This window comes from Amyelois transitella, chromosome 25, assembly GCF_032362555.1.
Source record: "Amyelois transitella isolate CPQ chromosome 25, ilAmyTran1.1, whole genome shotgun sequence".
Classification (NCBI taxonomy): Eukaryota; Metazoa; Arthropoda; class Insecta; order Lepidoptera; family Pyralidae; genus Amyelois; species Amyelois transitella.
The window spans coordinates 1,517,830-1,620,555 of NC_083528.1; the positions used below are offsets into that span (position 1 = coordinate 1,517,830).

Here is a 102,726-nt window from a genome sequence, read left to right on the forward strand (position 1 = left end):
TAGGTACTTCTATTTATCCTTTCCCTTTTCTATTTAAACTGGCCTTGTATATTTGCTTTCATTTACCCTCTCAACGTAGGACAGTCTCCAGCAAGTTGCACCAACGATCTGGTGAAGTCCGTGGAGAAACGTGGAAGCAGGTGGCGTCCAACAGAGCGAGGTGGAAATTCAAATTCAAGTTAAAAATTTTTATTCATTAAGTATTATAGGATACTTCATATCGCTTACTAATTGTCAAAACTTATAGTTTCACAACATTGGTTGACGTCAAATAAATTACTTAAAAACTAAGTTTACTGCCGCTTCCAAGGCGTCAGTGCAGATGAAGCGGTAACAAACTGCACTGCAGCATTTACTTTGAACTCATTAGGGAAGGCCTATGTACTCAGTTCACGTCGGCTAAAATGAAGATGATGAACCTTTCTACATGACAGAAACCATGTAAGCAGTTCCTTTTATTTTCCTGTCATTTATCTTTTTTCACATAACAAAATTTTTTTTTCTGGCGAATGATGATGATGATGGACAAAAACAAAGAGATGGTGTCCGCCGAGGTCACGTAGGGATTTCCAGAAAGAGTATTTCTATGTGTTCCCTAAGGAACATACCTGGAAAGTAGTACCTACTTACCTATGTACTTTTTAGCTTCCCACATACATACATACATATAGTCACGTCTATATCCCTTGCGGGGTAAACAGAGCCAACAGTCCCAAAGAGACTGATGATAGGCCACGTTCAACTTTTTGGCTTGATGATAGATTTGAAACCCAAACAGTGACAGGTTGCTAGCCCATCGCCTGAAAGAAGAATCCCAAGTTTAAAAGCCTATCCCTTAGTCGCCTTAACCATGGGAACGAGATGGAGTGGTCCTATTCTTTTTTCTTATTGGTGCCGGGAACCACACGGCTAACTTCCTAGCTTCCTAGGCCTATTAATTACAGCAATTTTTTTTAATGCGTAAACGAATTTTATGTGCTTGTCTAACATACATACCTACCTACATAAATATATCTGTGTGTTCAGCTGTCCTATGGATTGATGGAATTGAAATTCAAATAGTGACTGGGAGCTAGCCTTCGCCTACAAGAATACTCCCAAGTTTATTAGCATTTCCCTTAGTCGCCTTGAACGACATCTTTAGGAAAAATATGGAGTGGTCTAAAGTGCTGAGAACCACACGGCACGACACCTCTTTATCTTTGAGGCCAACCAATGTTAAAGAAAGAAAAGTAGTAGTTATAATAAGATTTAAGTGATGTGACGTCAATAAGTGATACCTTGTATCCAATTTCGAAAATAAATCTATTCTATTCTATTCTAAAAAGAGGATTTGAACCGGGAATCACTTGGATACCAACTATAGAAGTGATTTGGGATCTTTTGTGATAAAACATTAGTACATACTTATCAAAGTTATATATTTATTATATCTACAAATATTGTTTTATCACATTATATCAACGATTTAGTGCAGAAAAGGTAAAAATCATGCTGACATTTTACTTATTTTGTGGGCGTGTATGTGAAAGGTTTGATAAAGATTAATATATATATATATGTATATAATCACGTCTATATCCATTACGGGGTAGACATACATACGTACCTACATAGAATCACGTCTTTATAGACAGAGCTAACAATGTCGAAAATACTAAAAGGCCACTTTCAGCTAATGATGGAATTGAGATCCATATAGTGACAGGTTGCTAGCCCATCGCCTCAAAGAAGAATCTCAAGTTTGCCTTAATTGACTTTTACAAATTGCACGGGAAGAGAAGTTACTGTTCTGATTTTGATGATATTTGGCGATTAAGATAAAACCTAAAGGACGATCGCTACTTTTTGCTAGAAAATCTCACGGGAGCGAAGCTCATAAACTTGGGATTCTTCTTTTAGGCGATGTGCTAGCAACCTGTCACTATTTGAATAAGCCAAACCGCTGAACGTCGCATTTCTGTCTTTTTAAGACTGTTGGCTGTGTCTACCCCGCAAAGGATATAGACGTGATTATGAATGTAGGTATGTATGTAAACTTGGGATTATTTTAAGCTGGGCTAGCAACCTGTCGCTTGAGTCTTTTTACGTTAATGATAATTGAAACGTGGCATATATACCACGTATGTGAAATCATGAGTAGTTTTATAAGTATATATAGTATATAACTCATATATTTTACATTTTGAATACGAAAATATTTATAGGGAATGCTAAAACGATTTTGATAGCTCCAAGCATTAATGGTTTTACAATAAATGACGGCAGGAATGTAAACAAAGTCGGATTCCTACAGAATTAAATCTATTTGTAGGTGTTAGAGGTATTATATGAGAGATACTAGCTGTGCCCGCAACTTCGTCCGCGTGGAATAGTTATTTTGGGCATCCTTGAAGCCCTCAAGGATGAATAATTTTCCCGGTTTCTTTCACATTTTCCAATATTTCTTTACTCCAAATAGTTGCTGCGTGATGTTGTATAGCCTAAAGCCTTCCTCGATAAAAGGTCTATTCAACGCAAAAATAATTTTTCAATTCGAACCGATAGTTCCTGAGATTAGCGCGTTCAAACAAACAAACAAACTCTTCAGCTTTATAATATTAGTACCTATACATAGATACGTATGAGAGATATGATAGCATAGAGAGATAGAGCATGGCTGGACGTCGCAAAAGATGATTTTGTGAGCCAATGGACTTAAATCTGAGTACGCCGAAAACCGGACCAAGTGGAGAGAGAAAAGTCGGAAAGCGGACCCTGGGCCCAGAAACACTGCTGTGGAGGGTGCAACCGGAAACACGCAGAGATGAAAGAGAGAGAGAGTAGCTGTAAATTTGATAATCATCGCTCTTCTTTCTCCTGTCATTAGACGTATCATTAAGCCGAATAGCTGAACGTGGCCTTTCAGTCTTGTTGGCTCTGTCTACCCCGCAAGGGATATATAGACGTGACCATATGTATGTATGTACATGAACATGAGGCACTTTTATTTAATATTATTTTTAAACAATCGTTTTCTCTCCCACAAAATGGTTCGCAACAAACACACAAACACACAAATCAATACACACGTACGTGTCAAATTGGTAGATGTTTACACAAATAGGAATAAGCAATGGCCGACCAAATAAGTCGTAATATATAATGTACATATCAACACGTTTGGTTGTTAGGAATAAATGCTATATTTAGGGTCCCGCGCGAGAGATGGCGGTTGATGAGAACTTTTTTTTTTTATTTATTGTGGCACAAACAGTCAAAAATACAGATAGTATTACAAAAACAGTAAACATTATAGTAAACCAAACAGTGCCGATCATGTTTATGGTGTAGTAATTATAAAAGCATGCTTGTTAACAATAAAATGATCTCAATTATCATATCCTAATACATAGTAATTTACTACAGTGATGTTGTGAGAGCATTGTTATCCAAAATATAAAAAAAAAACTAAAAAAAAGAAAGAAATTAAGGGGCCCGAGTAAAAACCCGTGAGTCCTAGGTTTAAATCCTACTTCGGCCAAGTAAATGTAGCAATGACTCTGTTCTGAGTTATGTATATTAGTTTGAGTACTATCCGATGCCTTACGAAGAATAGAAAGAAAAACATTATGAGGAAACCTGAATATTCAGGTAACTGAATGTTTAACCATAGAGGTATAAATATATTTGTTAAGTTTGACTCCACATAAAGATCTCTGTCAGACCCAATGGTTGACTGGTAGATAATGCTTCTAGCATTAAGTCCGCCAATTGTGCTATACATCTGTAATTTGTGCAATGAAGTTTATATAAATAAATATTTTATATAAAAATCTCGTGTCACAACGTTCGTTTCCGTACTCCTCCGAAACGGTTTGACCGATTCTCATGAAATTTTGTGAGCATATTGAGTAGGTCTGAGAGTCGGCCAACATCCATTTTTCATACCCCTTAGTGATAAGGATTTTACCACCCTTAACATTTATAAGGCAAAACAACGTTTGCCGGGACAGCTAGTTAAGGTTACCCTGCCTGTAGGAGTTTGACAAATAACAGTACAACTATAAGGATGATGATATTATGAAATTCCCATGGATGTCGTAAAAGGCGACTAAGGGATAGGCTTATAAACTTGAGATTCTTCTTTTAGGCGATGGGCTAGCAACCTGTCACTATTTGAATCTCAATTCTATCATTAACCCAAATAGCTGAACGTGGCCTATCAGTATTTTCAACACTGTTGGCTCTGTCTACCCCGCAAGGGATATAGACGTGATTATATGTATGTAAATCTTTAAAAACTACGGAACCCTGTGTTTGGTGTGGCCAGAAACACACAAGGCCAGTTTATTTCTTTATGAAGCGCTTGTTGATTGTATGATGTTCACACAAGTTTATGTCTAAATATGTCTAAAGTCGCGCATCCATTACTAAATAAATTTTCATGTCCTTATCTTTACATACATACATATATATGTATGAAGTCTTGAAAAGGCTGAAAGGTCACGTTCAGCTGTATGAACGGATATAAAGGGTTTTCTTTTTGTTTTGAGCGTAATCTAGTAACAAATATGATTCATTGATTGACTTATATAGGTAGATATGTATGTATGTATCTGTTCTTTGATCTGTTACTTCTCTTGGGACCCCGAGGAGACGTCAGAGAGATGTTAGAACATATGTCTAACGAGACATATAGACATATGTTGTGACATCATTTTGTTCCCCGGACAAACTCATAAGCGTTCAATCGTAATGGATGGCAGACTAATTCCTATATGCATAGCATAGATATTGTTACGTCATATTATGTAAGTCAATTCGCAAAGTTCATTTGTAGTCGGCGTGCGGTCCAAGATTCGATTCTCGTTTGTTTAAATTAGTATGCGGTAAACATAACTATTTGGCCATGGCACTGAGCAATTTGCGAATGAACCTAACCTACGAATTTTAATGGGTCTCGTGTCGCCTTTTATAAATATACACACATACATACATAGTTACATATAATCACGTCTATATACCTTGCGGGGTAGACAGAGACAGATTTTGTGGCGGTCGGGCTGAATCATCGCTCCCGCTCCTTTTTTTGTTTGTTTAGATAGTCTCTGTTGATTGATTTGTATTGCATAAATTAATCACTCAATTGACTAATTCAAAATGCAAAATAACCGCCATCTTGTCTCATTCATTGTGCTAGGAGACGGCCATATTGCCTTCGAAATTAAAAAGCAAGACAGTATAACGTCTTATTAATCCACGTTAACTCCTCAGTTTTGATTTAGAAGATAACATTTTTTTTCAACAGTCTCTATCATAAGATGTTGACTGAATGACTAAACGCACAGTCCTTAATTTCTTTTATAGTTTAGTTTATTATACATAGTTTCATTTGGGAAAAATTACTGATATTCCCGCGGGAACTGCATTGGGACTTTTTCATTTTATGCGAGTGAAGCCTTCAGTTACCATAAAAAATATATAGATATACTACCGTTTTCTCTTTACGTAGTTACTTAGGTAACTTTTAGACTTATATGTATTTAACTAGAGATGGAAACCCTATCAATCCCGCGGGAACTCCGGGGTAAAAAGTAGCCTATATGTTATTCTGGGTCTTCAGCTACCTACATACCAAATTTCATCGTAATCCGTTCGGTAGTCTTTGCGTGAACGAGTAACAAACATCCATACTGTCATACCCACAAACTTTCGCATTTATAATATACTAGAGGCCGCCCGCGACTTCGTCCGCATGGAAATCCTATCAATCCCGCGGGAACTCTGGGATAAAAAGTAGCCTATGTGTTATTCTGGGTCTTCAGCTACCTACATACCAAATTTCATGGTAATCGGTTCAGTAGTTTTTGCGTGAAAGAGTAACAAACATCCATACATCCATACAAACTTTCGCCTTTATAATAGTAGTAGGATTATAATAGTAGTAGGATAGTAGGAAGTAGGACTAGAGGCCGCCCGCGACTTCGTCCGCATGGAAACCCTATCAATCCCGCGGGAACTCTGGGATAAAAAGTAGCCTATGTGTTATTCTGGGTCTTCAGCTACCTACATACCATTTCATGGTAATCGGTTCAGTAGTTTTTGCGTGAAAGAGTAACAAACATCCATACAAACTTTCGCCTTTATAATAGTAGTAGGATAATAAGGACTAGTGACCCGCTCCGGCTTCGCACATGTATCATTTATACATATAAACCTTTCTCTTGAATCACTCTATATATTTATTTTAAAATAAATAATAGTTTAAAAAAAACTAAAAAACTACACTTTTATTGCTAATCAAACTAAAAAATAGAAAATAAAAATTAATGACAAAGGAATTCAGTAGTAGCAAGTCGAACAATCAGTTATAGTCAGTTGTAGTAGTAATTACCTCGGATTAAAATTATAACAAAATTAAATTTATAAACAAAACAATTTAAATCAGAGTAAAAAGCGTGGGGTGCCTGATGTAGTAAATATTAAAATCATTCTATTAGCATATATTTATGACAAGAGAGTTATGAAAATAAAGTAAAATGCACCCCACGCTTTTTACTCTGATTTAAATTGTTTTGTTTATAAATTTAATTTTGTTATAATTTTAATCCGAGGTAATTACTACTACAACTGACTATAACTGATTGTTCGACTTGCTACTACTGAATTCCTATGTCATTAATTTTTATTTTCTATTTTTTAGTTTGATTAGCAATAAAATTGGTGCCTGTGTATTTACCTATTTGCACTTTGTTTTGTGCTGATAACTTGTCGTTATTTGGAGTTTGGAATCTTCCGTTGAGTGGAGCTTTGTTCTTCCGGATATTCGTGTGATTTTATCATCTGAGATTGGACTCTGACTGTGTTTACTGTGTTGTGCAGATATTTTGAGATAGGACTCCTGTAAAAAGTACCTTATTATTTGAGATAGGAGTCCCAAGTTTGTGTTTGTTTTTGTGAAAGACAGATTTTACAACAAAAGTGCCACGATGTCTTCAGATAAACTTTGTTGCGTTCCTGGTTGTAAAGGCAGTGGAGGTATGTTTGAAATATTTTTGTTCCTGTATCAATCTGCCTCTTAATCTTGTGGTTTGATTCCTGGCAAGGCCACAATCGAAAATTATTACGTTTGCTGGATAGTCAAAAATATTATTAACAGTGATTTATCACTATAAAATTCTTTTCAACTGGGTTTAACAATCATCATACATACATATAATCACGTCTATATCCCTTGCGGGGTAGACAGAGCCAACAGTCTTGTAAAGACTGATAGGCCACGTTCAGCTATTTGGCTTTAAGATAGAATTGAGATTCAAATAGTGACAGGTTGCAAGCCCATCGCCTTAAAAAGAATCATGATGATGAGAATATTATGAGATTTAATCCAATCAGGCCACATATAACTTTAAGCAAGTTAGTTGTGAAAACCTCCGGCGATGGGCGCATGGTTGCGAAAGTCTTTTCTAGTAAGATAGTTATACCAGAAGTGTTAACTTCCAAAAAATAATTGTATAAAAAAACTAAAAAACTACCCGTTTTATTGCAAATCGAACAAAAAAATAGAAAATAAATAATAGTTTAAAAAAAACTAAAAAACTACACTTTTATTGCTAATCAAACTAAAAAATAGAAAATAAAAATTAATGACAAAGGAATTCAGTAGTAGCAAGTCGAACAATCAGTTATAGTCAGTTGTAGTAGTAATTACCTCGGATTAAAATTATAACAAAATTAAATTTATAAACAAAACAATTTAAATCAGAGTAAAAAGCGTGGGGTGCCTGATGTAGTAAATATTAAAATCATTCTATTAGCATATATTTATGACAAGAGAGTTATGAAAATAAAGTAAAATGCACCCCACGCTTTTTACTCTGATTTAAATTGTTTTGTTTATAAATTTAATTTTGTTATAATTTTAATCCGAGGTAATTACTACTACAACTGACTATAACTGATTGTTCGACTTGCTACTACTGAATTCCTTTGTCATTAATTTTTATTTTCTATTTTTTAGTTTGATTAGCAATACAAGTGTAGTTTTTTAGTTTTTTTTAAACTATTATTTATTTTCTATTTTTTTGTTCGATTTGCAATAAAACGGGTAGTTTTTTAGTTTTTTTATACAATTATTTTTTGGAAGTTAACACTTCTGGTATAACTATCTTACTAGAAAAGACTTTCGCAACCATGCGCCCATCGCCGGAGGTTTTCACAACTAACTTGCTTAAAGTTATATGTGGCCTGATTGGATTAAATCTCATAATATTCTCATCATCATGATTCTTTTTAAGGCGATGGGCTTGCAACCTGTCACTATTTGAATCTCAATTCTATCTTAAAGCCAAATAGCTGAACGTGGCCTATCAGTCTTTACAAGACTGTTGGCTCTGTCTACCCCGCAAGGGATATAGACGTGATTATATGTATGTATGATGATTGTTAAACCCAGTTGAAAAGAATTTTATAGTGATAAATCACTGTTAATAATATTTTTGACTATCCAGCAAACGTAATAATTTTCGATTGTGGCCTTGCCAGGAATCAAACCACAAGATTAAGAGGCAGATTGATACAGGAACAAAAATATTTCAAACATACCTCCACTGCCTTTACAACCAGGAACGCAACAAAGTTTATCTGAAGACATCGTGGCACTTTTGTTGTAAAATCTGTCTTTCACAAAAACAAACACAAACTTGGGACTCCTATCTCAAATAATAAGGTACTTTTTACAGGAGTCCTATCTCAAAATATCTGCACAACACAGTAAACACAGTCAGAGTCCAATCTCAGATGATAAAATCACACGAATATCCGGAAGAACAAAGCTCCACTCAACGGAAGATTCCAAACTCCAAATAACGACAAGTTATCAGCACAAAACAAAGTGCAAATAGGTAAATACACAGGCACCGGTAAAAAACAACAGAAAGAAAGTTTACAGGTGTTCGAATCGAATTCAATCAAAACTTACTGCAAAACTTATTTGACATAAATAAACTGTCACTCATTGTCCAAACGAGTATTACAGTGTTGCTATTATAAATAGGCAAAAGATACCTAATGTTAATTCAAGAATTGCATTAATATGTTAAATACGTATTAAATACCGCAAAGTTCTGTAGGTAGTAACTTTATTCTTGTATTATTGTAAATTTAGTTGTTCAATTTTCATTTATTACTTTTGTTTTATTACTTATATATTTTTTATTGTTTTAAAATATTCTACTAATTCTACTATTGTTTCTAATGGTAATTCTAAATGGAGCAATGCGATGAAATAAAGAAGCCTCAGGTTAATAGTGACATTATATGGAAATATATTACATCTCTTTTTGACTCATTATACGTCAGAACTTGGTTTCTTGTATGGAGATTACTGGCACTGGTGCTATCTCTGTCTCTCTTACTCTCATACGAAGGATCTAAAAATGAATTTATTAATCCTGGCAGTTTTAATAAGGATAATGAGAAACTCTTATCAAAATATTGCATTGTCATCGGTCCTTGATACGTGTGCAAAGTTCCAAGTTGATCAGACGTTTAGAAATCAGTGAAAATTAAGCTCAAAGATTCCGTTACATACATACATACATACAACCCAAGCTAATAAAAGCGTAGTAAAAAGAACTACATCTGTGTAGTTTAAAAGATCAAGCATACATAAAGACATAAAGACAGACGCGGGAAGCGACTTCGCTTTATACTATTAAGCGTTGTTCAAATAGCTACAAAAGTACATACTTACGTATAACGTCTATATCCCTTGAGGGGCAGACAGAGCTAAAATTCTGAAAGACTGATAGGCCACGTTTGGTTGCTTGGCCTAATGATAGTATTAAGATTGATTTACAAAATTATGTGAGTCTATTCTTTTGGTTGACGGTCGTTGTCCAAAATTGTATCATATAAATAGAAAAAATAACCATAGATGTGCTAAATAAGACGACAAACAGGTGTTACCTATACGACATATATAAAAAACAGAATGTGATATAAATGTCTGTCCTTGACTTTCGAATGAATGAATTAATACAGCGAGACATTATCATATTATGTAAATCATAAATTATCTTCAAAATGATGTACATACAAACATACATACAAATGGTCACGTCTATATCCCTATCTATATCCCTTGTGGGGTAGACAGAGCCAACAGTCTTGAAAAGACTGATAGGCCACGCTCAACTATTTGGCTCATTGATAGAATTGAGATTCAAAAAGTGACAGGTCGCTAGCCCATCGCCTAAAAAAAGAATCCCGAGTTTGTAAGCCTATCCCTTAGTCGCCTATTACGACATCCATGGGAAAGAGATGGAGTGGTCCTATTCTTTTTTGTACTGGTGCCGGGAACCACACGGTACACACAAGACGATGTGCCAGCTAATGATCTAAAAACTGAGGAGGCTCAGAACAATACATGTGAAGAGAGAAGTCAGAAAGCAGACCCTAGGTCCTAAGGGGTGGTAAACCACAAAAATGAGATATTACATACATACATACATAACATCACGCCTCTTTCCCGGAGGGGTAGGCAGAGACTACCTCTTTCCACTTGCCACGATCTCTGCATACTTCCTTCGCTTCATCCACATTCATAACTCTCTTCATGCAAGCTCGGCGGTTTCGGGTACTCTTGACCTGACCCTTTACCAGGACGTCCATAATTTGCTCAAGATACGTTCATCTAGGTCTTTCCACTCCGACCTTACCCTGAGATATAAATATTTTTATAATCACTTAACTAGCTTTTTTTACCTGTTGACGTGTCGCCAGTGCCATGTGGTTCCCGGCACCATTAGAAAAAGAATAGGACCACTCCATCTCTTTCCCATGGATGTCGTAAAAGGCGACTAAGGGATATGCTTATAAACTAGGTATTCTTCTTTTAGGCGACAGGCTAGCAGCCTGCCACTATTGGAATCTCAATTCTATCATTAAGCCAAACAGCTGAACGTGGCCTATAAGTCTTTTTAATACTGTTGGCTCTGTCTACCCCGCAAGGGATATAGACGTTATTATATGTATGTATGTATGTGTGTATGAAGTGTCGCCAAGATCAGTGATAAGTTTCTTTAGTTGCCCGTCATAATTATGATTTAATTCATAAGAATAATCACGTCTATTATCTCTTTTGAAAAGACTGAAATCCTACATTCAGCTGTATCGCTTACTGATGAAATTAGGATTCAAATATGATTTTTATGATTTAAAACAAAGATTTCATATTGAAATAATGATTTTAATTCAAGTAACCTTCGATCAAGTATAAAAAACATATTTACATACATACATACATATCATCACGTCTATATCCCTTACGGGGGGTAGACAGAGCCAACAGTCTTGAAAAGACTGAAAGGCCACGTTCAGCTATTTGGCTCAATGATAGAATTGAGATTCAAATAGTGACAGGTCGCTAGCCCATCGCCTAAAAAAAGAATCCCGAGTTTGTAAGCCTATCCCTTAGTCGCCTATTACGACATCCATGGGAAAGAGATGGAGTGGTCCTATTCTTTTTTTTTTATTGGTGCCGGGAACCACACGGCACAACATATTTGATCGAAACAAGTAACTCATTAATCTTCGCGTGCATTAGTTTCTACCGTGAAGTCAAAATTTGGAATGATTTTTAATAAATATGACATTAATTAGCCTTCCTGTCCTTGTTACAAGGGAAATTAACCAATCCTATTTCCTATTACGATGTTTATTTCCTTAGTAGCCTCCAACGTCCACAGCAAAGAGATGTAGAGATCCTATTCTGTAGTTCAAGAAAGAAACCACGTGGAACTGTTTGTTTTAATTTTAATATCAGTGCAATATTTAATAAAAGTAATAATAAAAATTGTTTCGTTTACTATGACGTCAATTTGACAAGATATTTTATTACCGGCTTGTTTATCATAGCGCTGATTATATACAAACACTTCAGTAGAGGCACAATTGTATCTCAATGATATCATCGGGGAATAGGACTTCATAGATTGTTCATTGAATAACGTTGTACTTGTACTAAAATAAAAAATAAAAGTAAGTATTCTGTGCCTTAAACAGCGATTGAAAAAAAAAATTTTTTGTCTGTGCCAGTATTGTCAATATATTGATTTTATTTGCAAAAGTTCTCTCTACATATGTATTTAAATTTAAAAGACGTTTACAGGACAACTGATTTAAGATTTCTCAAAGAACATTCGAATTGTAATATGGAAGTTACTTATCCGAAGTTTACCAAATCGAGCTGTAGGTATATAAAAAGAAAAAAAACTACTCAAAATGCAACTGGCTGTTTAGAATTGGCGATCAACATTTTATTTTTAAATTGTGTGGTTGTGGTAAACAGCTCGAGTCTAATTAATTCGCATAGACAATGAGCATGACGCTGGCTGGCTTGCCGGCACATGGCATAACCTCGCGAAATTAAAAATAAATCGCTGTTACCGATGGTAAAACGTCCGTCGTGTTCGCGTTCCACATTCGAAATAATAATTGTATTAAGGAAACATGAGCGCGGCGCATGTGTTTGTTTGTTTGTTTACCAGCCGGTGACGTCATATGTTTATTCTCGTGGGGAGCTTCGGGTGATATAGAGTCGCGATGATTTGGCAGAATTTATTATTTTATTTTGTAATTTTTTTTTGTTAGATCTGACGTGGGACGACACAAAAGACTCATTTTTTCAGAATTTTGATTTAAATAATGAGAGTAAATAAAATGCGCATCGTGTATTTATATGCTCATACTGATGTGAAAACAATTCAGTTTCTTAGCACTTGTGTATAATATATTATAATGGGTTTTATATTAAAGTAAAAGTATCTGTTTATCTTTATTTAATTTTGATTTAATAGTTTAATTACTTTAAAATTTTCAATGATGAGAAGTTTAGAAAATATATATTTAGCTTCTATTTAATTTCCTATAATGGTTAACCTGCTAAGGTAACGAGGGTCAGACGAATGGCGCTTGATGTAAAAACCAAACGAATCCCGGGCTCCTCTCCAAAGAGATAAGGATGAAACCTAGACTGACGCCCTCGGGAAGACTAATCATGGCACTTATGAGTTAATTTGCACTTTCATTAATTACAGTTCATACGGATATCAGCAGTGCTAGAGATCATTCACACATTTTTTGTTCGCGATTGTGAACTGTGTCATGCAAGCCGAGCTGCCCCTTGTTTACACACGCACACATAAGCGCAGACGCACACTAGACCGCGCCCGTCGAGCCGCTTATTTAGGTATATTGTTGTTTATTTTATTCGGCGCTATGCTCCGGCACGGGGCGAGCCTTTCGACTCAGTTTTAACGCGCACGTTTTATGAAACGACAACTATGCGTCGAGGTTCGCTCGCCGGCGATAATAATTATTCATATTATCGGAACCGCTTCTAGCGACCGAAATAGCAACGCGGTAAACAAATTCGCATTTTATTGCCAGTCCTCTTTGTTGATTATAATTCGGTTTTATTTATTTGTTTTTTTGCAATCCGTCCGCATGTCGTTCGTGTGCCGGCGCGAGGTGTCTCCGCGAATCTTAATAGCAGTTAATCATAGTTTATTTTTACCGCGCAACGTGTGTTAATAATTGTGTTGGGGCCACTTGTCGCCGGCTCTTTTATTTCGCTGTCGTATTCGATATATGTAATTTGCCAATGCGGAAGTTGAGTCAAACTTTTTGAAATTCGCGAGTTCGGGCTTTAGTAACGAAACTTCTTGCTTACTTTGTCTGTACGAAAAAATTAAATTAAAAAAAAAAAAAACTTTATGTTGCAACTGGCGCGATATTTGATTTTTATAACCTGATTTTGACAGTTCCAATTTCAAACGTGATTGGCACGTGTTTGTCTTGTGAACTTTTTTAAAAAAGCACGAATTCTCCTTTTGGCGGGAACAATTGATAGAGGTGCTAATGAAGAAGTAGGCTGGACAGAAAGTTTGGAAAAGTGTTGAGTACACATTGGATGCTGGCGAGTGTTTTTTCAACGCGTTTTCGAGGCTAAGCGCTAGTTGTTTGAACAAGTGTGTTTTCTAATGGATTTATTTTGAGGTGAGTTTAAATTTACTTGTGTGTTGGTGTTTGTATTGTTTGCTCTTCGTGTTTTGTGTGCGTGTTCGCGCCGGTGGCGGGAAACCGAATACCTAGCCGGTTCTAGACTAGTGTGAGTGTTCAAACAATGAGCGTGTGTGCGTACGAGACTTATTGTCACATTGTGTATGGGAGAAACAGGAGGGGGAAGTTACTTGTCATGTATTTAGGCGAAGAAACTTTGATGGGTTGACTTTTTAATTTGTATGATCCTTTTATGGCACTTAAAAATGGCCGGTACGTAGGTACGCTCACGTACAAAATCTGTCGTATTGACTGATTTTACACATCACGCCATCGAATGTTTTATGTAAACTGTGTATGATTAAGATCTTATAGGTATCTCAACATGAATAATAATTTCGCAGTCAGCACGTTGTTTCGTGATTATTGTTGCAATTTTTAATTTTTAATCAATTAATATAATTAGTAATTGTTTTTCTATTATGGTATAAGAGGTTTATATGAGAATCGGTAGAAATAGGTTGGTTTTATTAAGTTTACAATACTTATGAATTTTTGTCCCTAATTTTTTGAAAGGTACTTACATACATACATATAATTACGTCTATATCACCTTAGGAGCCGGGAACCACACGGCACTTTCGAAAAGTTTCTAAAAAATCAAAAGTTTGTGATAATTATAGAGAAAATTAAGGTGAACAACTTTTTATCTAGGTACTTAATATCTGCTTATCATTAATATAAAAGAAAAACATATATAAAACTAAATCTATGCAAATTGTATTGTTAAGGTAATTTCATCAAACAACCTATTTCAACGGACTTATTAATAGTAGGTACCTATATCTAATATAATAAACTTGTGAAAAGAGCAAAATTAAAATTAAAAAAGAAGTAATTATAAACTAAAATAAAATTTACAAATTGTACAGTCCCTGCATAGCATCATCTTGCGGAAGTGTGCCCAGAACGCTGGAAGCATTGCCATTTTTAATGGAAATATTGATTCCCTGATCCAGATAATATCCAGCCCTCCGGTCACGAGATAGGTACTTCAATCAGTTTTTTCGACAATATTCGGCTAAAAGCTAGAGGCAGATGGGCCATGCGGTTATTCGTTAAACGTAAAGTGATGTTACTGTTAAAATCTAAGACTGAGTATTTTATAAAAAAGTAAGAACCCTATGTCCTTCTCCGTAATCCACACTAAACTTACATGCAAAATTTCATGGCAATCGATTCAGTGACTTGAAAGATGGACAAAAAACACAGTTTCTTATGCAGTGCCGTGTGGTTCCCGGCACCAATAGAAATAAAGAATAGGACCACTCCATCTCGTTCCCATGGATGTCGTTAAGGCGACTAAGGAATAGGCTTATAAACTTGGGATTCTTCTTTTAGGCGACGGGCTAGCACCCTGTCACTATTTGAATCTCAATTCTATCATCAAACCAAATAGCTGAACGTGGCCTATCAGTCTTTTCAAGACTGTTCGCTCTGCCTACTTTGCAAGGGATACAGACGTGACTATATGTATGTATGTATGTTCTTATACAATTAGTGGGGATTAGTAGGAATTAATGACGGTTATGAAAAAGATTGATTAGGAAGTCAGAAATAATAAAAATAAATAAATATGTATAATTTTTCGAAATAATAAGTTACTACCAAAGATTAAAACAAAGATTTTGTTGTAAACTTTTAAATTATAGTGGTAACACCCCAACTTTTCGGGACTGGGAAAGACAAATAAGGGGTTGGAGTAAAAACAAGGGAATGTGCATCCTCAAATTTTAGGGTTCTCTTAAATGGCAAAAACGGTTTTTTTTTTTTTTATTACACGTTTGCCCTTCTGTTTGTCAAGATTCTTGAAAAACTTTCCGTTGACCTTCATGGCAAATATTCAGGCGTGTGGTTGCCGGCACCAATAGAAAAAAGCAAAGGACCACACTATGTCGTAAAAAGCGACTAAGGCATACGCTAACAAATTTGGGATTTTATTTAGGCGACCGGTTACCAACCTATCTTTATATGAATTTCAATTTTATCATTAAGCCAAACAACTGAACGTGGCCTATCAGTATTTTCAAGACTGTTGGCTCTGTCTACCCCGCGGGGAATATAGACGTGATTATATGTATGTATGTTTTCATGATATTTAGTAGGGATAAAGGAAAAATCCATTATTGGTAATTAACAGTTAGATCATTGAAAAAAGCAAATTACAAATTTATATTTGTGTAACTATTAACCCAACAATAAATTACCTACCTAACTATAAATTATTAGTATTGATCTAACTGTAAATTTACCAACTGAACGAACTGAACTACAACTACCTCTAAAATGTACGCACGAAAATATAAGTTTCTAGCGTTCATTAACCAAAGTTTTAATTTATATCGAATACTTCTATGTAGAATGTACGGAACTCTACTTGTACTACTTCAACTCGCACTTGACTGGATTTTTTTAAAACATCCTCTTCGAGCCTCTTTGGAAAAAGCACGATAAGACTGGTAGGGTCTGGTAGGTAAATATGGGACGTTTTTGCATTCATTTTTATTGATGGTTCAGGTTGAAATCCTGTTTGATCCTGCCAACATGTACTTGAGTGAGACGTTTTAAAAAAAAATTTACTTATATAAAAATAATCAATTTTGAAACATATTAAATTTTAGGTTAACGCGAAGATAACGTGGCAATTGGCAAGATGTTGTCTCTGCCCCTGCCCCTTCAGAAAACAGACCTAATTAAATTTAGAATAGAATAGAATAGAATAGAATAGAATATTTATTTGCTTTTGACTAGGGTTTACAAAAGGTATAAAACAAAACATATTTCCTCCTGGTCAGCCATGAATTATAGCATGCAAATATTATAAAATTATACACAAGTCACTTAAGTCAATTAATTAATTCTTAATAAAATGATGAAAATAAAATGTCAATTTGTTACAATAAATTAAAATTAAAAAAAATAAAAAAAATAAAAAATTACTTCATATTTGTCAATATTTGATTTCAAGAAAATGCTGACTGCCAATCTAAGGTCTGCCGCGCCGATGGATGCATGGCTAGGGGCGAGCCTAGTCTCGAGCGTGCCACTTCCGCCATGGGGTTGGGCGACCCCCAGGTAATGGCTAGCCTTACCCTGGCATGCGGGGCTCTGCTGGGGCGGACAAAATTGTTCCCTTGCGTCTCGTGGGAATCGCATGGATGCAAATTTTTTAAAAGAGCACCTAAATGGCGGCGATGGTGTCCGCACCCCATCACGTCTCGTTCCCGGCGGGAGCGGTATGCGGTCTGCTGAAAGCCGCTTTGCGACGATGAATGTAAGAGGAGGAATGAAGGATAAGATTGAGGAAGTATGCCAGATGATGGATGAAAGACGTTTGGATGTGTTGTGCGTGAATGAAACGAAGCGGAAAGGATGCGACGCGACGCAGCACGGCCCTTACACGGCGTATTGGTCTGGAATTTCCAGTACCAGCCGAGGCTGTCAAGGGGTCGGTCTAATTCTTTCTGCACGAATGGCTGAGTGCGTGAATGAGTATGAGTGTGTCAGCCCTCGTCTTCTATGGATTAGGCTGAAAGTTGGAATCACTCGGATCTTCGTTCTAGGTGTTTATGCACCTTGGGATGTGGGTTCGAGGGGTACAACATCAGCAAAAAGCGAAAACGAGGAGTTCTGGAATAGTGTAAGAGAAGTATTGAAAGTTACCAAGCCAAATGAGAAGATTATTATGTTAGGTGATTTTAATGGATGGGTGGGTGTAAAGCGTGATGGATATGAAAAGGTGCTTGGTGCGTTTGGTGACGAAAAGGTGAATGATAATGGAAGAAGTGTATTAGAAATTTGTCTAGAGTGGGATCTTTTTGTGTCGAACTCAATGTTTCAACATAAAGAGATCCACACCTACACAAGAGTGGAAGGTATTTTAAAAAGTATGATAGACTTTGTGATTGTAGATGAAAGATTGAAGAACAAAGTGCTGGATACCCGTGCATATCGCGGTGCTGGCATTGACTCGGACCATTTACTGGTGATATCCCGGATAAGGGGTATCTTCAATCGCTGGCGGCACAGGGTAAGGGAGCAAACCAGCGCTTTGGAAAGAGTAAAAGTAGAAAATTTGCAAGATATGGATGTAGGTAAGAAGTATATTAATAGACTGAAGGATGAATTTGAAGATTTAGAGGAAATGAGCGATATTGAAGATGGATGGAAGGAATTTAAAGAAAGAATTGTGAAAGTAGCTGTTGAAGTGTGTGGTGTAAGTAGAAGAAGGAAAGGAAAAAATCACAAAAATGCGTGGATGAGTAAAGATGTGCAAGAACTTGTGCGATTAAAGAAGAAAGCATGGCTGGATTTGTTAGCAGCAAAAGCTAACTTAAGAATGCAAGAGGTTATAGATGAAGATGTGAATGAAGCACGTAAGGAATATAAGAAAATGAAAGATTTGGTTAAGAAAGCTGTGATTAGAAAGAAAGAAGAGTATAAAGAGGATTTTGATAAAAGGCTATCAGAAGACTTTCAGTCAAATCTGAAAGTATTCTGGAAATCCGTAAGGTCAGCCCGAGGAAATACTATAACCAGAGAGCTGACTAGGATCAGATGCCAGGATGGTAGCGTTGTGAAAGGAGAAGAATGTGTACTAAAGATATGGAAGGACTATTTTGAAAGTTTATTTGAAAAAAAGGAAGGAAATAAGAAAGATTTCTGCTATAGCGAAGAAAAAGAGAATGAGATGGAAGGCGAAATTGAAATGTTCGAAATTGTGGAAGCACTTAAGAGTATGAAAGCGGGAAAGGCTGCTGGGTGTGATAGAGTGTCGGTCGAGATGCTTAAAGCAGGAAAAGGCGTAGTAGCTAGTCAGTTGTACTGCCTTTTCAATTTGTGTTGGAGAAGCGGCCGAGTACCAAAAGATTGGTGTAAGGCTGTTATCGTGCCACTTTACAAAGGAAAAGGGTCACAGCTGGACTGCAAAAATTATCGTGGTATAAGCCTGCTTAGCGTCGTCGGCAAATTGTATGCTAAGGTATTGATTAATAGAGTCAGGAATGAAACTGATGACAAAATATGGGATGCTCAAGCGGGATTTCGAAAGGGAATGGGATGTACTGATCAGGTCTTTTCCTTGCGGTGCATAGCCGAAAAGTTTTTGGCCAAGAGTCAAAAAGTCTATTGCACATTCGTAGATCTGGAAAAGGCCTATGACAGAGTTGAGAGGAATGAATTGTGGTCAGCACTTTCTATGCATGGGGTGAGCAGTCTCTTAATACGAGCACTGAAATCCTTATATGAGGATTCGAGTGCTTGTGTCAGGATAAACGGAGCGCACACTGAGTGGTTTAAGATTGAGAAAGGCGTTAGGCAAGGATGTGTTGCGTCACCGTGGCTGTTCAACCTATTTATGGATAGCTGCTTGACAGATTTGAAAGAGTCTAAAAGTGGATTAAGGATGAATGAGTTACTCGTCAAATGTCTGCTCTATGCCGACGATCAGGTTATACTGGCGTCATCAGCGGAGGAGTTACAGGAGATGGTAAACTGTATGCATGAAGCTTTAAAAGAGAAAGGAATGAAAGTGAACGTAAGTAAAACTAAAACACTGGTTTTTGAAATGGAGAAAGAAATGACAGCATGTAATATTTTGATTGGAGGAGAAAGAGTGGAGCAAGTGAAAGAGTTTGTATATCTAGGATCAAAGTTTACATCAGATGGCAAGTATGATAGTGATATTGAAAGGAGAGTAAACGCGGGGAACATGGTGAATGGAGCTTTGCATGCCTTTATGAGCAGTCAGAAACTATCCAAAAAGGCTCGACTGGCTGTGCACAGGGGCGTGTTGGTCCCGACATTAATGTATGGGAGTGAAAGTTGGGTATGGCAAAAGAAGCATGAAAGCAGAATAAATGCAGTGGAAATGAGAGCGTTAAGGAGTATGATGGGTGTGAAATTGAGTGACAGGATAAGGAACAGCGTGATAAGGGAATGTTGTGATGTGAAAGAAGATGTAGTTACAGGAATAGAAAAGGGTATGTTAAGATGGTTCGGTCATGTGGAGAGGATGAATGAAAGCAGGTTGACTAAGCAGATATACAAGGAGAGTGTGGAGGGAAGGGTCGGAGTGGGAAGACCTAGACGAACGTATCTTGATCAAATTAAGGACGTCCTGGTAAAGGGTCAGGTCAAAAGTACCCGAAACCGCCGAGCTTGTATGAAGAGAGTTATGAATGTGGACGAAGCGAAAGAAGTATGCAGAGATCGTGGCAAGTGGAAAGAGGTAGTCTCTGCCTACCCCTCCGGGAAAGAGGCGTGATTTTATGTATGTATGTATGTATGTAGAAAATAAAATAATTATAAATAAATTTAATTTTTATCTAAAATTGAGAAATTCATGGACTGTATAAAAAGAATTTTCAATAAGCCAGCAAAACAATTTCTTTTTGAATAAATTATAATTCAAACACTTTATGTCTTCCGGTATTTTATTAAATATGGATATGCACATAAAGTAACAGTTCCTTTTAAATCTTTCGCTTTTCGGTATTACATCTAACACTAGTCTATGTACATTTCTTGTGCTTCTTGGGTATACCTCTTCAGCCTTTTTGAACAATTTGTAATTAAGTTTTACAAATTTGCCAATTTCAAATACGTACAGACAAGGAAGTGGAAGAATGTTTAATAATTTAAAGAGAGGCTTACATGATACGTCTGGTGCGACTCCATAAATGGCTCGGATGCATTTTTTTTGCACAATAAATGCTTGTTGAAACTTCATACTATTTCCCCATATCACAAGACCATAGCGCAGGACGGACTCCACATAGGCATGGTAAGCTGTGACAGCTGCATCTGTGGTCGCAGTTCTGGTTTGTATAATGCAAAAGAGAATCTGCTGATTTTATTGCAAACATTTTCAACCTGTTTTTTCCAATCTAAATTTTCGTCAATACTTATACCTAGAAATTGTCCATGTTTTACCCTATTAAATTTTTTTCCGTCGTGTTTTATATTTAGATCAGTCAAATCATTAAAATTTATATAATATGTCTTATCAATATTGATTACTAAATTATTATTTATAAGCCAGTCAATTATCACATTTAAAGTCTTATCGATTTCTGCTCGATGAATATTTAAATTATTATTGGGATTAGTAACCGAGTTTATGTACGTTCACAATATTTTCCCAAATATTTGGCAAATAAATGAAAATGATAACACCGCCTCTACATTGAATTATTCTGTGGTGCTACTGAACGACAAAGTACACACGAGTAGATACGCATAGTCTCTGAATTTGACGAAATATTCGTATTGAAATTATTGGTTTTACATTCATTCATGTTTTTTAATGTAGACAATGTGCATTGGCCCACGATTTAGATTTAAGAGATCTATATTTGTAAATTGACATCCGGTGAAAGTGCTGCAGTGTAGTTTGTTCCGCCGCTTGTTCTAAACATGCGCTTTGGAAGCGGTAGTAGTTATAATTATATTTTAGTGATGTGACGTCAATAAGTGATAACTTGTATCCAATTTAGAAAATAAATCTATTCTATTCTATTCTATTCGAAATGAAATGGTTGTGACATACATACAGACAGACAGACTGACATGATAAAACTTTAAGAGTAGCTTTCAGGCTACGGAACCGTGATGAATAATTAAACAAATAATAAATGTTTTATAATATTTAATAGGAAATAGGATTTATAGATCTTATCAACTACCTTTATTATTTTATTTATTAATTTATCGGATTATTGCAACTTTATAATCTGTATGTTTGTATAATAGATTTACTAATACAAATATCTTACATGATGTGCAATTTTTACTATCAATATTACTCATCATATGAATATTGATGTATATTAAGTTATGGGCAGATTGAATAACGGTCCGAACATAATTTGCCTGGCCAGTGGAGATATTGACGAACGTCAATTTTACATACATACATACATATAATCACGTCTATATGCTTTGCGGGGTAGACAGAGCCTACAGTCTTGTAAAGACTGATAGGCCACGTTCAGATATTTGGCTTTAAGATATGATTGAGATTCAAATAGTGACAGGTTGCTAGCCCATCGCCTAAAAGAAGAATCCCAAGTTTATAAGCCTACCCCTTAGTTGGCTTTTACGACATCCATGGGAAAGAGATGGAGTGGTCCTATTCTTTTTTGTATTGGTGCCGGGAACCACACAACACCTATATGTTATTCTGGGTCTTCAGCTACCTACATACCAAATTTCATCGTAATCGTTGCGTGAAAGAGTAACAAACATACAAACTTTCGCATTTATAATATTAGTAGGATGTCGAGAATATAGGTGGTCAAAAGGTTAAAATGGCCGAATAAAAAAGCATGATAAGAGGCTCAAGTTCCAGTACTTCCACGATTTCTGTTAGAGCATCAGTTAGCAATAAAACTAATATTTAAATGAAATGGTAAAAGCAAATGTCATGAACTGGAAAATATATGATTAAGTTGATTTCTTTAATCTAAACAAGTATAGCTAAAAGGAACGATTACGATTATTATTTTTTTAATAATACTCAGACTCAAAAACTACAGGACCGATTGTGATATTTGGAGTTATACGGAGTACCTATTGAAAAGTTTTTTTCATGAAAATTTTCACGAGAATGTAAATTTATATTTAACGCAGGCGGTGCTGCGGATAACAGAGGAGTTAGTACGAGTTTTACTCGATCAAACGCGTTGAGCAAGTAATCACGAATTTGTATGGAATTGCATTAGTGTCATCGCGTTACCACTAGGTGGCGCTGATCAAATCACATCGAAATTCGCGTTTACTTGTTCGATACGTTTGAGTTTCTTAATCCTTAGTTATCCGAATTTCAAAATGTATTTGTAATTCGATTACCATACCGACATTAACCACGCGCCATGCCGTTTTAATCGTGCGAAAATCTATTTCTGTTTCGCTTTTTATTCTGACGTAAAACGGGACAGCGATAGTTTCTTCGCGCGCTGAATTCGGTGTCCGAGCACCTTGTTACGGGGGATGGCTAGGCAAATTACGATCGGCCCGATTATACGATTGAACCACAACATGTGTCATATTATATTTATCGCATTATTGATATTCGTAAGCAGTAAACTTGACAAAATATGTCACGTCACTAGAAATATTGTTTTTTTTTTTTACATTGACAGCATGACAAAGATGAAATGAGTTTTTGATAGTGACGTCACCACGAAGTAGGTGTGTAAAGTAGCCTTTAGCCCGTAGCTTTAGTAACTAAGATCTTTTTTGTTAAGAATATATAGGTATATATAATTTTAATTCCACACTTAATAAGAAAAATCCCAAATCAATTCGCAATTCTCTTAATCGCCTTTTACGACATCCACGGGTATGAGATCGAGTGGTCCTATTCTAGAACAGAACCGGGAACCACGCGACACTTTAATAGAATAGAAGAACCACACTGCATTAAAAAATTATATGTATAAAAAATTAAATTAAAAATTCTCAAACCGTGACCTTTCACACTTTTCAAAACCGTTGGCTCTGTCTGCCCCGCAAGGGATACAGACGCGACGATATGTATGTTGTAAGTACTTATACATAGGTATGTAAATTCGATATTTCTAGGAACACAATTTGGATGCCATTTCACAAATGTTCTCTTAACACCGCTCTCGGGCAAACAGTCGAGTCAAGATTCAAGAACAAATAAGACGCCGGTCAAGACCAATCAGAAAGTGAACCACAATATATTTGTTATGGTTCCGTAGATTTGTTTCTCATGGATGTCGTAAAACGCGACTAAGGGATAGGCTTAGAAGCTTGGGATTTTTCTTTTAGGCGATGGGCTAGCAACTAAGTTACTATTTGAATCTCAATTCTATCATTGAGCCAAACAGCCGAACGTGGCCTTTCTGTCTTTTCAAGATTGTTGGCTCTGTCCGCCCCGCAAGGGATATACGAAATTTAAAATTCAAAGTCATTTATCATGTACGACAGCATATACCTAATAATATCTTTATATACTAATATTATAAAGCTGAAGAGTTTGTTTGAACGCGCTAATCTTAGGAACTACTGGTTCGTATTGAAAAATTCTTTTTGCTTTGAATAGTCCATTTATCGAGGAAGGCTTTAGGCTATATAACATCACGCTGCAACTATAAAGAGCAAAGAAATAATGGAATATGTGAAAAAAACGGGGAAAATTATTCATCCTTGAGGGCTTCAATGATGCCCAAAATAACTATTCCACGCGGACGAAGTCGCAGGCACAGCTAGTATTAGAGAACCCTAAAATGAACATACAGTCCACTGTCTATACCGCTGTTGTCCAAACAAAACTCTTTTAAACAACTTAGCAACAAATATTCAGTTTTTTTTTTACCTCTACACACACACACATAAACATGTTGTAAGTGTGTACGTATGTATGTGTGTGTAGTGTAGGCGTATGCGATAACCACTATCGGCTCGGGCCTTGCAAAAATACACAATAAACACGATTGTAGTATATAAAAAAAATACAAATAAATTTCTCATTAATTACAGGTGTATTTTGAGGTTATATTTTTCAGAATTTTAAAAGAGGAACACTTTGTCTCTTTCTATTGTGAGACGATAAAAAGAGACGGCTTCAATGCTTGCTTGTTTCACTTCTTCATGCAATACGTTGACAAATTTAATGGTAATGATGGTTAGTGTGCCGTGTGGTTCCCGGCACCAATACAAAAAAGAATAGGACCACTCCATCTCTTTCCCATAGATGTCGTAAAAGGCAACTAAGGGATAGGCTAACAAACTTGAGATTCTTTTTTAGGCGATGGGTTAGCAACCTGTCTCTATTTGAATCTCAATTCTATCATTAAGCTAAAAAGCTGAACGTGGCCATTCAGTCTTTTCAAGACTGTTGGCTCTGTCTACTCCGTAAGGGATATAGACGTGACCATATGTATGTATGTATGTATGATGGTTAGAGCATAAAAACATATCTTTGTTGCAATATAAATGTTTGCAAATGTTATAGGTTTAATCTCTAAAATCGGTTCAGTTGCTTCAAAATTTAAAAAAAAAGTTATTTACACGAGTTCTACTTTACACATAGAAACGCTATTAATAATTCTGTGACAGTATAATAATACTATGTTTTATTTAGGTTTAACAAATAATAATTAAAATGAACTCAAATTAAAACTAAAGCTAAAATAATCTATACTTATCTATACTAATATTATAAAGCTGAAGAGTTTGTTTGTTTGAACGCGCTAATCTCAGGAACTACTGGTTCCATTGAAAAAATTGTTTTTGTGTTGAATATACCATTTATCGAGGAAGGCTTTAGGCTTTATAACATCTCGCTGCAATTATAAGAAGCAAAGAAATGATGGAAAACGTGAAAAAATTAAACGGGGATAATTATTCATCCTTGAGGGCTTCAATGATGCCCAATATCTATTCCACGCGGACGAAGTCGCGGGCACAGCTAGTAATAGGTAATAATAATAACGCGTAATCACATAGTAGCGTAGAAACATCTCAGTACCTATTTTAATACTTAAAGTTAACATGTTTGTAAATATGAATAGCATTCTAGGTTTTTTTTGTTTAGTTTAATAATGAATATGTAAATAATGCAAATAAATTACTAATAATAGACATTTTCGCGACGGAGGTGACCGTTTAAAGGTTATGTGTAATAATATGTTATTACTGTGTATGTAATATTATTATTTTTGAATGTGTGTTTATGAAAGTTTGCAGGGACCGTGGCAAGTGGACATGTAGTCTCTGCCTATCCCTTTGGGAGAGAGGCGTTATTTATGTATGTAGTGAAAACCAGTGGTATTTATAAGTTTAAGTAAATTTTTTTTAACATACTGATTGCCTATTTTTTTACATACAGAGTTTTTCCAAACTTCCATGGAGTTTGAAGTCTCCCCTTCATTCTAGTATATCTTCTCTCTCTCTCTCTCTCTGACATCACCCAAAATGACTTATAAACATTTTTGTAGATACAACTTTAAAAATATCAGATGAGCACGGGCCTGCCGCCTCTATTGTTACTTAATCTATTGTCATATTTTACTGTTTTCCAAAACTAACAGAATCTTATGTTTTAAGCCTTTCTTTTAATTGATAATAACATTTAACAATCAGCACTGACCACCATGGGGAAGTAAGAAAATATGACCACTTTTTTATTTTCTCATAAAAAAGTTATTACAATACCAAAAAAAGATATATAGGTACATACATAAAATCACGCCTCTTTCCCGGAGGGGTAGGCAGAGACTACCTCTTTCCACCTGCCACGACCTGCATACTTCCTTCGCTTCATCCACATTCATAACTCTTTTCATGCAAGCTCGGCGGTTTCGGGTACTTTTTACCAAAAAAAGATAGCACGTTTTATCTTAAACGTTTGCGCATACAACACAACGAGTACGAAATTGCGCCTTCCTACTGATAAAACAAAACAACCTAAATAATGTACGGCCTCGAAATCTAAATAAATGACTATCTGTTTCCGACCTGCTTACGCCTAAACCGAATCTAGCACGGTTATACATTTTTCGTAGTATATCATGCGTTGGGCATAATATAAGATATGTGATAAACTTGGGATTCCTCTTGAAGGCAATGGGCTAGCAACCTGTCACTATTTGAATCCCAATACCATCGTGGAGCCTTGCGCAGCAAAGCGTGACCTTTCACTCTTTTTGAGACTTTTAGCTCTGTCTATCCCGCGAAGGATATAGACGTGACTATTATGTAGGTATATACCTAAATAGGTGTAATGTCGTGCCGCTTCGGTCTTCCCGGCGCCCCTCTTCACAGCCCGGGAGGCCAGTAAAAGTGCGCACACGCACCCCGGGTCTTCAACTTTGGACTATCATCGTTCACCAATTTAAATAGCTCGCTGCCTCTAGCGGCTACTTGCTGGATCTCGTGTATATAGCTTATTTTTTTATATCAAGGAAAATAAGAATACTTAAAATCTTCCTCGGTCGTATCTTTTTTTTGTATTGGTGCCGGGAACCACACGGCACTGCACATACACAAAGAAATTTAATTACTTTATTCCTTTATTGTTTTTCGGTTGACTCCCTTCATGGAATTAGTCCACCACAGTCAAGATTTATATATTTTATAACTATGTACTAACTAGAGGCCGCCCGCGACTTCTTCCGCATGGAAACTCCGGGACAAAAAGTAGCTTATATGTTATTCTGGGTCTTCAGCTACCTACATACCAAATTTCATCGTAATCGGTTCAGTAGTTTTTGCGAGAAAGAGCAACAAACGTCCATACTGAAATCCTGACATACTCACAAACTTTCGCATTTATAATATTAGTAGGATGTTACTGTGTTAATTTCTAATGCGATAAAGATATTAAAAACAAACAAACAACAAAAGTAACAATGTGGTGATGATGATGATGATGAAGTGGCAATGTGCAGGCCACTATTCTCTAAGAGCTGACGGAGAGGCTAATAAACTTGGAATTCTTCTTGCGATGGGCTAGCAAGCAATCTCTCGCTATTTGAGTCTCAATACCATCTTAACCCCTTCACTCTAAACGGGGCATCAGTCTTTACAAGACTGTTGGCTCTGTCTACCCAGCAAGGGATATAGACGTGATTGTATGTATGTATGTATGTTTTACAAACAAACGATTGATCGATTTAGAAAATGAGTGAAGACGGACGTCAGTAAATGATAAAAAAGAACTTGGTTGCCACGTCACGCGTTCCGTAAATAGTTATTTATCAGCGGTATGTTTATTTTGCGAAACCACGCTAGTCCTTATCATATCAACATTATGTAAACAATATTGTTTTTGCTATATGTAGGCACTAACCTTATGTACCTAAGCGTACGTACTATACCTACTTACATGACTGAAATATGACGTAGACGTTAGGTAAGCGTAAGTCGTGTGGTTCCCGGGGACTTTAGAATAGCACCACTATATTTCTAATGAATGTTGTGAAAAGAAACTAAGGGTTAATTTATGTAGTGCAGATTTGACTAGTGTTTATGTAGGTTATATTCCTCTGTAAAAGTTCGTGGAGGTCAGACTGGAGTCGTTTCAAGTGAAGACTTATCCAATCCAGGGTCAAGGAGCGCACCCAAGCTCTTCTCCTGAGAAGTGAAAATGTAATAGAGAATTACGTTAGATCGAAAAAGAAGAATTCTGGCTTTCTCAATTGAAAATCTCTTATAACAACGATCAAATTTTGCTCGAATAAACAGCAAATTATACTGATCGAGTTTACGTTATAACATGAACTAAGTATACATACATACAATAACATTACGCAATTTGTTTGTTGCCGGTGAAACAATGAGCAATGGGAACTATTCAAACCAAAACAATTAGACCGACGACTCTGGTCTACTTAGCTTGGTTAACATGTAGGTGCGACTTAATAAACATCTAAAATACCGACCATGCGGTTTAGATGAACGGAATGTGTCTAATTATAGTAGTCGTATAGTACTTTCCTAATACAACAGAACTCATGTGAAATAATGTTAAGTAACTGATTAATCTATGTTAATGTTGTTTATCTTTTAATGAAATTACTTTTAAAAACATCAGAGAATTTAGAAGTGTTTAAAAAAGACAATTTAACGACTGGATTCTATGTATTATGTGACCAATCTAAGTGCTATGGCAAAATATCACGTATTCTTTGTGGAATATCTATACTTATAATAAATCTGTAGAGAGGTCAATTCTGTACATTGAATATATTTTCAAAATAACTATCAGGGGGTGATTAGTGATCGATACTGATGCCAAAAATGCAATCAGTAAAATTTTTGTCTGTCTGTCTGTCTGTCTGTCTGTCTGTCTGTCTGTCTGTATGTTCTTTATAGAAACAAAAACTACTTGACGGATTTTAACGAAACTTGGTACAGTTATTCTTTATACTCCTGAGCAGGTTATAGTATACTTTTCATTACGATACAATCAGAAGGAGCAGAGTAGTGAAAGGAAATGTTGGGAAAACGGGAGAAGTTACTTGATTTTTTAAGCTTCCGTCGCGTTTGCAGCCTTAATGCTTAAAGCTACAGCGAAACTATGTATTACGGAAATATTCTAAATAAAATTATTAAAAAAATATCCCAAGACAGCATAAGTCTCTCTGTTATGGTTGACTCACAATAACACGTGTAATGCCTAATAGCTTAGCAGTTCGGAGATTTCTGATTATATTTCTATACTCTGACGTTTATAATACCAATAACACTTACACTCATTCGTAATTCTTAAAAATTCATATAAATACCTATTCAATAAAAAAATAAACATCGAAATTGGTATAGAAACACCAAACTTATACATGAAATGAAATACGCTAACAAGCCATCGCGCGTAAATACTGAATTATTTTTGCGTAACGGTTGCCGCGCTCGACGCGTCTCGCGGCGGCAGGGTATAAAAGGGGCGAGAGGCGAGTGCAAGCTTCATGACCAAGGCAGCCAGGGGAAGACTTCACGCAGTTCTCTCCTTCAGCCTCCCCCTGAGGACGAAGCTCGGGATCTACCAAACGTACGTCAGATCCCGCCTCACGTACACGGCCCCGGCGTGGTACGCATACTGCTCTGAGACCAACAGGCGAAGACTCAGAAGCCCAAGAGAACCAAAGTCTCAGAGCAGTCGTCGGAGCCCCGCGCTACGTGAGGAACTCGACGATCCTCAGGGACCTGAAGTGGGAGAACCTAGATATTCGAGAGGGCAGACGCGTCATCACACAGTCACCTGCGCGGCATCGCGCCGCTCCACGCCTGCCCTCCGGGCCGTCGTGTAAAACCGCCCTCGCTGCCTTGCGGCAGACGTCGTCGACCAGTGACGGCGCCGCCGCCGATGGGAACTCCCAGTGTATGAAGACGCGAAGACCCAGGCCGCCACGGCCGCCCCATCGACCTGCCTACAGTCGTAGGCAGCGATGATGCCATTGAAGAGGGCCAAAAGCCCTCACCAATCTACTCCGACTCCCCTAAGGGAGTATGGGAAGACCCGACGACGGCAAGACAGTATTGCACAGGCGTTTCAACTTTATTTTCATTTCTTTTTCTTTTGTAAGTTGTAGGTACATATTTCTGGTTATAATTCTATAAAAATATTTTTTTTTAGTTTAAATTGGCACTTAGATTAATCTATACTAATATTATAAAACTAAAGAGTTTGTTTGTTTGTTTGAATGCGCTAATCTCAAGAACTACTGGTTCGAATTGAAAAAATCTTTTTGTGTTGAATAGACCATTTATCGAGGAAGGCTATATAACGTCTAGCTGTAACTATTAGGAGCGAAGAAGTAATAAAAAATGTGAAAAAAAATCAGGGAAGGAGCATCCTTGAGGGCTTCAATGATGCCCAAAATAGCTATTCCACGCGGACGAAGTCGCAGGCATAGCTAGTCTGTTAAATATATAAGAAAACTAATTAACTAGAGATTTCTCTTGTATGCGGCTAGCAACCTGTCACTATTTGAATCTCCATTCCATCATTATTACCTATATAATCTATACTAATATTATAAAGCTGAAGAGTTGTTTGTTTGAACGCGCTAATCTCAGGAACTACTGTTACGAATTGAAAAATTATTTTTGTGTTGAATACACCATTTATCGAGGAAGGCTTTAGGTTGTATAACATCACGCTGCAATTATAAGAAGCAAAGAAATAATGGAAAATGTGGAAAAAAAAACGGGGAAAGTTATTCATCCTTGAGGGCTTCAATGATGCCCAAAATAACTATTCGGACGAAGTCGCGGGCACAGCTAGTGTATTATATACCTGACCAATTGAATATAACTGACCAATTGAAATAGTGGGAACTAGCCAGTATGTATATATGCAGCAGATTACACAAAGAGACCGAAACCGCCGAGCTTACATGAAAAGAGTTATGAATGTAGATGAAGCAAAGGAAGTATGCAGGGATCGTGGCAAGTGGAAAGATTAAAAACAAATCTATTCAATTCTAGCCTTACATACATACATAAATGGTCACATCTATATCCCTTGCGGGGTAGACAGAGCCAACAGTCTTGAAAAGACTGAATGTTGCCACGTTCAGCTATTTATTACGTCTATCCATTCTAGCTTTACATACATACATACATACGTAACGTCCTGGTAAAGGGTCAGGTCAAAAGTACCCGAAACCGCCGAGCTTGCATGAAGAGAGTTATGAATGTAGATGAAGCAAAGGAAGTATGCAGGGATCGTGGCAAGTGGAAAGAGGTAGTCTCTGCCTACCCCTCCGGGAAAGAGGCGTGATTTTATGTATGAATGTATGTACATAAAGAGATTATTTACTCTCTCATGACTGAGTCAGAAACTGGACCACGTGCGACTTAAAACTGGAGTATATCCCTTGACACGATCAAGCATCATAGGAAGTTTGTATCTATTCAAGGAATGCCTAACAACCAGTCATTATTTTTATCTACCTAGGCTTGGCTTGGCCTGTAGGTAATTAAGTGTGTTAATATTTATTCTATTAGATCAATATCCGTTACGGTAAAAAAAGTAAAAATTAAATAATGCCGTATAGTACCCGGTTAATTAATTAATCTGTCAAATTGTATAAATACCTAAATAAAGTAATAGAAAAAGACTTTTATATTTCGAAAAGGTTACATACATACATAATCACGTCTATATCCCTTGCGGGGTAGACAGAGCCATCAGTCTTGTAAAGACTGATTGGCCACGTTCATTTATTTGGCTTTAAGATATAATTGAGATTCAAATAGTGACAGGTTGCTACCTAACCCCCCATGTTAGTAGTAGATGGAGTTGTCCTATTCTTTTTTCTATTGGTGCCGGGAACCACACGGCACGAAGAGGTTGTAGAATTTTTATTTAACTTTAGGCTTGTTTCTTGTGTTGCCATATAAGTTTCTCTATATAAACGAGACCTAAAACATAAGTTAACTTAACAAGAGTAATTTGGAACAAAAGCCGTTGGTAGGTACCGCTATCTGTGAAAATGTTAAAATTTCCTATTAATAGAGTATTCTGAGATAGACAACTGAGAAACTCTCTAACCGTAGATCTATACACATACATGTAATTACTTATTTACCCCTTACGGGGTACTCAGAGCCAACAGCCTCGATAAGACTGAAAGGTCGCGTACCTCATACACGGCTCGCCGCCAGAATTGAGATTCAAATGGTGACAGCCCATCACCTAATAGAAGAATTGCAAATTTATAAGCTTGATTGTTTTTTACAATCTGCACGGATCCCTAAAAATTAAGATCTTCCACGTCTTCCCTGTCTTATCTTTATTATAGTTTTACCTAAACAAATACAAATAAAAAAAAAATGATGTGTTACATATGCGTTATCTTATAAATGATGTAAATCCCATCTGATATTATAAATGCTAAAGTAAGTTTGTTTGTTTGTTTGTTTCCTCTTCAAGCGTTATCTACTGAACTAATCTTCTTGAAATTTTGTGTAAGTACATATATAATGACGAGTCTGGAACAGGATATAGGGTACTTTTCATCTCGGTAAAAACTAGTTATAGGTTTTTAGGTGGCACTAAATTCGCGCGGGCAATGGGTAAATGCTAATAATTAAATAAAGTTAATACTGTCATTTTATTGATTTGTACGAGTAGTTAGTGGCACAGGTTCAAAACCTACCACCAATATCTCTTCTGAGTTATGATTCCTTTGATTCTTACATACGTAATACATATTGACATATTTTTTTTATATTTACATAGATAATAATTTGTCGTCTTACGGGGAAGATAGGGCTAACAGTCTCGAAAACTGAAATGCCATGTTCATGACGGAATTGATTCTCATGGTGAGGGAAAAATAGTGTGGTATTCAGACGTAAACGTAGTCATGTTCAAATACGGGTTAGGTTCCCTGTTCCTGTTCCCGGTTCCTGCAAAGATTGCTGAGGTCCGACAGGCTTTCTTTCGTGTAAAACCGTTGCTAAAACTTAAAAAAAAATGCCATATTGTCTTGGGAATAAACACTTTTACTAACAAATGACATAATTCAAATCAGTCAGTCAGTCAATAATTTGCTTTTTAAAGGAGTCAAGGAGGACGTTAGAATCGCTTCGGTTATACTTATACCTGAATTTACCCACTAAAGGCGCCTTCTTAGCATACGTAGAATCGGCCTATGTCAACTCCTGGAGCGTGGTCAAAGTCTGACAGCCTCCTAGAAGACACAAGCGGGCCAATCACAAAAAGATGTTACTACATTATTACAATCGAACAGACAGAATTTATTACAGACTCGAGTCGCGCAAACAACAATAATTTTGTGTACCGTCCTCTACAAAGCCGGCGGCTGTGAAAACATCGGGCACGCACACACACAAACATACACACACAAAACAAACCAGGAAACGTCTAGCGAAAAACAAACAAGGGTCTTTTTGTATTGTGTAAACAATTGCCCGCTCGTATGCAACAGGCGTGACGCGTCGAAAAAAAAAGCAAAGCTACAGGTTACGCTGAATAGATGGCGCTGATTGTACTTTTGAGAACTTAATAGTTCGCGCGTAGAATAACAGATGGCGCGCTGTATAATTGGATGTAAAATGTACTAATGCAATTTTATCGTTTTGCAAAATAAACAACCGGTTTGAACATAAATAATTTTAATCATTTCACATCAACATGTTTGATAAGGAAAGGAATGATGTTAAGTAAATAAAGTTTCAGTCGTGTTTTGTTTGTTTTGCCTAGAAACCTGCATTCATTGATATCGCAATTATTTGTCCTGTGCCTTTAAGCAAATCAATTTATGGCACTAATTTCGATGTACTAGTTACTAACGTTGTATATCAAAATCTTAATAAAACCTAATCACTGGAATCTCTTAAGTATCTTTATTTTACCAATAACTTTTTATTCGCAAAACAGTATTCTCTATCTAGCTACCTACCCTTACTTAAGTGATTATTTAAAATCTTTTATAATAAGTATTAAATATTGGGTACTATGCGAAATTTCAAAGGAAGGAAGTAATGCGTGTATGTCATGTATTTAGCAAATATACATACATATAATCTCGTCTTTACCCCTACAGGGTAGACAGAGCCCGGTCTTAAATAGACTGAAAGACCACATTCAGCTGTATGGCTTAATGATCAAATTGAGATTTAAAAATTGGTACATCAGAATATTTATGTAGGTAATAACCAATTTTCATTCTAACCTGAAAAAATATTGCAATTTCCAAGGAAAAAGTATCACATTTTTTGTTCACAAAAATTGTTTACAATAATAAAGTATTTTGTGTATACATTTGATAAAGTTACGATAGGTAGTTTTGCCAACTGATACTGCGGCTATGGTGTCGTCTTACAATATAAATCCTGACTTAGCTGGAAATCTTAATAATAATTATAAACATCACGCGTTAAACCTAAACAAAATTTAACACTACATTTTGGTTTGTTTAGCGTCAATGGTTGAAATGGTAAGATGCCCGTTTTGAACGCGTGATGCGCAGAATGGCTCAAGTTCGAATCCCACCTTGGACATGTACCAATGAATATTTTCAAAATTATGTGCATACATTCGTTTGAATACTAACCGATGCTCTAACGGTGAGGGAAAACATCGTGAGGATGTGAAACCATGATCGATCCAATAAGGGTTAGGTTTACCTGCAAATGTTGCGGAGGTCAGACGGGAGTACAAAAAAGAATAGAACCACTCCATTCACTCATTCCCATAGATGTCGTAAAAGGCGACTAAGGGATAGGCTTACAGACTTGGGATTCTTTTTTTTAGGCGATTGGCTAGCAACCTATCACTACTTGAATCTCAATTAAGCCAAATAGCTGAGCGTGGCCTATAAGTATTTTCAAGACTGTTGTCTCTGTCTAGCCCCCAAGGGATATAGATGTGACCATATATATATGTAGGTATGTATGTATGTTTACCTATTAACATCTAAAAACGTACAGAGTTATGACAAGCAATAGATTACGTCAAACACGAAGGAACTCGTTGGAAATATACACAAACAAACGTGCCATGGCAGTGTTGGGTTTATTATTGTTATTTTTTTTCTGTTACAGATTGTATTCAAAACATTGGAGTTGTATTGGTTCAGTCGTACGAGGACTGCGATAGTGGAGTGCCGCAGGGCAGCGTACTAGGCCCACTCTGATGTTCGCGGAATTGTGATAGAAAAAAACTGTGTGTCTGGATGTGTCTCCAAAGAGACGAAGACGAAGATGTCGGCAACATAGAATCGGTTAGTATGTCGTTTTAGAATGTTTTTAAGTAATACTAGTCAGTATTTATCGTAATTTAGGAGCGGTATAAGACGATTGGTCTTGCACGCTATTTAATTTAATTTCATGTCTTACGTATTATCGATGTACGTTGAATGTGAATTAATCCAGGTGTTAAATAGATATACAAGTAAACTCAGATTTTTACACTATCTAACTCCTGTCTGTTCACTCTCTGACCGACAAGACTCCCAATAATTATTGTGTTATTATTTAAACTTTAAAAGTCAGTGTTTGTTATCCTACTACCCTATGCTACTACTTCGAATATTATAAATGTGAATACGTGGATATGTGTTTGTTTAACGCAAAAATTACTGAACTGATTTATTTATTTTATAACTTTGTACTATTTCTTGAAACTGTGTAAATTTCTGCGCAATAAAGATATTACAAACGAATTTTCATGAAAATTTGCAGTTAGCTTAGATATTAAAATACCATAATAAGTAAACGTTTTAAGTGATTATCTCTATAGGCGGACGCAGTCGCGGCCGACAGCTAGTTATAAAACTTGCGGGCGTAGCATTTCGTAGAGCCTCTACGAGCTGCTACGCGCGTCGTAGACGCACCTAGTAGCCGACGTGGCTTCCAACTCGAAAGCTACGGCCGCTAAGCTATTATTCTTTGTAAACATAATAGTATATGTATTTTTTTGGAAATTATAATTGTTTTCTTTAATTATCATTATTATATTACAAGCAAGCTTTATGTAATTATTATAATAATAAAATTTGTTTGTGAAGTAATTTTAATAATTTTAAATTGTTGTATGGTATTTTAACTAGTAATACTTTTTCTTGTTTCTGGAGCCGGGTGCTTCTGTTTCCGTGAAGATTGTAAAAGTCAATCAAGGGAAAAGTTAATAACTTGGGGTACTTTCTTATGGTGACAGGCTAGCAGCCTATGTCACTATTTGAATCTCAATTCCATCATTGAATCATACCGGTAAAAGTGACCATTCAGTCTTTTAAGACTGTTAACTCTATCTACCCCGTAAGGTATATAGACGTGACTATATATGTATGTAGAACTTTAAACTAGAGCAATACTTATTACTTAAGATATTTCTTCTAGTAAGCTCAAGATTATATGTTTGTTATCTTAGGTACCTTAAAAAGCTTAATGATTTTCCTTCCCTTTATTTCGTTCGTCTCACAAAAACAGGTTACTTTTGAAAAGCAATATCATTCAGTGACTATGCGTTTCTCGATCAAAACATATTTTTCGACCGCCCTTTGTAGGGTGACCATGTTACATAAACCATCTTATATTTTTATTTTTAACTCACGCTTTTCACAGCATTTGAAATTATTTATCCTACTAGCTGTCCCGGCGAACGTTGTTTTGCCATATAAGTAAATGTTAAGGGTGGACAACCCTTAACACTTAGGGGTAAGAAACATAGATGTTAGCCGATTCTCAGACCTACTGAATATGCATGGAAAATTTGGTTAAAATCGGTTAAGCAGTTTCGGGGGAGTACGGAGCCAAACATTGTGACACGAGAATTTTATATATATATCCTATACTCGTTTTTGTATGTCCACTATACATCATGATGTCAACACTGTTTTTAGTTTTTAAATGAAATTAATAACTGATTTTAAACTTTCGCGTTGCATTATATTATTTTTTAATTCTTTATTGTTACATTTACAGTTTGTAAAGTACAATAGGCGGGCTTAATGCTAAAAGCATCATCTAATAGCCAAAAATTGGGTTGGGTTTGGCAGATAACTTTTATGGGGGTGGCGAGACAATATATTTACCGATTAACTGTGTCCGCGACTTCGTCCGCGTGGAATTGTTATTTTGGGCATTATTGAAGCCCTCAAGGATGAATAATTAACCCCGGTTTTTTCACATTTTCCATTATTTCTTTGCTCCTTATAGTTGCAGCGTGATGTTATATAGCCTTAAAGCCTTCCTCGATAAATGGTCTATTCAACAGCAGAACATATCAAACGCGCACATAACGTATCTTCATTTTATCTCGCCCGTTTCGAATCATGTTACAATGATCCATAGTCGGTCGTTAAATCTATACTAATATTATAAAGCTGAACCGTTTGTTTGTTTGAACGCGCTAATCTCAGGAACTACAGGTACGAATTGAAAAAATTTTTTTGCGTTGAATAGACCATTTATCGAGGAAGGCTTAAGGCTAAACAACATCACGCTGCAACTATAAAGAGCAAAGAAACATTGGAATATGTGAAAAAAACGGGGGAAATTATTCATTCTTGAGGGCTTCAATGATGCCCAAAACAATTTTTCCACGCGGACGAAGTCGAGGGCCGGCGGCTACAAATTACTTAAGCATTTAACCCCCATGAAGCTAGCGTTCCTTCTAAAGATCAGTCCCTTCTAAAGGTAGTGGTCACCCTATTGCTGTAAAGGCAGAACGGCATGAAAAGAGTCTTAAAAAATATAACTAATTTTTGATCAATCTTTTATTAGACACGGAAATATAATAACATGCTTATAAACTTGAGATTCCCCTTGTAGGCGATGGGTTAGCAACCTGATTTAAATCTCAATTCCATCATTAAGCCATACAGCTGACCGTGGCTTTTCAGTCTCTTCTAGACACTCTCTACTATCTCTTTCTGTATACTAACTTTGTCTATATAGTCTTCAAGACTAGAATTTTTTTTTATAAATGATTTGAGTGCACTTGACTTCAATCTGCCTGAGCTGGGCTCGAATTGTGTCTGTTCATTAAATTATTTAAAAAGGAAAACATGGGACAGTCTTATAAAGTTGGGGTTCTTAGACGATGTGATAGCAATCAATCTGTCACAATCTAGATCTAAATTTCAGCAATAATCCCAAGTAATATTATACATACATATGTACATATACGGGGTAGACAGAGCCAACCGTCTTGAAAGGACTGAATGGCCACGTTCAGCTATTTGACTTAATGATAGAATTGAGATTCAAATAGTCACAGGTGCTAGCCCATCGGCCAAAAAAGAATCCCAAGTTTGTAAACCTATCCCTTAGTCGCCTTTTACGACATCCATGGGAAAGAGATGGAGTGGCCCTATTCTTTTTTGTATTGGTGCCGGGAACCACACGGCTGAGTAATATTAATATAATAATAGTAATATTATATATGCGAAAATAAGTTTTTTTTTTGTTTGTTAGTTTGCTACCTTTTCACTGGTTATCTACTGAATTAATATTAATAAATAAATTAATAATATCATTAATAGTCGCGAGAAAGACATGGATACCCTTTATTCCGGTAAAAACTATAGATTTCGTGGTATTTGCGGAAAACCTATAATATACATATTTTCTTTAATTTATATCATCTTTTATTTTCTCTTCACAAAAGCCAGTTGAACGTGGGGTTCCGAGTTTTCTTGGGACTTTTTTAATTCTGTCTATCCCGTATCTAATAAAAACGTTACATACGTTAACTGAACCTTATATCATGAAGGTTTATATCGCCATTAATAAATAAATTATGAATGGTTATTTTTTTTTTAAATAACATTGTAGTTATCTATAAAACAATTTATCTGAATACAGAGGCATTCTGATAGCCGCTAATAATAACAACTTGATATGTACGGGTGGGTGCTACAGAAAATTAAATAAAAGATTACACACACACATAAATATACATCATATCTTTTACGGATTGACAGAGACAGATGGAACAAATACATACAACATACATTTTAAATTTTCGCTTTGTATTATACTATTAATAAATAATACATTTATAAAAAAGAGGAAAATATATATTGAAATACAAGCACTTGGAGTGGCAGATTAAATAAAGCGTTAATGTTAAAGTTAAACGTTATTAAGTAAAAATTGCGAACGGCTTACGCTCCTTGTATGAAGGTTGGCGGATGCTTGAAGCCAGTAGCGCGATGCGCAGGCGGCGAGGCTAGTATAACGCGACTATTATTTTTTGCGTCAGAGCGGGACGCTTACGGAATTTTGTATATGAGTAAATAAAAAAATATACTATATACTTAATATATAAGTTAATTATAAATAATCTATACATATAATAAAACAGTTAAAATATTTTGTCTGTACATTTAGTATTTTTGACTGACTGTACCTACTCGTCAGCGAGATTTGAGTGCAATGTTGATATAAAATAAGTATCAAAAATTTGGTTTGTTTGCAAAAGCGGGACATTTTTGCTCTCGCTGGGGACAGCGGGACAGACAGCCTGAAAGCGGGACAATCCCGCCGAAAGCGGGACGTATGGTCACTTTAGGCTTGTAGCAAGTAGCAACGTAGCGACGGCATGCTATATTAATCGCGCACGAAACGTACCTTTATTTTATCTCGGACGTTCCGAATCATGTTACAATGATCCGTTGTCACCGAGCGGCTGTAAACCAGGGCTACGGCTGCGTCTGCGCAGCAGAATGTCCAAGAACATGCTCGATGACCACGGATCATTGTAACATGATTCGAAACGTCCGCGATAAAATAAAGGCTAGGTTATAAACTTGCGATTCTTCTTTTAGGCGATGGGCTAGCAACCTGTCACTATTTGAATCTCAATTCTGTCTTAAAGCCAAACAGCTGAACGTGGCCTATTAGTCTTTACAAGACTGTTGGCTCTGTCTACCCCGCAAGGGATATAGACGTGATTATATGTATGTATGTATGTACTTGCGCGTTTAATACTTGTATTCTTTATAAAAAGTATAAATTTTAAGCGATGGGCTAGCAATCTGTCACTATTTGAATCTCAATATAGCTGAACTTTCAACTGCTGGCTCTATCGACCTCGCAAGGTATAAAGACGTGAATGTATATACGATTTGAATAATCAAGTGCCTGTTTGTTGCGAATCGATTTTCTTGTTTATAATAATCACGGTTTCATACGAATTGTGTTTAGATTTCACATTTCAAGTTTACGTTTTGTATAAGTTGGTGTTTCATAACATCAGTTTGTTTTCCTTTTCATATACTTATTTCTTTTCGAATTTACATTATGCTAACACGGGTTTTCATTTTTAATTTAAATACTAGCTCTTACCCGCAGTTCAGCCCGCGTGAATTTAGCGAAAAATACACGCGAGAATTAAGCTGATTCCTCCTGGCTTTAGTCCTGGTTGCATCCTCACCACTCTTCTTAATCGCGACAAACACTTTCCTGAAAACCGCATCAAAATCAAAATTATCAAAATCAAATTATCAAGTTCAGCAGAAAACCGAGATAATCGCGGACAAATATACCTACATAAATACAGGTCAAATGAGGAACCACCTTTTCTTTTTTTTAAGGCGGTTAAAAATTCTTTATTTTTTTTTTCAGAGACAAATGGTGCAGCTACACATACTGGTAAGTTATAACTTTTGACATTATTATCTGACAGACAGTTATATGTGTATTTGACGGCCTCTGTGGCGCAGCGGTAGTACGCTTGTCTGTGACACCGGAGGTCCCGGGTTCGAATCCCGGCCAGGGTATGATGAGAAAAGAACCTTTTCTGATTGGCCTGGGTCTTGGATGTTTGTCTATATAAGTATTTATTATAAAATATAGTATCGTTGAGTTAGTATCTCGTTACACAAGTCTCGAACTTACTTCGAAGCTAACTCAATATGTGTGATTTGTCTTGTATATATTTATATTTTTTATATTTATTATATATATCATATTTATATTTACGTGAACTCAAATTTTTGTACAAACGATTTTTGAAATACAAATGTGTTGTATGTTTTATATTACCGTAAAATAGAATATCGTGTGCAATTTCACCAATGGCCCTAGAATTTGATCTTTCAACCTGTTCCTACTGACGACCATGACCTCTCTTAACCTAAAAAAAGGCAGGAAATTATGAATAAGATAATTTTAGTAGGCATCCAAAAATATCTAACCTAAATTTAACAGTTCTTATTTAACGAATTATTTAATCTCAATATTTCGAGATCGGATTAAAGATCAAAAGGTCTTCAGATAACTGTTGATAAGTGGTTCAGTACCATAATGTTACTCTTTATGCTTCATAAATTATAGATATTTTAGATATTTTAGTTATCACATCAAATCTGCGACAGCTTACATTAAAAAAAGTGTTATATCTTTTCAGTGCATAATATGACACGACGCGATATAGTAGGCCAAGTTAGTGTGGAAGTCATTTGAGGGGTTAATGCGAGTTTTACTCGATGACGAAAATCGATACTATGGAATTGCATTAGTGCCATCGCGTTGCCACTAGATGGCGCTCATTAAATCACATACAAATACGCGTTAACTTGCTCAACTCGCACTAACCCCTCTGTTCAACAAGGAAATCATACAAAGGATTGTTACTGAGAAAATGTGTTTATTTGTCCGTCTGTCACGTCATGAAATTTTGCATACATACAGTGTAGTAAAACGCTTTGAAAAATAGCTTTTGTCATTTACACAGGGAAATTTTCACAGATATTCTCTAATAAATCAAAATATGTTATTTACTATTCTAGCGACTGCATACTGGCTCTGTCTACCCTATAAGGGATAAAAAATTTGCTATCTGTGTATAGATTTTAAATTAAATTAGATATTATTATATTTTTAATTCGACTTCAGATCAAACTCTTGAAATTTTGGGGAATCCGACAAGTTTATTCAAATTCTAAATCATTATTGATTATATAATTTTAAAGTTATTAGTCATCAATTGACGTAGAGGTGAAAAAAAATCAAGATATGAAAGAACAACTTATCATCTCCGATAAAAAAAATTAATCTCTATGGAAATGATTTAATTCCGTGTTAAACTGCTGATGTATGTATTTATTCACATTGCCCTTGTACAAGGAAGACAATTTTCTAAATTAAAACTGCATTAATTATATAAATAAATATTTTGGACTCATTGACATTTAATGTGATATTTACATTATAAAATTAATATAATCTTTTGGTTAAAAAAATATTGTTCTTAACAATGAAAAAAAAATGTAGTTCCCGCGTCATTCTCTATTTTTTTTTCATACGACTATGTTGTTTTAAAAGTGGCCAGTTCTAACCTATTCGAATTTGTTTCTGATTTCAAAGAGGTTGAATGAATTTTTTTTTCAAATAGTCCATCCGTAAGTTGGTCCTTATTTTTTATTCTTTGTTTATATCGAAAGCTGCGTGGATTATATCCTACGACCCTCTGTTAGTACAAAAGATTCCACATTCTTAAGTGTCCTCAAAATGGCTAATAATCTGACCTTTTACTGCTTATACCTTTTGTACATTATGCATCTGCAGTATTAAATTGGGATTTTGTACTTTTGTTTGTGACTTTGAAGTTCTTTATTCATTGCTTAAATTAAAGGTCTGTAGACGAAAGGTTAAAGTATCCGAATTGTGAGCTAGACCTTCCATGCTGGTTTGTTAGCGAAGATAAAACATAGTATGTGTCATCTGGTTCTCTTCCCTTCAGATCATAAAAGTCTATCAAGGGACAGGCTTATAAACTTGAGATTCTTCTTTTAGGCGATGGGCTAGCAACCTGTCACTATTTGAATCTCAACTTCATCATTAAGCCGTACATCTGGCGTTTCAGTCTTTTCAAGACTATTAGCTCTGTCTAACCAGTAAGGTGTAATAAAATGTACTAATAAAATATTCGGAAATTGCTAAGGTAAAAAACAAACCTTAGCAAAAGAGTTACAGGTCTATAAATACCACAATAAAACCATAAAAACTTTTTATTATTCCCTATTAAACTTAACCATGGAGAATTAATGCCAGTCCGGTAGGAAAACCTTTTTTATGACGTCACCGATTGGTCGATCCCTTTTTATAGAGATATAATTTGTAAAAGTATATAAATTGTGATGTGTGATACCTTAATAACAATTTAGGTAAGTTGTGTAAAAAAGAATAGTACCTACCACTCAATATAAGAAGAATCCCAAGTTAAATAAGCCTATCCTTTACTCGCCTTTTAAGACATCAATAGGAAAGAGTCCCATTGATGTCTTAAAAGGCGAGTAAAGGATAGGCTTATTTAACTTGGGATTCTTCTTATAGGCGATGGGCTAGCAACCTGTCACTATTCGGATCTCAACTCTATCATTAAGCAAAAAAGAACGTGGCCTATGAGTCTTATCGAGACTGTTGGCTCTGTCTACCCCGCAAGGAATATAGACGTGATTTATGTATGTATATCACGTATTGTTAAAATAAATATAATCTGTCACTAAGAATTTGAAATAAAAACTGATAATATTTCCGATTACGTTAAAGTAATTGTTTAACCTACTTTTAAAAATAATTAGATACTGATAAAATATTCTTCCACAACCAAGGTGCTTATTCATTTTGTACCAGGAAACTGAAAGAGACAGAAAAATTGTCTTATAATAAACTGAAGTCAAGAAATTGAAAATTCTTTTCACACTATTCGCTGACACTTCAACTAAATAGTCGGCGTCTTAGAATACTCACTATGTTATAGAGTGCGCATTTGTTGTATATATGTATAGATGATGACGATGTGGTAATAGTCGTGAAAGGCGTCGAAAGGAAATGCGTCTATTCACATTTTGTTTATTTTATTCATTTGGATGACCAACAGCAAGTGTTACAATCATAAGCTTAAAAAAAATAAACATTTTAGGGCCAATTATAGGTCTTCTTTAATAAAAACAGAATAAAAAATTAATTACTCTATATAAACTCAACTGGTACCAGATTCTATTTACAAGCAATACGATCAAACTGTTTGTCCCATAAACAATTCTTCCAGATCCATTGGACATACATACATACATACATATGGTCACGTCTATATCCCTTGCGGGGTAGATAGCGCCAACAGTCTTGAAAAGACTGAATGGCCACGTTCAGCTATTTAGCTTAGTGATAGAATTGAGACTCAAATAGTGACTGGTGCTAACCCATCGCCCTAAAAAAGAATCCCAAGTTTGTAAGGGAAAGGGAAATCCATGGGAATGAGATGGAGTGGTCCTATTTTTTTTTGTATTGGTGCCGGGAACCACACGGCATTGGACTACACAAAATTTTTGTTGTATTCGAGGACAGAGCAATACGCTGATTTTCAGCTGCAGCGTCTTAGTTAAAAATAGCAACAGTGCACTCTACATCAGACAATTATAGTTACTCTATGGTTGGCGCCGCACTATATCTAGAGTTGTAGAGACCTGCCTTTTATTGTTCCTCCTAGACTATATCTATTGCTGTTTCTCCGCCATTAAGGATATAGTCCAGGAGCTTGATACAAAAGTATTAAAACTATTATATTTTCAATTGTATATACATTGAAAATATTAATGATGAATGGCATGAATATCGGAATATTGCGTTATATCGGAATCTTGAAATGAAAGTTCTCATACTGATTAATCTGTTATGGTAATATCGGATGTATTTTTTTTTAATTATTTAAAAAAAATAAGTAACATAAAAAGTCAAAAGTTGAAAACGCACTGTGTTGCAGTAAACTCCCAAGAAAGTTATATATTACTTGAAAATTTCCATACGGGAGTCGCTTAAATAATATATATATATATATTAATATATAGATATATATATATTAATATATAGTCGGGGATATAGACGTGATTATATGTTTGTTTTTGTTTTTTGGGATTCGCTTAATCCTTTTCATGTTCAAATGTCGCCCGTTATCCAGGGCTCCTCTCCAGAAAGGTGAAGATGTAACTGGAACTACCACCAGGAGGAAGAAGACTGGGTTTTCAATAGAGACTGTCGTCTGACCTACAGAGACCAAAGTCTACAATTATTAAGCTTAGGATAAATAAATCGACGCTCCGTATCAATTAAAAAAAAATAGATAAGATTTTTTTTGTAACACATTTACTCTATGACTATTTAGTACTTAGTTTGTAATTGTGTCAATTATCATCAAATTATATAATTTTATGATAATTGACACAATTACAAACTAAAACCTTCAAGAAAAGGCTACATTTTAGGACTAACTATTTTAATACTGATATAGCTACCTGGGTTGACATTAGAAATGTTACCGGAATCGAAGCCGATACCTGTGGTTTAGAGAATTGGGGTTTTTTTTAATTTAAAACTTTGTTCAGCTTACTAATATTTTTTCTAAATCTGTCTCGTCTATATTCAAGGTAAAACACATATGCGACTGCGTCAGTATTGAAAAAAAAATTGATGTAATCAATTGTACTGTGCGTTATCTCAAAATTTCCATCCAAAAAAAAATTGCTACTTACGTTATATTCGTTCACGTAATCTTGGGAAATGCAAATTCTAGAAAAAATATGTATTATTTATTTTCATGGCCAATTGCATGTCTTAAAAAATATAGATTTGAATGATTAAAGAAATAATTGAATAAATGATTTCTATTTAATTTTGAATAGTTTTCTAGCTTGGCGATTTGGTCTGTCTGGCACAACAACAAAAAAATATGTTGCCATTCAAATTAATATAGAAAACAAATTAAAAAAAACATATGACTCAAAAAAATTAAAAATACCAAATTACTGCCGATGTGATGTGAAACGTACCATTAGCGATAAAACTTCTAAGAAAATTATATTCAAAAAAGTTAATGCAAGTTATTTACGGACGAAATTAATTTGTACAATGGCCCTTGTAACTTTAGGTAGGCGGTCGCTTTACAGCGAGACTGGGCGTCGCTTTTCAGAGGGCGTGGCGAACTCCCTCCTACTCTTATTAAACCTTGTAGTTCCTCTTAATTATTTTTTTTAAGCGCCATCTTGTTTTTTACAACACTGGCAATCAATATTCGCAGATAAGTTTAAAAATGTAGCTGATGAAGTCATTTTCAAATGTTCTTATTTTGAATTATAATTATGTTAAAAAAATTGTAGTGAGAGAAAAATTTTAGAACTGACCATTAATTTATTGAAGTGCTAATATAAACTTGCGATTCTTTTTTGTAAAAAAAAAAAAAAACAATTTACAGGCATTTTCAAAAATACAATATTATGTAAGTCACAACACAACGTATTATTATTAAATTGATAATTTCTCTTGAATTGATAAATATTTTTATTTGCATTGTTGTTCATTAATTAGTCACATTTTTAGTAACAATTTTTATTGCATTTTTTTTAAATTACCAAGTACATTAAATCACAATATTTAAAAAAAAAAAAACAATTTGCGTTCGTCTAACCCACGTCTGCCTCAGTGGATCATGGTGCTAAATTCTAATTTTTTGCCAGACGACTAGTGAACGAGAAATCGATAGGTGCTAAATCATAGCCCAATAAAAATGTCAATGGCCTGCTACTATGCGAAAACTGCATTTACACCGAAATTCTCTTCATTTGTTCACAGCACATGCACAGAGAGAGACATAGTTGTTCTGTTTAAGAGACACATATTTAATACGTATTAATCTTTGAGGTGTAGACGAAGCCATTGTCAGAAGACCTGAGAGCAATATTTCCTATTGAGATTCAAAGATATCGACAGGTTATCGCATGAAAGAAATCAAATTTTCCATGATTGAGTATTTCTTAGTGATGGCCGTGTGGTTCCCGGCACTAATATAAAAAAAAAGACTAAGACCACTCCATCTCTTTCCCATGGATGTCGTAAAAGGCATCTAAGGGATATGCTTGTAAACTTGGGATTCTTCTTATAGGCGATAGGATAGCAACCTGTCACTGTTTGAATTTTAATTCTCATTTCATTAAGCTATACGTGGCCTGTCAGTCTTTCAAGACTGCTGGCTCTGTCTACCCCGCAAGCGTAATAGACGTGATTACATGAATGAATGAATGAGTTTTTCTATATACATCTATCTCCTCTTTGACATAGCAACAAAGATGCAAAAGCAAGCAAGAAGTTGCTAAAAAAAACACATTTAGGTATGTTGTGACGACAAAATAAGAATAGGTTATTCTTCAATCAAGGCCAATAATTTTGCTCAGAGTGATTTTTTGTAAAATAAAATCTCTTTTTAGCGAAGGAAGTATGCAGAGATCGTGGCAAGTGGTCTGCTTACCCCTCCGGGAAAGAGGCGAGATTTTATGTATGTATGTGATTATTTGTATTAATGAGAGATAAAAAATAATTCACAAAGACAAATTATGACACAGAGCGCCGGTGGTCGAATTGGTAAGGTGCCCGGTTAAAATGCGTGATGCGCGGAAAGGCACAGGTTCAAATCCCACTTCGGCCATGTAACAATGACTATTTTCAAAATTATGTAGGTACCTACATTAGTTGGAATACTAACTGATGCTCTTACGGTTAAGGAAAACATCGGGATCGAATTTAAGGGTTTAAAAAATCTAAATTAATAAAATATACATACATATGGCCACGTCTATATCCCTTGCGGGGTAGACAGAGCCAACAGTCTTGAAAAGACTGAATGGCCACGTTCAGCTATTTGGCTTAATGACAGAATTGAGATTCAAATAGTGACAAGTAGCTAGCCCATCGCCTTAAAAAAGAATCCTAATTTTGTAAGCCTATCCCTTAGTCGCCTTTTACGACATCCATGGGAATGAGATGGAGTGGTCCTATTCTTTTTTGTATTGGTGCCGGGAACCACCCGGCATAATAAAATATTCTATTAAAATTAAATTTAGTACTCCTCTATGCTTCCTAAGAAATATTAATGCCGAATTTCAACTTCAAAAAAGTTCTAAAATATAATTATAATGATTGATAGTACCTACTTGCTTTTTTATGAATACTAATATTTTTTTTACATGCATTCAAAATTGGCAACAAATAATTTTGTATTAAAATATTCATAAATATTGTTAGGTTACATAAGCAGAATAAAATATTCTAGCTATTGTTTGTATATTTGTTGTATAATTAAAACGTGTCTTTTCACGCTATTTTTGACCTTCATCGTGAATAAAGCATGTGTATTTTAGAAATAATGTTTCTATTGTTAAATTTGCGAAAGACTGAACACCTTGGGTAACATGAAAAGAAGTTAATCCTGACGTGACACTATATTCTTTATAATATTTTTATAATTATATTATTTTATTATTAATTTATTTTTATAATTTCAGAACTTATTTAAGTAAGTTAACTTAGCAGTACTACTAAGTTAAAAATATTTTTAAATTATATATTTTAATACTTATTTTAGTATATTCTGTCTTGAACTGTTGCTTGGGTGACTTTTTTGAAATATATTTTCCATTTTTTCAAAGAATTGTCAGTTTTTGGTAAACAAAGCACAGGATGTTTCAATTCGTTACTGTGTGAATAAAGCCCTACGCATGCGCGAAATTCTCATATTGGATTATAATAGAAATAAATCCGACTCAAACTCCCCACAGACTTTACGGAAAACTGATTATCCTGTTACCTACTTTTGTCTGATAAATCCTCTATCATAAACCACCTTTGAGTTATATAATTTATTTATTTTTCTATTACAACCCTACAGAGAGATAACTTAATTTTTAATTAATTTCTCGTAATTATTAAAAAAGGACATTCAAATTTAGAACGTAGTAGCTCCATTTCACACAGGACATTTCGCAACGATGTTGCGTCAAAAAATAAACATTTTGCATTGTCAATAACATTGCTGTGTGAACGTTAGCGCGCATGCGCGCATCTCTTCTATCCCGTCTTTATTCCTGTCAAAAATATGCAAATTAATCTATAAAAAAAACTGATTTATCGACGTTACTACAAAAATGTGTCTAGTTCATAATTCTCTAACCCTTAAATGAGTAATTACATAGGTTTTCAACGAGCCGCGGTGCATGGCGAGGTCTAGCTGCGTCCCATTCTATTCGTAACGCGCATGCTCAGTTGTAATGTTTATATTATTTGTATTTGAGCTGTGTATCACGTAAACTATAACTACCACAGCCGTAGCGCCAATACTGAGGGCCAGTGGCGCCCCTCCCTGCCTTGGTAGTTAAATATTTCTTGCTTATTTCGCCGAAGCATTGTTGTTGGCGCCGCGCCGAAGGCTGTTGTGTTTTGTTTTGACGCGCGATTTCTAAGCAAATATTGTTTTTTTTAATTATAAATAAAATAAACATTACCTTTTTATATTATATTTAGAAGTGTTTTAAGTCAGATCGAAGGTTAATGTTGAAGGATGCAACGGCTGCATTCGCGTAAATAATTTGCATTCTAACTGCAGTTCCCGGGAACTTATGAGTGGTACTTTCGGTCGCTGAACAGTGTTAGTTATTTTTTTTTAATTAGTTTTGTTGTTCTTTTATTTATTTGTTGTTAATTTTTTATTGTGTTTTATGTGTGAAATAAGTTTTTAATTGTACGTTTTTTGAAAATATCCAATTGTTACGGAGAACCGCTGTGTTCCATTTCTCGAACGAGTTTTGTGAATTTGAGTTGATTTGAATTTTTTGTGTTTAACATTTATTCTTTTTTTGACGAAATAGTTTTTATTTGATAAATAATCTTACTTATATTAATAAATTAATGTTAATAATTTGAGTGATGAAGCTAATCCAGTTATTTGTAAGTAATATTTTTTAAATAATATTTTAGCTTTTTTGTGCAGAACCGTGAATACAAACAAAATATTCTTTGCTACTTTATAGTTAAATTTGCCAATGAAGAAAGAAATAATAGATATAGCGCTTAGAAAATGTAATGTTTTTATTAAAGGTGAATTAAACTTAAATTAAGAAAATTAAAGAAACACCTAAATAAGTATTATACTTTTTCCAATAATAGATATTCGAAAAAAGAATAATGTTTTTAAATATATTTCAATAAATTTGATAATGGAACAAACACCTCGCGATAAAAGTTTGGAGTTACAAGAACTTATGAGCACGTGGTCTGTCGCTGATGTGCGCCGAACGTTGACCAATGAGAGCGTCGCTTATAAGCGGCTCGGCCAATCCCGTTGGACCGCTGTAGAGTGCAATTCTTGGCAGCTCATGAGAGATACTGGCCGTAAGATTTTCCCGCTTTTCTTTTTTATGATGAAATCGAATATCATCTATTCCACTTTTGATATATTTTTTACGAGTAACATTTTTTTTGACAATGACATAGATAGTCGTGAGTACGAAGAAAGTTTGTAACTTTTATTTTTGGAATAGTAACTCAGTAGGTAATCCTAGGTTATAGCGAGATAAAGTCTTTTTTCAATGTCCTGAATGGTGACCTAATTCGGGGCCTTACCTACTCAGTGCGCTATTTATTATGCTTGAAATGATGGAACTAAAATTTATGACTTTTTATTAAAATAACTTTAGTACTTCAGCGAGTATCAAGGTTTTCAAAACTAGGTAATAGGGAACATATACCCTTAAAATCCCGTTAATTCCCGTTCCCGCGGGAATTTAGAGAAATCCTCTCTCAGTGTACCCCTAAACCACGTAAGGAACCTTCACGTCAAATTTCTCCAGTCTCCAGACACAATGGTTTAGACTGTGCATTGTCTGTCAGTCAGTCATTTAATCAGTATTGAGGTGATGGGCACCTACCTGTCTACACCTACGTCTCTATCGTTTTTACGCTTATTTCCACAAACATACATACAATAACGTCGTTATCTCTTACGAGGTAGACGAAGCCAGTCTCGGGCAGACTGAAATGCAACGTTTAGCTGTATAGCCTAAGGACGGAATTGAGATTTTTTTAAGAGAGCCCATTTCTATTTAATACATTTTTTATGATTACTCATACTACAAATATACATATAATTACGTCTACATCCCTTGCGGAGTAGACAGAGCCAACAGTCTTGAAAAGACTGAAAGGCCACGTTTAGCTAAACAGATACTAACTAATATTATAATTTATATTTCATGCTGTACCTTGTTAAGAAGAAAAAACATTGTATGTGTCAGGTTCTTTATAATAAGTATCTACTCGTATCTCTTTCCGTGCTTATCGTAAAATTCAATCAAGGGAAAGGCTTATTTATTTAGAATTCTTCTTGTAGGCGATGGGATAGCAACCTCTTTCTCTCTCTTTCCCGGAGGGGTAGGCAGAGACTACCTCTTTCCACTTGCCACGATCTCTGCACACTTCCTTCGCTTCATCCACATTCATAACTGTCCTCATGCAAGCTCGGCGGTTGCGGGTACTCTTGACCTGACCCTATACCAGGACGTCCTTAATTTGATCAAGATACGTTCGTCTACCTCTCTCTCTTTCTGAATAAAATAGTGCTTTTGATTGATTTTGAAAATCTATCACTATTTGAATCCCAATTCCATTAAGCCTTCAAACTGAACGTGGTCTTTCGGTCTTTTTGATAATATAGGCTTTGTATACCCCGTTAAGGGAAAAAGACGTCATTATGTGTGTGTCAAATAGTTGATTTGTACTTAGGTAATTCTTTTTCTAACTTCAGCTACAATCATTTCCACTCATCTCATATGTTTTATTTGCAAAAAATAACCTTTTATTTTTAAATCACGTAGGTACGTGTAAGATATATTTAAATTAACTAAACACATAGGTACTATTTTAAAAATAAACAGGAAAGCAAAATAATGTTATGTTTCCAATAGAATACGTAATTCTACATGTTACTATGCTATAAATATATTGTCAACGAGTTTAAAAAATTAGTAGGTACCTATTTTTTTCCAATTGTCTTAAAGATTTATGTGCCGTGTGGTTCCCGGCACCATTACAAAAAAGAATAGGACCACTCCATCTCATTCCCACGGATGTCGTAAAAGGCGACTAAGGGATAGGCTTATAAACTTGGGATTCCTCTTTTAGGCGATGGGCTAGCAGCCTGTCACTATTTGAATCTCAATTCTATCACTAAGCCAAACAGCTGAGCGTGGCCTATCAGTATTTTCAAGACTGGTGGCTCTGTCTACCCCGCTAGGGATATAGACGTGATCATATGTATGTATTTATGTAAAAAGAGGAAAGTTCTAAACGAAGGTACCTCAATTAAATCTGGAATGTTCTGGAAGCCAAGTCCAGAGTACCCTAAATGTGTGAAAAGAAAGATGAATGTGGATATAAACTATAGTGACGAGCTATTTATATAACTATATACATACATACACATATAATCACGTCTATATCCCATGCGGGGTAGATAGAGCCAACAGCCTTGAAAAGACTGACAGGCCACGTTCAGCTGTTTGGCTTAATGATAGAATTGAGCTTTAAATATTGACAGGTTGCTGGCCTGTCGCCTAAAAGAATCCCAAGTTTATAAGCCTATACCTTAGACGCCTTTTACGACTTCCATGTGAAAGAGATGGAGTGGTCCTATTCTTTTTTCTATTGGTGCCGGGTACCACACGGCAAGTGGGATTTTTCATACATCAAATCATGCCTTTTTTCCTTAAGGGGTAGGTAAAGATGGCAATGATTAAACTGACGATGATGATTGATTGATTTTATCGGCCCGTAAGCTGTGAAACCAACGCCTGAGAATGTAATCGGGAATTTGATAACATGATAACGGATAAGATTTCAATAATTCAGGCAAGGACGTGTAGATAAGGCCGTCTGTGGTCGAACGATTAATATATGCAAATATAAGGGATAGGCTTACAAACTTGGGATTCTTTTTTAGGCGATGGGCTAGCAACCTGTCACTATTCGAATCTCAATTCTATCATTAAGCCAAATAGCTGAACGTGGCCATTCAGTCTTGTCAATACTGTTGGCTCTGTCTACCCCGCAAGGGATATAGACGTGACCATATGTATGTATAAAAGCATGATGTACAGTTTCAAATTCTACAGCGGCCATGAACCAATTGATTTTTGAGTTCGCTACGTACATTAGTTTCACGCTAACGGGTATTACAATGCAAACATATTGACGAAATCTGCACTTACCTATATATGTATGTTAAAAATTAGCTTCCTTGATCAAATATGGGTTGGATTCGTCAAAAAGTTGCGGAGGTCAGACGGAAGGAGTTTCGGGTATAAACCTGACTTTCCATATCGTGGTCAATGTGGTCATAGGATCCCTGGGCTAATAGATAGGTATACCATTATTTTGAGGGGGCATTATGCTGGGCATTATGCTGAGGGGCTACCCTTTCGGGAGCACCATACTACATGTTTATTTTTGTACATATTTTTGTTTCCTTTTTTGTCTTTTTGTTATGGTGTTCTTTGAATAAATTCTTTTTACTTGCATGAAGAGAGTTATGAATGTGGATGAAGCAAAGGAAATATGCAGAGATCATGGCAAGTGGAAAGAGGTAGTCTCTGCCTACCCCTCCGGGAAAGAGGCGTGATTTTATGTATGTATGTACTTTTTTTACTTTTACTTTACTAGACTAGAAGGCTCGGGCCCTGGGTCCCTTTCCATATCTATCTTCCCATTTTGTCCGGTCTACAGCCTCTTCAGTTTAAGACCATTGGCACGCATATAATTTTTCGCGATATTAGGTATAACTCAAATATTTTTTTTAACCCGTTTGCGAATTATTTATTTTTTGCCTTTAAAGCAAAGGTCCTGGTTCCCAGTGGGGTGACGGGTTCAAGACGGGAAAGGAAAGTTCCTTCCTGAGTGAAATGTTTTATTATAAAACAAGAGGCCGCCCGCGACTTCGTCCGCGTAGAATCAATCCCGCGGGATCTCCGGGATATAAAGTAGCCTTTATGTTATTCTGGGTCTTCAGCTACCCACATACCAATTCAGTAGTTTTTGCGTGAAAGACAAACATCCATACTGGCATCCTGACATACAAACTTTCGCATTTATAATATTAGTAAAGCATCGTTGAGTTATTATCCAATAGTCTTAAACTTACTTTTGTACTAGATCAATCTGTTAGATTCCGGTTTCCGGTTTAAAATACTACCTATGAATCAATTTTTTTTAATGAATAAAGATTATACGATCTGCAAAAAAAGTAGCCTATATCAATTCCAGTGGTATATTCTATATATGCGCCAAATTTCGTGAAAATTAGTGGTACCTACAGTAGTTTTTGAGATTGTTCGTTACAAACATACAAATATCTTCTCTATTATTAGTGTGGATATAGATTACATTACTATAACCCTGATTTTGCTACGTTTAAACTGAAATCTTAATGTGCACTAATTTCTAGAAAGACATTTACTGTTGTATTGACCGAAAGTAAACTTTGAAGAGATTTAAAAATTGATATGATGGTTCGTTAAAGGGCATGTCAAAAAAAGCGTTAAATTAGTAACAATTTTCACGTGAACATCAAAAATTAACATAATATTATTACGGACTAAAAAAATTGATATAAATCGCGTTACGAACATAACAGTCGATGATTTAGGAACCTCCTTTTTAAAGTCGGTTAAAACTAAATTAAAACCTACATACACAAAATGCTGTTAAGCTAGCTGTCGTTGTAATAAAAGCGTACAGTGGGCGTCCCTTTTCAGCGGGTAGGCGTGTCTCATTTCAGCGGTCGCTTGCCATTGGCCGAGCGACCTTGTGATGTTACCGACGTCGCTTTTAAGGGGGGCGGCGCGGAGCTTTTCAGAGCTTTCGGGGAATTACTGGCCCAGGCTAATTTATGGGATGGAATTTGGTTATATTTTTTTTAAACCTTTTGTAGTGAAAATGACTGTGCTTTTAATATATGTATGTAGTATCTTTGAGTTGGTGTTTTGTAGGAAGGGGGCATGTTTACGAAATATTTGGTAGACCATAAAAGGGGTAGTTACTGAAATTGGTAGGGAAACGGGACGGTTTATGTTTATGTTTTTTTTTAAACTTTTGGGGTGAAAATTAATTTGAATGTTAATTAATATACTTAAGTAATATGTGAGTAAAAATATCGTATTAATTAGGGCCATATACGAATAAAGATATGTTTTCGATATATTTGGCCCTAAAAAGAGGTGAATATAAGAAAGGACTGTACTGGCATAAGTTACCCTCCTTTCCCAGAGGGGTAGGCAGAGACTACATATTTCCATTTGCCACGATCCCTGCACGATACTTCTTTCTTTTCATTCATATTCATAACTCTCGTCATGCAAGCTCGTCCATTAATTGGATCATCATTATTGTTATGGGATTTCTGCACTATTCTAACATGATCATTAGAATGTAACAAAAAAAATACATTAAATTTCATGTTTTTCATCATCTTGTTAATAAATTTAATAAAATTACTTTTTTTTGTCGACTTCAAAACAGGAGTCTTTCAATTCGACCGTATTTTATGGTTACCAATTCGAAGACTAAGATGCTGTTTAAAGATTTTTTTTATGTACCATAAACCATTGGTATGCCAATTAAGAGTAGACACACGAGTCCACACGCGTGAAATAAAAAAATCTTGCTTATTTTCCACGGGAAGGAACTCTTAGCCCAGCGGTTTGGGCTGTGTATTGAATTTTTATTCGCCTTCAAAAGGAAAGGTGTTTCTCAGTTTGATCTTTATGTATGTATGTTTGTCCGCGATTATCTCGCGTTTCGCTGAACCAATTTTGATATAGTTTTCCGGAAAGTGTTAGTTACATTTAGTAGAAGGTTTAAGTAATTTAACCGACTTCAAAAAAAAGGTTATCGATTGGAGGCAGTTCTCTTTTTTTACAAAAAAAATAACAGTAGTTATTATATATTTAGACTTTTCACTGTTACCATGATATTATTTATATAATCACCCATCTTTCGTTTAAGAAATGTGCATACATAATAAATGTCTTTTTTTTTCTATAATTAATACGAGAAGGTCGTAACCACACAATTATATATACAGAGGTCATGTCTGGTAAATTTTTTGTTACAACAGAGATTTTTGAAAAAAAAATTTGAATTTTTAATTTTTTTGTTCTATTTTCAAATGTTCGTGAAGTTTTAGTTTTATTTCTGGAGAGGAGCCCAGGTTATGCCTATGACCACAGATTGGGTGAGTCAGGTGTTTACACACTCCGCGACTCCCATCTGACCTCCGCAACCTTTGCAGGGAAACTTAACCCGTATTGGATTGATCATGGTTACAATACAGTTGCCTGAATGTGCAGGTCACATTTGACCCAAATATCAAGATTTTACAAAATATTTTATTTGAGTTTCGATAATTTATTTATGATTTATTTATGTATGTATGGGAGTGAGAGATGGGTATTGCATGACAGAAACAAAATGAAAGTAGTGTAAATGGGGTTAAGTACCCGAAACCGCCGAGGTTGCATGAAGAGAGTTATGAATGAGGATGAAGGGAAGGAAATATGCAGAAATCGTAGCAAGTGGAAAGAGGTAGTCTCTGCCTACCCCTCCGGGAAAGAGACGTGATTTTATGTATGTATGTATGTATGTAAATGCGGTTGAAATGAGAGCTTTATGAAGTGTGCGTGGTGTTAGTTTAAAAGATTGAGTTATAGATGAATGTAAGAGAAATATGTGGAGTGAAAGAGGATGTGGTGACCAAAATTGAAAAGAGTATGTTGAGATGGTTTAGCCATGTCGAGAGAGGATAGACTAACGAAAGGAATTTATAAGGCAGAGCTAACTGTAAAAGTGGGACAGGACCTGCCTCGTCGAACTTTCAAGGACCAAATTGCGAATGTCTTGAAAAAGGGAGATGTTAGGAGTACCCGTAATCGTCGCATATGCATGAAAAGAGTAATGAGTGGGGAGGAAGCGGGAGAGGTCGGTAAGGATCGCAGCAAGTGGAAATCCATAGTCTCTGCCTACCTCATTGGGAAACAGGCGTGACGGTATGTATGTATTTATGATCGATAAATGTAATTTCATAGATGGATTTTTTTTTTACTTCTTTCTACACCATTTTTTCTTTTATAAATATTATTTCTTTTAAACAGCATATAAAAAAGGTATTAAAATCTTTTTGACACCTAAAAACCTGTTCAGCTTCTGTTACCACTTTTCGACAAATTTTAAACAGCTATTGAATAGTGACATAGTGATGTGCTATTCATCGCCGTATCGTAAATATTGCAAACTTTTATTCCCATTTATAAAATTTTTGTATCAAAATTTCAGGAAATGGAGTGGTTATAACATGAAATCGATAGTGAAATATAGTGTTTAATTAAAATAGTTCTTAGCTAATGATAGTGTAATTAAAAATTTTGAAAACTTAATATCGCGTTAAAAAAAACGATTTAGAAAAGACTGAAGAAGAGAGAAAAAAGAAGAAATGTTGTACGCCGTAAGACAGGTGAGTGTAGAAATTCCAAAAAATTCTTTGTTATTTTCGTTAGCCGTAAAACGAAACGTTTTGTGTGATTAATAATTATAGTTCACTGAAAATCTCAGTACAAAATAACTGAATGTAGCTCCCCCTTGAAGGGTAGGAGATTTTTTTTTATTCAAAATATGTTTTTAAATTTTACCGCATTTAAATCGGAGCAATGGTTTTCGGGAGATGCCAGTACAAACGTGCAGACAAACGGACATAACAACAATGAGATAGATGACTGACGACGACGTCAAACTGGCTTCTGAAAGGCCACGTTCGGCTGTAATGACAGAAAACATACATTACATACATATAATCACGTCTATATCGCTTGCGGGGCAGACAGAGCCAACAGTCTGGAAAAGACTGATAGGCCACGCTCAGCTGTTTGGCTTGATGATAGAATTGAGAGTCAAATACTGACAGGTTGCTAGCCCATCGCCTAAAGGAAGAAACCCAACTTTATAAGTCTATCCCTTAGTAGATTTTTACGACATCCATGGAAAGGAGATGGAGTGGTCCTATTCTTTTTTATTGTTGCCGGGAACCACACGGCACGTAATGAAAGAAATAAGATTCATATATTGACATATTCAAATATTACACAAGAAAAATCCCAAGTTTTATTATACATATACTTGAAAAAAAATAATACAAATAAGAACGGACTGGGAACACAAAAGATATATGTAGATCCAGATATTATAATTGTTTGAAAAAAAAAAAAAAATAAATAACGTGATAAACAAAACATTTTGTTTATCACGTATACGCCGTTACGTGATACAACGAGATTAACACTTATGTATCTACTTGTGCACATAAATATTGTTTACATTTTATTCATAATTATTCACAATCACTTGATAAGAGAAATCGCCTTACTGTATCATTGGTCGTTCGTGTAAGATGATTTTACTCACACACATACAAGTCACGGCTATATCCGTAGCGGGGTAGACAGAGCCAATAGTCTTGGAAAGACTTATGATGGAATTAAGATTCAAATAGTTACAGTTTTTTTTTTTTAATTAATTTATTTGTCGTAAATAAATGTTGTGAAACCATAAGGTATGGCAATTATAAAGTGATGATTATTAAGTGATTTGATACGTGATGATATGTATGTATACGTACATTATACTATTGACAGGTTGCTAGCCCATTACCTAAAAGAAGAATCCCAAGTTTATTAACCAATCCCTTAGTCGCCTATTACGACATCCGTGGGGAAGAGATGTGTGATGAATGAAAAAAAAACTATCTTTCGCCGAAAAAGAGAAAAAAAAACGCCACACGAGTAACTTCCATCTCTGATATCCGAACACTTGATTTTATAAACATAAAAATTAGCTGTTTCTTCCGGCTACACATACATACATACATACATGCATATTGTTATTGTTTTTCCATACGGGTCGCATTGAATGAGGTGTGTGTTTTTCGTAAAAACATAACAAGGTAACGCGATAAGTAAACACTGAGTCAGGGCATGCTTTCTTTAGCTAGTAATAATTACAATAATATCACGTATTGAAACGTCAACAAAAAACGGTTATTGGATAAATTGTATTAGGGAATTATTAATTGTGCCGTGTGGTTCCCGGCACTAATATAAGTACAAAAAAAAAAATAGGACCACTAACCACACTTCTGCGACATCCTTGGAGAAGAGATGGAATGGTCTTATTCTTTTTTTTTTATTGGTGCCGGGAACCACACGGCACAATATTTGTATGTATTATATGTATATGTAATAAATTGTGCATGTGTGTTATCGTATGGTTTCCAGCATTTAAGAATAGAACCACGCCATGTTTATCATGTATCAAAGTCGACTAAGGGATAGGCTTATTTTAAGATTCCACTTGTAGGTGATGTTTATTATTAGCCTTTTCCTTAGACGAGTTTTACGATTCAATGCCCGTTTTCACCAACTCTCATGTTTTAAGTATCATCTAAACAGCATTAGTGTGTCTCTTGGTAAAAAATATTTTTCATGACTGGTTAAAGTCACTCTTAAATTTATGAGCTCTGAAATTTTCCTTTATACTCTGTTTTGAACATCTTCTTCTTGTTCCTTCTGGCTTTAGTCCCAGTTGCATCCTCACCGCTCTGAAGAAGAGCCCCGGGGTATGCCTTTGACCATGGATCCTGGATTGGGTGAGTCAGGTTTGTACACGGAGCGACTCCCATCTGACCTCCGCAACCTTTGCAGTGGAATACTTCGTATTGAATCGATCATAGTTACACATTCAATTGCTTGAATGTGCAGGTTTCCTCACGATGTTTTCCCTCTCCATAAGAACATACAAACATACATACATAAAATCACGCCTCTTTTCCCGGACGGGTAGGCAGAGACTACCTCTTTCCACTTGCCACGATCTCTGCATACTTCCTTCGCTTCATCCACATTCATAACTCTCTTCATGTAAGCACGGCGGTTTCGGGTACCAGCCAAAGTACCATAAGAACATTATTTAGTATTAAAACTAATGTACATAACTTCGAAAATATTCATTGGCACATGACCGAGATGGGATTCGAACCTGTGCCTTTTGCGCCACACGCATTTTAGCCGTGCACCTTACCTATTCGACCACCGACGTTCATGTTTTTAACATCTATCTATACTAATAATATTATAAAGCTGAAGAGTTTGTTTGTTTGAACGCGCTAATCTCAAGAACTACTAGTTCGAATTTAAAAATTATTTTTGCGTTGAATAGGCCATTTATCGACGAAGGCTTTAAGCTATATAACATCACGCTGCAACTATTAGGGAGCGAAGAAATAATGGAAAATGTGAAAGAATCTTTTTTGTATTGGTGCCGTGTGGTTCCCGGCACCAATACAAAAAAGAATAGGACCACTCCATCTCTTTCCCATGGATGTCGTAAAAGGCGACTAAGGGATAGGCTAACAAACATGGGATTCTATTTTAGGCGATGGGCTAGCAACCTGTCACTATTTGAATCTCAATTCTATCATTAAGCCAAATAGCTGAACGTGGCCATTCAGTCCTTTCAAGACTGTTGGCTCTGTCTACCCCGCAAGGGATATAGACGTGAACATATGTATGTATGTATGTATGTGAAAGAAACGGGGTAAATTTTTCATCCTTGAGGGCTCCAATGATGCCCAAAATAACTATTCCACGCGGACGGAGTCGCGGGCTCAGCTAGTCGTTCTATAAAGTCAAAGGGCTCCTCTGTTATTGTAACTGCCGCTCTAACCAAACATATTTACAGTGTGAGGTCATCATAAGATGTGTTTCACAAATGGATCTATAAACATGAAACAGTAAGGCGGCTACTGTAAACTATTGAACTATATTTTTTTTAAACATCCTAGCATAGTATCGTACACAATAGATTCGGTTATCTAATGTTAAGTTATTTACAAATTATCAGTGCAGTTGTATAGAAATATTGTTTTTTATTGGTGCCGTGTGGTTCCCGGCATGCCGTTTTTCATTCTCTACCAGTCAACCAGACGGACCAAACGGAAAAAAAAACAATTTATAATTTTAAATTGTTTTTTTTCCGTTTGGTCTGCTGGTTGACTGGTAGAGAATGCTACTTATTTTTTAATAAGTAATAGAAATCTCTTCCAGTAGACAGACCTTTATTTGTATTATCATATTGTCATAATAAAAATGTAACAAATATGTACATATGTGTAGAACCTTTGACCAAACCTGCTGGCCGTCAAAAAAAAGAGTTTAAACAAGATGCTTTATATATAACTATGTACTTTGCCTTCTGGTATTCAAACTTACTACTTTTCTAGACGTAAGGTATGACTAAGTCCGTAACCTGAGTTAATTTACAATAACCACGTGTGTGTATGCAAATTAAATAACACAAACAATGAATTACATCACCCGCCATCTTGTGTGCTTGTAAAATGATTTGTGACATTGAATTTGTAAATATATTTGTAAACCTCCATAGATATTTTCTACCAGGAGATTTTTTATTATAAATAGAAAACTTCATAAAAATTAAAAACTCAAATAAAAACTAATGCTAAAAATACTTAAAAAAAAGATGATTAGAAACTAAAATTTAATTTACAAATTGTACAGTCTCTGCATAGCATCAACATGCGGGAGTGTGCCCAGAAAGCTGGCAGCATTGCCATTATGAATGGCAATGCCCAACGCATAAATAGCATCTCACTCTAAAGACCATCTCAAGCAATTTTCAGGAATATATAGAAGAAGCCTCGAAGAAATTTTATTCATTACATCAACGAAATTTACAATTTTGGAACATTAGCCTTGAGCCTTTTATTTTTTATTTATTTGGACTTAAGCCTATATGCCGTGTGGTTCCCGGCACCAATACAAAAAAGAATAGGACCACTCCATCTCTTTCCCATGGATGTCGTAAAAGGCGACTAAGGGATAGGCTTACAAACTTGAGATTCTTTTTAGGCGATGGGCTAGCAACCTGTCACTATTTGAATCTCAATTCTATCATTAAGCCAAATAGCTGAACGTGGCCATTCAGTCTTTTCAAGACTGTTGGCTCTGTCTACTCCGCAAGGGATATAGACGTGACCATATGTACTTAAGCCTATAAAATGTCTCATTCTTAAGCTAATTAGGCATGTTTTGTTGCAGGGTCCCGAGCCGGCACTGAACTCTAACCCGGGTGGCGCAGCGAAGCCACCGCTGCTCAACTCATTCGAGCTGGACCGCTGTCTGGACCGGTAGGTTCAAATTAAAAAATATATATATACATCACTAGCTGTTGCCCGCGACTTCGTCCGCGTAAATTTCGAGTTCAATCTACAATAAGTTAGGAATGTGAATAAAGCGAAGGAAATATGCAGAGATCGTGGAAAGAGGTAGTCTCTGCCTACCCCTCCGGGTAAGAGGCGTGATTTTATGTATGTATGTATCTACAATAATGTGAAATAAATCAACATACTAATCATTTGAAATATTAACTTAAATAATGTAACCTTATAACTGCAACTCATGCCTTGAGTTCATTCAAATGACGATAACTTTTTTTTTAGTGAACCGATTTTGTTGAAACAAACTTTGAATGTTTTTCTGAATTAAAACAAAGCAATTGGTGAAAGTTTTAAGTAAATCGGTTCAGTACTTTCGGAGATAAGTGTTATCATACATACAGACAGACAGACAAAAAATTAAAAAAAAAAAAAGATTTTTGCTTTCTATTATTCATTCTGAGTGTCCCTCTATCCATTTCTGTCAAAAATACTAAATGTACAGACAAAATATTTTTACTGTTTTATTATATGTATAGATAAATCGCGGGGACAAATTAGAACGCGATAATATATCGATGATTTCTTGCAGAGAGGAGTCCGGCAGGTGGGGCGACCCGGCGCGTCGGCGCCGGCGCAGCTCGCCCCCGCGCCGCGCTTCGCCCCCTCGAGACCATGAGCCTCTTGCTCTTGCCAGGGTAAATAACGTTCTTATTTGCTGGAGTCTCAAGATAGGACTTCATAATTTTTTGGCGTATTGGCTGGATTTTGAAAAAGGAACTAATGATTAACGGTTAGGACGCCCTTGCCAATGACAATAGTCCACAATGGGTATTTAATATAGTCTTCATAATCCGATATTTCGACACAATGGTCTCATCTACGAGATTATACCTAGTTTCTTAACTGCAAGATTCAGACATTTTTTATCTACCAGACCAACTTTCTGATAATAAAAAAATGATCCCTCATCAGACCTTCGGATCCTATTGAATGCCATGAAATATATAAATAGCTAATAAATATTAACGCGTACTTTAGTAACTCGTATATGTAAGGAGGTCCTACACCTATAGGGTAGAATAGATATTCCTGTAGGGTAGAATAGGTATCTAACATTTAAAAGCATGAGATAAAATCTTTCACCCAGGCTTCAGCACCTACTTCCCCGGCCGGTGGATCAGCCCAATCTAGTCCAGCCCCAGGGTCTCCCGGGGGGAGCGCCGGGGCTGCCGGGGCAAGATCCCCGCTACCACTGGTCCCACCGGATCTACTCGCAATGCAGTTGTTGGACCAGCATTCGCAGCTACAAGCGCTTATGAAACAACGATTGTTTCATCAACATCATATGCAGAAACAGGTAATGTAACTTATAAGGTTCGTATTAAGGACGGCCTCTGTGGCTCAGCGGTAGTACGCTTGTCTGTGACACTGGAGGTCCCGGGTTCGAATCCCGGCCAGGGCATGATGAGAAAAGAACTTTTTCTGATTGTCCTGGGTTTTGGATGTTTATCTATATAAGTATTTATTATAAAATATAGTATTGTTGGGTTAGTATCTCGTAACACTAGTTTCGAACTTACTTCGAGGCTAACTCAATCAGTGTAATTCGTCCCGTATATATTTATTTATTTACTAGCTGTGCCTGCGACTTCGTCCGCGTGGAATAGTTATTTTGGGCATCATTGAAGCCCTCAAAAATGCTCCTTCCCCGATTTTTTTCACATTTTCCATTATTTCTTCGCTCCTAATAGTTGCAGCTAGACGTTATCCAATCCAAACATATAATAAAACTGTAACTGAACTTTGTCTGTTAATTGAAGATATTTAAGAAAAAAAATATATAAGGGGTCTTTTTAGGGTCAATAGAAGCAAAAACAATTTTTTTTAGAATTTTTGTCTGTCTGTCCGTCTGTCTGTCTGTATGTTTGTACGCGCATCACGCAAAATCTACCGAACGGATCTGAACGAAATTTGGCACAGATATAGTTAGTAACCTGGATTAGAATATAGGCTACTTTTTATCCTGAAATTCTATCCCAAGGGGATGAAATAGGGGGTGCAAGTTTGTATGGAACTTCGTCATTTTTAAATCGATACAAAAAGCTATTAATAATTATAATACATAGACTGAAAGACAAAACTGTAGTCAAAATCTATACTAATATTATAAAGCTGAAGAGTTTGTTTGTTTGAACGCGCTAATCTCAGGAAGTGCTGGTTCGAATTGAAATAATCTTTTTGTGTTGAATAGACCAATTATCGAGGAAGGCTTTAGGCTATATAACGTATCACGCTGCAACTGTAAGGAGCGAAGAAATAATGGAAAATGTGAAAAAAACACGGCGAAAATTATTCACCCTTGAGGGCCGGAATGATGCCCAAAATAACTATTCCACGCGGACGGAGTCGCGGGCACAGCTAGTATAGCCTAAAGCCTTCCTCGATAAATGGTCTATTCAACACAAAAATAATCTTTCAAATCGAACCAGTAGTTCTTGAGATTAGCACATGCAAACAAACAAACAAACTCTTCTGTTTTATAATATTAGTATAGATAAATCTTAGTGCCTATTTAAATTAAAAAATATATTGTAATAGAATTATAACCAGAAATATGTACCTACAACTTACAAAAGAAAAAGAAATGAAAATAAAGTTGAAACGCCTGTGCAATACTATCTTGCCGTCGTCGGGTCTTTTCCCATACTTCCTTTTATTATTTATTGGTCAGGGCTTTTGGCCCTCTTCAATGGCATCATCGCTGCCTACGACTGTAGGCAGGTCGATGGGGCGGCCGTGACGGCCTGGGTCTTCACGACTTCATTCACTGGGAGTTCCCATCGGCGGCGGCGTTGTCACTGGTCGACGACGTCTGCCGCAAGGCAGCGTGGGGAGAGTTCCACCCGACGGCCCGGAGGGCGGGCGTGGAGCGGCGAGATGCTGCGCAGGTGGCTGTGTGATGACGCGTCCGCCCTCTCGAATATCTAGGTTCTCCCACTTCAGGTCCCTGAGGATCGTCGAGTTCCTCACGTAGCGCGGGGCTCCGACGACTGCTCCAAGACTTTGGTTTTCTTGGGCTCTGAGTCTTCTCCTGTTGGTCTCAGAGCAGAATGCGTACCACGCCGGGGCCGCGTACGCGAGGCGGGATCTGACGTACGTTTGGTAGATCCCGAGCTTCGTCCTCAGGGGGAGGCTGGAGGAGAGAACTGCGTGAAGTCTCCCCCTGGCTGCCTTGGTCATGAAGCATGCGCTCGCCTCCCGCCCCTTTTCTTCCCTGCCGCCGCTAGCCGCGTCGAGCGCGGTAACCGTTACGCAAAAATAATACTTATAGCATGATTCAGTATTTACGTGCGATGGCTTGCTAGCGTATTTCATTTCATGTATAAGTTTGGTGTTTCTATACCGATTTCGATGATTCTTTTTTTATTGAGTAAGTACTTATATTAACTTTTAAGAATTACGAATGAGTGTGAGTGTTATTGGTATTATAAACATCAGAGTAAAGAAATATAATCAGAAATATCCGAACTGCTAAGCTATTAGGAATTACACGTGTTATTGTGAGTCAACCATAAAAGATAGACTTATGCTGTCTTGGGATATTTTTTTAATAATTTTATGTAGAATATTTCCGTTATACACGGTTTCGCTGTATCTTTAACCATTAAGGCTGCACACGCGACGGAAGCTTAAAAAATCAAGTAACTTCTCCCGCTTTCCCAACATTTCCTTTCACTGCTCTGCTCCTAGAGATTGTAGCGTAATGAAAAGTATACTATAACCTGCTCAGGAGTATGAAGAATAACTGTACCAAGTTTCGTTAAAATCCGTCAAGTAGTTTTTGTTTCTATAAAGAACATACAGACAGACAGACAGACAGACAGACAGACAGACAAAAATTTTACTGATTGCATTTTTGGCATCAGTATCGATCACTAATCACCCCCTGATAGTTATTTTGAAAATATATTCCATGTACAGAATTGACCTCTCTACAGATTTATTATAAGTATAGATTTAAGGTATCCTTTCTAAATCCTCCCGAAGGTAATCTCGGATACAACCTTACCTGTTTGAAGGAAAGACCAAAGTGCGCCTTTTACACTAGGGTTTTACACGAAGCGAATCCCATCTGACCTAAGAAACCTTTACAAGGTAACTTATCGCACATTGGAACCTGGCAGAAGCTGCACAACTTTTTACGACATTCAAGAAAGAAAGATGAAGTAACGGCCTATTTTAGTGCCAACAACCACGCAGCACAATCCATATTACTTGAAGATATTTTTGAGGAATGACTCCTTCACTGACTGAACGTAGGTACTAACCAAAGTCTGGTTTATGTTTGGTCAACTTTCATTCATCAACTTTGTTTTTTCAGTATTTCTTGTGTAACAAATCCAACTTGACATGGTAATAATTTTTGCAAGAAATTGCACGCCTCTGCATTTTTTATAAATTTTATTATTATTTGGTTATCCAACATAACAGGGCTGTTCGAATTATTAGCCAGATTGGTATCTAAGCAATTGTTATAAATTTTTTGTTCAGCACATATCATCAGAGGCTGCAAAACGGCAGTTGGAGCAGTCTCGTCTCCAGGATCAGATCAATCTGAATCTGCTTTCGCAGTCTCATCTCCCGCCTCCTGACACTTCTCCGGGTAAGCTTCTTAATCTTTAGAGTATTTAAAATGGTCGAATGATGACATGGTCATAGCATGAAATCTCAATGTTAAATATTGTTCTACCTAGATTGTAGTGAAAAAGAGGATTTAACTATTGTTTAGCTGTTAAAAAATCTCAGTTGATCGAACAAACTTGAAATAAATTCTAACTATTACGATGATCGATCTGAAGAGTCGAACTACAAAGAAAGAAGCCTTTTACGACGCTATATATCCTAATTTTAACTTAAGTTAATGCTTTATTATTCACTAAAGGAGTACATAACAAATATATACAGTACAGTAGTACAGTACAAAGGGCTTATCCCTAAGTGGGATCAATTCCAGCCAACTTGACAACAAGAGGATCCGAATTTTGATATTTATGTTTGTTATGCTGAACTCCTACAACGCCTTCCTCAATCTCCAACATTCTCTGCTAAGCGATCAATGATTAAGCATCACAAGGAATGTCTTTCGCTATGAACTTTATGTACTACATCACATTCTTCATCATCCCTTGTCTTCGGCTTTAGGTTCTCTCCAGCAGCAGCTCGGAGCCCAGCAGCAGCAGCTCGTACAGCAGTTGCAAGCTGTCCAACGTCAGTATTTGATGCACGGCTCCCTGCCTGTTCCACCTAACGCTCCTCCTGGTAAGACTGGTTATTTGGCCTTTATTCACGAACTTTAAAACATACATACATACATACATAAAATCACGCCTCTTTCCCGGAGGGGTAGGCAGAGACTACCTCTTTCCACTTGCCACGATCTCTGCATACTTCTTTCGCTTCGTCCACATTCATAACTCTCTTCATACAAGCTCGGCGGTTTCGGGTACTTTTGACCTGACCCTTTACCAGGACGTCCTTAATTTGATCAAGATACGTTCGTCTAGGTCTTCCCACTCCGACCTTTCCCTCCACACTCTCCTTGTATATCTGCTTAGTCAACCTGCTTTCATTCATCCTCTCCACATGACCGAACCATCTTAACATACCCTTTTCTATTCCTGTAACTACATCTTCTTTCACATCACAACATTCCCTTATCACGCTGTTCCTTATCCTGTCACTCAATTTCACACCCATCATACTCCTTAACGCTCTCATTTCCACTGCATTTATTCTGCTTTCATGTTTCTTTTGCCATACCCAACTTTCACTCCCATACATTAATGTCGGGACCAACACGCCCCTGTGCACAGCCAGTCGAGCCTTTTTGGATAGTTTCTGACTGCTCATAAAGGCATGCAAAGCTCCATTCACCATGTTCCCCGCGTTCACTCTCCTTTCAATATCACTATCATACTTGCCATCTGATGTAAACTTTGATCCTAGATATACAAACTCTTTCACTTGCTCCACTTTTTCTCCTCCAATCAAAATATTACATGCTGTCATTTCTTTCTCCATTTCAAAAACCAGTGTTTTAGTTTTACTTACGTTCACTTTCATTCCTTTCTCTTTTAAAGCTTCATGCATACAGTTTACCATCTCCTGTAACTCCTCCGCTGATGACGCCAGTATAACCTGATCGTCGGCATAGAGCAGACATTTGACGAGTAACTCATTCATCCTTAATCCACTTTTAGACTCTTTCAAATCTGTCAAACAGCTATCCATAAATAGGTTGAACAGCCACGGTGAACTTTAAAAAGCTGACAGTATCTGCTCTGTCGTTTTACTATTTTAGTTACCGAAAGAGAAAGAGAGAGATATTAAGATATATTTCCGATAGATTTAGGCGTTTCAGTAAGAAGTCAACATTTAAATGTTTTGTTGAAAATTCTTGGAATAAAACCGCAGTACCATCATAAGGAACAAAAACATACTAACAATATCAACAGTAGAAGATAAAAGTAGGTATTTTTAACGAACAGAGGAATACTAGATAAAAAATTACATAATAAGTCTGTGAATATGACCTAAACAAAAACTACAACTTATGTGTGGTGCAGTCGTATTTTTTCACTCATTCAGTTATTAGAACTTTTTTGTCTACAAGTGTGTTTTCGTCAATTTGTTAATTCATGCAAACGTTTTATCATTTCAATAATTATGTAACGTATCCTCTAGTAAATGTGATGGTGAACGGGTGAACACGTGATATCCTACTACTATTATAAAGGCGAAAGTTTGTATGGATGTTTGTTACTCTTTCACGCAAAAACTACTGAACCGATTACCATGAAATTTGGTATGTAGGTAGCTGAAGACCCAGAATAACACATAGGCTACTTTTTATCCCAGAGTTCCCGCGGGATTGATAGGGTTTCCATGCGGACGAAGTCGCGGGCGGCCTCTAGTAAAAGATATAGTAACTCCTAATCGTTGCATTAAACTTTGACTTTATCCAAGTTGTACTTGGAAGAAATTGTAATGGCATTAATCGTAATTACATCCTCACCTTTCTGGAGATGAGCCAGGGGTTTGCCTTTTGATCCTGGATTGGGTAAGTCAGGACACGAAGCGACTTCCGTCCCTTCCAACTTCGCAGGTGAACCTACCCATATGGCATAAATCGTTATAGCATCCTCACCTTTCTGGAGATGACCCCGGGGTGTGTCTTTTGATCCTGGATTGGGTAAGTCAGGACACGAAGCGACTTCCTTCCCCTCCAACTTCGCAGGGGAACCTACACATATTGGATCGTGAGAAAACTTTGACTGATGAGTTAAGTCAAGTAAAGCTAAAGGTTGATAAAGGTCTTTCTTCATCAGGTCTGATGCTGTGGGGCAGTGAGATGGAAGAGCACCCCCTGTTCGGGCGAGGGGTTTGCAAGTGGCCTGGATGTGATGCTCTTGCTGAAGACTACCAAGCGTTCCTCAAGTAGGTCGCTTAAGCCATTTTATATCCAATTTTTGAAGTACATACATACATACATACGTATAATCACGTCTATATCCTTTGCGGGTTAGACAGAGCCAACAGTCTTGTAAAGACTGATAGGCCACGTTCAGCTATTTGGCTTTAAGATAGAATTGAGTAATTTTTGAAGTAATTGTATTTATTGTTGTTTATACCGTGAATAGCAATTGACTGTCGGACATTTTTGCCAGTATTTGAACGATTTTTAACCGACTTCAAAAAAAGCAGGTATCTCAATTCGACCGTATATTTTTTATGTACCTATGTCCGCGGATAACTTAGTCGTTTATGAACCGATTTTAATTTATTTATTTTTTGTTGTACATACTTTTTCTATTTTTGTCTGCTCTGTAAATTTCAATGATTGATTGTCAGATAGTACCTACTTGTAACATTTCGTCTTTTTTGCCAGTTATGTTATTTTGTTTAATGCATTATTCGGTATTTATTCTTCTTCGGACTTCTGGGAAAAGAACTGCTTTACTAATAAGAAGATTTCAGCAATTACATATCTTATTTCTTATATTTATTTTCCATGGATATCGTAAGATGCGACTAAGGGATGGGCTTATAAACTTAGGATTCTCGTTTTAGGCGATGGGCTAGCAACCTGTCACTATTTGAATCTCAATTCTATCATAATCCAAACAGCTGAACGTGGCCTATCAGTCTCTTCAAGACTTTTGGCTCTATCTACCCCGCAAGCGATGTAGACGTGACTATATGAATGAATGAACATTTCTTATCGTTTAAATGGTTTCAAACTACCTTATTTTTATTGCATATCTTTATTGTATCCTTCTTAGTTTCAATATAAATTTCAATGCTTTTGACGTCAATCTGTCTGATAGCAAGCAAAATGGGATCTAACGTACCTCAAATAATGCTCATACACTTCACGACGCACATACTCTTCCTATACACTTCATGATGCTTATACTCTTCCTATACACTTCATGATGCTCATACTCTTCCTACACACTTCATGATGCTCATACTCTTCCTATACACTTCACGACGCACATACTCTTTCTATACACTTCATGATGCTCATACTCTTTCTATACACTTCATTATGCTCATACTCTTCCAATACACTTCATGATGCTCATACTCTTCCTATGCACTTCATGATGCTCATACTCTTCCTATACACTTCATGATGGTCACACTCTTCCTCCAGACACCTGGAAGCAGCGCACACGCTGGACGACAGGTCGGCTGCGCAGGCGCGCGTGCAGATGCAGGTGGTCGCGCAGCTCGAGCTGCAGCTGCGGCGCGAGCGCGACCGCCTGGCCGCCATGATGCGCCACTTACATGCTGCCAGGGACTCCTCCCACCATGCCGCTAAGCATTCCCATGGTAATTATTGTGGAAAACAAGATATAGGGTCATAGCTGAAAACCAGAGCTTTGCTTATCCCGAGCAAAGAAATCCGCTGAGCTTATGACCTTTTTGAATTGCTGCGGCGTACACCTGCTTAGAGTTAAGTTATTTTATATATATTTTTTAAATTATTTTACGTTGTATTTGAGAAGCTTGTGTACATTGAGTTATTTCAATGTAAATTTAAATAAACAAATAATAAATAAGATGGCCTGCACTTGACGCGCGAGCTTCATCATTTTATAATAGAATAGAATAGATTTATTTTTTCGGCCTCTGTGGCGCAGCGGTAGTACGCTTGTCTGTGACACCGAAGGTCCCGGGTTCGAATCCCGGCCGGGGCATGATGAGAAAAGAACTTTTTCTGATTGCCCTGGGTCTTGAATGTTTATCTATACATATAAGTGTTTATTATAAAATATAGTATCGTTGAGTTAGTATCTCGTAACACAAGTTTCGAACTTACTTCGAGGCTAACTCAATCAGTGTTATTTGTCCCGTATATATTTATTATTATTTTCAAAATTGGAAACAAGGTATATCACTTATTGACGTCACATCACTTGAATCTTAAAATTTTGCCTAGGACACGTACCAAATACTATGGCCAGTCGACAATAACGTGTGAAGATGCGCGCCTTTTTAACAAGATACCCTCTGATATCAAAAATATTACCTCGTTCGATGTATTCAAGAGACAATTAGATTTTACATTTAAGAGTCGTCGACGTCCGATGAAAATGCTGCAGTGTAGTTTGTTCCCCCGCTTCTTCTACACATGCGCTTTGGAAGCGGCAGTAGTTATAATTAGAGTGATGACATTTAAGTGATGTGACGTCAATAAGTGATACCTTGTATCCAATTTTGAAAATAAATCTATTCTATTCTAATTAGCCGAGCACATAATCTCAATTTACTGAACTTTTGCTGTTACATTTCGTTTATTAGTGTGGCAACGAACTTATGTATTTATTTTTTTGTATTTTATGTTCTAAGTGATGTAAAATATGTCTTTATGAGAATAAAAGTCTATAAACATAATTATCCCCCTATAGAGATACCTGGAGAACGTCAAACCCTGGATACTATCCCACGAACGGCATTACCGTGCCGTGTGGTTCCCGGCACCATTACAAAAAAGAATAGGACCACTCCATCTCTTTCCCACGGATGTCGTAAAAGGCGACTAAGGAATAGGCTTATAAACTTGGGTTTCCTCTTTTAGGCGATGGGCTAGCAAACTGTCACTATTTGAATCTCAATTCTATCACTAAGCCAAACAGCTGTGCGTGGCCTATCAGTCTTTTCAAGACTGGTGGCTCTGTCTACCCCGCTAGGGATGTAGACGTGATCATATGTATGTATGTAACGGCTTTACCGTCCTTTTTACTATGCGAACCGAAAAAGCGTGTTGCTTTTCCGACGCACACTAGAATTATAACTAAGACTATATAAAATGAAAGCAGGTTGACTAAGCAGATATACAAGGAGAGTGTGGAGGGAAAGGTCGGAGTGGGAAGACCTAGACGAACGTATCTTGATCAAATTAAGGACGTCCTGGTAAAGGGTCAGGTCAAGAGTACCCGAAACCGCCGAGCTTGCATGAAGAGAGTTATGAATGTGGATGAAGCGAAGGAAGTATGCAGAGATCGTGGCAAGTGGAAAGATGTAGTCTCTGCCTACACCTCCGGGAAAGAGGCGTGATTATATGTATGTATGTATACTATATAATATATATATTATATAGTATACATACATACATATATACATATTATAAATATATATGTATATATACATATATATTTATAATATAAATTCTTGTTGTGCCGTGTGGTTCCCGGCACCAATACAAAAAAAGAATAGGACCACTCCATCTCTTTCCCATGGATGTCGTAAAAGGCGAATAAGGGATAGGCTTGTAAACTTGGGTTTCCTCTTTTAGGCGATGGGCTAGCATCCTGTCACTATTTGAATCTCAATTCTATCACTAAGCCAAACAGCTGAGCGTGGCCTATCAGTCTTTTCAAGACTGGTGGCTCTTTCTACCCCGTAAGGGATAAGGGCGTGATCATATGTATGTATGTAGATATATATATATACAATATAATGTCTTGTTTTCAGGAACCGCTAGCGAAGGCGCTTCGCCCGGACCAGTCCGTCGTAGGGTGTCGGACAAGTCCGGAGTAGCCATTGCTGGAGGTATATAACATACATATATGATTATTTCCACGTCTATATCCCTTGCGGGGTGGACAGAGCCAACGGGCTGAAAGGCCACGTTGGATGAATAATGTTTTTTTTTTGGAATATATGTTAAAACTTAATTTTTGTACTTAATTGTTGTATGTTATTATATCGTTATCATATTATTAACGATTTATAATTATACATATTATTATTATTTAACTAGCTGTTCCCGCGACTTCGTCCGCGTGAAATTATTTTAGATTTCATTGAAGTCCTCAAGGATGAAAAATTATTCATCCTTGAGGACTTCAATGATGCCTAATTTTTTCCCCGTTTTTTTCATATATTCCATTATTTATTTGCTCAAAAAGTAAGTAAGCTTGCAAAAAGTATTTTTTCAACTCGAACCAGTAGTTCCTGAGATTAGCGCGTTCAAACAAAGAAAAAAACAAACAAACTCTCCAGCTTTAAAATATATGTATAGATTAATTGAATTTATAGATTTTTGTGACGGCTAACATACTAACTACATTCCTCTACAAGTTCATCTTATTAATTTTTGTCTAAGGTCTTCCTTATATGCTCGAAAGAGCTGGATTAGACGTTCAACAAGGTAAATTTATATTTAAGTTATTTTACTAGCACCGGCGACTTCGTCTTCGTGAACTGTAGAAATTCTTAGACCAAAGGTGTCCGTGCAAATTCCAAAATGTTTACAATGAATATTAATTATATTGTAAGATTATAACTTATTGTACAATTAAGCGATCAAATAAATTCAAAATAAAATATGATTTTTACATTTATAATTTATTTATTTCTTGTATAAATACGGTATTGTAAGAATTGTAAATAAATATGTAAATTAAGGAATTTGCGATTTTAATACAAATAAATTTAAGGTGTCAAATCAAATCAAAATTTAATATTTTTTATATATCGTTCGTTTTACAAATTTGTGCTAATAAATACTATTGTAATTAATCATTTATTCAAGTCAAATAAAAACAAATTTGAAATTATCAAAGATACTTCAATGTCAAATACATTAGTATTTAACAATTAACGTGTAATTATTAATTATTTTCATATTAATTACGTTTTACTGACACAAGCATTTTTTGCTTACTAGAGAGTCCTAACAATGTATCGTAGTACACACTTTATGGTAAATGAGATAAACGAATTTTTATTTTTTATTTATTGACGGCCTCTGTGGCGCAGCGGTAGTACGCTTGTCTGTGACACCGGAGGTCCCGGGTTCGAATCCCGGCCAGGGCATGATGAGAAAAGAACTTTTTCTGATTGGCCTGGGTCTTGGATGTTTATCTATATAAGTATTTATTATAAAATATAGTATCGTTGAGTTAGTATCTCGTAACACAAGTCTCGAACTTACTTCGAGGCTAACTCAATCAGTTTAATTTGTCCCATATATATATAAATTTATATATATTTTTTTTTCATTTCACAGAGATACAACGCAATCGTGAATTCTACAAAACGGCAGATGTGAGACCCCCCTTCACATACGCTTCGCTGATCCGACAAGTAATTTATTATTTATGTTATGTAATTATCTTAGAAATAAGCTAATGACTAGTTTCTATGCCGTGTGGTTCCCGGCACCAATATAAAAAAGAATAGGACCACTCCATCTCTTTCCCATGGATGTCGTAAGAGGCGACTCAGGGATAGGCTTATAAATTTGGGATTCTTACTTCAGGCGATGGGCTAGTAACCTGTCACTATTTGAATCTCAATTCTATCATTAAGCCAAACAGCTCAACGTTGCCTATCAGTCTTTTCAAGACTGTTGGCTCTGTCTACCACGCAAGGGATAAAGACGTGATTATATGTATGTATTTCAAAGCATGTATCACCTTGATAGAATCTAGATAATTGCTAAAACAGATTATAAATAATTATTTATCACGTTCTTGGCATGTATTGTTCAAATAATCAAAGATTGTTTATTGAACATTGGACCTTTCTTAATCGATAATCCAAAGTACAAAGTATAGATTTCTGGTGTTTAAATTACGACACAAATAAAATCTTAATGACTTGTTTCTTTGTAAATAAAACCTGTAACGGGACGTAATCATTGCGCAATTAATAATGACAGAATCACAAATTTATTCAACCAATACAGACGAGTTTTAATGTAGGAAGATATAAAATTATAAGCACAATTAAATCTAGGTTGTATTAAAATCTAAATGATTAAAAAATCTGATAATGTAATTCGAAATTTTATCTATTACAAGAATGTATTTTATTTTATGTCAAAATTTTCCTTATAGATTATTTTAATTAATTAACAGCATCACAAGGAATAAAAATTGTCTTTCATTCAATAAATTATCTTTATTTATTTATTTATAAACACAAAATTATATACAGGAGCATTTAATGCAGTAATAATAATAATATATATATTTTTTTAATTTAATGTTTTTTTTTAAATTTCCCAAGTTCAATTACGATTTTGATTCAAACTTTTTTACAAATATTTCTTTCATCTATCATCAGTTACAAATTTATTATTTTCTTTAACTTCAAATAACAATTACCGGGTTGACTGGAAGAAATCCCTCATTGATATATGACCGCCGTTGTAGATTTTTTAATGTCATATTATGTAATAGGTACTGAACATTTGTTATGTATGATAAAGTATTAACAAACAAACAGTTTGTTTCCATCAATCGTCAGTTATAAATTCCTGTTTTCAGGCCATCATAGAATCCCCAGATAAGCAGCTGACATTGAATGAGATCTACAATTGGTTCCAAACTACATTCTGCTACTTCAGACGCAATGCAGCCACTTGGAAGGTATGTTATATCAATTAATCATTCCAAAAAATATTATAAGTTTCAAGAAATTACTAATAATCCATAAACAAAGCGAATTGGAAATAATGTAAATGGAAATGGAATCCCTATTCCATCGTTCTGGTCTGGAATGTCAGGTCAAAATTAGCAAATTTGAAAAGATTTATATATGTGTATGAAGAAAAAGAGACACGGATGTGGTAAAATAAATTATATTTACTATATAACGCAAAATTGAGGAAGTGTTGCACAAGTCGATAATATTTTTTTTGATATCGATTGCATAATAATTTCACATAACTTTTATCGATATAATCAATCATAGATATGTTTTATGATCTTTGCACTTTGTACTTCGCACTTATAAAGTAGCGTTGCGAGCCAAAGTCCAATATTTTATACCTGTAACTACTTCTGAAGTAAATTAAACGTAATTATTTTTCTTAGTTGTTGATTTAATACTTAAAACAGCAGATTCAAGGTAAAGTTAGATTTAAAATAGTTCTAGCTGTGTTCTTTTTTTATTATTTACAGAATAAAGAATAATATTTTATTGATTTTTCTTTATTTTTTTTACCAATTTGTGTTTTTTTTAATATAATTATTGATTAATTGGTAACTTTAAATATGATACGTATTTTATAATAACTAACATAAGATTTACAACAGCAATTGTGTTTTTGTATTTAGAAAAAATGGCAATGCAGTATAATATCAGTGTTGTGCAATACATATTACAAAACCAAAACATATTTTAATTATTTAATTTAAAATTACATCAAATACGTTTAAAATTAAAATATTAAATTAATAAATATAACAAATTGTAAATAATATTCATAACCTACTCTAATTAACCGAAAAAAAAAGTAATAATATAACATCCAACATTACATGAAATACTGCATCGCCATAACCCACCAGGCGAGCATATAAATAGCGTAGTACAACAACAGAATGCGGTCCGTCACAACCTGTCGCTGCACAAGTGCTTCATGCGCGTGGAGAACGTGAAGGGCGCCGTGTGGACCGTGGACGAGGTGGAGTTCTACAAGCGGCGGCCGCAGCGCGCTGCGCACGCGCCGCCGCACGCGGGGTACGCCGCCCGCGCGCACCGCAGACCAATTCTGATATACTCGTTTCATTGTTCCTTCCAATTTTAAATTTTTTTACATGCCACAATTACGACATCTACACGTACTTTTTACTCACACACTTTTTCTTTTACAATTTACAATAAATAAATTTACAACAAATTCACAGATTTCACATTACGCTCAAATAACCGATGTGCACACACTTTCTCGGAAACTGCAATACATCTACATGAACTGCACATTTTCAGATTTTACACTTGAAATACTGACATATTAAAAAAAAACAGTTTATACAATTGACATAATCGAACTCTCTCAATCATTAACCTATTTACAGAATTCACTTTTTACATCTTACACAATTGCAAATTTCACAGGAACATGATAACATTACACATTTTTTAAACACTTTACAAATTTTGCAATTCACCAAATTTGCAAAAAGTACATACATACATCACACATTTTCAGATAAAATCGTCTATTCAAATTGTCAAAGTAAACGATTAACAAAAACATACAATAAACACATTACTCAAAATTACATATCATATCCCTCAAAATAACAATTTACAATGCATACTTAAATCATAAACACGTATTTTAATTTACAACAAATACAAGAATTATTATTTACACGAAACTGCCAATACACGTTTACAATACATACCTACAGAAATTTATATTAAAATACAAATTAAATTCACGTTTAGGTACTTCACTTGAACATTCATTTTTTAATTACAAATGTACATTTAATCATAAATAATCACAGAATCATTTACAATACTCCGCATGTACCTACTTACATATTTAAAAATTCACATACTATCACAAACACATAATTAAATTATCGATACACTGTTACAAATTTATACATAAACAATAGTCGAAGGACATTGATATACAGACATCATGTCATGACAGACATTACAAACATGCACACACAAAAATATTTACAATTAATTCTAAAAAGATACCCGTACTTTCGCAAGATCAAATCATTACTTTATTCATAGCTACTAATTTTACAAGAAAAACTCAGTCATTAACAAAACTATACCTTAACTACTTATAATAACAGAAAATAATTTTGTAAAATGTTCAAATTACCCGATTTTTACATATTAAGAAGCACTTCTTTTTCTTCACGGCTTTAGTCCCAGTTGCATCCTCAGCGCTCTGGAGAGGAGTCTGGGGTATGCCTTTGACCCTTTGAAATCTAATATTCACTATTAATCACAACAAATACGTTACAAAAACAGAAACACCAATTATAAACTTATACAAAAGTAACTCATTGCATACTTAGGTAAAAAATAATTTTAATCACGTTTGGGCGAATGGTTTTACTGACAATGTACCTAATATTTGATCTTACATATTTTTTAATCACACCACAAAACAATTAATTAGGTAATTTGATTCTCTCGGTCTCTTTTTGTTTCCACAAAGTGTAAATTGTGAAGTTAATAATACGGACTGATGACCAAACTAAGTTTTTAATTATTTGTAAGTCTCTTCACATGTCAATGAAAGATGTACCAAATCAAATACGAGTTTCAATTTCTAAGACACTGGACATATTCACACCAAACAGATTTTCAAAACCAGACATTTTAATCTTCTCTTTAAATATTTTCTATCTAACCTAGCGATGTATATCTAACTCTTATTGTGTAAATAAATTTTATTCCAGAATTTGTAATTAATTGTGTAGTGATTTCAAAATTTGTAAGTAGCGTTGTAACAACTGATTACACATTGAATTTGTTACGGCGCTACAGAAATGTGGAGTCATGTATTTTTTTTGGTATTTAGGTATCGTTTTTTGTGTGTGTTCGTGGATTTAAGCGACGGTGAATAACGTTTTTCTCGCTTGCCTATTAACCTACCTCCAATCTTTCCCCATCCTTGGGATTCTTCTTGGGCATTCCTGCATGACAATGTTTTCCACGACGATCTTGCTGTGCTTTCAACGTCTTATGTGCAAAGACGGTGGAAGCACTATACATACAAACGGATGGCATTTGTATCCTTATGTAAATTCTAAATGGAGCTGAATTATAGAATGCGATCCGGACCAACCTGTCACTGCACAAATGTTTCGTGCGCTACGAGGATGACTTCGGATCTTTCTGGATGGTCGACGACGCGGAGTTCGTCAAACGGCGTCACCTGAGCCGCGGAAGGCCCAGGAAGTATGAGCCGGCGCCGGGGGCCAACCCGCCGCCACCACAGTAAGGGCGCTCCACAACCAGAATTGGCGAACGTCCAACGAATCTTTACAATTTTGACTTTTTCCCGTTCTTGATTCAGCATTACAATTCTTGTACAGCTTATATTTCTAATGACATGTGAAAAGCTGTTTTATGAAAGTAGGCTCGTATGTATTAAAGCAATAAAGCATTAAACGTAATAAATCGAGCATTCAGAAATAAAATAATATCGATGGGAGGATATGTCAATATGACAAAAGCCCCAATAAAGTAAAAGAATTTAAAAAATTAACTTAATAAATAAATATAAATGATTTGTGGATGCCCTGAAACAGGTTTAAATAAATCTTGGAAAAAGTCAAATTAACAACAAAAGGCGAGAGTATTTAATACCGGTGTTAATCTTAAAGTGCGTAATGTAAGATTAATGTTAAATTGCATAATTAATTTGTTTCTACAACAAAGAATCGTTGGACGATCGTGTCCAGATAGTGTTATGTATATGGAACCTGCCTACAATTATCACTCGTTGCAAAGATAATTTAAGGCACCTATATTAGTTTGATGTTTCTGACCATTATGTAAAGTGTATCACTGTGTAAGCTTAGATTAATTCAATCTGTCATGTTAGAATGTAACTAGATTATGTGATTGTTCCAATTTAATATTAGCCATGCTTTCGATTAACCTGCGCTTAAATTATGGAAAAAGAAAGTTATAATCATGTCATCCATGTACACAAGCACAGGTGTAATCTTAAGCTCAATAGTGCAAAGCTATAACTGATTGTTTTGCTATAGTTTTTAACATCACAATACAAATAACTTGTTCAATGATTAGCTTAATTCATTTGCTCATGTAATTTTATAATTATACATTTATCCTTTTTAATTTGTATTTGGTTTAAACCATAAGATTATCCAAATGAACAAAAAATGTTTGTATTATATGCATGTATAAAATTGTTAAGAAGGATCGTCGTTGGATATCAAGTAAGACTAATATTAACTTTATCTTTTTAATCCCATTTCTAACTTTTGCATGTTTTGTTCCCTCTATCTATTGTTACGATAAATGTTTGCTTATTCGGCTTAGCACGTGCATTTTCGTCGCATGGTAGATATAGTTATTTTTTATACTTTTTAATAATATCTTGCTTGCGTTTTTTTTACTATTTTATTCTATTTATTATCTTTTTCTAAAATATACACATGGACATATCATACGCACACGAATTCACTTTACAGACGAATTGGTTGGTCTTCATCGTTCAAAATTAGACACTTCACAATTTACACTATCACAAAATCACTTTTAATAGAATTCTTAGTTATAACGGCAGTTAATTTGCCAGTTATTAGAAGTGGTCTGTATTGGCCGGGTATGATTTTTTTTTTATATTTCATTAATTTAACTTTGAAAAACTTGTTCTTAAAGTAATTTTACAAAAGCAAGAAGTTTGCAAATATTACAATGTTATCAAATTTTATTATTGAAGTAAGTTGTACTATTATATTTATGAATATCTTCATAATTAACAGATTTATGGGAGCTCAGAGTCCACCAATGATGACCAGCCCCCATGGTTACAGCGAAGCCCTAAAACGAAATCTTCAGGTAATGTACATTTCTTATAATGTAATAGAAAAGTAAGCAACTTTTCAATTGTATTAACATTTTTACAATATTTAATGTTGTTATCAACTGATCGCTTTTTTGTAAGTATACAAAATTATTACAGTTTTTATTTTTTCATCATACTAGTAATTTTGACAAGTTGATCACATTCTTTAAATAAACGTCCTGCGAAATTTTCGTACTATTATATTTAATTTTTCGGGGTATTTCTACTGTCAAAAAATTATCACCAATTTTCACCGAGTGCAGTTTTTTTTATTATTCTATTTAAATCTATAACAGTTCTATATTAAACTGATTATCGCTATTTTCAGGGTATGATGGAAGACTGTAACCTTTCTTACATGTCGGGAGAAGACCACATGATGCAGACTGATGAATATCCCTCGTCTCATGATGATTACAGGTACATCAATAAGTAACAAAATTTTCTTCATTACTGATTGAGTAGTTGAAAATCTATGAAATGTAGGAAGCTGAAATTTGGATAAGGGGAGCAGTAAAGAGTATTACAGAAATTTCCATGAGAACGGGAAATGATGATGACAGATGAGATTGAACTTGACGTCAATAAGTGATGCATACATACGTATATCACGCCTCTTTCTCGGAGGAGAGACAACATCTTTCCACTTGTCACGATCCCTCATACTTCTTTCGCTTCATCGATATGTATAACTCTCGTCATGCAAGGTCCTCGGTTTCGGGTACTCTTGACCAGATATTTTGCTAGAACGTCTCCGATTTGATCAAGGTACCTTAGTATTAATAAATGATTCCTTATATTCAATTTTGAAAATAAATCTAGTTTTTATCGGATGGAACTGCGAATATAACCAAGCTTACAACAAAGCTTCAGTCCACAAAAATGTTATGTAATAAAAGTTATTATTAAGCTATAACTGTAAAGGAAAAATTTGTCTTTTTATATCAATGTGTACATCTACAATTTTTTTAATCTGATTATAGAATTTTACAAGCAAAATTGTGGTAAAATATATATTGGAATTACTTGATATTAATTTTTCTGTTCCTAATTCTTCTGGTCTATTACAATTTTGTTTGCCAAATGCCACGTGGGGATTAAAAAAATATTTATATTTTTTTTATGTACAGACCAATGATGAATGGCTATGGCAACAGCAGTTCTTCCCACGAAGTCAAAGCTGAGGATTTGAGCGCTTCAGAAGCTCAAGATATAAAGCCTAATATATACGCGCTCAAGAATGAGATGCAGGCATCTGATTATTCAAACAAAGGTAATTTTAAACAAAAAGATTTAATGTCTTAAAATGAATACATCCTAATAACGATAAATGATATTTTTCTTTTTGCAATGACTATTTTTCTCTTTGGTGAATAACATACTCCAAAATGGTTGCCTGCTTGGTGAAAAAGATACAGTTTTTAGCTATATTTTTTACATTCAGGTGACTATTCAAACTCCAACAAGGAGTCATCTAGTAATCGATCCAGCGAGACCAGCCCTTACGATGATTACTCCAGGTCTGAGGACAGATACCGGCCCTCCATATCCCACATCAAGGACGAAGCTGAAAACTTGTCGCTCAACGAACAACGTACTGACAAGTAGATCCTAGTGTCAATGCGATTAGTTTCACCGAAGCTGGAAAGATCTAAATCAAACTGGTTTAAACTAGTGATACAAGTGATATGAATGACTTTGAACATTCTGCGCCCATAGTGTTAGCTATATATCACAGTATGTCATAACAGTTTAATATTTTACGGGTCTAGATATACTTCAAGTTATATAGAATGGTGTTTTAGAAAGTGTAATGTGTTCACTGTTGGACTTTTATTATGTAAGAGGACGATCTCCCGCGAGGAATTATAGTTAAGTGTAACCAAATATATATATTTTTGTTCTTTTTTTACTGGCCCGGTTTTAACGGGATTCTTTCAAGTATTATAGGAATTATTTTTCCTTAATTTAGTTTCTTTTTTTTAGCTGTAATCCAGATATTTGTTAGTGATATATATTTATAGCGTAAGTGTTAGAAAATTCTAGAAACGAATTGAACGGATAAGCAGTCAACGATTTATAACCTTAAAAGGTCCATATCAATATTAAAAATATTTAATCATCTTGTAACATAATAGTAAGAACAATAAGTAGTTGTATTGGCCTAATGTAAAGGAATTAGACAGGAAGAATTATTTTTCTTTTAAATTTTAACGCAAAGCGTTCAGTTCGTATTTTTGCATTTAAAATACTTTTATATCATATATTGCTTATTTTTGAATAATAGATCTCAAAATAAGAAGATTAATTTGCAACAAAATTAAGTTATTAAAGAAAGCAACTTATTACAACTCCTTAATTTCTTGAATTTTTGAGATTTCAATTTGATAATGATCTGAAAATTATTTTTGTTACAAATGTTTTGCAATTTAAGTGCATTAAAATTAGGATTTGAAATAGTGTGCCATAAGAATGGTACTATCTAATGATTTATTTTTTTTAGTTTTGAGGATTTGTTTTTTAGGTTAAGGCTTCTTGTAAATATTTATCATGGCCATCATGAATTGTAAATTTTTTGAAAGGTAACTTTAGAAGTGTGTAACGTTTACTTATTGACTATTATCTATTAAATCGTTCATGTTGTAGAAAATTTAGAAGAAAAAAATAACTTAGTGACTTAGTTAAATTTTCGCCGTACCTACAGTAAATTTGTACTTTTTTCGTGCATTTTCTTATAAATGCTGCATTTATATTATAAAAACAAAAATAATAAAGAAAACAATGTTGCCTATGGTAAGTTTTTGTTCATCGTTAAAATCAATAATCGATATAATACGAATAAATTAAGAAAGGGTGAAAATAATCATATCACTGCTATGTATGTATACCTACTATAAAAATGTAGACATAAATTCGACAAGTAATCTATATAATTATATCGGATATGCAATATTTAGACACCGTTTGAAGAGTTGAAAGCGCTTTAATTGTTTGTTTTTTTTTGCGATTCGTGATAAATAGGTACGTATTATTTATAAAATCTGCGTTTATGTTCATTTATCAAAGTCACCTTCTAACGCTTTTTAGCGCATTTATTGTAATAATTTTTTTGATAAAATGGAAACTGTACTAGATATTATTATTTTTTAATTTTTTTTTCCATTTTAATTTCTAAATGTATTTATTTGAAGTATACTTTTTTACATTCAACGTATTATAATCAGCTTACTTTATTACCAATGTTTTATCCGCCTGTATTCATTTGATTAAAATGAAAATTTTTGGACATAATGCGCGTAAAATTATTGTGAAAAGCGATGTAGCAGTGTTCATTAAAAAAATATAATAGTTTTCGTTAAGAATTCACCAGTTGGATAATATTTTTTTAATCGCATAATTCAGTTTATTTATTGACATTAAACACATGTTTACCGTAAGTTGAAGTACAACGTACCAACGACTTTTACATATATTTTTAACATATGCACGAAAATATAATGTAATATTATAAGGAATTGATTGTTACAAAGTTATTTTTGCCGATTTAGCGGAGATTTGTCGTGGTAGATGCCCTCGGGGAACGTGTGAAAGAGATACGTTACGTGTCTTTATGTGGGTGGGAGCGAGATAGAAGGATGTCCCCGATTTACGGCTGTTTTTTGGCGCCCAACGCGGCGCAGGAATACTTACATTTATTGATCATTGTAAATTATACTTAATTAGTGTTGTATTAAACAAAATCATTACAATTAATGTTTTGTTTCATTTTGTTGAAATAGATTTTTTTGTAGGTAATATAAAAAAAAACATTTTTCGCGTTCTAATCTTATACCTATATAAAATTCTCTTGTCATAATGTTCGTTCCCGTACTCCTCCGAAACAGCTTGATCGATTCTCATGAAATTTTGTGAGCATATTGAGTAGGTCTGAGAATCGGCCAACATCTATTTTTCATACCCCTTAGTGATAAGGGTCCACCTTTAACACTTTTTTAACTGAATATTACTTAAAAAATATTTATATGGTAAAACAACGTTTGCCGGGACAGCTAGTGATGTTATAAACTCTTAAATACCGTAAATAAATGGAAATCTTTTCACAGCATGTAAAGAAGTTTACACTTTAGGGGAACATGATTTTTTTTAATGACGCTTATTAACCGTGGACATTCACGTAATTAGTCAGTCAGAAAGTCAGCAATGCAGGTTACACGAAACAACTCATGCAAACCCCTTTCCATAAATAAGCTCATCATGGTCGGCGCACTAACCTTAGTCACTTCTTACAACATCTTATAGTAAGAGGATGGAGCGTGCTACAAAACTGCGGGCCACTATGTCTAAAATTTATTATTATAGATACATACATACATATAGTCAGACCTATATCCATTGCGGGGACGACAGAGAACAACCTTAAAAAGACTGATAGGCCATGTTCAGCTTTTTGGCTTGATGATAGAATTGAGATTAAAATAGTGACAGTTTGCTAGCCCATCGCCAAGAAGAAGAATTCTGAGTTTATTAATCTATCCCTTAGTCGCCGTTTACTCATCCATGGGAAAGAGATGGAGTGGTATTCTTTTATTATTGATGCCAGGAACCACACGGCACACATACCTAATGATTTAAATAGTTAAGCATTAATATCGACATATTTATTTGTTACATCAAGATGTCTAATTTTAGCACCGCGCTATTAGTCACAACATTGCTGCAACATTTGCGACGCAGCTCTTCCAGTTATAATAAATTAGCTAATAAAATATAGCAGTTATACAACTCATATCCGGTTGGTGAGTCACACGTTATCCCGATCATTTTGAGGGGAGAGAGAAAGACTGGACTCTTAACATCTTTCGCCACGTCTAGCCAGGATAGAACAATATTGGATCATTGTCTGGATGTGCAGATTTTAATCTTAGACTTCATACGCAAAGAGAGTTGGTCCAAAGAAGAGGTATAAATAAATAAATAAATATATACGGGACAAATTACACTGATTGAGTTAGCCTCGAAGTAAGTTCGAAACTTGTGTTACGAGATACCAACTCAACGATACTATATTTTATAATAAATACTTATATAGATAAACATCCAGGATAAAGATACTTATATAGATAAACATCCAGATAAACAGGTATACTGTTTTGTGTCATCTTAATTAGTAATAAGTTTGTTAGTAACGTATAATTTAAACATATACTAATAAATTTTTTTTCACTGCAAAGGTAAATTTAGAAAAATCACAGCGTATGTTTTTACATAAAAAACAATTGAAGATTTTTTTCCCTTTGAATAATAATACCTATCGACAAAAAATGTTATTACAAAAGCATGCTGCTATCGATACGGCGACGCGCGCTAGGATGATTTATTAGATGTGCCAAGTGCGCTAGAGATGTGACAACTTATCGATAAAACATATATTTGAAAAGTAATCTTTACAGAATGTGTTCTCTTGATGAAGATTTATAAATCTTTGTTTTTATACTATCCGTTTAATACGCTTTAAAAGTATTGATTAGTGGTAAATTATGACAACCTAATTTGAAATAGGTAAATCATCTTTTATTAATTACCTATAAAACATTATTTTTATATTAAGTACTACTCTGTCAAGAAAGTAGCAGGAAAAGATCAATAATACACAAACTGTTTGTTATTCATCCAAATTTATTTTATCACCTTCAAAATATGCTCCTTTAGAAACGATACACTTACGCCAACGAATAATCCAATCATCAAAACATTTTGGGAACTATATTTTCTATCACCAAAATTTATATTTGTCATCAAGTTGTATCACCTAATAAATAGATCTATCGCCACGAAATATTTTCGTTCTCAGATAAACAAAAATTGTTCCCAGGTATGAATTATCAAATTAATGTTAATATATGTGTAAAATAAGAGATCGATAACCAATAAAATTATATTGAATTACATGAATATAAACTTCGTTCTTATAATAATAGTTTTGTTACTTAAATAATAGCTCTGTGCTCAGAATGGTAGATCTGTCACCAAATAAATCGATTATCGATCCCTGACTGCGACTCCTTTTTATTTGATATTTTGTCACCAATACAGTAGTAACATTTTATTTCGTTCAGATATTAAATTAATAGTATTCGTTACCAATTTAATACATCAATTTATAATTTTAATGAAAAAATGATCAAAGGGGCGGAGACAAATTGGCGCGCTTTAAAAATTGACCAATCCGGCCTCAACGATGGGTAGTAGTTAACTATTGATTATTTTAACTTTAATTAAGTGTTTTATCTACTATTCTGCTAGCCATAAGCCAGCTATTTTAAACCAGCGCTGATTGTTCAGTGGTTATTATTTTTAAGAATAAATATTGATTATTTTAACTTTAATTAAGTGTTCTATTCTGCTAGCCATAAGCCAGCTATTTTAAACCAGCGCTGATTGTTCAGTGGTAATTATTTTCAACAGTAAATATTGATTATTTTAACTTTAATTGTTTTATTTACTACTCTGCTAAAAATTTTATTCAAATATAATTTGTACTACCAGTGGAAATTAAGAACCTTGGGAGTCTAGTTAAGTAGCAGAATCTTTTGGTTGAAACGATGATGACAACCCTAATTTTTTATTTGAACTTAATGCAATTTTCTAGTAACATAATATGATTTATTGGTGATCTCTTTAAATTAGTTTGCTTAAATACTTATTAGGACACACCTATTATAATACATACAAAAACATTTATTTGGTACTAGACCTTATATCTCAGGATTTTAGGTGATTTATTGTGGAACTGATTTTGCATTGTTTGGTGACTACATTTTGGTGACAGATCTACTATGTTGAGGACAAACCCTATTATTTAAGAAACACAAAACTAATTAAATTGGTGATAGCTTAAATGATACCCAAACATTTTTTAAACGCTGTTTCCGGAATTGAGGTCAGTTCTCGCCGCGAATTCTCTTTTATGTCTTCTACCGATTGAAAACGGGTGCCACGAAGTGGTAATTTGAGTTTAGGAAAAAGAAAAAAGTCGGCTGGAGCCATATCTGGTGAATATGGTGGTTGCTCGATGGTATTTGTTGAGTGTTTGGTTAAAAATTCGTTCACAATGATGGCCTTGTGCGAAGGTGCATTATCATGGTGCAAAATCCAAGAATTTTCTTTCCACAAATCTGGCCTTTTTCGTCGGATTTGCTCTCTTAAACGCCGCATAACACTCAAATAATATTCCTTATTTACCGTTTGACCTTCCGGCAAGAATTCCGAGTGCACAACACCGCGATAGTCAAAGAAAACAGTCAACATGACTTTGACTTTTGAACGACTTTGGCGTGGTTTTTTCGGTTTCGGTTCAGTTGGAAGGCGCCACTCCGAAGCTTGTTGACTAGTTTGCATGTCAAACTCGTAAACCCACGTCTCGTCACCAGTAACAATGCGTTTCATGAATGTTGGGTCGGAATTGACTCGTTCTAGCATGTCCTCAGCGACTCTCATGCGATTGAGTTTTTGAAAAAAATTCAGGTCTTTTGGGACTAGCCGAGCGGCAACATGTTTCATACCCAAATTATTAGTTAAAATGGTACGGATCGACTCGTGAGATACAGAAAGTTCGGTGGCTATCTCTCTCAAAGTTGAATGAGGATTTTCAGTCACTATTTCCTTCACTTTTGCGATGTTAACTTCAGTTGCAGACGTTGATGGCCTACCAGAGCGGGGCAAATCTTCCATCACATCTCGACCGCTTTTGAACGCTTTGTACCACTCATAAGCATGAGTTTTTGATAAAGTCGATTCACCGTAAGCCTTCTGTAACATTTTCAGCGACTCCGAACACGATATTCCATTGGCAATGCAAAATTTAAGACAAACTCTTTGTTCGATGTTTTTATCCATTATGAAATTAGCAATACACACTAGATATGATATAACTAAAAATAGCACTGTATTTAATGTAAACAACAGATGCAACTCAAACTCCGCGCCAAAATGGAAAACAGTTGTGCCAATCTAACAACAACAAAAAAAACAAAAATTTGAATTTGGAACCATAAATAAATAATCCATTCCCGATACTTTTCTGACTGAATGTATATATATTTTCATATAAGTATGCATATGTGCATATGTGCCGTGTGGTTCCCGGCACCAATACAAAAAAGAATAGGACCACTCCATCTCTTTCCCATGGATGTCGTAAAAGGCGACTAAGGAATAGGCTTACAAACTTGGGATTCTTTTTAGGCGATGGGCTAGCAACCTGTCACTGTTTGAATCTCAATTCTATCATTAAGCCAAATAGCTGAAAGTGGCCATTCAGTCTTTTCAAGACTGTTGGCTCTGTCTACCCCGCATGGGATATAGACGTGACCATATGTATGTATGTATGTAAGTATGCATATTGAGAAATGTGAGTCGGTATCGGGATAATCGGTAGATTTTTCATAACTATGATTCATCTTTCATTTTTTTCAGGATGTATCCAATAGCTTTTGTTTAAAAACTTAAAGTTAAGATTAGGTTATTTGGTACTTTGTCGACAATACACACATTTCTCATCTTAACCCCCTTACAGGATAGGTAAAATTATTTCAAGACTCGAAGATCAAATTTAGCTGTGGTATAATGGCAATCTTGACAACAATGGGTCAACGATGAAATTGAGATTTATCGATAAAATTTAACTAATGAATATAACCCCATCACTATTCACTTACTGACATGTGGCTCTTAATTATAACTCAACTGAACGCAACCACGAAACCACTGAACTTACAAAAAAATTTAAAATAACTGTATTTTTAATCCCGATCTGGTTACTGAACTCGACAAAAAACCATTTTTTTTATTTCAAGCACATGTCTACGAATGGGTTAAAGATTTTTTTTCTGGTAAAAGTGTCATTTCGATTCGTGATGGAAGATTTTGGGATTATTTAGTGAGCTTGAACGTGTTTTAGAATATTATAGTATTTTTTTTTTTTTTTGTAGAAATATGATGAGTAATAGTTACACATGGCAATGATTTTGTCATACGTGAGAAGATTTTTTTTTGTTGAGTCAGTTGCGCATTTTTAGATGTCCTGGAACGGTGTGATAGCACCTTTATTTTTAGAGATTCCAATCCAAATATGGAGTTAGCATTTTTAGGTTCATTATTATTTATGTGAGCTTACAGTCACTTCAGGCTACGAAGACCCCTGATAATGTTGGATAAAGGCTAAAGCTAAAGTATTCATTTCATTCATTCATTCATACATTCAAATAGTTATAGGTAGCTAACCCATCGCCTACAAGAAGAATCCCAAAGTTATTTGCTCCCTTGATTGACTTTTACAATCTGCTCGATAAGAGAAGATGTATTGACAGGAATAGAAAAAGGAATGCTTGGATGGTTTGGTCATGTCCAGAGGATGAATGAAAGCAGGTTGACTAAGCAAATATACAAAGGAAGTGTGAATGAGACTGTTGGAGTGGGAAGGCCTAGACGAACGTAGCTTGATCAAATCGGCGTCGTTCTAGCAAAGGTCTGGTCAAGATTACCCGAAAACGACGAGCTTGTATGAAGAGAATTATGAATGTGGATGAAGCGAAAGAAGTATGCAGGGATCGTGGCAAGTGGAAAGATGTTGTCTCTGCCTACCCCTCGGGGAAAGAGGCGTGATTTATATATGTGTATATATGTAAGAGAAGAAGATGGCATACATTAAGTTGTTTCATAGGTACTAGACCATCATCGAAGATATCTTTAAAATATTATAAAAATGTAAAAGCGTACATCTACGATTACATAGTAAGTATACTACATTGAAAGTACATACATACATACATATGGTCACGCCTATATCCCTTGCGGGGCAGACGGAGCCAGTAGTCTTGAAAAGACTGATAGGCCACGTTCAGCTATTTGGCTTAACGATAGAATTGAGATTCGTCTAGTGACAGGTTGTTAGCCCATCGCCTAAAAAAGAATCCCAAGTTTGTAAGCCTATCCCTTAGTCGCCTTTTACGACATCCATGGGAAAGAGATGGAGTGGTCCTATTCTTTTTTTGTATTGGTGCCGGGAACCACACGCCACAGAAGATTTATTACACGCAAAATAAATCTGAACCAATACACAAGATCCAAAATAAGACAAAATTCATGGCAAGTACAAATTAAAATACCTTCACGTGAACCAATATGTAAGCATTCAATTATTATAATATATGAGTAAAGCCATTCAGCTATTGAGTGGACCACATCTATTATGTTATTTTTTTTTTATAAACAGTAAGTTCAAAGAAAGTTTATTTATATATAAATCCATGTGCAAGGAGCGTGTGGCACAATTACTGATATTGTATTATTTTTGTTTAGGAACATGTGCCGCTTCTTACATTTTCAACTCTATTTTGGACAACAAAATTGCGGCCCGCATCATAATTTTTTTATTGTGATTTTTATGTTTGAAAGTTTTATTATGAAAATTAAATGTTTGTTAAGTTATTCAAGTTTCTAATTTTAGTTTATTCCATTAAGAGTTAATTGTTTATTTGTTATGTTGTTATTTCCTCTTTGTTTAATTCAAAAAAGAGTACGAATATATACAAAATATTATAATAAGTTGGAAGATTGTTGTCTCTGGCTACCCCGCAAGGGATTTAGGCGTGGTAATATGTATGAATGTATGTAAGAATAAAGATAAACACCGAGCTAATGATGATAATAATTTGAAGTCCAAGAAAATTATACCTACATAAGTAATAATATTACGTCTTATCCCTTACTCTAAGGCCATGTTCAATTGAATGGGCTAGATGCTAGAACGATTATGCGATCATAATGCCTAAAAAAGATTCAATTGTCTAACATTTACTATCCGAGCGAGTACTATTATATATTTTTCATCTTTAATAATGTATACCTTCAGGAGAATAGAGCCTGAAATAATTAATATAATAAATAACATAAAATTAATTGTCTCTGGCCCGCAGTTGGACGGCACTGATGCGCACGAGTGTGTTAATTTTGTATAACTACCACCGCGATGTCCATTGTTTCTCAAACTGTTGTGTAATTTCTCTATTTTGGGATTATAGGCGTAAAATAAATTCTGCTGTAAGTAGGTATTAGTTTTTAAATATAAACAAACGTTATATATAATTAGACTCATTGAACGTTGCTATGTCTTGTTTATTTGATGATAGCAATAAATAATTTGTAACCAATCTACGAATTATTACAAGTTATTCGGGAACTTCATTTTGTCAATAATTGTCATTTCTTAATTATTTATCACGTTTTCACTAACAAAAATGTTTATTTATATTTTTATTACACATGTTATATACCTAATACCTACTCCAATTTTCGCAGTAACAAAGCTGGATGGCAAAAGAGGTGATTCATCTTCTTCTTTCGCAGAGCTTCTATAGTGCTTCGGAGCCCGAGGACTACCTTCTGACGTTTCTATCTTCACTTTGTCCGGTTTAAGGCATCCTCAGAATTAATTTAATTGGCTCGTATCATCTCTCGCGATGTCTCGCCAATAAAATAATTCATTGAGCCTGGCGCGGCGGTGGTGGTTTTGCAAAGGAAGTCATACGTATACAGTAGAATCCGGTTATAACGACGGCCGAGGGACTGGTGACATTACGTCGTACTAACAGGAATCGTTTTACAATTAATAAAAAAATTTTTTTTTAATTATCATATATGTATAACAGTTAAATGCCCGTTTCGGTAATAAAAAACTAATTTGAATCAAAATAGTTATTTATAAATTATTCAAATTACAAACTTATCATAAATTTTTGTACGCTCAAAAGTTTAAGAACCATTGCCTGTAAGACAAGTGTAAGCATTTCTCGATGCCGTACTTATCGTGGCCCAGATATAAACGTAAAACAATACTTACATTATCAACATGTGTGTCTATTACTGCTTGCCGCAAAAACTTTTTGGCGATTTTTATAATTACGCTTTTGCGATGTAGGTCACGGGGTATAAAAAAGTTAATTACTTTCTCGGATACCTAATCAGGTTGTTTTTTTTACTTAATTTTTTTTCATTAGTAAGTATAATACTATGTTTAATTTAAATACTAAACAATATAAGATAGGTACAAGAAAAAGAATAAAGAATTTTTGTAACAAAATTTTGTAAATAAATTATAAATGATTTGAACCTGTACCTCACCCTTTTTATTCGGGGGCAATAACCGTTGGACCACCAACAAAAAAGATCATAAACTCCAATGTCGTGTAGTTTCCGACACGTTATAATATGACCACTTCATCTCTTTCCGTTGGATGTCGTTAAAGGCGACTAAAAGAGTAGAACAATCAACTAGTGCAGCTTTCGTCTGATATTAAAAAAGCCAGCTGCTTACTCTTCCCCTACATATTGTAGAGGTCAACCAAGGAAAAGACAAAATAAACTTGGGATTCTTCTTTTAGGCGATGGACTAGCAAACTGTCACTATTTGAATCTCAATTCTAAAATAGCTGAACGTGGCCTTTCAGTCTTGTCAAGACCTTTCAGACTTTCCAGTCATGATTATACTAATGTATACATAAGTACATACATACATATGGTCACGTCTATATCCCTTGCGGGGTAGACAGAGCCAACAGTCTTGAAAAGACTGAATGGCCACGTTCAGCTTTTTGGCTTAATGATAGAATTGAGATTCCAATAGTGACAGGTTGCTAGCCCATCGCCTAAAAGAAGAAACCCAAGTTTTTAAGCCTATCCTTTAGTCGCCTTTTACGATATCCACGGGAACGATACCTGTAGGGTAGAATAGGTCCTTACATATACGAGTTACTAAAGTACACGTTAATATTAATTAGCTATTTATGCATGAGAAAGAGATGGAGTGGTCCTATTCTTTTTGTATTGGTGCCGGGAACCACACGGCACTAATGTATGTTTGTATATAAAATCATGAAATCTGCAAAAAGCCTTGTCCGTTGGTCGGCAATATAATTGTTTACACAAACATTACGACCGTTATTAAAAAAATGCATAAAAAGTGCATTACTTTTGTAAATGCGCGCGCGACGCTTTCTTTTTGTGATGAGTACAAGTGTTGAACAGTTGTTCAACACGTGCATAGAAACTGAGGGTATATGTTGATAGCCAATTACAGATAATACTTGATATTTTTTGGTCGATGTTTATTTAGTAAACAAACGCCATTTTATGGTATAATTTGTTGAGCCTCAAAGGTAAAATAGGTGGACTTTATGCCAATAGCATTCTTTCAGTCAACCTTAAGAAAATAGTAAACAGATTTATAAACCGGTGTCAATTTAAAAGTGAGAAAAATATATAACAACACACATTATGGTAAGCATACATACATAAATCACGCCTCTTTCACGGAGGGGTAGGCAGAGACCATTTCCACTTGCCACGGTCCCCGGTAAGCATGGTACACGCAAGTACAAAATTTAAAAAAGATACTATGTTGTACTATCACACTTATATATAAAATCATGCCTGTTTCCCGGAGGGGTAGACAGAGACTACATATTTCCACATGTTACGATACTATCAGGGAATATAAACACGGGAATTGCTTGGACGATAATTGATTTTATCGGGATGAAAAGTAATTACCCTATGAGAATATAGATTCCAGACTTTTAATTATATGTAGGTAATTGCACAAAATCAGTCTTTTCAAGACTGGTGGCTCTGTCTACCCCGCTAGGGATATAGACGTGATCATATGTATGTATGTAATTGCACAAAATTAAAAAGAAATTGGTCCAGTAGAGAACGAGTGAAAAGTTGTTGTTGTTTGAACGAATTCGGTTCGAAATGAAAAATTCTTTTTGCGTCGAATAGACCATTGATCGAGGAAGGCTTTACGCTACATAACATCACGTTGTAATTATTAGGAGCGAAGAAATAGTGGAAAATGTGAAAAAAATCGGGGGAAATTATTCAACCTTGAGGGCTTCAACAATGCCCAAAATAACTATTCCACGCGGACATCCCAATTATTTTATACTAGCTGTGCCCGTGACTTTCACGGGCACAGTAGAATATAAGTATAAAATATTAGTGCTAGTATAAAATAATTGGGATTTTCTCTCGTCAAAGTGAAACTCAGTGGCGCCCTCATTGACATAACTGATAAATTCCTAGTGTAGCTGTGCGAAGGACATCAAACACGTCATAAGCCAGAATGAGGTTAAAAACAAACGTTAAATAAATATACTAACTAATATATAAACGCAAAAGTGAGTTTATTTGTTTGTCTGTTAACACAACACGGGTTATCTTATGAAGTAATCTTCTTGAAATATCAAGATACATACGAGTACATGTATGTACATACATATGGTTACGACTATATCTCTTTGCGGGGTAGACAGAGCCAACAGTCTTGAAAAGACTGATAGGCCACGCTCAGCTATTTGGCTCTTAATGATAGAATTAAGATTCAAATAGTGACAGGTTACTAGCCCATCGCCTAAGAAAAGAATCCCAAGTTTGTAAGCCTATCCCTTAGTCGCCTTTTACGACATCCATGGGAAAGAGATGAAGTGGGCCTATTCATTTTTGTACTGGTACCGGGAACCACACGGCACTGAAATATCAAATAGGTATATAGATTATTAAGAGTCTGGAGAATTACATAGGCCTTTCATCCCTGTAAAAACAATAGTCCCCGTAGTATTTCAGATAAACCTGTATTCTTTTGAAGGTGGCGCTAAATTCGTCGCTTTTTGTATGTGACGTTAAATTCGTTGATTTTCGTAGATGGCGTTAATTACGTCACTTTTTAGTAGATGGCGTTAAATTCGTCACTATTTGTCGATAGCGCTAAATTAACGCGGGCGAAGCTGCGCATAAAAGCTAGTTTGTTTCAAATGTAAACCATCAGGGTATATACATAGACAGACCGACCTTCACATTCGCATACAATGTAGCTATCTGAAAGGGTAACAGCCGATTAATGAAGACACGTGTAGAGTAACAGTGGTTTAGAAGTCCATAGTTTACGAGATCAGATCATTCTGCATTGACGTCACAAGGGATGATCATGGTACACTCTGTTGTTTACCGTCTGTCCCACTGTCCCATCGATTTGTCCCATGGTGGGTTTGTCCCTAATAGTTAAGTGACCGAGCGGTTTCCGCTGTGGCGTCTGCTTTTGCATGCTCCTAAATCAAATTCAAATTATTTTTTTTCATTGTTACGGGACATTTTAATATCACTATAATAATTATCAAATATTTTGGTTTCACAACATTGCTTGACTTCAAATAAATTACTTAAAACTAAGTTTACGCCGCTTCCAAAGCGTCAGTGCAGAAGGAGCGGTAACAAACTGCACTGCAGCATTTTCTTCTAAAATTGTGAGAGCTGATTAGCCGGCTGAAGCGGGACTCCGATTTCTAATAGACAGCTCTAAGGTTAAAAGGCGTGGAAGTGTCAAGCACGTCTTATCCCAAAGGCGGTATTGTTTCATATAGGAACTTACGTAATAAAACACATTGAGATTCAGTTGCATTATGACGCCATCACAAATTTTTTTATTCTATCTCTCATACAAACTATTTAATTAAATAAAAAAAAAATTACTTCTCAATTTCTATAGAAGTATGTATGTAAGCTTAAAACTAAATTGTTACCTACACGTTATAGATATATAGTTTTAATTATTGTGTTAAATAAGTAACTTTAAATGAGACTGACCGCAGTCAAACTGTGTAAACTGTTTTGCGGAATATTGTTTTAGTTCATATTGAATATTGTGTAAAAAATAAATAAAAAAATAAATAAATATCTCTCTTGACAATGACATTGACAATAATAGATAATTAATCATATGACACAGGTATTTTGGTATATCATCTGTTGGCCGCTTCGACTCCACTCATTCCTGAGGTTGTGGCAGCCACGCTGAACGCCGGCATCAAAGCGGTAGGCGATGTCACCGTGTGGTTTTAGTGGATTCAAGCCCCAATTAACCTGTCCGGCTTCCTGTAGCCGCTCGGGTAGAGAGGTCTTTCCGCACTACATACCAATGCCAATTGTACTATTTTTTTTTACATACATACATATGGTCACGTCTATATCCCTTGCGGGGTAGACAGAGCCAACAGGCTTGAAAAGACTGAATGGCCACATTCAGCTATTTGGCTTAATGCTAGAATTGAGATTCAAATAGTGATAGGTTGTTCGCCTTTCGCCTAAAAAAGAATCTCAAGTTTGTAAGCCTATCTCTTAGTCGCCTTTTACGCCATCCATGGGAAAGAGATGGAGTGGTCCTATTCTTTTTTGTATTGGTGCCGGGAACCACACGGTTTTTTTTTAATAGTAGGTACAATTGGCATTGGTATGTAGTTAGGAACCTATACTATAGCTAGTATTCAAAATTAAAAAGTGAATCGCCTGCTGCTTTGTCTATCATGAAGCCAAACAGCTGAACGTGGCCTACGCGTCTTTTTAAGACTGTTGGCTCTGTCTACCCCATAAGGGATAAAGACGTGATCATAATGTATGTATCGCCTGCTGCTGTGTCTCACTCTTTCTAATCTTCTTTAATTCTGACCTAACTTTTCTTAAAGCAATTAGTTTCTGGCGATAATGATGGGAGAGATAGAGGGAGACGAAGAAAGTCGAGTGCAGAAGCTAGTATTTATTGACGTATCTGATTTGCGTGGACATATAAATTACTAACTTTGTAACCTCTGTTATACATATATCACAACAACATACAATGTAATTTTAAGCTTGGAATTCATGATCCTACTAATTTTATAAATGCGAAAGTTTGTATGTCAAGATGTCAGTATGGATATTTGTTAGTCTTTCACACAAAAACTACAGAACCGATTACAATGAAATTTGGTATGTAGGTAGCTGAAGACCTAGAATTACATACAGGCTGCTTTTTATCACGGAGTTCCCGCGGGATTGAAAGGGTGTGGACGAAGTCGCGGGCGGCCTCTAGTACGCTATAAATGTGAGCTAGAGAAACAGCAGCCTGAACAGATAAATCGGAATAACATAAGACAATAGATAGGTTTCATAATTGACTATCTAGCAACTGGTAACCTGACACTATTTAGACCTCAATACCATTTGAGCGTGACCTTTCAGTAGTTCCCAACAGTCGATTTGGCACTGACTACCCCGTAAGACGTGACATGTCTCATATTTAAGCACATGTTGCAATAGACAACAGCTCATATTGTACTTGAAACTGTTGTTATGTCCTGTCATTCATTTCATTCATATTAACTATATTCTACTCATATAAATACTAAATTTCGTCAAAATCGGTTCCTACTGAACCTGACTGACAGAAAACTGAAAAATTTCCGAGTTTAGTTTTGAGAAAATTTCCATTAAAGGCAAATTTAAATTTATATAAATTATTTATAATCACGTCTATATCCCCTGCGGGGTAGACAGAGCCAACAGTCTCGAAGACTGAAAGGCCAGGCAAGATTCAGCTGTATATTTCCATGATGGAATTTATTTTAAAATAGTGACAGGTTGCTAGCCCATCGCCTACAATAGGAATCCCAAGTTTATAAGTGTATTCCTTTACTCGCCTTTTACGACATCCATGGGAAAGATATGGACTGGTTCAATTCTAAAGTGCCAGAAACTACACGGCAATTTTAATTTAAATAATAATACTATTTATCTTTCTAAAAGTCTAGGTCAGATCTAGACTACATTCATAGCCACAATATGAATATCCAGCTTTAGGAGTAATACCTAACCATTGAGTGTTCTTGACACGTGTATAGTATGATGTCGTCTAAGTAAATAAGCTTCCAGTATCTCATTAGTTATCACTCTCGTCTTTATCTCCTACGAGGCTGACAGATCCTTGGCATAGTTTCATTCATTTCCGAAGATTTCCACTGACAGATGTAGGTGAAGTAGTTATTTGTAACTAGTTCATTATAATAGTGCTGTCTAGCACTTAAAAAAAATAATAGGAACATTATACCTATTTGGAATGACACCTATATTTATAATAAGTTACCTAAGATCTAAATACAAGAACTTTTAAAAATATTGAAATTATTTTTGACAGAAAAATGATATTAATAATACGATTAATGATTACTTAATTGGTATAAAAAAATATTGGTTCTGCTTATGTAGGCATGACACAGGTGTGGTATAAATTAAACATACACACATATGTATGTATATATAGACGTATCGTATATATCTATATCCTTTGCGGGGTGGAAAGAGCTAAGTCTCGAAATGACCAAAAGGCCACGTTCAGCTGTTTGGCTTAATGATAGAATTGAGATTCAAATAGTGACAGGTTGCTAGCCCATCGCCTAAAAGAAGAATCCCAAGTACACAAGCCTTCTAACTACGTATGTAAAAACTCTTTGAAGATTGCTTAACTGGAATGGAATAGAGTGACTTATGAAGCCTTTAGAAGGAAGAACACACAGATTTAGATGAAAAACACCTACCACTAAGAACAGACAAAAAACCTTACAAAAAATTGTAGAAAGCACTTGCTGCGTTATTTTTTTTTATAAAATAAAAACGTTAACGGGTGCATCGCCTATTATGAGGGTGACAACTTTGAGACAGAGTAGCTTTTGGTGTGATGTAGAGCGCGCGCTAGCAACATAGAAATGTTGTTGCATGGAGCAACAACATTTCATATTACGGAGATTACTTTTGTAAGTTTGTTTGTATCTTTATACTAATAGTACATAGTTATAAAAGAAATAAATAACTTGCAATGGCGGACTTATCCCATGAAGGGATTTCTTACAGTCAACCGGCAAACAATAAAGGAACTAAATAATAAAGTAAAAAAAATCTGCTATTGTTTATGTATTTGTATTTCAGAGCGTCGGAGGTCAAGTTGATAAGGTTTCAATTAAAATGCATGATACGCATGCAGGCACAGGTTCAATTCCTACGTCATCCATAGTATACCTATGCCAATAACTCCATTTTGAATAATGTATATAGTTTAACCTAACCTAACCGAGCTATTACTCTGAGAGAAACATCGTGAGGAAACCTGCATCTTCAGCGATGCATGTGTACCCGTAACCCAATATAGATTAGTTTGCACTCATTCACTTACTATTAGAACATCAGTTGGCATTGATTATGTATGTTACATTACTTCGAAAAGAGACACTATATTTTTTTCAATCATGCGCGAGGAAGGATTTAAACCTGTACTGTGCCTCTACGCGCATCACGTATTTTATTGAGCACCAACCCTCCATCGTACTCTTTCTATTTAAAAATCAAAATCATTTTTTTTTTATTCTTTCTCATGGAACATCACTTAATAATTGTTACATCTTTTCGTTTCACAACATTGGTTGACGATGAATAAATTATTTGAAAGTAAGTCGAGTGTGATCTATAGTGTAATTTTCACTCTAAGATGGCAGCCCTTTCATGACGATTCATTTGTTGAAAAAGTGCTGAAGATTTTATTTTTATAACGTTCAATAAAATATGCGCATTAAAAGATACATGTTTGTTTTCGACATTGATGGGTGGTGGATTTTAACCGACTTCATAATAAAGGGTTCAGAGTTTCAAAAGTGTTGTGGTTAGTCGCTTTTTACAACTTTATTTTCGATCAATCAAAACTTGCCTGATACACGTATGAAGGAATCGATTTGTTAAACATATTATTTTTCTTAAGCACTCATTTGATGAAAAATTAATGGAACAATCCTTGTCTAAGTTAAGTTAACTAGTTACCCTATTAACAGGGTCACGGAGAGAGAGTCTCAACGTGTGCTTATACTTATATCATAGCCTGCGAGTCTGTTTCTACTGGTTTTGTCTACCCCGTTACGCACGCGTAATGACGTCATTAATCTCCCTGTGGGTATCGTAAGAGGTGATTAAGGGAGGTGGGCAGCAACGCCTTTTGCGCTGATATGACAACATAGTCCAGAATCAATGCGGTCACCAATCCGCCTGCCTAGCGTGGTGACCAAGGGTAAATCCCATCCCCCCATTTCTAGGAAGGCCGTATTAACAGCATATTAATTTCCAGTGCTGAGTGAAAATTAATATGCTGTTAAGGATATGTCGTAAAAGGCGACTAAGGAAAGGCTAATAAACTTGGGATCCTTCTTGTTGGCGATGGACTGTCATGTCACTATATCATCGACTCCGCAAGGTATATAGACGTGACTTTATGTATGTATGTAGGTATATATTCTAAAAAAAAGATGAATCATGCGTTTGGTATAACGGACCCACCTAGTTTATTTCTAACTAGCCTTCACCACTTGGTATGACAAATGAGCGAGAGGAGAGTGCCAAAAATGTTTTGTATCTTTTTAAAAATGGTGACAGTTTTACGAATGCCAATGCGTAAGTTCTTATGTTTATGGTAGGTACAGTGAGTGAAAACTTCACGAGGAAACCTTTACATTGGAGACGATGATGGTGAAACCGTGAACCAAGGTAAATTGGAAATTCACTGACCTGACAAGTTTTTACTTTTCAGAAAGTCAAGATGAAGATTGACAACATATTACTTTTAAAAAAGATTAAGAATCCGTCCTCCTCCGTAAAAATTAAAATTATGATGTAATATCTAATACATTTATTTAAAAAACTTAAATGTAAAGTATGGCGCCAAAAGTCAGTTAACATTACAAAGTTACTATTACTAATTAAAAATACAAGAAAACAATAATTTGCACTTTATGGTTATGTCAATAAGGAACGCTTTAATTTTTTTGATCGCACAATTACATTGGCTGATTAACCACATGTGTGAATGAGGTTTTTCTATCCCGGTTCCAGTCAGGGATCCCGGATTATTCCCCTTTAGGCTACTACTCGAGTTGGTTGTGTTCGTCACAAGTTTGAAGTGATAATTTGACAGTTCGCGCCATTTTTTGTGTCATTGATTAGGTATCTGTGCCCGTTTAGATCAAATAAAATTTTAAGGTGAGTCGATTTGGTTTTTTTTTTTTTTTTGACAAGTACCTGATGTTTTAAGTTTAATGTTTGAAATGTAAAACGAGAGTAGGACTTTTTTTAATAGTCATTTTTATTTTATTATATCACTTCATACTGATAGATATAATAAACGGGAAAGTTACTACCTACTTTTTTAATTATTTACCATACTTATGAAGTTTCTAAACTATTTACTAAACACACAAATATAAAACTGTACTTAGAATATTCCGAAAATATAGGTATATTGCCTTGCTAGTGATATTAAATTAATTCATTTTTAATAAATAGCAACTTTTATTGATCAAATGACGAATGAAAATTGTGTCTATTTAAAATTACCTGTAACTTTTTTAAAAATTAATTTTATTTAATAGGCTCTTTCATATTTTTGCTTATTTCATACACTTATCTTTTTTAGGTTAAAAAGATAAGTGTATGAAATAAGCAAAATACTGTCTAGAGTACTGTCTAGAAATTTCTTACAGAATACGCGCACAATTTTGCGTTTTTCTTTTTTAGTAGCATTTTGTATGTGAAAGAAAAAGAAGGATATTTCTTGAAAAAGGACATATATTGGCTACATTTTTCATATCTAAGGACACGGGAATTTTAGTTTGTTGCAGACAGAAGCTAAGTAATACTAAAAAGACATAAAGAAAAAAAT

General features: G+C 35.4%; 1 protein-coding gene across 2 annotated transcripts; it reads left to right on the forward strand.

Annotated features, from left to right (window-relative positions):
- The first annotated feature begins 13,269 nt into the window (after nt 1-13,269).
- On the forward strand, nt 13,270-84,860 carry LOC106142778 (forkhead box protein P3). 2 transcript variants are annotated; one of them, XM_060951502.1, is made up of 19 exons: nt 13,270-13,407; nt 13,809-14,043; nt 35,158-35,336; nt 40,687-40,713; nt 62,100-62,188; nt 62,808-62,913; nt 63,366-63,575; nt 66,770-66,881; nt 67,421-67,537; nt 69,607-69,715; nt 70,938-71,116; nt 73,262-73,339; nt 74,802-74,878; nt 76,066-76,167; nt 77,124-77,263; nt 81,025-81,100; nt 81,436-81,527; nt 82,238-82,380; nt 82,552-84,860. In XM_060951502.1, exons 3-19 carry the CDS (start codon nt 35,289-35,291, stop codon nt 82,713-82,715), a joined length of 1,869 nt encoding a protein of 622 aa, XP_060807485.1. In that variant the 5' UTR covers nt 13,270-13,407; nt 13,809-14,043; nt 35,158-35,288; the 3' UTR covers nt 82,716-84,860. The 2 variants fall into 2 exon arrangements, with proteins under 2 accessions (XP_060807485.1, XP_060807484.1); XM_060951501.1 differs by having other exon boundaries at nt 13,270-14,043.
- Nucleotides 84,861-102,726: the final 17,866 nt, after the last annotated feature.

Coding starts and splice junctions, on each gene's coding strand:
- LOC106142778 (XM_060951501.1), top strand. CDS start 35,289: ATGTGTCTCCAAAGAGACGAAGACGAAGATGTCGGCAACATAGAATCG. Junction 77,264..81,024: donor CACGCGCCGCCGCACGCGGG/GTACGCCGCCCG, acceptor CATAATTAACAG/ATTTATGGGAGCTCAGAGTC. Junction 82,381..82,551: donor ATCTGATTATTCAAACAAAG/GTAATTTTAAAC, acceptor TTTTACATTCAG/GTGACTATTCAAACTCCAAC.